The 144,179-nt window shown below is 34.5% G+C and overlaps 10 protein-coding genes and 1 long non-coding RNA gene across 12 annotated transcripts in view; 7 read left to right on the top strand and 4 right to left on the bottom strand.

The window, feature by feature from the left end:
• LOC136824573 (collagen triple helix repeat-containing protein 1-like) overlaps nucleotides 1–66 on the bottom strand; it is a 3,889-nt gene extending 3,823 nt beyond the window's left edge. Inside the window, exon 1 of the mRNA XM_067080589.1 lies at nucleotides 34–66. Coding sequence (XP_066936690.1) covers nucleotides 34–66 — 33 coding nt within the window. The remainder of the gene's footprint in view (nucleotides 1–33) is intronic.
• A 2,903-nt stretch (nucleotides 67–2,969) lies between these two features.
• LOC136824783 (uncharacterized) lies at nucleotides 2,970–5,766 on the top strand. The gene is made up of 4 exons (XM_067080762.1): nucleotides 2,970–3,518; nucleotides 3,986–4,218; nucleotides 4,618–4,822; nucleotides 5,160–5,766. The coding sequence occupies exons 1-4, from the start codon at nucleotides 2,985–2,987 to the stop codon at nucleotides 5,418–5,420; spliced, it is 1,233 nt and encodes a 410-aa protein (XP_066936863.1). The 5' UTR covers nucleotides 2,970–2,984; the 3' UTR covers nucleotides 5,421–5,766.
• A 6,360-nt stretch (nucleotides 5,767–12,126) lies between these two features.
• Nucleotides 12,127–17,290, bottom strand: LOC136824421 (thrombospondin-1-like). Its single transcript, XM_067080540.1, has 6 exons — nucleotides 17,154–17,290; nucleotides 15,969–16,177; nucleotides 15,095–15,268; nucleotides 14,591–14,749; nucleotides 13,705–13,878; nucleotides 12,127–12,416 (listed from the first exon to the last, which is right to left on the bottom strand). The coding sequence occupies exons 1-6, from the start codon at nucleotides 17,288–17,290 to the stop codon at nucleotides 12,238–12,240; spliced, it is 1,032 nt and encodes a 343-aa protein (XP_066936641.1). The 3' UTR covers nucleotides 12,127–12,237.
• A 12,326-nt stretch (nucleotides 17,291–29,616) lies between these two features.
• LOC136824775 (acyl-coenzyme A thioesterase 9, mitochondrial-like) lies at nucleotides 29,617–34,320 on the top strand. The gene is made up of 3 exons (XM_067080750.1): nucleotides 29,617–30,653; nucleotides 31,155–31,293; nucleotides 31,677–34,320. Exons 1-3 carry the CDS (start codon nucleotides 30,516–30,518, stop codon nucleotides 32,693–32,695), a joined length of 1,296 nt encoding a protein of 431 aa, XP_066936851.1. The 5' UTR covers nucleotides 29,617–30,515; the 3' UTR covers nucleotides 32,696–34,320.
• Nucleotides 34,321–35,663: 1,343 nt separating this feature from the next.
• On the top strand, nucleotides 35,664–53,187 carry LOC136824763 (ectonucleotide pyrophosphatase/phosphodiesterase family member 5-like). The gene is made up of 3 exons (XM_067080739.1): nucleotides 35,664–35,774; nucleotides 44,571–45,360; nucleotides 49,398–53,187. The coding sequence occupies exons 2-3, from the start codon at nucleotides 44,647–44,649 to the stop codon at nucleotides 50,130–50,132; spliced, it is 1,449 nt and encodes a 482-aa protein (XP_066936840.1). The 5' UTR covers nucleotides 35,664–35,774; nucleotides 44,571–44,646; the 3' UTR covers nucleotides 50,133–53,187.
• Nucleotides 53,188–66,756: 13,569 nt separating this feature from the next.
• LOC136824753 (integrator complex subunit 15-like) lies at nucleotides 66,757–68,144 on the top strand. The gene has a single exon (XM_067080730.1). The coding sequence runs from the start codon at nucleotides 66,778–66,780 to the stop codon at nucleotides 68,098–68,100; it is 1,323 nt and encodes a 440-aa protein (XP_066936831.1). The 5' UTR covers nucleotides 66,757–66,777; the 3' UTR covers nucleotides 68,101–68,144.
• Nucleotides 68,145–68,351: 207 nt separating this feature from the next.
• On the top strand, nucleotides 68,352–77,206 carry LOC136824301 (WD repeat-containing protein 76-like). The gene is made up of 14 exons (XM_067080494.1): nucleotides 68,352–68,417; nucleotides 68,604–68,810; nucleotides 69,969–70,036; nucleotides 70,278–70,422; nucleotides 71,085–71,174; nucleotides 71,287–71,327; nucleotides 71,490–71,637; nucleotides 72,059–72,235; nucleotides 72,675–72,796; nucleotides 74,408–74,506; nucleotides 74,887–75,039; nucleotides 75,606–75,662; nucleotides 75,897–75,999; nucleotides 76,594–77,206. Exons 1-14 carry the CDS (start codon nucleotides 68,352–68,354, stop codon nucleotides 76,747–76,749), a joined length of 1,632 nt encoding a protein of 543 aa, XP_066936595.1. The 3' UTR covers nucleotides 76,750–77,206.
• Nucleotides 77,207–78,857: 1,651 nt separating this feature from the next.
• On the top strand, nucleotides 78,858–88,348 carry LOC136824744 (nucleolar and coiled-body phosphoprotein 1-like). The gene is made up of 13 exons (XM_067080719.1): nucleotides 78,858–79,245; nucleotides 79,696–79,858; nucleotides 80,323–80,452; nucleotides 81,036–81,111; nucleotides 81,517–81,624; nucleotides 81,920–82,003; nucleotides 82,347–82,419; nucleotides 83,229–83,327; nucleotides 83,995–84,140; nucleotides 84,811–85,145; nucleotides 85,741–86,777; nucleotides 86,969–87,064; nucleotides 87,686–88,348. The coding sequence occupies exons 1-13, from the start codon at nucleotides 78,895–78,897 to the stop codon at nucleotides 87,787–87,789; spliced, it is 2,802 nt and encodes a 933-aa protein (XP_066936820.1). The 5' UTR covers nucleotides 78,858–78,894; the 3' UTR covers nucleotides 87,790–88,348.
• Nucleotides 88,349–89,850: 1,502 nt separating this feature from the next.
• LOC136824667 (uncharacterized) lies at nucleotides 89,851–140,481 on the top strand. 2 transcript variants are annotated; one of them, XM_067080708.1, is made up of 4 exons: nucleotides 89,851–89,937; nucleotides 90,166–90,225; nucleotides 136,493–137,014; nucleotides 137,713–139,971. In XM_067080708.1, exons 2-4 carry the CDS (start codon nucleotides 90,186–90,188, stop codon nucleotides 139,842–139,844), a joined length of 2,694 nt encoding a protein of 897 aa, XP_066936809.1. In that variant the 5' UTR covers nucleotides 89,851–89,937; nucleotides 90,166–90,185; the 3' UTR covers nucleotides 139,845–139,971. The 2 variants fall into 2 exon arrangements, with proteins under 2 accessions (XP_066936809.1, XP_066936788.1); XM_067080687.1 differs by lacking the exons at nucleotides 89,851–89,937; nucleotides 90,166–90,225 and adding an exon at nucleotides 135,188–135,366 and having other exon boundaries at nucleotides 137,713–140,481.
• Nucleotides 95,770–103,892, bottom strand: LOC136824792 (uncharacterized). Its single transcript, XM_067080773.1, has 4 exons — nucleotides 102,833–103,892; nucleotides 102,020–102,244; nucleotides 98,691–98,975; nucleotides 95,770–98,417 (listed from the first exon to the last, which is right to left on the bottom strand). Exons 1-4 carry the CDS (start codon nucleotides 103,890–103,892, stop codon nucleotides 95,770–95,772), a joined length of 4,218 nt encoding a protein of 1,405 aa, XP_066936874.1.
• On the bottom strand, nucleotides 126,217–132,211 carry LOC136824229 (uncharacterized). Its single transcript, XR_010849113.1, has 3 exons — nucleotides 132,174–132,211; nucleotides 127,077–127,275; nucleotides 126,217–126,498 (listed from the first exon to the last, which is right to left on the bottom strand). It is a non-coding gene; the product is annotated as an uncharacterized lncRNA (long non-coding RNA).
• Nucleotides 140,482–144,179: the final 3,698 nt, after the last annotated feature.

Genomic DNA, 144,179 nt, shown 5'->3' with positions numbered 1-144,179 from the left:
TTATTTAAAAGATAATGAGCAATGATTTCTCACCTGATTATTAGCAGTCGATACGATGACAAACATCATCGCCAAAAGAACTGGAATACATATAAGCTTGTTCATATTGAGTGTCAATCTTGAAAAACTTTCTTGAATATGTTCGACTATGTGTTTTTATTAATTTCTTCTAGTCCGTCAGTGTTCTTGTGGTTGATCTCTTTGATTGTTGATGATTGAGCAAACAGCTAGAAGACCCCTTATTTATAAGGTTAGCTTGTCTAGAAAAAGAGCCGGCGCTAAACTCAAAAGATGTATTTGAGTAAAGGGAGTGGTATATCCAAATAAAAAGAATATGCCATAGTCATCCCAGTGACGTCTTCAACAAACGCTCTAAAATTGGCCTAAAATCCTTAATCGGTTGCTTCATTTCCTAACAATCTTATTAGTTGTTTTAAAGAGGTCTTTTAAAGAGTCATTATAAATAATCCTGTTTAGGATCACATTTTACTGCTAAATTTGCCTTGAAGAACTCTTACATCCAATTTCCTTATGAGCTTATAGGTTATTTATGAAGTGATTTAGAGTAAGCCTGCAGAATATTTCTAAACCTAATCAACATAGTCATACAACTTTGCGGAAACTTCTTTTGAAAATATTACTGGGAAGTATAAGTTAGAATTGAGAACCGTTCTGTACTAAAGAAGACTCATTCTCATATCATATATTTACTCCTGTCTTCATCTCTCTACTTAATTAGTTCCGCAGAAGAAAACAATTATTTTTCAAGTGAACGCTTACTGATAATATTTTTAGGGCGGGAAATTTGGATTGTAGAAAATAATTTCATGTATTTGATCAGAGATCGGGAAAATAGGATAAGTGACGACGCTGCCGCTTGCTGTTTTCCTAATCATCCTCGTTGGATTCGGCGCCATATGAAGAAAATAAGCTGGAGTATTTTTGAGTAAGAAGGAAGGCCGAATTTAGACTTTAGATTCATTGACCTGCATTTACTTCAAAATCTTTTTCAACAGCGATGTTATTTCAAATCTGGATGTTTATACGATTTTGCGGAAACTTTTTTGAAATATTCCTTGGAAATGTCTATTAAGTTCAAGTTAGAATTGAAAACCATAATGTACGGCTAAAGAAGACTTATATCCCTATCATGTTTACCCTGCCGTCATTTTTTAATTAATTTCCTTATTGATCCCGCAGTAAAAAACAAATATTTTTCAAGTGAAGCGCTTGAATGATATTTATTGAGGCAGAATTAGATAGTTTATAACATAATGTAAATTATTTTCTAATTCGTAAACTCAAACGAAATAATCTAACAACCTGTGGAATAGCTTCAGACAGCCGCCCTTTTTAAAGTTTAACATCACGTGACTATGAAGCGCCAAAAGAACAATAATAAATTGACAAAACTGTTTTGTACATGGTTATATGTAGTTAAACATGGTTTCTACATGATAGAAAATGAATGCACAACACGCCTGAATTGTTTTTCTGTTTTTATTAAAAGTTCCAATTGAGAAAAAAAGTTTCGATTCGTTAAAGTTTTTCATCGATATAGTATTGAATCCAATACTTCATTGTTTATTCTGTGTTATTTTGCATAAAATCCGAGCAAAACAAGTTTAAAGAGGCCCCCCCAGCGGTTTGCGTGATGGCGTGATTGGGACTTTTTTATTGCGTGATGGCGTGATTAGAGATTTTTTTTGGCGTGATGGCGTGATCAAGAATTTGACGTGATGCGTGATAGGGCAAAAATTTTTTTGCGTGATGGCATGATTAGGGGTGCCACTGGAGGGGGAGGGTTTCGGTACATAATTATATATGATACATTTTTCGATCCTTGGAGAAACCACGATTAAATTTTAAGATTTCTGAAATCGTTAGAGACATATTTTAAGGTGAAAAAACCGATCCTTATTGTCCGCACATACCCAGGTATCGTATCGGTATTTGAGCGAAAAAGTTATCGGTATATCGGTAACTGAGCGAAAAATTGATCGGTATATCGGTATTACGAAGTCCCGTACGCCCCCCCCCCCCCGTGCAACAAACACTTTGTAACAGTTTCAGACAGTTTTTGTATTTTTTAATATTTTCCAGAAAAACCTTGAGGGGAAAGATAATATCTAATCAAAAAACACAGTTCTCATTTCGTGTTAAGAGATCTATTTAAATTACCGCAAGGAATCATAGGGTCTAAAAAATTTATTTATAGTTCTTTTAACATAAGCCATTGAATTCTGTTAAATTATTTATTTTCAAATTCAAGATAGAAAAGCAAACCTCAATTAGCTCAATACAATGAAAAAGCTATCTTCTTCTGATCATCCTTGATGATAGGGATTAAACAACAGCTCGGATGATTCTCTTAAATGATAACATACTGTATTGAGTTAAAGTGGTAAAACGACAACCCTTCACAATAAATTTAGACTTACTTTTATCAAGATTTTACGAAAATCAAACCTTTTGTTGTCGTTCAGAATAAAACGAGGCCTGAGTGATAATGAATCCGAAAGTTTTGGTTTTTCAAGTAGCAACAAAATATAATGATATTTCGGAAAAAGATGTTTGCTTAAGGCTTGGGGACACGAGAAGTTTTTTTCGCGTTGGTGCAATGCAACATGATCTATCCCACCAACACAAAAAAAAGTGTGTGTCTCATGGTTTCTTGTTTTCTTTCATGGGACAAAAAGTGAGGGAAATACCCAAGAGACACGCTGATTTTGTCCCTGGGACATTTAATTCAAATTAATTTTGCTCCATTGTCCAAGGGACAAAAGTGAGAGACACACAAATATTATTAAAAGTGTTGTCGATTTTACTTTTATTGGTAGAAAGAAGAATGGGATAGGGACACGAGAGAGCGTTTAAGGTTGGTGGGATGGAGCATGTTGTATTGCACCAACGCGAAAAAAACTTCTCGTGTCCCCAAGCCTTTACAACTTGATTTATTTTTTAGTTCAAAAACGAAAGACAGAATGAGATTAGCTTTTATAATATTGATGACAGTACTGGTCATCTTGACAGCTCATATAACAAACGCTAAGGAACAAGGTAGAAAACCCCCTCCAAGAGAAGGTGGAAAACCCGGTGGACCTGGTGGAAAACCTCCTCCAAGAGAAGGTGGAAAAACTCCTACAAAAGAAGGTGGAAAACCCCTTCCAAGAGAAGGTGGAAAACCCGGTGGACCTGGTGGAAAACCTCCTCCAAGAGAAGGCGGAAAACCCCCACCAGGGAAAGGTGGAAAACCTCCTCCAAGACATGGTGAAAAACCCAGGGAAGCCGATGGAAAACTTGAGAGAACCGAAAATGAAAAGAAAAGAGACGAGGCCCGTAGCAAAATCAAAGATGAGTTCAAAACAGGAAAAAAAGAAAGTCAGCGTGACCGTGAAGTTGGCAGCTCGACTTTGAGATGTGACAAAAGAGGTGGCGCTTTGATTATTCGACGGAAAGGAACAGTTTTTGGTATGAATATCAAAGATATCATTACCCGAGATGAAAATAATGTCGAGGTAGGATTACTAATTGTTGCGCTTGGTTAAGACTAAAATCAATATTACAAATAGCTCGAAAGTCCTTGCTATATAAGATCGATAATTTATAGTGTTTACTATAGTTTCTAAATATTGAGACGTCCTCTCATCTCCGCCCTACCACCGAGATCTTCCTCCTGTGCAGTTACTCTATACTATAATTTTTTATAAGCATGACATTTATAAGCATACTGAACCCTGATGGATTTGGTGAAAATAAGAATGTCATTAACCTATCATTGAGGTTTTGTCCCTGGTCATAGGTCTGGGCTGTATTGTTGGGAGGTTTCATTTTTCTTTTTCATCTTAAATAGGCCAATTTCTTTTCCCGAAGAATAAATATATCACAAGCATAATTTGAGCTTGATTCGAAAATTTAGCTTACGCATAACCGAACCACTGCGTTCCAAATAAAAAAACATGTATAGTACTTTTTCAATTTTCAGGTCAAGAAATTCAATATTAGGGATGATGTAGATTTCAGCATTACTAAAGACAAAAACGATACATCGACTTACGGAATTGAAGCTGCTTTTGTTGAGATGGCTGGTCAACTGACAAATAATGGTGGGAATATCACTCTTCAAGTTTTCATGTTCAAAGATGCCGGTAATGTCACTGGTGAAGATGGCAATGAATATGAGCTTGTTGATGGTGGTGTTAAATTCAACCTGAAAATGTAAGATCTTTTGAAAAGTCTGTTTTTAGCTAAATATTTATCAATTAAGAACTATGTACCTAACACTTAAAGTTTTTATTTTACATAAGTGTTCCCGTTTCATATCAAACACATATCTCGTATCATGACAGTGTCTTCCTATTGTTATATTGTGCTGATATAAGCAAAAAAATAGTTATCTTTTCCTCTTTCTGACTAATCTTGCTCCACATCTGTGTCAATTCAATGTGAAAAAGCTTGTAAATTAAAATTGATGAGTAAGCAAACGATATCACTCTTATTTAAGAACAAAACCTTTAATTTCTTGTATATTTGTTAGCAAAAAAACTATGACTAGATTCTTCTTCTTCTTCTTCTTCTTCTTCTTGATTCTCTGATTCTTGATTCTTTTTTTTTTAGCGACCTCCCAGAGACAGTAAAGGCCTTGGATGTTGTGCTTTCCACAAAGTGCGGCTTCAAAGGGGAAGGCTCCAAGAAAGGAAAACCCCAAAAACAATCGAAAGAGGCAACTCGTGGTAAAAAAGGACCTGTCAAAAATTCTGGAAGACGAGATTTGGAAACTTTTGAAATGTGTAGTAATTCTCAGATGACCTTCTCAGCAGCCGTAAGTCATGTTTTCCTTTATTTATAGCTTTAAATATTGAATGAAAATATCAACTTAAAGGTTTTGTTTTTACATAAGTGTTCACGTTTCATGTCAAACACATATTTCATATTCTATTGTTATATTATGCTAATATAAGCAACAATTTTTTTATTTTTCCTTTTTGCTGACCAATCTTGCTCCACATCCGTGTCAATCGAATGTGAAAAAGCTTGTAAATTAAAATTAATGAGTAAGCAAACGATCTTATTTAAAAACATAACCTTTGAACACCTTTCTCTGTGTCTAATCTCTGAAATAAATAGTAATAAAAAATCCATTTTTTTCATCTCAAAAGTACCAGGTTGGTGGTAATGATATTGACATGCCCTCTGGATACCCTGAATCAAACGCCGTCGATGAACAGAACGAAAAGCTAGGCTCTGAAATCGTACTACGTTTCGAAAACGCCAAAAACATCTTTTACGATCCCACCGCTGAAACGGGGGACGACATTGGAGATCCGGTCGATTATGATACTGGAAGCTCCGGAACTATGATGACATCAAGTGTTTTGATTTTGTCTTGTTTGATGATGCTTGTTAAAATGTTGATGTAAATTTTCTTTGAAAATCGAATGTGGTCCAAGATAAGTTAGCAGAGTTGATAACAGCTCCCCATCGAAGACAATGGAAGACTAAACGTCAACGGGGAAAAACAAATCAATAACAATTGACCATATTGAATCATTTCTTATGTTTCTTGATTTTTCTTTATTTTCACTTTAGTAGAAGAAGGTAACGAGTTAATTGGACATGCAGTTCTTTTAGGTTTAATAACGATTATTAGTAAATTTTTTGCACTTCCGAATTTTTATTTACCGTACTTAATAATACCTTTTTTGGTAATCACTATTTTGTAAGTTATTTATCAATAAAAAACACATAACCATAAAGACTGATTAACCTCTGTTCCATTTCGTCTTTCTGTTACACGTACAATCAGGGTCTTAATAATTGAGAAAAAGGAGTGTTTTGAAACAATAATCGTAATTGTAAGTCTTGAAAAACGTTAAAATAACCGGAATTCTCAATATATTTCAACTATGATTGTAGCTCTCAAAATTGAACTTTCGAATTTGGGATCTAAGCTCAGTGTTGATGTAGAGCGGTTTCATACCCCTTGAGGGTATGATATAAAAGGAATGATGTTGGACTAAGCAATGCACTCCGTCCTGCCGTAACTAGATTATGTCCAGAGCTTTTTTTACCACGTTCATTTTTTTTTCTACAAAAAGAATAATTGGGAAAAAAGTAGGTTTCGAGGAAGTGACTAAAATTCTCCCCGAATCAACTTTTTAACATTCTTTCTTATCCCGTCCAAAAGTTTACTAGAAACATGCAAATGTGATATTTAATGGTTTTATGGTTTTATTTTCACATGAAAGCGTTTACGTTTCATATCAGACACACATTTCATATCAGGACAGTGTCTTGCTATTGTTATAATATGCTGATATAATATTTTTCTTTTCCTCTTTCTGGCTAATTTTGCTCCATATCCACATCAATCCAATTTGAAAAAGCTTGTAAAATTGATGAGTAAGCAAACGATATCAATCTTATTTAAAAACTCCTACGTGAACGTTGATTACAAACTCTGATTATCAAACCCTTTTATCAAGGTTGGTCAAAATTTTGTATCCTTTTTTATGGTGCCAACAACTTTCAATAAGGGAAAAAAAGCTTTTAGCTTTTAGCTTTTTAACCCCTTTTTTGGGTTACATGTTTTTTTATAAGCAAGTGTCCGTCCCTATATCAGGCTCGCATTACTTTAGGCGTACAAAATTTAGCGAGCAGAAACTTTCGCGAGGACGAAAAATTTCGAAATTCACTACATTTACTTTCGCGAATTTGATGGAAAAATATTTTTTGTGAGCACAAACTTTCGCAAATCAAGACATAAAATTGAGAATTTTCACATAAAAAGATGGCTTAAAGGGACAAACACTTCTTGGAGTAATGATTTTTTTGACATGGAAAAAAGTCAGTTTTTTGGAAATAACTTTCGAACTACTTTTTCAAATTTAATGTATGATAGCTCAAAATTCAAGTTAGAGCATCCTCTATACAATAAAAAAAGAATGAACAAAAAATTTAAATCCTGAAGCTCATAATATCTCGACAAAGTTGTGTACTTTTTTTGGTGCACCCGGTGTATAGTTGCGTTAATCCTACTTATGGTAAGTAGAATACCTACGTACGGCCCTTAAGGTTCTAAAGTGCACTGTAAAGGTTGTAATGACCAAAGATGAGAAAAAGTGCACTCTAAGGGTGTAAAATTTGGAAAATCTGATCATATTTGCCTTACCCACAGGAAAAAATTTTCGATTTCCAAGGTTGGAAATTCAATATGTTTGGGTTGGAAATTTTGGTTTTATAATTGAAGGTTGGAAACTTGAGCGATTACTTTAAGCTGATTTGGAAAACGTAAATTACCCATAGGTTTTGTAGAATAAACCAATGCCCTTGAAAAATCAAGTGAAAAAAACCCATGTAGAAATGACAATTTTCCAAGGCTGGTTGGAAAACATGACTTTTTGGGTGGGAAATTTTTATTTTCCAAACAGTTTGGGAATTGAAAAAAAAGGTCAAAAATCGATCTGAAAATACATATTTTTGTAAATTTGATACCTCAGGTTGAAAAACTAAGACTTTTTGGGTCTGAAATTTGTGTTTCTCCCAAACAGTTTGGAAAACGTTAAAAATCCATGTGGAAATTACATTTTTCTAAGATCGAGACCCTTTCTTGGAAAATTAGACTTTTTGGGTTGGAAATTTGTATTTCTCGAAACAGTTTGGAAAACGTTAAAAATCCATGTGGAAATTACATTTTTCTAAGATTGAGACCCTTTCTTGGAAAATTAGACTTTTTGGGTTGGAAATTTGTGTTTCTCGAAACAGTTTGGAAAACGTTAAAAATCCATGTGGAAAATACATTTTTGTGAAATTAAAACTCTTTCGATTGGAAAACTAGACTTTTTGGGTTGGAAATTTGTGTTTCTCCAAACAGTTTGGAAAACGTTAAAAATCCATGTGGAAATTACGTTTTTCTAACCATTTTCTGCGCATGTCCTTGGGAAAACCACAAGCGATTTTTCGCTCAAAACTGTTTTGATGTATAGCTAACCTAGATACTAGGCTATAATGTGAGCAGTCAAGCTGTAAGTTTCCGTCAGGTGAGGCGTCTCTCCGGAGCAGCCTCGGTCAATCGCAGTGAGTTCGCACAGTGATGCACATAGGGTACTTGTGTCATAATTTCAAATAGCGCCCTGCTGAGCTGTGTGAGTGATCTAAGATCAACCACGTATCTGTGCGAACAATAACGAGAGATTGACCGGGAGCCATCGAGCCAAGGCTAGCGAGTGACTGTTCACAAAAACAAAACCTTGTTTAAGATCTGTTTTCCACATCTCTGCCATCACTTTTTGGATTTTGGCTTTTTCAACCTGAATTTTCGAAGTTTCCAACCTTGTTTAGCTTGGATTTTGGCTTTTTTCAAACTGAATTTTAAAAAATTCCAACCTTGTTAAAGTTGGATTTTGGCTTTTTTCAACCTCGATTTATTTGGAAAGTTCCAACCTACTTTAAGCTTGGATTTTGGCTTTTTTCCAACTGAATTTTCGAAAATTCCAACCTTGTTCAAGCTTGGATTTTGGCTTTTTTCCAGCTGAATTTTAAAAAATTCCAACCTTGTTTAAGCTTGGATTTTGGCTTTTTTCCAACTGAATTTTAAAAAATTCCAACCTTGTTAAATTTGGATTTTGGCTTTTTTCCAACTGAATTTTCGAAAATTCCAACCTTGTTAAAGTTGGATTTTGGCTTTTTTCAACCGCGATTTTCGAAAATTCCAAGCCATGGAAAATGCAACATTTCCAACCTTGGGCAATGTCCCACATTTTCAGGGTGGATTTTCCATTGGATTTTATCTTTTTTCCAACTAAGAAAACTTGAAATTTCCAACCTTGGAAATCGAAAAATTTTTCCTGTGACCAGTGGATACCCCTTAAAACCTACAACATAAAAAGGTACCCCCTATATCCTGATAGAGAAAACAGTAAGGGCTGCAACTCTTTCTGGCGAGTAGGCTACCTATGAATTTATGTCCTGGGTATGGTATTTTGTAAAAATTGCTAAGAAAATTTTTATTGCTTGGTGAAAAAATGCAATTTTAGCGATTTACCCCTTAAAACCTACAAAATTGTTTTCTTGATTAACTTTTTATATAATAGTCCTTTTGGTCACAAATTTTGAACAGTGATTCACTGCAAAACATTGACCCCTTCCTCACAACTTACTGAAACTGTGAAATTGCAATTCAAATGCTGAACCGTGATTCAATTGATCAAATAGTTGCTAGAAATCCATTCCCCAAAACAATATTTGTATTTTTCAGGATTTCATGCCCATGATGCAATTGCACCTGTTCTTTTGTCAGAAATCGGCTTTGAAGGGTCAAAACTTTTATTCGCTTCATTTTTGATATATATTAATGTTTTTCTGAATCTCCATCAAATTTGTGAAATTTTGGTATGCATTATGACCATGTTTTGAGAAAGTCTATTTTCAGACTTAATTGGCCAGTACCATAAATGAGCTTTAAAATAGAACTTTGACGGCATCACGATTTCTTTGGGGTGTAATCATGGAGAAGAGAATGATTTCTTCGTACCTACCATAAGTATAGGTACTTAAAAAGTATAAGTTTTACGACCTTAAATTCATTTGCGTAATCTCTAGGTCCGAAAAACATGATTTTTTGAAGGGATTTTTGATAAAATTTTCAATAACTTCGAATTTTACGACACTTTACGATAGTTAAAATTCTTGAAATTAGGTATTTTATAAAAATTTTATAATAGAGATTGTAAAAAAAGTGAATTATAAAATATTAAATTAAGTTTGGTGGTTAAAAGAGCCCAAAACCCAAGTTCGTAGGTTTTAAGGGGTATGTGGTTTTAAGAGGTATCCACTGGTAAATGAATTTACTAAAATTTGGCTAAATTTTATCTGCAATGTAAGGTTTCGATTTCAAAGGCCGTTTCAATTCGAATACCTCCCCGAATCATCCGGCTCAATCAGATTTGTTTATCAATATTTGAGAAATTTTATAATAAGCCATTCTTTGAACGCCACGATAGTGTAATAGAAAGTTTAAGAAAAACTTCCCCCTCTTTTAACATTATCCAATTTTTAATTGACTTTCCACATGTTAATTAGAGTGAAATGTTTCATAATTAGCTTCCTTTCAACTTTATATCAGAAGTAACGAAATTTGTGAAGAAAATTTGATGCACACTTTTAAAGTATGTGGTTGGTTGCATAGTCATCAGACATTACAGAAACAAGATCGAGGTGCTTCGTAGTACGGTGTTTTCTAATCTCATTCGGAGAAAGATTTATCCTGCTAGTTTGAAAATATCATTCTTACGTTGTCGTTTTGGATTTAATTATGACAAACATTGCTACATATCTTTTTGAATCACTTGGTATAAAAAATATAGTCTTGAATTTTTTGACTAAAGTGGAAACATTGGATGTTTTGCAGGATAAGGATTTAACATCTATCAAAGAATTTGTAGAAAACAAATATTGTATTCCAATACATTTGCAGATTTATATGCTGTACAGAGTGAAAATCGACAACAAAACTTTATCGGAAACATTTTTAAAACGCTCAAGTACTAAAGACAAGGCAAAAGAGACAATAACTCTTAATTTGATTGTTAAACCTCCAAACGCTATACAAATTTCTTTGAGTTACCCATGTTTCAATTTTAAAATCTCAAGAATCGGTTTACCAAAGAAAATTGAAATAGTTGAAACTTCAATACTTGCAGACGTTAAATGAAAACTAGCACTTTACGATGTCGATGTTTTTTTGCCATTGGCGCACCTGAGATTTCGAAGATTCTCTGATTATGATGGTCCTTTGTATCGAATTGCTACAATCAGTGACAAAATACTTGGCACAAAAGAGAAATTCACCGAGGTGTTTTGAAACCATAATCGATTTGTGAGTGCTCCAAAGTAGGTTCGAAGGGTAGAGTTTTAACTCCGAGTTTTAAAGCTAGACTTAAAACTTAGGACCTTAGGATCTGAGGATCCAAAAGTTCAAAAATGGTCCACTAGGGCTTGAAATAAAGCCTAGAAACCAATAAATCCCTCCCAGATGGAAATGATCGATGATGCTGCTTGTTAGTAGATTTACAATTCATTAATGTTCACCCTGAAGATATTACAGCGAATTCTCGATTGATCGACCTCCCTCCAAATGTAGATTTGAATTTTGAAGCTGTACACTCATGATGTAGATTCGCAAGACTTGTAAAATAACTTGAAAATGTATCGTACCATGATTGTATCCATAGTTGACTTCTCTATATTCGATATTCAAGGGACCAAGAATTTTTTTTCGAATTAGAGAATATTTGAAATGGAGAACGTATTTTATCTTAATTTTTATTTGAGGGGACAAATGATTGGAATAGAAGAGGCTCGAACTGGAGATAGAGTTGACTGTGTTTCGATTCCGCAACAGCGGTCACACAAGGTACTCGGAAAAATATTTTATGGAGAGCAATTCCTTCCATAAAAGGAATAATAACAAAAGAGCAACTCTCCGTCTCTCCGTCATTGATTTTTGAGTACTTTTTGTAGCCGACGTCGTTTGTGTGTGCCGGTATTGTAATTGTAAAAGAGAAACAAAATTATTGAAACTATGATGTAAATAGAATATTGAAACATGAACAAAATTTGAGTAAATTATACTACCTGTACTAGTACATTTTGTCATTATACCATGTCATAAAGCAAAATTCGGGAAGAAGAGAATATTTGTTAATTTTCGAGAGTTTAACGAGAGTAGGAAAATTGGCCTGATGAGGAGTGCCGCTTAGAGAGTAGGTTGCATACCCCAACTCTGAAAAGTTTTGATATAGGGGATGCTAATCGGGAATAAAATTATCGTCCAAGAGTGAACTATTTCAATTTTCTTAAAAAGGTTCCAATGATTGTTTTCTTGTTGTAATTAACCTAGAGCTTAGAGTTTTAAAAGTTTAATTCAAATTTTTAATTAAATTTAAAGTTCTCATATAAAAGATACTAAGCAAGCTAATCAAGTTTCTAAAACTCAAAAACACAGAGATGGGGGTAACTCTCGGACGGGAATTTTATACACGATACACATCCCCTATATCAAAACACGGAAGAGAAAATGCGTGCAGCTTAATGGGAGGGGACGCTCATAAAAAACACACCACAATATTTAATTGACTTGCTGTATGTTTACTATAAACGACGCTAATTCGTATATAACTATAAAACATCTAGTAATGAGATGAACATATTAGAAAAATCGTACATCGTAAATAATATTTAATTTTGTATTCCCAGAGATTTGGTAGCAACACAACAATGATAACCATGGCATGGTCCTTTACTTCGGTAACATTTGTAAGCATCCCAACTATGTCTGCAGCAAACTCCGTCTTTACCGCAAAAACCTGTGGGACATTCGCCATCTATCCTGTTGCATTTCGTGTAGCATTCTTTGCCTGTAAATACAATAAAGACCATAAGAGCGGTCGTGGCATGAAGGTAGAGCATCCAGTTACTGTGCTCAAGGATATAGGTTCGATCCCTGACCGGGTCATACCAAAGACTTCGTACAAAATGATATTTGATGCCTATCTCTGCTTGGTGCTCTGCAATTAGGGGAAGGATCAAGGGTAAGTGGAGAAATTCAGTGAGAAAGAGTGGCGCCCTCCTCTACCTTTGGGTAAACAGCTATCGAAAGAGAACCCTTTGGGTCGTCTCCGAACACGGTGGCAAATTTACTTATAAAGTTCCTGCAAAATTCTTAAACACCGCAAATGATTTTTCAACACTCTCATTTGGCTCATTTATTTCAGGTACACGTTACGTTGTGTTTTAACATGTGACCTAAGACTTAAGACAGTATCTCAGGATTCAAAAGCTCAAAATTGTTCCAATAAGGCTGGGAATATAGCCTAAAAGCTACTGAAGCCCGCCAAAATCGAAATATCTCACCCGAACTTTAAATTTTGAAAAAAAAAAAAAAAAATACCCAAGATTACCAATATACTTTTAAATTTCATTGTATTCAATATAGAGCTCTGACTTTGCTCACTTATCTTTAACTTACAGGTCATTCTTTGCAGAATGCAAAATACGCCCTTGGAAAGACCAATCTTTAGCGACACAATGACACTTAGATGATATAGTTGTAATTATAATCAGCGACACAACTTTCATCTTGTTCTAAAAACTTTCTAAAACTTTCTTTAAAATCAAGAAAATTAAAAAAAAATCGATAAGGATCACAAGAAAATTTGAGGAAATTACCTAGTCACATTACGTGAAATGGACTTTTTTTCACACAAGTAATTTACTCAAATTTTCTTGTGATCCTTAGGGATTACTTTTTTCATTTTAAACCCTTAGAAAGTTTCTTAGATGAAAGATGAAAGTTTTGCCGCTGATGTTTGAAAATAGTGATCCTTCGTGGGACCCCTCTTGATATTCAAAACTTTCTTATTATCTAAACCCCCATAGACTCACTGCGACCCCTTCCCACTGGAAAATTTGGCAAAAAAGATCTTCCCCAGTGGAAAATTATCCTCCTTTTTGAAAATAATCAAATAAACCAATCCTCACTGAAAAATATATATATATAACTTTTCCCATCCCCACTGAATTTTCTGACTTGATATGAAAACAAAAGAATTGAAATCCCCAGCCATAAAAGAAATGGGAATATCAATCCATATTGAGTTTCAGTCAGGGGCAGGGAGGTCATCAATGTAATGTAATTAAACTAACCGTAATTTTGGACATCTTGTCTACGAGTTGTACAACAATGATGCCCATTGCACGGCTTGGCCATTCCTGCGCAGCCAGCATCATTCCATCCTTTTCGACAACAACGCCCGTTCACACCACAAAATCCAGAGCAGTAACCGCCCTTTCCGCCACACTGACTCCAACAGTCAGTACCTTTTGAATAAAAGAAATAGAGTTAGAACAAGTTTGGATTGATTGGCAAGAATTAGCTCAACAAAATTATAGCACTGGAAAGAAGTACTACGTGATTGAAGTCTGATACAGAGGGTTTTTATATCCTCTAAAACTAACAAAAAACCTAATTTTTAAAGAATAGAAAAAAGCAGTGAACATTTGATCATTTTAAAAATGGCAATCATTAGGATCAAAACCTCATTTTAATAAAAATCAAGTGCATATCTTTTTCACTAAAACAGCGTGTTTTGTTGTGACATAAAAATTCAGTTACTTTAAAGATAGAATGTTCTTTGAGACAACATACGAACTTGCCAAAATGGAAACACCATTTTTGAATACAGTTTTCAAAACGTACATAATTGGCTGATAAATTATAATTATAATAATTGAATTATAAAAATTTTTATACGAGGGAAACATAAAATTATCAGACTGTCTTTGTGCAAAATAAAAAAATGATATTTCAAGTGAGGGGATGTAGTGTTCATTAGAAGAAGTTTCTGAAATAGGAAGGGATTTTTTAAGATTTTAATTGAGGTATGGCATTAGAAATACTTTCATATCTCATGCATCACATTGAAATACAACTTGAAATCCTTCGATTTTTATCTTTATATTTTTGTCAAAATGAATGATCAGAAGACCCAATAGTTGGATTGGAAACACTATGGGAGGTTTGGCTACCTACCTATATTTTTAACAAGAGCTGGTTCAGTGCAACAGTGTTTGTACCAGCAAGGGAAGGCAGCATCTTGACTTCCAGTCCATTTAGCTCGACTACAAACTCCTTTTTTACCACAGAAATAAGCCGGTTTATTCCAGCAGTCTTTTCCTTTGTTTCTGAAATCTTAAAATGAACAAAGTAAAATAAATTGGTATTACTTTTAGAAACGATGAATAATTACAATCACCTCCGAGGAGAAAAGATTGACAATCTTACTCAAAACGCGCGACCAGTATTAGGAATACTTTAATCAAAGAAAGAAATTGTCGGATGAATTATTCGCAAAACTGAAATAGGCACAAAATAAAAGAAATTTTGCTAAGTGAACTCAAATTGGTGATCCTGACCCTTTCACCAAAATGTCTTTCCACCGAGATTTCTGAGGATACCTCAAATTTTTCCCTAGCCTTTTGAAATCTTTATCTATCACCATTTACTACATATTTTAAAGAATTTTTGAAAGAATACCTGGAATGCAAGCTCCGTTATTGCAATGGCTATATCTGACACTTGATCCTACACATTGCTTTCCGCCGTATTTAGGTTCTGGATTAAGGCATTTTCTTGTGGACCTTCGGCGCCCTGGACCACAGGGGCGGCTACAAGGTCCAGATGTTGACCAAGAGCTCCAGCCTCCATCAACTAAAAGCAACGCGAATGTATATTTTAAAGAACTTTTAGGTTGTTCTATGTTCTAAGAAAACCCTCAAAATGGTTTCAGTAGGACTATAAGCCCAGCTGACACACAACGTTGTCTCAACATTTATCTAACGTTAAATAGACGTTGTGAACATTAAATTAACGTTGAAAAAACGTTGTGTGCCAGCTGGGAGGGGGCGCATTAAATAGTTGAGCGTCGTTTATAAAAATTTCTTGTTAACGGTGATTTTCAATATCAAATAATGGAGCGTATAGCAAATAGAAAAACGTCGAATTAGAGAGGCCAATTGTAAAGTTGAAGAAAAAAACTCGGTTGTTTTACTCTTGACCACAACAGACCCACTGGGACCCCAGCCCCACTGGGAAATTAAAATTTTGCCCCCGGTGGGAAAATACCCTGAAATTTCCACCCCATTGGAATATTAATTTTGACTTCATCCCCATTAGAAATTCAAAGTTTAATTGCACTCCAAAACCATCACCATTGGATTTTTTAACCTTGGAACAATAGACTTTCTATCCCCATTGGGATTTCGGTAGTAGTTTTTATTCCCACTGAGGAAAGAAGTTCCACCGGGGTTGTGAGACAGGGGTGTACTACAGAAGCTTTCTGCAGTACGCCATCCGATTATCCCTTTAACGTTTCTGTGGATTGTGGATAATGGTGTTACTGGACACCTACCAGGAACTTTGTAAGCGAACACATAACCCGCAACACCGATACAGTCTTGTCCGTTTTGACAGCTTGTATAGTAGGAGTTGATACATTTGTCGTCAGTTGCCTGGCCACCTTGCACTGCACTGCTTCCAATTTTTGTTTCATAACATTCCTCGTAGTTGGTTAAAAAAATTGCTTTTCCTTTAGCTTTTGCTGCACAGTCACAAACCAATCTAAAAATGAAAAACCAAACAAAATGACCACCAACTACCCGATTATCGACCACCGGAGGTGGTCTCTTTCATAGTGGTACGCTAATCTCGTTTTGCCTTGGCTCATTACTTCGTCTACCATTTACTTTCGTTTTTTTTTTGACTAGATTACCCAGGTGTTTCTCTTTTTTTTCGCTGAATGTCTTTTATTCGGAATTGAATAATCGAGACATGAAAAATGACTATATTGTAATCTGTTTTCAATGAATAATCTAAAATGTACTGGAAATGACATGTAGGCGTTAATAATGTGCGCGCTCTTTCGGAGCGTGATGCGTGATGGAAGGCGGTCGTTTCAGTGTGGTTTAGATCCACACTGTGACCTAGTTCCTTTAACGATCTGTAAATGGATATGCTGTGACTGGATACCTACCTGGAGTTGCTTAAACAAAAATGAAACATTAAAAAATCTAATAAAGAAATCACTTTGGAGAACCAAAAGTGAACTTTTATTGCCTTATTGCCTTGACTACTAAAGCAATTAGTTTATACTTGGCGCTTAACCTTTTGTTAAAGCTCATTTAGGCCCAATGAGCAGCAAATTTCACCCTTCCAAGGTACGAGATAAAATGCAATTCGCCAGCCAAGAATCTAGAATTCGCCAGAGTTAATTTTTCATTCGCCAGTCTATCAAAAACAAAGTAAAACTACTGATAATATTCGATAAACGTTGCTGTGATATTTAAGGTAAGCTTGGAAATTTGAACTATAGCCTGGTGAATAAATTCGCACCTTCGAAATATGATGAATTTACGTTTGGACACATGATATATTCATCTGTATATAACCGTCTATAGCCGTCAAAAACTAAGATTTATTATATGGGGATACTAATTTCTTTAGGATTATCTTTAGGATAGCCTGATTTTGAGTAGTTTGAAAATTGTGAACCATTTAAAGCATGTCGGACGAAATTCAAAGAAACAAAAGAATTTACTTCGTGACTGATCCAACTTGATAGATTGGACTTCTCATAACAAACTGTTTCTTTGCATTGCCATTCACGGTGAAACATCCTTCACGATATAGTTTGGAGCCATTACCACAGTCTAAAGAACATTGGAAATACCGCATTACATTAAAGAAAGGAAATTTTGGCGGCAAGAAAATTTAAAATCCGCCAAATTATGTTACCATCCAAATTAAAGTTTTTCGGCCATCCACCAAATTGAATTCCCTCCAAAGTTATTTTATTTCTTTTAATGTCCGAGTTTTCACAATTTACCCCCGATATCAATGTTTTTACCCTGATTTCAGATTTAAAAATCCGTCATCTGCCAAATTAAATTCTCGCCAGATTAGCATTTTCCCTGATCAGCCAAATTAAATTTCCTATGAAAAAAACTTTTTCAGCCATCCACCAAATAAAATTCCCACCAAAATTTCTTCCTTTAATGTACTTCGAAAAGTCAAGATTTTCAGTACATTGGAAATACCAAAAACGAACTGGAAAAAAATAGAAATATCACCATATCATATCACCAAATCTTGAAACGCCACTATGTGACATTCTCTAAATTCCCAGAATTTTGAAATATTAAATTTCCTGGTATTCCTCTCCCTCCTCAAACTAACGCTGCCTGCCCTCCTTCATAAAAACTATAAGGACCAATAAATGCCATAGGAGTTTATTCAAAGTAATAACCGTAACGCGATCTAAAAATTATGGTAATTTTCAGTTTTTGAGACATGCCATAACAATTTAAAAATTTTTAAACATTTTAGGAAATTTTGTTTAGAAAGTTCACTTTTCTTGCAGGCCATCTTATTATTTATCCAGACCCTGATATTTCTATGTCTCCTTGGAAATTAACTTTAAAAACAAAATATTTCTTATATTCTAAAACTTAACAAAAGTTATATAAAATTTGCCACTATTGGCAAAAACTGGGGTCTTTCCGTAGATAACATTACGTCATGAATATCATGAAATATGTACCACACTTTAGACTCCTGAAAATAAAAACAAGTTCTTCTCATTCTAAGACACCGTAAATCAAGTTTCTTGAACTAAATTGGCAAAATGTATCAAATTCATAAAACTCATTGTATTAGGTACGCCTGGGTACGCTTAGAGTTTTTGAAATTTTATCACAACTAAAAAAATTTCAGTTTGTTCAACTCTAGTTTTGAATGAATTTTGGTTGATTGAAAGGATTGAGAGCAGCAAAAGTTAAATAAAAATTTAATTTCAATTATAGAATGATGAATGCTTTTATATAGCATCAGGGTATAGTGTAAATGATTGAAATAAATTTTTATACTTACACTATACAACATTTTAAGTCAGATACCAATTTTAAATTCAGCAAAAATTAAAAAAAGGGGGGACCAACCCCCTCATTTTGGTATCGATACCAACTTAAGATTCCCTAATTTTCAAAAAAAAGGGGGACCCACCCCCTAATTTTGGTATCGATACCAACTTGACTTTTTTAAATTTGAAAAAAAAAAATTGACACCACCCCCCCAGCCCTGGGTTTGGTATCTGGATCCTGACCCCCCCCTGACCTCATCAAAATTTTTTCATTTTCACAGGAGCCATTCCCAACCTCGCAAAACATCTTTTTGTCGCTGGGTTTTTTTTGGCTAATTCTTCCTTCAAAGAATATCGATCACTTTTGGTTTCCTCTCAAGTTCGCGAGATAAAAATATTAGGGTTTGCGCTCTCTAGACGGGCGGCCTAAACTCGCTTTAGTTTTTTATAGTTTCTATAAGGTAGCATAATTTATGCAAATAATGATGATAATCTTTTTGTTTTTTTACTTTCAGGTATGCTGCCAAACATTGACATCATTGTGTATGGATTTAGCATACCAACAATAGGACGACCCGAGAATCTTATGATGAGGGCGCTGAGTCTCCACCTGATTTCACGCCCACAGAAGACGCAATCTAAAAGCAGGGGGGTAAAAATGGTAAGTCATAGCTTTTTGTAATTGTTTGTTTTGCAAAATAAAAATCTTCTAATATAATCTACAAAATATAGTATACATTTCAACATTTATACGATAACGACAACTTAAATATATACTTTGAAAAAAAACAAATTGTTTCTGTTTCTTTATTATATGTTGAACCCCGGGAGGAAAAGAATTTTCAATTATGTAACTTTAAATTTCCCGGCTCGCTAACAGGCTAACAAAACCCCAGAGGAATTCCGATTGTAAACCCGATTGGTTAGGTTTGGAACATCTTCATAATGGCAGATAATTTAGAAGTGTTCACTGAGGAAAGTTTGTATGAATTTTTTTGATGTCAGTGTTATTTTGTTGGTTGATGGCTTGTTGAAACTGACAAGAAAAAAGTAAACAGGTATAGCTTTTTCTAACCAAGGATCTGAAGGATTCCAGCCACACAGCCTTCTCAGTCTATGCTTAAACTATATCAAGATTAATGAGATTTGGAGTGCGGGCTGATTTTAATTTCATTTTCAGTGGTTTCACTTTCAATTTCAAGCCAACATCTTAGCAACGGGGTGCTCGCCCATAGTTACAGGGGTTTGTACAAAAAACTAAACATAGAAAGTTTTCCAAATCCTCTATAACCAATTAAAAATGAAACTTTTCCATGTTTCATTTTTTGCACCATTCTTCAAAATAAAAATATTTGAGTTCTTCTTTTATCTAATGATTTTTTACGGCATTTTGTTGACAATCTAACTCTTGCATCAAATTCTCACTTTCTTCATGCAAGGCACTGAGAGGCCATGGGTGCCAAAAAGAAAGGTCGTGTGAAATGTGGCAATCTCAGTGGTTGAAATTTGATAAACAGCTGCGAATGAGCACCCATTCTTATTCCAACCCCCCCCCCTGCTTATTGACTTTTGGGATTTTTTTTTCAAGTTTGCTCATTTGCCCTAATTCTGCTGTATTAGCCTCCTTTTCGAAAATTTTCCACCCAGGACATTTTTATTCCAACCCCCTGCTTATTCCAAAACCCCTGGCTATTACCGTGAGTGGTTCTAAATCCGACAGCCTTGCCTAAATCTGACCCCCCAAATAGCTGCTATGAAAAAAAATTCTACGTTTACAAACATTCCCTCTCCAAGTTGAACAATAAACTATATTGAAGAACTCTCGAAACAAAACATCTAACATGACTATAATGTCTTAAGATGTCAATTAATGTGATAAAAAAGTGTGAGTTGTAAAAATAATTACCTCTATTATTCTGAATCCGTTGCTCGTGTTTAAAACGTTGACAATTTAGTAATAAATGTTTTGTATAAGAAGCAATTAGTGCTTTGGTTCACTTGGTTCAGTGTATCAAATCTCTCAGTTTAGTTCAGGGGGGGTCAGTACTAAAATGTAAGACATACATGAGTACTAAAAGGATTTTCGCTAATTTTTGACATACCCCCACCTATTTTTTCGAAAATGTTATTTTAGAACACATGTACTAAAATTATTTTGAGCAATTTAACATAGATACCACCAATTTTTTGCCCTTTTACGGGCTTTAAATTTACCAAAATGGGGTCAAACCTAGTCGAATTTAGTGCATCAATCTGCAAAATAATATAATTTTATTACTAAACTGTGCTGAACTGTACATTAAAATATTTAAAAAAAAAACTTAAAAATTTGGGAAAATTTTGAAAGATTTCTGAAGATTATTTTGAAAATTCCTGAAAAAAAATCAAATTTTTCCAAAATTGTTAAAAAAATGCTCCATTTTGGTTGATTTTTAGAACAAAATACTAAGATTTCTTCAAAAATCTCTTTAAGGGACCACCCTTTTTGGTATTTTAGTACACATGGTACTAAAATGATTTTTGAGCTTTTTCGCAGTACACCACGTCACTAAATGTCATGTTGTCTGAGATTTTAGTACCGACCCCCCCCTGTTTAGTTGACACTTTCATATCTTCATTGCGTCACAGTAGTGAAAGGTTTGTTTTTATTTTAGTTTGTATCTTTGAAAGACCCCATTGGATTAAGGCAGGGCTATCGGATCTAGGACCACTCACAGTAGGCACCAGAGAGTGCTTGTGAATCAATGTGTTGTGTCAACTTCGCCAGTATTGTATTGTTGTAAAAAAGGGAAAGATAAAAGAGGTATGTATATAAGACTAGCCTAGTTTCTAATCCTGATATACCGTCAACTGCTCTAACTTGGGACTATCTGACAAAACATGGGACGGCAATTTGGCCACCATTTCACCGAACCGAACGAACTTCTCTTTCGATTTTACAGTCTAGTAGTAAGTGAAAATACAGACCAGATGTGCGATAGTCCCATGTTTTGACCAATCGTCCCAAGTTAGACAGTCGGGTGTTTAAGATAAAAACTGCAATTATTGCTCTTTTCGGAAATTATTGCCGAAAACGGCAATTTTTTTAACGATGAAATGCTGAATCAGCAGAAAAATAAAAAAGTAAATAAATGAAAATTGCCGTTTTCGGCAATTATTGCCGTTTTGGAAATAAAAGTTGATTTTATTATTGAACACGTGGTATTTGACATCCTCGCGATAAGTAGGCCCACTGTGCCTCGCTTAGTTTTGTTTTCAACTGGTTTTTGTTGGAAATGCAGATAGCAAAATCGAGTCATATGTAAACAAATTTACAACGGGGGTTTTGTTATCTCTTTCTGGCTGTGTTTCGGCATCGATGCAGGATCTTTTAACTTATTATTTTAGAACTTTTCATGTTATTGAGCAACGAAAAATTGAAAAAATCACTTTTAAAAATCCGAAAAACCTTTTTCTCGATGCAATTTTACTATTTTCAAACACCTCTGACATCTTTGCCCTTAAAAGGACAACACATTTTGCTGATTCAGCATTTCATCGTTAAAAAAATTGCCGTTTTCGGCAATAATTTCCGAAAAGAGCAATAATTGCAGTTTTTATCTTAAACACCCGACTGTTAGAGCAGTTGACGGTATTTCTTACAAACAGCCCTTAAACATCACGCCTAGCCCAGTATGGAAAGGAGGGAAATGTTATGCCGGAGCTGCGCCAACCTAAATGGAAAAAGTTGATGGTAGCAGATCTCATCAAACCTCAAATCTACGCGCGCCAGAGTTATCCGGCGCATATGTCGCAATTTCCAGACTGGCGGCTAGCAAAAGGTCTTGTGGAAATGCGTGACTTTCAAGGTCAATGCGAAAGAGTTGCCACCATCTCTCTCTGTTCTGAAATTCATTCAAAAAAAAAATTTTAAACAAGAAAAATCTTAACTCTAACTGTAAATATAACGCCTAGCTATTTGAAATTTACCTGCTGGGGCATGTCCTGCCAAAGTTGGTTCACTCTTTGGGCTGGACATGTTTGTTTAGATGATATGGTCTTGCTGAATTCTTCGATTTTGCACTCTCTAGTTCTTCACTTTTCCCTTGATTTTGCTAGCGTTGGGATTTTCCACACGTTGCCTTTCCTCCTCGCTTACCTATCAAATAGCTAATTCGTCTAGAGTTCTCCGACGGCTGTATCAAAGATAGTTACTCCCAGTATTTCGGCTGAGTAAGCATTTCGAGCGGTAAGACGTTAAGGATCAGGTTCTATGAAAAAAGTAAACAAAGCCTGTGCTGAGTGAATGATTCAGTCGGCCCTACCCTGAACATGGCATTCTTCGATAGTAAACATGTATGAATCGTATGAATCTCACATTTACTTAAGTTGAATCCGAATGGATGAAAAAAATTACAGAAAATGTCAGATTCAAAATTTTTTTTATTCAGATTCATGATTGCATACCGCCGCTTCATTCTTCAAAAAGAAATATCCAATGTATACTTTTTCCAATTTTTGTTTTGTTTTAATTATAAATTGTTGTTTCATATTTTTATCCTTCCTCCCTCTGTCTGTCTGTCTCTTTGCAGTTTGATTTGAAAATTTTCTGAGCTGCTCTCAGGCTGCTGAGAGGATGTTTTTTACATTGATTTCGTTATCTTGCTGTTGTAGGTATTTTATTTGCAGTTTTTTATGTTTGATTAATGTGTGTGCATGGGCTTTATAGCCCTGACTCTTCATATAAAATTTATGGAAAACACATTTGGCAGCAATTGTGAAAATATGTTGCGTTCGGGGTCGTCCGACCGACTGTTTATTTACAAGAAAACCCGATTCAGAAAGTCGGTAAAATCGTCGGGTTTTTTGGGCGCTGTTCCCAGGTTCAGATCTTTCCCATAATGGCGGGCACGGGCGAACGGAGTATGTCTTTGAATCATTATTCTTTGTCAGTCAGGTGTTTAAGATAAAAACTGCAATTATTGCTCTTTTCGGAAATTATTGCCGAAAACAGCAATTTTTCTAACGATGAAATGTTGAATATTACCCAGGAATCAGCCATTCGATTGAGATTTGATTACGTTCGACAATCGAATCGCAATTATTCGATTGCGTTCGATTACGTTTGATTGGTTCGATTGCGATTTTTTTCAAAGTTGTTCGATTGACACCGTCTGGACACTCAAAAGCAAAAAGGGTATATACCCTTCCTTGCCGACCGACGGGGGTGCTCCGCTGAGGTTGAAAAATGGACCCTACATGGGACTTGTATGGAACGCCATAGCTGCCATAAGTGCTCTTTTTATGTGCTCTTTTTTCATTGAGATGCGCTCTTTTCATTCGCTCTTTTCTTTCGGTTCGCTCTTTTATTCGCTCTTTTGGTTCGCTCATAGTCATACGCTCTTTTCGTTTGCTCATTTGCTCTTTTCGTTTGCTCATGTGCTCTTTTTGTTCGCTTATATGTGCTCTTTTATTCACTCGTTTGGTGCGCTCTTTTAATTCGCTTTTTTATTCGCTCTTTACGTTCGCTAAACGCGCATTCCGTTTGCTCTTTTATTCGCTCTTTTAATTCATTGATGCGCTCTTTTATTATCATTATCCTAAAGGAAATTCTGTATCCTGTAAATAGCTATTATGTTTTTGTTTTGCTCATCACGTGCTTTTTTAATGTTTAGACAAAGCTCGAGAAATATTAGTAATATTAATAGTTTCATTGCCCCAAGGCAAGAAGAATTTTTGGGCAACAATTTTTTCGAACATGTAAGATTATGCAATTCAAAAACAAAATGTCAGATTTCATTTGTTCTTGGATTTGAAAGCATTGCATTGCAGTGTAACTTGACGTCAGATTTTTTATGACGTACATATAGTTTTGAGAAGTTTCTCCTCTTGCATCAGCTAACACCAGGGTATTCTCTGGCGTCAATCAGTAACGTAAACAAAGCCTGGAATACACAAGGACGAGGTTGTTGATCTCCTCTTGGTAGGATTTGAATCAAACAACTCACACCAAAGCTGTGCGACCTCTAGCGCAACGCACCTGGTTTTTACACATATGACGCATTGAAACTGTAACGTGCTAAAGCACACTGGGCTCAACTCTAGTGTACGTGCAAATAAAAGAGCGAATGAAAAGAGTGAATGAAAGGAGCAAATAAAGGAGCGCACCAACAAATGAAAAGAGCGAATAAAAGAGTGCATCAATGAATTAAAAGAGCAAAGAAAGAGCAAACTGAATGATTTAGCGAACATAAAGAGCAAATAAAAGAGCGAATTAAAAGAGTGCACCAAAAGAGCGAATAAAAGAGCACATGAGCGAACGAAAAGAGCGAATGAGCGAACAAAAAGAGCGTATTAGCGAACCAAAAGAGCGAATAAAAGAGCGAATCAAAAGAAAAGAGCAAATGAAAAGAGTGCATCATAATGAAATAAGAGCGCATAAAAAGAGCACTTATGGCAGCTATGGCGTTCCATAGACTTGTTTTTTACCCTGAATGGGACTGAAATTCCAAAATTTTCTCAAATTTTCTACTTTTCTCCAAATTTTTCCAAAAAAGGCACCCTATGAGGGACTGATTTCCTATTTTGGTGTTTTTATAACCCTACCTGGGACTTGTGGAGGGTTAAAAAGGTACCCTGGACCAGCGGCGCATCCCTGTAACCCATTTTGCCCTAGTATCCCCCCCCCTGGCTTAATATTAAAGTCTGCACTAACTTTTGCTTTGCTTTTTTAACCAATGCTTCAATCTTAAAAAGTTTGACTATCGTTGGGAAGGTAGGAAGGAGCTTATTAATTTGCTGTTAGTTTTTTCCATGAAATCTGTATTGAAAAGAACATGAAGAAAAATTAGGAAGAAAAAATTCGACTTTTTATAGATAGGTCGTATAAACGTTGTTTTTACATCTTTTTGGAAAGCTTAAAGCTTGGCGATTTCAAAAATATATAGTTTTACTAGGAAAAGAAAATTTGCAATATTGAACAGAATAGACTTAAAGTTAAATTCCTGTGATAGCGGGACAAAAATCAGTTTTTTGGACCTACCCCGGTGGAGGTCCTATAAATTAACCTCTGTTCGTCTGTTCGTTCGTCTGTTAGTTCGTTACCAACTTTTCTCGAGATTGGCTCATTATTTTTTTCTGATTTTTGCACAATGATGCATAATGGAAATGCCTAAAATGTGACAGAGTCGATTTTCAAAAAAAAAAATATTTGGGCAAATTTGGGCCAAAAACTGCCTAAAAATAGGGTTTTTTGGACTTTGTGCAAAATCCTGTCATTACTTTTTTCTGATTTTTTGCACAATGATGCAAAATGATAATACCTAAAATGTGGCGAAGCCCGATTTTCAAAAAACATTTTTTTCTGGCCGAAAATGCCGGAAATATGCCGGAAAAACTTTTTTTAGCATTTTCTCAAGATTTTATCATTCGTTTTTTCTGATTTTTTGCTCGAAGATGCGTATTAACAATGCCCAAAACATGGCCGAGTTCGATTTTTGAGAAAAATATTTTTCCGTTTGAAAATGCCGGCAATTGCTGTGTTTGCAGATTTTCATTGGATTTTTTCCTTATATTCATTTCTATTTTTTTTACACAAAAACATTATTGATAACAATGCTCACCATCAAGCATGATTCAATTGTCAATAAAACTGATTTTTGCAACCAGAACTTTCTATTTATTTTTTTCCCTACAACCCTTCCCTGTCCTCCCATCAACAATCAATGATGAATTTATTGCGTTATGCATTTACACCAAACGCTATATTTTGTGACTGATTTTTTTCATTTTTCTCCTCGCATTGCTATCTAACTTTCATCATGAGGTAGGTCCATTCAGCATCTAGCTTGTTTTAGTTAAAAAGCGCCATATACTGTAGAAGATCTTTCAAATTTAGTATATTTCCTTTTTTAATGCAAAAGTTCCATAAATGAAAATAAAGGGATATATAATGATTATCGAATACTAATCACTGGTGATCCCCGCGGCACTGAAGTTAGAACCGCTTTGCGTATATACTCTTAGTTTGGGAAAATGATCTACAGATTACAAGTTTTTCCACCTGTAAGAGAGTGCGTGGACGTTCATTGTGGAGTGGCTTTTTCAACTTGAGATGAGCAGCTCAATCCTCAAATTGCGCAAAATGGTTGAAGTTAGCTGCGGCAGATCATTTCGATGGAAGTTGTTGGAATGTTTACAAGGTTCTTGACAGAAAATCCTTTCTAAAATTAAAAGTCTAAATTTGGCGTTAAAAGCTACCAGTCTACAATTTAATCAATTGATCTTTCATCCTCTTATATCTTTTCGATCTTTTAATCTATTATGTACACAATAACATAATGACAAACTTCAATAGGCTGAGTAATGTTATATATTATTTTTGAAGCTGCTACCCATATTATGTATGTTATGGTCTATGGATATGGCATGGCTATGGCTATGTCTAAATAACAGATATATCTTGTAGGTTATTATTGAAGTTATTTGTCTACTCAGGTAAATTAATGCTTGTCCAAATTTTCGGAAATTTTTCCTGTTTTTTATGCCATTTGTAGATGACGTCATAAAACAAAAAAATGATCTCAAGAACTAGCTAACTAAACTTTGTGAAACTTTCAGCAATGATATACATTTGTGAGTCATTTTGTGATCTTCTTTCTCCTTTCTATCAATTTTGGACTTTTTCTTTGTATCCTTGGTTGTTCTCGCTGGAATTTGGCTTTCACATTTTGTTCAAGAAGATTTTGTTACTCATTTCTAGGATTTCTTGTGATCATCATGCTTAGTTTGTCATTTCAGTTAATTGGATTCAGATCATTTTTCAGTTCCTTCCTTTCAAAAAAAAAAATGCATTGAATTCTGAAAGAGGTTCAGGACCCTCCCGGCGCTCCGGAAATCTCCGGTGTTTTCCGGTGCAGCTAAAAAAACGCCATTTTTCACACCGGAAAATTCCGGTGCTCTTCCGGTGTTTCCGGTGCAAGGGATTTTCGCACGCTCTAAAAAGCCGTTTAGACAGGGTCACGAAAAAAATGTGATTAGCCAGTACCAACCGAACTTTTTATTTGATCACTGCGCAATAAAAGGTATGATCGCCAGATACAGGGCTATCCAGCGATAGAGTTAGTCGGGAATAATACGATATGGCGGACATTGCTCAATTATAAAAAAATTATCACGTGCATCACACATGGGAACATCGTCGATAAATAAAGAACAAAGAAGTACGCATCTGATCTTTATATGATCTTATATTTAAATTAGTATACCTTTAAAGTAAATAATGAGTTCAATTTAAAAATTTAGTTTTTGCTTTCTTTTTATTCAGGAAAAATGGATCAACCGAAGCAGAGACGATTCGTCAATATCACAATCATTACGGTGCTTTCACTAAACTCAAGAAGTGCCTGAGAGCCTTAGACAGCGTAAGTTACATTGTTGTATGTATGAAACAATTATCTCATCTAGATCTATGTTGAAATCTAGATCAATTTTTGTGCTTCCCATCAATTAGTGTGTGTTACTTGTTACCGTAACTTCGGCAGTTTATCCACAGACTTGAATGACGGTCACTTTGTCTAGTTTCAAGCTTAAAAAAATCTACCGTACCACGGATCACAGTCATAACTTTAATTTTCATTCTTTATTTAGAGTGCCGCCACCAATGTTACCGATTGTTACCATTATGAGCTGTTCAGGGAGAGCATGTTGCTCGAGAAGAAAATAAGAACGCACCTTTTTTATTTTAAAATTAACAATTTATAAAATAAAATACGTTACGAAATACATACAACATTAAAAAAAGTGGCCAAAAATAAAAATGATGCCATTGATCATTACAATCAAATTAATAGAATATAGACTGTAACTTCGTTGGTCTTTATTTTCTTTATGGGCGTTGTTTTCATTCTCTCACGCACATACACCACTGTCTCAGTGCCGCCCTGGTGGAGCTTTTTCCTTCAGTGTGGATGAAAATTTTTATCTAATCGTATAGTGTTCCGATTGGGATAGAAAATATATATTCCAGCTCTAAGAATGGTTGCAGTGCAATCTTTCCACTTTTGGGTAAAGTCATTCGGTTCTTTTAAAGTGTGGTTTAAAATTTCAGGTTATTTTTTCCACCGGACAGACGATTTTTGGCTAAGTTTTCCAGTGGGGCGAGGGGCTCCACCGGATCTCTGACACGAGGTATTCTCCAGAGGGTTTCCAGCATATTCTCGCCCTCGCCAATGGATGTGTGTCATTATGATATTACAACGTTGGAAAATGTGGAAAATACACGTCTCACCTGGATATGATGATCGCAATTGTGTTCCCATAAAAATGAAAACTGAAATGAAAAAGAAAAAGAAGAAACAGCAAGAGAGGAAGTAATTCATCCAATCTTGACCGCTGGAGAATTAAAAATAAGTATGGAGTGGCAGGATCGGGATTATTAAAGTTAAACACCGTTATCTCACAATGCCCGTATTCTAAGTTTCGTATGTTCCGTATTAGAAAATCGAAAGTATGACCGTGCGGTTAAACTCTTTCGCCACAGCCTTACGCCAGCATAAAGGAACAATTCTTACTTTCCAAATCAAAATATAAAGACAATAAAGAAGGATTACCTGGTATATCTTATTGAATTTGATTCATCTCCTTAATATTGATTCTAAACAAAAAGAATGATGTTAATTGATTGTAAAACCATTGCAAAATCTTAAATTTTCTAATTTTCCACCCCGTGCAAATGCACAGAGCTCCAAAAACCCAGTGTATTTGCACCGGGTTTTTGCGCTACTTTCGATTTCGACCCGTTGCAAATGCAACGTAGCGGACCCCGTGCAAATGCAAGGATTTCCGTGACTGTCATTTAATTTATCCAATTTATCACATTTATCACCAAGAATCTGATTTCTCTTCTAAAAAAATCTGCTAAAACATGTTCATTTTGGTTTTAGAATTTGGATAATTCGCGCGTGCCGTAGTTACTTTTTACATGATTAGCGCAGCGAACGCTATCGCATTTATATCGCGGAAATCATGCACCGGAAGCACCGGAACGTTCCGGTGCAGCTCGATTCGGAAAAATCTTGCACCGGAAGCACCGGAAGTTCCGGTGCACGAAAAAAACGGCACTTTTTGCACCGGAGGTTTCCGGAGCGCCGGGAGGGTCCTAGAGGTTCTGGTTTGCCATCATCATTTTGAAATCCCCACTAAAATTTATGTTTGTGACAGGATCCAGGGCTAAAAGGGCAAGTTTTACACCTTTCAGTGGTGTTTGAAAATCTTTTGCTATTGAGGAATTTCCCATCATTGCTCTTGTCCTTTGGTTATCTTTACACTACTACTGTAGGATTGCTAAAGTTTTTAGTGCTTGAGTATAACACGAAGAAGTTCTCTTTCAAACTGGCTTTTTAAAGCTTTAGAGCTTTGACCTTTCTCTTTACAAAGAAAATATATTATTTTGAAATTAACCAGCCCTTTTTCTTTAAAAGCCTATTTTTTCAAACTTTTTACCTTTTGGCCTATTAGTTCATTGTAACCAAAACTCATCTGGGCACAGACCAATGTCTTTTGTCCTTTTAGGTGTCATCTAATAAACAGGGATTGTGAAAAATATTCAAATTTTTAGTCAAATAATAACTTACATACTTTTAATAACTTAAATGAACATCTAAAGACAGCCAAATATATTTTGAAAAATTAACAAATAAAAGACAATCATTTTAATCATCCAAGACTCTTGGACAGCTTGGGGATCGAGAATAGACTTACAGTATTAATGCAATTTCTATATTTTGTAATATTCTACTGACATTCAACGTTTGAGTTTAGGTTGGCCTCATTGGTATGATTTTGAAAGGTACAATAGCACTTAATTGTCACTTGATGCTTGATGCTTGAATAAAAAAAGAGAGTTGTTTTTGGTATTTAATCCCGTTAATCTGGGTTAATCTGTTTCTTACCTTAAAACATGGCATATAAGTATACTATCTTGATAAATAAATAGTTTTATACATTATATATAATTATTTTATAAAACATTCTTTAACAAATAATTTTTGTCTCCTTAAAAAGATGTTTCAGCCATATAGAAATTTGAACCTGCTAGTAAAGCGTTGTTTTACATCATCTGTCACTCGGCTAGCATATAGAGATGTTACCAAAGATCACCCGGTTATTGTTGGATCAAAACAACTCAGAAAACTGTTACAGGTGAAGAGCTTTTTTAAAACATATGCTATTAAATATGAAAAGTCAAGCAAATGGTTTTGAGAATGTATTTTCAAAGACAAATTATAGACGAGTTGTTTTTTTTATTTACTGTTGCTCTGCTTGGAAATGGTGTTGTTGGAAATAATTGTTAGAGTTGATAAATATTTGGCTATTGACAGCTAGACATATTTTAAAGCTTGGTGCTCACTGAAAAATAATACCTTAAGGGAAGAAATTTTTGCGGAAAGAAATTTTTTGTGGAACTTCATTTCGCTGTTCACAGCTCGAAATTCTTCAGATATTCTTAACCTTTGAGTTTTTAAAGCCTAAAGTGTCCTATTTTTTTATTTTCGCCATTATGAAAGTATTTTTGTCCGTTTTCCTATGAAACTGGGTCTTTTATGGTCAGCAAAACCTTAAAAGGTTCTTAACTAGTTCTTAATATTTTAGCCATCAATTTTATATAGTTTGTTCTTAAAGAACGTGTATTTAATGTTATAGGAACATGTTGGTGCAAAGAAGTTTTGGCTTGAAAATATAGCAGAACTGTCAAACATAGATGCAGAGAGGGCTAAAAAACAAGAAGATCTTGTACCACGCTCAAGCAAAGATAGTGTACAAGAGGTTATTATTCCATTAGGTATGTGAGATCCTTTCCATCAAGGGACGCATCTTGGTCTCTGATATTAAGACAAAACAAAGCAAAGGGGGTAGCTCAAAAATGTGCTTAAAATCCAGATTGATCTGTGAAAAAAAAATTAAAAAATCCAAAATAACCTCCTTAACATTGGGGTGAATTTTTCATATAATAAGCTTTTAATTTCATAACACTACTATTTTAGTGCAAGTTTTGTTTTGTTTTATATTATTTTTGTTATTAATAGAGTAAATTTAGTCATCCAATTTATTAAAGTTTTTAACTAGATGATGATTCAATCATATATTGATGATTTAGTATAATAATTTATAATTAATAAATTATGTATAATAATTTCACATAAAATCTTCACCTTGTTTTTTTAGGTTCAGACTTGGTTCAGCGTGAAAAATACTTAACATTTTACAATACAGTGCGTTTTGGAAAACTCCTTGAAGATTTGGATACATTAGCTGGGTGGGTTGGCTTCAAATATTTTAAAGGACCTACTGAAAGAGCTCCCTTCTCTTTGGTCACAGCATGCGTTGACAAAATTAACCTTCAAGAGAATACCATTTCTTCGACTGAGGATATTAAGTTAACAGGCTTTATATCATGGGCTGGAAGAACATCACTTGAGATTACAAGTTATGTTGATCAGTTTGACCCAGAAACAGGCACATGGAAACGATTATCAGATGCAGTGTTTGTGATGGTTGCTAGAAGCTTGAAAGATGGTAGCGCTACTTTTGTAAACAAGTTTGTCCCAACGAATGATGAAGAGAAGAAATTTTTTGAACAAGGAGAACTGAATGTCATTGAGCGTAAACGAAAATCCGCTGAATCTTTATTCAAACAGGCACCTACTGCTGAGGAACGAAATCTAATTCATCAAATGTTTTTAGGATCTCTTGATCCAAGCAAATCAACTTTTTCTAGACGTGTCAAACCTGATAATACAGTTTGGATGGAGTACACTAGACTAAAAAATCTACTCATCTGTCATCCACAGGCTCGAAATCTCTACAATAAAATCTTTGGTGGTTTTCTCATGCGGGAGGCTTTTGAATTAGCCTGGGCAAACACTTGCACACACATCAAGTCAAGACCCACAGTCATTGCAATGGATGATGTAATGTTTCGAAAACCAGTAGAAGTTGGTTCTTTACTTTATCTATCCAGTGAAATTGTATATTCAAAGGATACATATTTATTGACACGTGTTCATGCTGAAGTAGTTGACCCTAAAACTGGAGATATAGACACCACAAATGTGTTTTACTTTCATTTCACAAGTAAGAAAGAATTTCCACAAGTAGCACCTATGTCTTATGGAGAGTATATGTTATACTTAGATGGTTTGAGGCATGCTAATGCGCTTCGTATTCCAGAAGTTACAAACTAGCTTTCATTATTTTATCGTAGTTGTGTTGCTTCTGTTTGATTATTGGATATAGAAAATCATGTTCGAATTAGAAATTTACAGAAATATTCATAATTTTAATAGTTAAAAGATTTAAATTAAACATACACAAGATTCTTAGAATGTTATGGAATTCAAAATACTAATAAAACATAGTTGTAATTGTAGGTAAAATGGGTTTAAATAGTTGTTTAATAAATGATGAATTATTTCTCATTTTCAACCTCTAGGACCATGACCTCCTTTCACTTAATTTCATTTAGATATTTGGGGCAACACCCCACTCGTTTTAGGTTGATTGCGCTATATATCTGATAATAATATGTTACAAAGTCTTTAAAATATTGGAAAATGCTTTCTTGGAAAATCTGATACCCGTTTTTTTATAAGGAGAAACTGCACGCTTTTTTATAAGGATGGTGTTTTTTTCATTTCATGATGGATATTCTTCACTTTTTAGGAAAAATCATCCTAAAATATTCTTACAGCATTCTTAATTTAGGAACCTAATTCAGACTAGATTAAACATTTGATACATTTGCCTAAAGCATAAAATGGTATTTTTGTGAAAGTACTGAGCGTTACTTGGAGGTAATTGGCAATTTATAATTGAAAATGCTCTAAAAATGGCATTTTTAAGTAGCTAAATTCCATGATGGTGATATTCTTAGCATATTCTTAATAATTTGGCCAATTTCATCATGGATATTCTTATAAAGTATATTCTTATTATTTAAGAACATTTAAAGGCTTTGATGGCAAAATATTAAGAACAAGTTAAGAACAATTTCTTAAGAAATTACATTTTACGTACATTTTTAGACTTAAAACTAAAAACGCTTAGAACATCCGAATTTTTGGTTGTTTGGTTGGTATTTAGTACACTAATGGTGTCGTTACAAACCGGATTATATGACACCAATTTTTATTAAAACTCGTCAAGTAGAGCTCAAGTGCTATGGGTGTTGTATGAACTACTCGACCCTCTTTTAGTAGTAGTCTATGAAATCGTAATATTTTGATTACGAATTTTTTTAATTTTGATTTGGTTTAAATTACATATAAATCATAACTTGTATGATAGATTTATTTTTTTGCATTCAAGTGTAAATCAATACTTTAAAGTACACGTTTTTTTATAAGAACAAACTCGCGACCTTATGACAACAGAGGGTTCTATCTCGATTTTTTTTAAAATCGATTTTTTTGTGGGAAAGGATAGAAAATGATAACAAGGTTCATTTTTTTAACGCTGGCAATGGTATCGTTTTTTATAAGAACAAACTATATAAGAACATAAGGCTTTTTTGACTCTAAAACACCAGATTTCTTGAGAAAATGGACAAAAACACTCAAAAACTGGTGAAAATAAGAACATGTTAAGAACATTTTTAGGCTTAAAACTCAAAAAAGTTAAGAACATCCCAAGGTTTCAAAAATTTTGGATGTTATAAAAGAATGTGTATTTTTATGTTCAGGTTATTTTTTTCATTAATTTTTCAGTTTCGTTTTCTACACTACTGTATGTATTTATATTTTAAGTTTTTAAGTTATACCTAGATTGTGACTATATTATAAAGTTTATTACGATTACAAATTACAGATTTACATTATTTTTGCCAACATCGATGTTATTTTAATTAATCATGCCAAGATCTTTTTAATGTGAGTGAAGTTATATTTAAATTCCTCTGAGAACTTTTGTTTTGGCTAATTGCAGAGTAAATGCATTCTTTTTTGCTCTTTATAGATTTTGCCGTTTTAATTTTATTCAAAACGAAACTGCGAAGTTAAGTCCCAATGAAAGTGGAAAGGCCTTATCCACGAAGTATTTTTAAACAAAACTCAAAAAATGCTAAACAAATTACTTTTTAAATGTTTACTGGCATCAAAGAAAGTGATTTGGCAGTAAAAAGCACAAAATTCTAAAAATTTTGTCTCTAAATAGTGCCTACCGCGAAATTTAATACCTGCAAAAATTTATCCCATAAAAGTACCGGGTGTGCCACAAATAAGTTACCCTCTTATTTGAATTGATATTGTAGGCAGTAGAAAAGAGATTTTTCAAAGATTGTTTCGGAATCATTCAGAGGAAAGTTAACTTAATATTTGGTGTATTACTTTTTAATTTTACTTCATTGGTTCAAAAGTTATGTTCAAAAAACTAAAATGTCAATTTTAAAAAATGTCAAAAAAAAAGCTAAAAACAAGGGTATCGTTTTATGAGAGAAAGGACTTCTTTTACCAAAGCGTTAAAATACAACGTCTTGCTCCTTGTAACACTCTTTATGTTTTCTTTATCTCTATTGTTTTTTTTTTTTACTTCTGTTTTCCCCTTGGGCATTAACAAGATGCCGGATGCTTCAAACCCCACAAAATTTTCAACATCTTTCCAAGAGTTTCCGATAGTTTTCTGTGTGTACATCATCGTTGAGAAAGGTGGAGAAGGTGAAAGTTTTCAGAAAAATGCCTTGTTTGAACTGTTGCAGCTCATCTTGATTCACCCTGTATTTATTTACAGGGATGCTTAACTTTGTAAATAAGTGCTTTTTACATAATGGAAATACATTTCCTGATGCATAAAATCGTTTTGTGTCTATTCATTACAATCAATTTAATACTCTCGTTTTTCGCCTTTTTTGACATTTTTTAAAATTGACATTTTAGGTTTTTGAACATAACTTTTGAACCAATGAAGTAAAATTAAAAAGTAATACACCAAATTTAAGTTAAGCTTTCCTCTGAATGATTCCGAAACAATCTTTGAAAAATCTCTTTTCTACTGCCTACAATATCAATTCAAATAAGATGGTAACTTATTTGTGGCACACCCGGTAGATTTTGTTTGACAGAATGAACAGTGAGGCTGGAAAGCTGAAAAATCATTGCTTTCTCTTCAAAAAGCTTGTACTTTCTGTGAACATAACAAATTTACTTTCATCATAGAGAATAAATGAATGAAAAAGAAAATTAAAAAGAAAATTAGAAAATTCAGTTGGGAGATTTTGATGACATTCCAAGCAAATAATGGAGAAATGTTTTTATGATTAAAGTTAAATGGGTAAGTCATTTATATCCACTGATATCTTGTATACAAAGTATTTGCTGCAGAGCTTTTTTGACAACCAAGGTTTCTACTTTGGTTACTTTTAGCAAAGATGGTGCATTATTTTGCTTCGGCTGCCGTGGCTTTGGAAAAAAGATACAGTAGTAGCTATCTAATGTTTTTTTTTTAAATACTAGCCAATGTATATCTGATTATATCTCGTTTTATATTTATTGGAAAAAATTTAGATTTTTCAAGTATTCAAGTTAACCTATAAAGATTACAAAGCATAGGTGGATTTAGACCATTTCAAACTTATCAGAAGAAGTGATTTGTAATTGTAATTTCATTGTCTTTTTAACGAGCGTTGCACTCCTTCGCATGTTTCCGAAGTACTTACTCTATTGTGTAGCCTAGAAATCTAAGCTAGTTTGATTCAGTCATTAGGATAAATCTGATGGTAAGTTGTGACTGAATAACTCCAAGGCAAACTTAAAATGCGTAAATATAAAAAATCTTTAAAGCGCCGAAAATGCTTTATTGCCATTAGCCGTGTGTCCTAGCCTTGTGAATATGGGCTTAATTAACTAGGCTATCTATTGTGTTAAAACACCAGTGCAAAATACTTGGCATTTCTGGAAAAAAGACATTAAATCTTACATAGTTCTCTTCCAGAAGGAATGATTATAGGATGTTTGGTCAAACGATAAGACATTTTTTGGGGAAATGAACTCCGCACATATAAATTCTAGCCCTGATACAGGTTTTTTTATAAGAACATCCAAAATTTTCGAAGCCTTAGGATGTTCTTAATTGAGTTTTTAGCCTAAAAATGTTCTTAACATGTTCTTATTTTCACCATTCTCTGAGTATTATAAAAAAACGTGTATCCCTCTTCGGGTGGGTGAGTGTTTGAGAAAGGTTTACTGGCGACATGATGCTGGGAAGCCAAGGCCTTCTAGTAAAATGCGTTGAGATTTGGGTTGACTTTATAATTAGTTTTGTAGGAGTGTGGTACCCCTTAGAAAAAATATTGGGCGATGCATAAAATTGTTTTGTGATCATTGTTGCATTCTAAAAATTTGTAAATATACTCTCATACTATCTCCCAGCTGGCACACAACGTTGTTTCAACGTTCATTTAACGTTATATGGACGTTATGAACGTTAAATAAACGTTGAAACAACGTTGTGTGCCAGCTGGGCTAGAATTCAAATCTCTATGTTATTCGATCTTTTTTTTTGCAGTTTGATTACAAATTAATTAACATGAAGAAAAATTAGAGAAGACTTCCGTCAAGAAATGATTCTTCAACCTTTCTTTTTCAATCAATTAATGAATGAAACGTCTTTCTAATTACTACTAATAATGATGGTGATGTTGATAACGGATTGAACTGTGAGGTTTTTTTTTGTTTTGTCTGATATTATGTTGCTTGCATTTGTAAACTTATAATGGCTGGGTATTTGGTAAAACTTGAAAATGAATTATCTGATTATGAATTTGGAAAGATTTTGAGTCTGTTTCATTGAAGATAGTGATTTCTACCCCCCCTCGAAGATATTAAGAAAATATTAATTAGTTTTATAACTAATGTTCAGTCTCAGCACAGTTTTCATTTATCACCCCCTCCCTCTCCCATAATTGTAAAAAAGGGGAAAAGGAAAAATCTTGTGATGTATAATATTTATAATTCTTTTTGTCGATTAAAGATCTTAACAAGGAATAATCTGATCCATATTTTTGAGAGATTTTTACCCACTAAATCTAAAACCATCTGTCTTTACTCGTCTCGCTATACATTTCTCTATAAGAATATATGCGATTGTGGAAATTTTGGACTGTTGCTCCCGGACACTGTCCGGATATATACTTCATATAGAACAGGATAATGAATAGGAGAATGAGATGTGATATTAGACACAGTTATTTTCGTGACGCTAAATAACCCGCTGATATCAACTCGTATCTCGTTTTTATAACTGCTTAAGAGTACTAAATATGGTGGTACAATTTCTTAATTTTGTGGATCAGAAAATCATGACGTTTTTGGAACTAAAAAAAAAAGTTTCGTTTTCAGCATTCCACTAGACTGTCTCCTTTACTCATATTTCTAAGGGTTGATTCTAGGCTGTATGCCTAGAGGGATGCCTATCGTGTATAAAATTCCTGTCCGAGAGTTATACAAAATTTGGGATAACCTGTTTCCGTTTTCTTTAAAAAGCTTTAGAAATCCAATAATTATATTAACCTCTAGACATTCAGTTTCAAATTCAGATTTAATGAAACTTGAAGATCTCTCATATAGGACTTACTAATCAAGCTAATCAAGTTTTTGAAACTCAAAAACACAAAGACGGGGGTAACTCTCGTACAGGAATTTTATACACAATACGAATCCTCTATATCAAAACATATAAAAGGGATGCGTACAGCCTAGGTTGATTCTGGATAACTGGTCCATAGATTTATAAGCCCAAAGGACTAGATGTCAAGCCTCTGCTGAAAAGTGTGCCGTAGTTAGGTAGGAAATCCTACCTAAGTTAGACCTCCTACCTAAGTCACGTGACATTACAATAGAATTTCAGTGCTTGACCAATCAGAAGCTTCGCGGATTTTCGAAACATTTTTTCCGATATTCATTTTTTTTTGCCTGCGATGGCTTAAAGCCCGACATCTAGCCCTTCGGCTTTAAAAATCTATGAACTGGCCTCGCAAGTACACAGGCTCGATGTGCTTTTAAAGAACACACATGGCCCCCGTCACCGGGGGGGCCAGGGGGGCCATGGCCCCCCAATATTTTGCAAAGTATTTTTTTTTTAGTTTGAAAAATCTTATATATACCGTTTAGAGGGGTGAAATAAGGGCAAAAAGTCGAAAATTTTCTTCGTCGCCCAACCATGGTGGGCGACATATTTTTTTGGCCCCCTCAATTCGATGCGCACGCCGGGGGCCATGACACATCCGTCTGTTACTATAGTCTCTCAGTTGTGCTAAACTTAATAAAAATTTTATATCTATTCTTTTTTTACTTTTCCCCTTTAATTCGTAAAGCTACGCCATCTTTTTCTTCGGGTAGAGCTTTTTGATGAATTTTTTTGGGGAATATGTTTACATTTTGTCCCTGTCGTTGTTTAGAGATTTTTTTCTCTAAATCTTTTTTATTTTGATTTGATGATGAATTTGTTTATTAGCACTGAGAATTTCTTCAAAATCAGTTGGAAAAAGAACCTTGAATGTGAAGAGATGATGATTGAATACTGATATGGTTTTAAGTATGGTCGCAAATGCGGCGATAGTAGGCCTAATGACCTTTATGTACCCTGGACCAAGCCTTATCTATCATCTTTGATTTGTACTATTCGATGTAGTAATTTTTACTTCGATGAAATTTTCCATTTCAAAAATTCTTTTCACACACATAGTGAGTAATGGTAGATTTTTCTTTGTATAATGGTCATTGAGTATGAAACATTTCGTTACAAAATATTTGAATGTTAGGGAGTAATGGCACCTAGTAGATTATTCATCAACATTTATTATCTGTGATTTGTAAAATAAAATCGAACGTAAAATCCACTACCCTCCGCTAAGTTAATTTATCAACAAGTGTCGGTCTTTTCACCTTCAAAAGTCTTTCTCACGCTGAAAAAATCAGAAAATTTTAAATTAGTCTCTCCAAAAGTCAGAAAACTTTTATAATTTTCAAGAAATTGTTTTTTGGAAGTATGAAGAAAATTTTCTAAAGGTCACTTGTTCACTAAAATTTGGTCTCTCTAAGGGTCGGCTTTTGGGGGCCCGTTCCGCACAGACCCGGTTTTCTCCGATCTTAGTACCCCCTCCCCCAGGAAAGATTCAATGTGTAAATCCCAACACCTTGCCCTGAGGGGATATTAAAACTTAAGTATTTTTTTCTTTTCATTGTTTTCTTCTTTTTCATAAAACTTGAAAATAATTGGTCAGCCTAAGCTGAGCATTCAAATAGGTAAAATTTTCCACCATCATCAGCATCATCATAAGACGGCAAAAAAAAATCCGATTTTCCGATCTCACTTTGATTTCTTAACTTTCTTCCGATCGGGTTAACTTTTTGGGTACTTTTAGCGTGCGTTGTTTTTACAGATCATAATGTATCAAGATGGCGGCTCCAGCGATAAGTCAGATGTGATAAGTCAGTGTTGTACCAAAGTATTTCCAGTGTAAATCTGTCGCAAGCTTTAATTTCTGTCATTTATTTTTTTAACTCGGCAAATCAAACACATGATTTTCATCAAGGGGATTCTTTTTCTACATCTTTTGAAGGTTTAAAGCCGTTTGCTCAAGTTTTTGATACCTTTTATTGCTGCTTTTTACGTTTTTAATAGTTTTTGCAATAAAAACATATTTTTCTTGTTTGCCTCTAGGGGATTGATGGTGTTATAATGTTATTGGAATTTGATAAAGCTTACAAAAGTACAGCTACTGTATAAATTTGATATACACTGGATGCAATCGTGCTTTTTTGGACTTGGATGTGTTTGATAAGGCGAATCGCAAAAAATTGTTTGGTTCTCGTCATTTCTACTTTAAAAAATGGGAGTCGTTCGGTCGGTCGGTCGAAAATATTTTTCTGTTAAGAAGCAGCTACATCTTGTTGAAAGGGAATCCGTGTGGACTGATCCGAATTTTAAAATTGAGAAACCGTGGATAAACTGGTTTTCGGTTTACTCTCCATTAGCATGTGGCTCGCTACTTCGATTTGAAAACTTGTAAACACAGAGCGTGCAGAGGTCGACAGTGGAAATCCAGCAAAGCAGCGGAAAAACTTTCCGACTCTCCAACTCTACCTGCTGATCGTAAATCAGGGTCCGTCAGATGACGGGAACCAAATGATGACATCACATCTCCTATTATTGGACTTGCAAAATTATGACAAATTGTCTTTGGAATTTGATCATTTATATTAATATTAAGTGAACAAAAAAGTAAAATCAACACAGTTTGTTTTTTACGATATTTCGTTCTATTTTCAGAACTTCATCAGGTATAATACTGCACAAGCGTTAACACATTTTTAAATGCTACAAAAATCAGTGATGCGTAAAAAAAGGCGAGAAATAAAAAATTATATATTAATATTAATATATACAGTTCTTGTTGAAATTGATCAAACTATTTTTCACGCAGTTCCGGACGCAGATTGTGTTTTTCTAACCTTTTCTAACCTTGACGCACATTTTGACTGAATGATAATGGAATGGAATGAATGGCGATAACAGTTTATGCATATCTCTTATCAGACTTGCAAAAAGCGGGCTGCCGTCAAGTTACACAACATGCACACTCTCCTCACAACTTGCACAGCCATAACAAACAGATCAATCATTTAACATTGTTTTAAAGTTTAAAAAACACTGCCAGTGCTTGGCACAGAAGAGAGGACACCCAGTTGAAATTAATTGCTACACTGTTGCCCTGTTGAATTTATTTATTATCGTCGTGTGTTTATTCCGCCAAGGCGGTAAATCAATCGCCCAAATTCATAGACCAATCAAAAGCGAGTTTAAAGCAAAAAGGGGGAAAATGAGCTTCCCGCATAGTTATGAATTTTAAGTTTTGCTTTCGATTATCATTTGCGACCAGCAAAGTCTTCAAGATGGTTGTGTGCATGTTGTGTAACTTGACGGTACTAAACTACAAAATTTATTTACGCAGACTGGATGCAACATTGTGTTTTTCAAGATTTTGTGATTTTGCTTCAAGTGCAAAGTAGGACAATGATCAGTCACATTTTTGGACCTACCTGGAGGTCCTATAAATTAACCTGTGTTTGTTCGTCTGTTACAACTGACAAATGGTTTCTGTAATTTGACCAAGTCTACCAAAATACAGTTCTTGTTGAAATGTTATAAATATGAACTACGTTTTGCAAAGTTTTTGATGCAAATTGTGTTTTTCTGGAGTTTGCGCTTTGTGACTTAAAGTTTGTAGCTTGTTAGTTGAAAGTGTTATTGGAGTTTTATCAAGTAAAACAAAAAGTACAGTTTCTATGTATATTTGATGGATATCTTTATTTTGGTTCTGACGTTTTGGCAATTCTTATTTATTTCTAGTTATAACACTTTGGTCAGATATGGATATTGTCTACATCCAACAGAAAAAATGTAAATAACTGACTGGAATGAAATTAACAAAAAGTTTAATTACACTATGTTTCTCTTTTATTATGTAGTAATGAACTATAGCTTAATTGCTTGATGTCATAGAAACAGTGCTACAATGCTAAAGAGAAGTATACTTTGAGCTTCTCGTGTGGGGGGGGGTTGGAGAGCTCTCAGGCTTGTTTTAAATAATTTTAAATCAAGCCGTTATCAAATGTTTCACATATTGTACATTACAGTATTCAACATTTTTAGTCTACTCTCTGTTTCAGTACATCTCTTACTTCTGTTAACCCACTTATTAAAGCTATCTAGCTAAGCTCTATTGGCTGACCTTCCAGCCTCGGCTGGTTTATTTCTTTTAGGATGTGTTTGTATTTTGGCCCTGTCCTGTCCTTCCGCCGTCAGCAGTTTTTCATCAGAATTCGTTTTATGAATATTATATCGGAAATGTGTCGAGAATATTTTTTTTCTCGCTGCTCTTTTTTTCACAGTATATTTTCACATTTATTTTCTCACGTTAATTCGTTCATATGAAAAAACTTCAGGGAGGTTTATATATCTCTATTCATTTTCTTCTTTTTTTTGCTCGTTTTGTTCTTATTTCTTTCATTTCTTTACCATTGAAATTTAGTAAAAACATACGCGTCGATTTCTTGAAAAAAAAAAAATTTATGAACGTGAAAAACAACCACTGTGATTTATGTATTTTGATCAGTTTGATTTATTACTAAAATTTTAGATTTTTACTTTTTCATTCACAGTATAAAAAGATTTTTTTATGTTAGGGGGGGAGCTGGTTTTCCCGTTTTTTTCTTTGTCGAGGTTAAATTCGACCAATGTCTTAACTCGACTCTATCTCTACTAAAGTGTGTTCTTTCTTGGCTTTCATGTACAAACCAAGTTGGTGTAAACTAAGCTAATCTTTTTTCTATGTTGTTTTTTATTGATGGCCCATAAGATAATCCACGTAATCTGATTATTCAACTAGCTAAGTTTATAGATTTGACTCTTGTCCATTCGCTTTATAATCATTTATTTACATGGAATTGTTGCGTCATAAGTTACAACCTTTAGACGATGGTTGGAGTAAAAACAGCAATGAGAAAAATGATTATCTAGCTGACATTAAGAGGTTTTAAAGTAGAGTTTGAGAAAAATCAAAATTTATTTCACTTATTCACTAATTTTTAGAGGAGTGAATTTTTTTATCTGTGAGTAGAGTTTCTAGCGTCAAAGGATAAAAAAGATAATTAATTCTTCATGTTTTCAAAATGTCAGATCTATTAGTTTCTTTTTCTTTGGCGTTTTGAAGGCTTCGCTGGTGTTCATACAACAAATCTAATTTTGGCCTGTGGCTAGGGGGGGGGGGCTAACCATGTTAGGGGTCACCTAAATTTTTTCAGATGGATCTGCCTGGGGGCTAGATTCTATGTTATTGTTTGGTGATTTTTTTCTGAACATGCTTTTCATCATAAGCAGCCTACCAGACCATAGGTTGGCACTTTCTCATCTTATATTTTGTTGGGCAGTTCTAGAAAAAAACCATTACCACAGCTGTGGACGACAGGGTTTTTGGGATTTTTTTTTCACTTGGAAATCCTGAGAAATTTGAAAAAGGTTTCGGAAAATCCAGGATTTTTCCTCATTATTTAGTCATTTGTATTGGAAAGTCCATAAAATTTGCTCTATTTTCTTGCCAAGTTTCGCATAAAAAATCTTGAATGTTACGGAAATCCTAAAGTTTTTCAAAAGTAAATTGTTACGAAAAATCCATGTCGTTCACATGGGGTTAACGGACTATAACTTGAACCGCCCAATCTAAGCAATGCTCAAAAACTGAAAATTTGGTATCTAATATATTATCTGTAAAAAATTTTTAATTCTGTTGCATTACTTAGATAAAAAATCTGTCTGGCAAGGGATTTGCCCCTTGACTTGCAAAACCTTGATAATCTGGCATGAACCTTCAGTACTTAGCTTATTTCCTATTTCTTAATAGGGCATTTATTCTATTTAGCAATAAGCTAAACTAACTATTGTATTTGTTTGATTGTCTGAATGAAAAGGATTTTCGAAAAAATTTGACGTGTCATTGGCTTAGGGGTCACCTAAAATATTTGGCAACCAGGGGTTACCTAAATCTTAGGGGTCACCTGAATTCTTAGGGCGCACCTAAAACCTGCTGCCAAGCCATGGTCAATCTCAGCTCTTCTCGGAGAAATATTAGAAAGATATTCCCAATTCAAAATTTCGTGTCATTATTAGCATTTTGTTTGAATTTACTCGTCTGATGATGTTTTTCTCACACCAGATTTCATAAATGTATTCGCTTGGTAATCTAGCATTTATTTTCAAACTTTTGGCCAACAAAAGTACGATCAGAAAAAGTAAGAGAACTTTTTAGAAATAAGAGTATTAATCATTTTTCAAAATCAGAGTCCTTCGAGCCGCCATGACAGTTGTCCTTTGTGGACAAAGCCTGTACATCGATCGTTTTCTAAAACAATAGAAAGACAATACTTCGCTCTCCACTGTTTCATTCGATGTTTACTCTCTATAATAATTCCATGGCCTGACCAAAACCTGCAATTTCTGGCAAAAAAGTCTGGTACCATCTGTTTAAATCTCCCTCAGACCTTAAATATTATACTTTCTTTCACTCCTTAGTTGACACATACGTCAAAAAAAGACAATGAAATGATGCAAAATTGAAGCTAATTGAAAAAAAAAGAACAGCACAGAAATGAAATTCTATGAGCTATGTATGATCATTCTTATCGTTACAACGCCTCTACTGATCAACACAAAAACAACACAGAAACGAACTTACTCAAAACAAAGAGTTGTGGTAATATCATTTGATGGATTCAGGTATGATTATATCAAAAGAGACAACTTAGAAGCGTTCAAGAAGTTTGCTCATTACGGAGCATCAGCATCTTCTTTAAAGCCTGTATTCACCACTAAGACATTCCCAAATCACTTTACAATAGCAACTGGGCTTTACGAGGAAACGCATGGGATTGTGGGTAACCAGTTCTACGATCCAGTCTTTAAAGATACTTTTCATAAATCGAACGGTGCAAAATGGTGGACTGGCGCCAAACCAATATGGATGCTGAACGAAGAACGCATCATTGAGGGAACCAATAAAACAGGCAAGAGCGCTACCATCTTTTGGCCTGGGTCAGAATCAAGTTATGACGGGAAATATCCTTCGTACACGTATAAGGAATATAATGCATCGTACTCAACTAAGAACCGTTTTGATGCGATTGTTAAACTGATGTTGGATGACGATGATCTGAACTTGGTGATGTGTTACATAGAGGAGCCAGATAATACGGCCCATAATCATGGTCCTGATAATGACGTAACGAAAGCCATATTGAAAAAACTGAATAAAGAATTTGATTATTTCATACGGAAGATGGATAGAGCGAATCTGTTAGATACCGTAAGTTCAAGTAATTTATCGTCTATTTTTTTACGAATGAAATTTTTTCTACCTTTGATTTTCTCTACTTATTGATTGAAAAGTGCTCCAAACTGTAGTTAACTCTCTAGCTACGGTTATTATTTATTCTAACGCATCCTGTCATGTTTTTGCGAATGAAAATACTAGAATTCAATCAGGGATTTTTCTATCTTTGATTTTCTCTACTTATCGAAAAGTGTGAAACTCGTACAGAATGCAGAATTTCCAGAGGGTCTAAAAGAGTGTTTTTTCATTATTCCAGGGGGTATAAAATTATTTTAAAATTTCCAAGGGGTAAAAGACTGACTTTAGTTCGTCCACCGTCACTTTAAGGTACGAAAAGCGATTTTCCAAGGGATTTTTAGCAAGTTTTTCCCTTTTCCAGGGGGTATCAACCAGTGCCGTAGCAACTGGGGGGGCAAGGGGGGGGCCAAGGGGGGGCTATGCCCCCCCAATAATTATTTCAAAAATGGTTATTTTGCAAAATGCAAAGTTTTCTTTTTTAATTTGTCATAATTGTCTTTATGTGCATGTTTTGAGTGTATTTTTAGGCAATCTAGAGCTCAAATTTTCAAAATTTCCCCCCTCGGGCCAAACCATGGTTGCCCTCGCGGTGTCACTAAACTTCAGCCCCCCCCCCCAATATGAAAATGCTTCCTACGGCACTGGTATCAACACATTTCTAAGAAATCTTTTTTTACTTGAAAAGGTTCGTCCACCCCCTGTATGGAAATTTAATGGAATGGCCCAATACATCCTGTCGTCCCAATTCTATTATATATAACTTGTAACGGGTGGCCCACGAAAGTGTGTTTTTTTATACTTTTGGAAAAGTGAATTTTTACATAAGTTTAGAACTAGTGGCTCAAATTAAAAAAAACTCAAGTTTTAAGTAAGGGTATATTCTTTCTAAATATAAAAATCCAAGCACTTTGGAACATTTGTTCGGCCTCAAGATGGCGAGAAACGTCCGAAATTTTTCGTTGGTCACCCGGTGTAACCGTAAATCTTTACTCCCCGGAAAAAATCACTCCCTCAGTTATAATTTCCCGGGAAAAAATGACCCCCGGAGTAATAATTACCTGAGAAATTATTACTCCCCCGTGGAAAAAGTTACTCCCCTTCAAATTGCAAATTTATTTGCTCTAATTAGGGGGGAGTGTTATTTTCCCAGTAAATTATGACTCCCTGGTGAATTCCGGCTATTGCATATTCGAATTAAACATTCGATTTGGACATTCCAATCAATGAAGTCACTTGCTAAGTAGAGACGTTTTAAAAATGTATGCATAATGTAATCCATAAACCTTATTGTTTTGGTTGCTGTAAGAGAAAACCTAGCCATAAAATCATCTACAAGTTAAAGTGACCCGTTGTTACCCCCACCCATCCCGTTGAACTGTACCCCTGGTGACGCCAAGAATATTTTCATCCGTTCGGGGAAAAATCAAAGAATGCTATCCCCACTGTAGCGATTTTTTATGTTCATTTTCCTTTTGAAATATTCGACTCTAAGGACCCGAATAATAGAGGGGTCCAAATATAAAAGGGGGAGGAGGTCCGAAATTTCTGTAAAATATAATAGACGGGGGGGGTTGAATAAACGGGGGGGGGATCAGTATACTCCTTTTTATTAGAATTTTTATTGGGCCAAGAAAAAGCTCTACGAACAAGAATTTTTTGAATTAAATTTCAAGAATTATTTCAAAATAAAGAAAACAGTGTTGCAGTGTCAAGATGTACCAGGTTTTTAAAATATCTCTCAATTTTCTAACCCAAGCAAATCGCACTCAAGAAAAAAGTTTAAATTCAACTTAAATGTCAAACAAGAAGCCGAAGCGGCGTGAAGGCCCAGCTGACGTGGCAATAACCAAATGTCGTTTGTATCGGGTACCTTAAGAGAATCAATGTTTGCGGAATCACCTATTTTTGCAATTTTAGGGTTTAAAGGAAACATCAAGTCTTAGAAACCTAATGCACAATTTCGGCAGAGATTGAAATACGGAACATTGAACATTCAAAAAGTTAAAAAAGTGAAAAATGAAAAGAAAGAAACCAGCTGCGCTGGAAGGTCAGGGGAAGGTCAGCAATAGACCTTTTTTCAAAGAGGCCACCCTGTTGAATAATTATGTAGTCCAGCAGGAAAACAATGATAAAACCATACATAATTATTACAATATGCATGATACAGTAATTATGCATGGCTCTATCATTGTTTTTATGGCTGGACTACATAATTATTCAACAGGACGTCCTCTTTGAAAAAAGGTCTATGATAAATGATACGCAATATATGTATATAATAGATTTGCTTTATGTTTTTGTTACTAGTATGAAAGAAAAAATCAGTTTAAATAAATTCACAAACTTCAAATGTCAAATGTTGACCGTCAAAGTTCAGAAATATCGATTTAACCACCCGTAGCATCATGAAAGCCATTCCAAACTTATTCAAATTCACACATGAGCTGTATTTTAGTACCCTTTAATGAATTACAACATAAGTTTACTTGAAAAATTTCTCTGTCAGGTTTGAAAAATCCAGCCACCGACCGTTTAGAGCGATAGATCCAAAATTGTCCATTTCCACGGGTTGCACCATGAAAAACATTCCAAACTTATTCAAATTTACACATGAGCTGTATTTTAGTATCCTTTAATGAGTTACAGCATAAGAATACTTGAAAAAATTCTCTGTCAGGTTTGAAAAATCCAACCACCGACCGTTGTTTAGAGCGATAGATCCAAAATTTCCGTTTTCACGGGTTGCATCATGAAAAACATTCCAAACTTATTCAAATTTACACATGAGCTGCATTTTATTATCATTTAATGAATTACAACATAAGTTTACTTGAAAAAATTCTCTTTCAGGTTTGAAAAATCCAGCCACCGACCGTTTAGTTTAGAGCGATGATCCAAAATTGTCCATTTTCACGGGTTGCACCATGAAAAACATTCCAAACTTATTCAAATTTACACATGAGCTGTATTTTAGTATCCTTTAATGAGTTACTGCATAAGTTTACTTGAAAAAATTCTCTGTCAGGTTTGAAAAATCCAGCCACCGACCGTTTATAAAGCGATATAAAATCCAAACTGACCATCTTCACGGGTAGCATCATGAAAAACATTCCAAACTTATTCAAATTTACACATGAGCTGCATTTTATTATCATTTAATGAATTACAACATAAGTTTACTTGAAAAAAGTCTCTGTCAAGCTTGAAATATAAAACTCCAACATCCAAATGCTCCCACTTGCTCCCTGACCTAAAAAATACTTTGCTATAAAGAGAATGAAATTTGACTTTACTACCAATTCAATCCAATATAAGAGTAGGTCAAACATCGTGCGGGTAGGCGAGGCAAAAATTCTAAATCGGCCGCTGGTTTAGCCTGGACTACTGGACTTGTTAATCTATTGCGCGCACAGGCTCCGACAAAGCCAAAATCTTTTCGTTCAGTTGCTTTTTAAAGGCCCATTTGCGCTGCGCGGCTGGGCCAAATAGCAGTAAAAGTTTCCATATTGTTTTTGTTATTTATTCATGATAAACAGGAAAAAAAAGATTAGGAAACCGAATAATGATCGTGATCTATGCTAGTTTTTTGGTATACTATCAGGGGAGTAAAATTTTCTGAAGGGAGTCATTATTTTTGCGTAAATTTATACTCCCGGAAGTAATAATTTCCTGGGAAAAGATTACTGGGGAGTAATTATTTCCCAGTAAATAATGACTGGAGAGTATAAATTTTGGGGAGTAATATTTTACTGTGACACCGGTTTGTATTCCTGAACGATTACCGTTAATTCCGCCAGAGCGCATTATCGGAAGTGCCCCTACATCGATATAGAGATTTCTCATATAAGCTACGGGTATTATGTTATGGAAGTAGACGTTCTATTTGTGTAAGGGATCTTTTCTTTAGATTCGAATGTTTGCATTTCCATAATAGCGGAAACTACGTAACAAACCTTTATCATTTCATAACAATTTAATGCTTTTTATTTCAGGTCAACATTATAGTTGTCAGTGATCATGGATTTCTACCGATCCCTCGCCAAAACGTCAAATACCTTTCAGATTACCTAAACAACACATCCGATTTTCATCTTGATAGTCACGGTGTGCTACTTCATGTTCGACCGCTTGAAGGTAAAAAAGAAGAAGTATATAAAGCACTGAAGAAAATTGAACATTTAAATGTATATTATAAAAAAGACATCCCCGAACGATGGCATTACAAAAATAATAGACGTATACCTGAAATTATCGCTCTTTCTGATCCAACTTATTATTTTGCGCTTAACAACGGGACCTGGATCCCACATGGGGACCATGGTTACGATAACGACATGAAGGAAATGCATGGGATCTTTATAGCACGTGGTCCGGCTTTCAAGAAAAATTTAAAAATTGGTGAAGTTCAAAATATCGATATCTGTGCTCTATTATGTCACGTACTAGACATTGAGCCACACCTTAATAATGGGTCCTTAGCTCGCATTGAGCATATTGTACAAGAGAAAAATCTATTTTCTGTGATCATGAAGAACCCTGCACTTATCATTGCGTTATTATCTATATGTGGTATCTTTGTATTAATTGTTATACTGGGTTGCACTATCTCGTGTTACCGTAATTTTGTGGAATCGTCTAAGTACAGGAGACTACACGAGGATAATGTACCATTAGCTCAATGGACTGATGATCCAGATGAGATCACTGAATTTCAGCTTAGACGTTAAATCACAAATCCTCCACGTGTATAACAGACTTTATTTATGCTACTGATAGGCGCCAGAGAATATTATCTGTCCGTCGCTATCAATAAGCATAAAAAGGTGATAATACGCAGGAAACGAGGACGTTAAAGCATTTTTTTATTGAGAGGGTATACTTTTAGTTAGATTATTTCCCAGCTTGCACTAAACGTCTACAGTAATCGGATTAATTTTCACGAGATGTAATTTCGCGTTTTTCACGAATTACCTTATCACATTTTATAACTAGTCAAGTATTTAACGCAGGGAAAAATAGTTCGACAATTAATTAAGGCAGGGTTTTCGAAAATTACCTCGACCCAAATTTGTTAATAAACGATTGTATTTATGAGATAACAAATTCATGTTAATAAAGTCAGTCCAGATATAATTGGCAGTGGAAACAAGAATGCCTGTAACTTTTGACAGTCAAATATAATTATGGAAATTTTTTTGCTTGTTTTAGAGAATCTAGAGCGCTATATTTCAATGTAATTTTGGTTGAAAAATTCGCGATTTTTAGCGGTTAAATTTGCGATTGCAAAAATTGAGTTTTTTTTCTACTTATGCTATAACGTTCATTTTTACACCAGTAGTAGTTCATCCTTAGGTTAAAAAGTTTGTTAAATTTCAAGGCAAACAGAAAAGTCCTTCGGAAGATATGGGACCCGAAATACCCCTTGGTAGCACTTTTCTGTGAAATATCAAATCTCCAACTTATTACTAAAAACGGGGGTAGTGATATGATTGATAAAACAGTTTTTTGATCATAAAACATTTTACGATCTCTTTAATGACCTCATAGCCAAACAGTGTTTAGTGTTTTGGGAATTAGCAAAGTTCTTTAATGACTTAAAAATAACAAAGGCAATATAAGTTCATGCTTATCTTTTCAATAAAAACAATTATACTGTGACTTCGTTGCGAAATAATCAATGATACCAATAATACCAATGCACCAACACTTAACATTTTCCAACTTTTGATTGCACTGTTAAAAAAAGATAACACAATCCCCGTTTTTAGTAATAAGTTGGAGATTTGATATTTCACAGAAAAGTGCTACCAAGGAGGATTTCGGGTCCCATATCTTCCGAAGGACTTTTCTGTTTGCCTTGAAATTTTACAAACTTCTTAACCTAAAGTTGAACTACCACTGGTGTAAAAATGAAGGTTATAGCATAAGTAGAAAAAATGCTCAATTTTTGCAATCGCAAATTTAACCGTTAAGAATCGCGAATTTTTCAACAAAAAATACATTGAAATATAGCGCTCTTGATTTTCTAAAACAAGCAAAAAAAAATTCCATAATTATATTTGGCTATTAAAAGTTACAGGCATTCTTGTTTCCACTGCCAATTATATCTGGACAGACTTTAGTTTGATTAGGTATATAAGTGTAATGAGGTATTGCTTTTTTGCGATAATAAATCTCGCGAAATCACGTTTAATAACTGACTCGCAGAGATTTTGAATTTGTTTTTTTTTAACCAGTGAATTTGCTATTTTTGAAAAGAAATAGGGTTTTCAGGCAATTTTCAAGAATTCTTAGCAGATTCGTGAAATTAAATGTACGCGAAATTTTCAAAACGTTCCCCTAGCCTATACCAGATGCCACGGCTTTTTTTCTACGCTCTAACGTCTATCCCACTTTGCGACTTTTTGAGCCCAGGTTTTCGGGCTGAAACATTCGATTATTTTGATATCACTTTAAACTTTCCAAGCTTTTGCAGTAGCGAAAAAATCGAATTTGCGTCAAAACACTTAAAAGGCTTCTATTTTCTAAAAATCATGAGGAGCGCACTAAATTTCCCGCTTTTTTTTCTATTCTCCCGAAAATTAATCCGATTAAATGTTGTTGCCTTTTGCAAGCTTTTTGCAGCGTTGCTTAATAAGCATTTCCAGTGCATTGTCCTAGATAGAATAATCAATTTACAATTCATCACTAAATCACCGACTCCTGCACGTTGAAACGCTTTGTAAATCCAGTTAACTTGAAGAGAATCCCACTCACTGCAGACTATCCTTTTCCTTCTTTATTACATAACTTTTTGGTGGGAAGGGACCTCAGATGGGCTTGTGGTAATTTTCAAAAAGGATATTTAGATTTCACTATGGGCAATGATATGAAATTTAAAGGTTTTTTTTTAATAAGAGTGATATCGTTTGCTTACTCATCAACTTGCTCATCCACAAGCTTTTTCAGTTGGATTGACACGAATGTGGAGCAAGATTGGTCAGAAAGAGGAAAAGAAAAACATCTTTTTGTTTATATCAGCACAATATAACAATAGACAGACACTGTCCTGATATGAAATATGTGTCTGATATGAAACGGGAACACTTATGTAAAAATAAAACCTTTAAGCAATGATATTCATCGGTCGCACGAGGTAAAGGGGTCAGTCATATTTTCATTCAACATTTTTTAAAATTATTTATTCATGTTTATTTTAGTATATGCATAAAGTTTATTTTTCATATATATTTTTTTCAATTGCGCGCACAGTCAATGGTATGTGCGCCTCGTCAAAAACTGCATGAATTTGAAAAGAGATTGGATTCTAGTGTATCCAGTGTTTTAATGATGTCGCAAATATCAGAAGTCGCTGTATTTGCGCGCTCGAATAAAGAGGTTTTCATGTTTTATTAAGTTTACGTAATTTCCGCCATTATGGAAGCAAACGTTCCATTTTACAGATTCGAATGTTAATGACGGAAGTTACGTAACTTAACAAAGCATGAAAAACCATGATATGCACCATTACAATGTCTTCTGAGATTACATCACGGACCCAACAACTGATTGGTTGTAAATGACGTAAAATCAGTCAATACGTCACTTGCAACCAATCAGCTGTAGGGTACCTTTCAGGCATTGCAATGGTACATATCATGAATTCGGACATTTGATATTTGTTGAACATGTCCAGATCTTAGAGAGTTAGTACTATATTTAAGCTTATTATAATGTAATACCTTTCATCAATAAGATATAATCAAGTTAGGTAAATGTATTTCATCAAATGCAATGGCTAAACTATTCTAGAATCATAATTTAATTCCCAATTTTGTTACCATTAGCACCCTTTTCTTACTGCTCGATATATATAGATCTTCTTCTGTCAGCTTTGGGGATGAATAAACTGCCAAGGAAATGAATTTTTTTGCATTTTTTTGGGATATGTTCTCTCCATCTTCGATTCTTTGAATGTTAATATGATTGAGACATTGCGCAATAAAATTCTTGTAGTTTGTCTCCGCAGCTTATTAATTTTCTAAGTTTTTATTAGCTAAGCTGTGGTGCTGACATAGGCGAAGCGAGATACCCTGCAAAATTTATGGATGAGAGCGGTTTTTACGACACTGTGATTATTGTCTTTGTTTTATCAAAAGATATAATGAATATGTCATAAACGTCTGCACTCCCTCATAAATTTTGCAGGGTATCTCGCTTCGCCAATGGGTGCTCATTGTACAAGATAACTCGAAATAAAAATAACCCGATCTATCATTTGGTGATAGCGTCATAATATGAGAAAAGAATGACGTCGATTAGGCATGACATCACACACCAAATAACTCCGAAAAAATAAACTCCAGAATTTTATTTCAGGGTCCGAATAGGCTACCCATATCCCCTCTGATATGTTTTGATGATATACATACACGCTTTTTTTATAAGAATGGTGTACTTTGGCTGAGGGAAAGCATTATTCTTATTTCTATTGTTCTAATAAACAATAGGCACTCAAGGTTAATAACCTACCGTACGTGCGACCTTAAAAATACTTTTTCTAAGCTTCCAAAAAGAAAAACCCTGACTGACAAAACTATTCAAAAAGTGCTTAGTATGATAAATAACTCGAAAAGACTCGAGTAATCGCACTACAAAACTGATACAGTGCCGTAGCAACTGGGGACAAGGGGGGTGCCCCCCCAATAATTTTTCAAAAATGGTTATTTTGCAAAATGCAAAGTTTTTCTTGTTTTTTCTTGAAAGCATTTTGTTTTGAGTGCTTCAAGCAATCTAGAGGGGGCTTTAGTTTAGTGACACTGTGAGGGCCAACCATGGTTTGGCCTGAGGGGTGAAATTTTGAAAATTTAAGCTCTAGATTGCTCTAGATTGCTTGAAAAAATAAGAAAATGCTTCCTCTACGGCACTGTGATACGATAGCTGATAGCTCAAAAAATAACTCGGTATAGTGTAGTTACAGGGAGTTAAACTCGGGATTTCTAAACCTTGATGCTGCATGTAAAAATTGGGGCATACTTTAAAAGTCGGACCCTGACCCCGGACCCTATTTCGGACCCAAGATCGGACCTCAAATCGGACCCTAAATCGGACCCCTATCTACAAAAGTCGGACCCCTATCTACAAAAGTCGGACCCTTATCTACAAAAGTCGGACCCCCGATCTACAAAAGTCGGACCCCGATCTACAAAATTTGGACCCCGATCTACAAAAGTCAGACCCCGATCTACAAAAGTCGGACCCCAACCTCGTCCCCGTGTATCCCAGGCTTTATTTACGTTACTGATTGACGCCAGAGAATACCCTGGTGTTGGCTGATGCGAGTTCCCCCTCTCAGAGGGGGAACTTCTCAAAACAATACGTCATAAAAAAATCTGACGTTACAAAGTTAAACTGCAATGCAATGGTTTCAAACCCAGGAACGAATGAAATCTGACGTTTTGTTTTTGAATTACGTAATCTTACGCGTTCGAAAACCAGCCAATGCCGCCAGGGTATTATCTAGCGCCATCAGTAAGCATCAAAAAGCTGATAATGCGCAGGGGAACGAGGTTGGTCGGACCCCTCTTCTGGAAAGTGAAAATTAAAAAAAGGGGCTGGAAAATAACTGTTGATGTCAGTTCAGTTTATGAATAATAGAGAACCCCATGGCACCCCCTTGGAAAATCTGAAAATGGAATAAAAACCCCTTGGAAAATCAAGGCTCAAACCCCCTGGAAAAGTTCGTCGATACCCTGTGTATGATTCAAATGGAATATAGCCCATTTGCCCATTTTGGGTTCAAACAAATCAAAAGGTAGACTAAATAATGTCATCAGAAATCCAACTATTCAAGAGGGAAAGACTTACAAAATGTTCCCTGCACAGTATGATGTATGATTGTGTTATTCATTGTGTAAAGAAAAGGGTAAAAACCAAGAAACTTTTGACTGGTGTTGTGCCCGTTTTAGTTTTTCCAAACAAAAAGCAGCAAGCAAAGCGTCCAACAAGGTCCGATGGTCTTTTGTAGATCGGGGTCCGACTTTTGTAGATCGGGGTCCGACTTTTGTAGATAGGGGTCCGATTTGGGGTCCGAATTAATTAGGGTCCGATCTTGGGTCTCTGAAATAGGGTCTTGGGTCAGGGTCCAAGGTCCGGGTCTGACTTTTAAAGTATGCCAAAAATAGGCGCGAAAGTTATGTAATTTTTTTAGCTATACGTCGAAACTTTCTGAACATGGCCGCTCCATCCAGCTCTAACCAGTATATACAGCCATGTCCAGCCAGAGAAATGCAAGAAAAACAAATCAGTATCAGACATCAGACTATTCAGATGTAGTAAAGACCGTACAAAATGCAGACAAGAGGTTGTATTTTATCTATTTCGGTTAAGATTCAGCTTTCTAGACTTAGAAAAGCGCTACTTTGTTTAAGAAAGCAAGTTTTTGCCTGATTTTGCATTTGTTTAGTTTAGAGGAAAATTGGTAGGCGCTCATAATTTTTAAAATCACAAGCTTCAATTTGAAGAGTTGCGTAAAATAGCAGCGCAACCCTAGGGAAACGCTGCGAAAAACCGCAACGTTGCGGAATATTGCAACGTTGTAGATCTCTATGCAATTTGTCGAACTGATGTTTGCCCGCCTCCAATGATGCAAGTTGAGAACACAAGTGTAATACAAGTGTTTCAACCGGTATTCCAACAAAGCCATATTTTGGTTTGTACAGAAATTTCGTCCGCTCAAATCTAAACAACAAAATGGTCAATCTCACTAAAGCAAAACATTGCGACCACGGCATTTCCCTGGATAAAAATTCTGGTCACATGACCATCCGTGATTTTAGACCAATGAAAACGCTTTATTTCCCCGGATTAAAGTTGTGTCTAACGCGCGAAAATTAGCTAGAAAAAGAGAGAAAAAACCGGGGGTCAAATTAAATGTTTCTAGAGCCCTTCTTGCGGCAAACATAAAAGACTTTAAGAGGCCATTTATTTGAGAAAAGAGTGTTATATCATAAATAAATTATGTAAGTAAGTGATATTTTAAGTAAGAAGTTCATTAACAATGTTATTTTGAAGTTTGTTTCTAAAAACAAAACCCCCGTGCTATATGATAATCTCATTTTCTTAACTTATGGACCCATTTGGAAGTCTTTGTAATACAGATCATCTGGCAGTGTACAGTGTAGCTCTAAAGCTCTAAAACAGCATCAAATAACATGAAAACCAGAATATGATTCTTCATTGGGAATCAAAACTATAAAGTGCACTTACATACATTTACAAACATCAATTTGTCAGATCTAACAAAATTTATAACGGCACTGTCATCATTGACAATAAAACAAACAATATTCTGTCCAGAGCCTTGTAAACATTCCAACAACTTCCATCGAAATGATCTATCACAGCTCAGTCTACCATTTTTAGCGCGGTCCGAGGATTGAGCTGAGAACTCTCGCAGAGCGCCCGAGCTCCCGCGCAGCGCGCACCGCGGGGATGAAAAACTTCAATCTGTCAATCATTTTCTCAAGCGAAGAGTACGCGAAGCGATTCTAGCTTTACGATAGTGCCGCGGATCATCAATGGATAGTATTCAATAGACCTTTTTTTAATGAGGCCACCCTGTTGAATAATTATGTAGTCCAGCAAAAAAACAATGATATAGCCAAGCATAATTATTATAATATGCATGAAACAGTAATTATGCATGGCTGTATCATTGTTTTTATGCTGGACTACATAATTATTCAACAGGATTGCCTCTTTAAAAAAAGGTCTATTATCATTATCCCTTTATTTTCATTCCTAGAACTTTTGCAAAAAAAAGGAAAAATAAAAAAGTTGTATTTTTTAATGCTCTATTCACATACTGAATTTGAAAGATCTTCTATGTGGCGTTTTTTTGCAAACTTCAAAAAACTGATTTTTGTCCCGCCTTTGCGGGATTTTGGCTCAAGTGCTTGAGTGCAGCATAGGGTACAAAGTCCAAATATGCGTTTCCCGTAATTTTTGTATGAAGAGTTAGGTCTACACTGGTGTAGTTGCAGCCTATACAAGAATTGGAATCTAAAGTCTGAAGTCGTAACTCCTTGCCAGTGACCCCGCAGAGAAATTTTTAGTTGGCAGACACTGACTTTAGGTTGGTTTGGAAATCGTTTTATTTTGAAATGTAATCTTCACTTTAGATGAATACCTTTATTTATTTGGATTCATGAAAGGTTCAAGGTTTGTTTACTTTATATTTCAAATTATTTCATTGATTTTGAGCTGCAATAGCTGATTGAAAAACGAAGATTTTTGATAGTTATCAGCGTGGGCTTGGCCGCCATTTTGAATTTCGATTTTTTTTCTCTTGTACTCGGCAATTTAGAGGTTGTTCGTAATACGCGATTTGGCTTACACGTAACACCTGTGAGAAGTGGACCCTGTCAGATAATAGAAGCAGCCAACGAGCCTGTTTCTCCAAAATATAATATGTTTCCACTTTCCATGAGATAGATTTTACCTGAAAATTGGGAAACAGATCAGAGTTTCTCTAGGAAGGACGATTTTCTTACAATCACCGCTCCAGCTGATGAGGTGTGATGATGTCATCATTGGGAAACAGATATCTGTTTCCAAAAAGATGACATTGGGCAAAAATAAAAAAGTGCTTCCGGAATGCGGGTGAAGGAAAAAAAGACTTGCTCTAATGCGGCCAGCCGGAAAATTTTTTTTTTTGCTATTTTTGATAACTTTCACGTAGAACCATCTCCAATTAGGCTCAAATCAGTTAAAATATCTTTTTTTCTATGGTTTTTACAGCAAATTTTAAATTTTGGTTATGATCCACAGATATCAATTAAGAAATCTATGTAAATTATTTGTCATAATGGTTTCACAAAATATTATACCAGTTCATTCAACCAAACTGTTACGTACGGGACATAAAAGCTCAACCGTGAAGTAAAATCTCTGCCCATTTCTCCCACTAGCACTTATAAATAAAAACAAGGCAAAAAATTTTACTTCAACCTATCCTTCATTGGATGATCCAACAAAAGATGCCACACAACACAAGGATTATGTTACAATTAAAGCTTTAAAATTAGAATTTTCTCAAAACCGTCCTGTACGTACCGCAAAATGTCCCGTACGTAACGCGATATTTCCAGATTGGAAAGAATTCTGGTGAAAAAATTTTACAGTGAGATTTTTTATATTAACAGCAACATATAAAAACAAAAAACCAACAAATTGAAGCACTCTTATAATCCCTGTGGGTCAAACCTTCTCCATTTCCACTTTTACGCAAACCGACCCCCGTACGTAACACCTATAAAATTGGCATATCTCGCTGAAAGTTTGGTTTAAAATTTGTTTTTTTTCAGTTTTTTGTAAGTTTTCCAGATCCCTCTCTAAAAATGATTGCTAAATTCTCTGAGTCTACATCGTTTTTCCAAAAAACTGCTTAGAAATAAAATTTGTCCCGTACGTAACTTTGTCCTGTACGTAACAACAAATTTCTATTAAATACACAGCTATTTCTTAAACTATATTTTAGTGTTTACTTCCAATTTTATTAAATATATGATGGCTGTTATCAATCACCTACCTTCAAGACAACTTTTTTCAGTCAGTTGAGTGATTGAGAGGGTCATTGATAGCTGTGAGGGAGTAATACAATCCAAAAAATTGCAATACAGAGTCCAATCTATATCTATAGTGTGACCCACTAAACATAACCTGAGATTTCACTGAAACCCTTTTAGTTTTTTCTCTAGCTATTTCTCTGACTTTATAAGTTATTGGTTTGAAATTTTAGCTGACCCTTTTTCATGATATATAGAGCCTAGAGATGTGAGGGAGTGTATGTAGTATTTTGAAAGTTTGTCCCGTACGTAACAACAAAGAACTTATGATTATCAGCAATAGTAACATATTCATTTGAGGCTAGGTTGCTAACATAAACAAATTATAATAAATCTTATGTTTGTTTTTTAAAGTAGAATAAAACAAGATAATAATGAAACCAGTCAATCAACGAGTAAGAGAGCATCGACAGCGTATGAAAGATTCATTGGGAGGTAAAGTATTTAAAGAGATGAAAAGAGGAAGGATAGAGAAGATCAGGGAAAAGCAGAAAAAACAACGACTTAAAAATGATGAGGCAAAAGAGGAGTATTGCAAGAAAGGAAGAGCGAGTAAGAGATCCAGAAAAAGGCCAGAAAAAGATAAAGTGAGGGACAAGCATCTGAGTTATCAATTTTACAAAGAAATAAACTAATTGGCAAGAAAAAAGGCGAAATTCTGAAAACATGAGAAAAGTACAGGACACTTTAAAAATTAAAGTTAAGCTTACGTTACATACAACAAGAACAGAAGGCTTAAAAGACAGTAGGCAAGCAATGAGAATGAAACCAGTCAGTCTGCAACCCCAGAATCTGTAAACCTTGATACATTAGTCATAAGCAGTGTATCACCTCATGGAAAAAGACGCGCCCTACAAAGATTAGCCTTGAGCAATCCTCCATTAGAAGTCAGTCCGCCTTTACGTCTCGATAAGGTGGAAAGTAGGCTCAAAGCCAAAGAAGACACCCGATCTTTTCTTCACGAGAAGGTCATAAATTTCATGAATCAGGACATTAATTCTTTTGTTGTTCCCGATGCGATGAAAAGAAAAGTCATAAAAATCTGTGATACAGATTGTCATCAATAAAAACTCTATGGCATAAGTTTGAAGTGGAAAATTATGCTCAATTCTGGCGCTATGTTTCAGAAAATATTATTAAGCCGAAGCCAGAGGACTGGGGTGCATGCTTATGCATGACCTGCATGAACCCTGAGTTTAAACTATCATGTATAAAAAGAACTTTACCCAATATTAATTTAACAATCAAAGATCTTTCAGAGGTGACAGTCCAGATAGTCAAAACAAATTGGAAGAATTGCACGCCAAAATTAAAGCATGTAAAAAAGAGTTTAAGTACTTGGAGTGGGCAAAAGAAAAAACATCTGGGACAAAGCTTACACTTTACCACACTAACAAAAATTCTTGTTCGGTGAAACTGCTTGTTTTCTTGGAAAAGTTTCAGACTTCCAAGCAATTTTTAAAAATTTTGTTACGTACGGGACATTTTTTGTCACCCCCAGTGGCTTTAAAGATGCTATTTTATACTGAGGATTACTTGACCTTACTGTGTTTTATTGTTTTTTTTCTCCTCATATATAGCTGTAACTTTAATTTAATCAGTTTAGGTGTTTCATGTACTTCTATTTTAGAGTTTATCACAGTTAATATGGGGTAGAATAGGATTTTCTGTTAAAAAATTCATAAATATGTTGAAATTTTTTTGCTTATGATTCTTTCTATGTGTAACATTTTATTGAAAATTGATGGCAACCATGTAGTAGGAGTGGGAAATATCAATAAAGGACATTCCAGGCTTTTTAGAAAAAAATTATAGTAAATTTTAATGATTGTTACGTATGGGACAATTTTTTGGGTGCCTTCAACATTGAAGTAGCCATCATTTTCTTTCAGATCAGAATCACGTAGGACTGCTTCGGAATATGAAACTTGAATCCATAAGGTAAAGAAAAAACGTCATTACAATAAAAAATTCAAGCAACAGAAAAAAAATTTTTTGACCCTTTTTCATGTCCACTTTTACGCAAACCGACCTTAAGATCATTGAAATAGAACTTTTAAAGTAACTTTTACGTACAAACAGTATGAAGTAAGCCCTGAATACTAATGTATCAAGTCTGCAATTTATTTTTCATTCGGCCGGTTTCCCGAAACACTACATTTTTTATTTTCGCCTTGCATTGGAAACAAAGTGAATTTTCTAAGAGAAAACAGAATGATATCAATCACAAACAAGTGCAGGAAAACAGATAAAGATTTCTAGGATTCTAAGGGAGGGAAACAGATCCAAAACCTTGGAAAACAGATCAAAATTCTAATTCAGGAAATTGTAGAAACATACTGTCAACTGCTCCAACTTGGGACGAGTGTACGCAACATGGGACTTGTTGATATCTGGCCTGTATTTTCACTTACTGTTAAATCTCTTTGACAACAAAATTTGTTTTGATAACTCCACCAAGTTTATCAATCATACTTTCTGTCATAACATGTCACAATAACTTTCACTGATAGCGCGCCCTTTTTAACTTTTGTTTTCATTTAAAATGACTGGACGCCGAATGGAGAATAAGAGAACGCCTGCCGCCTAACCCCCTACCGCCCACCGCCCGATGAGATTAACAAATAGCGAGTGTGTAACTTGCCGCGTGAGTGACCTCACACGCTCACATTTGCGGGTGTTCCACTACGGTTTTTTTCATTTTTCGATTCAAAAGCCTACTTGGTGCGAAAGAGAAATCGTGTATTTTTTAATTCGCAGTTCATTAAACTCAAATCAAATGACTTTAGAGGTTCGGTGAAATGGTGGTGGAATGGCCGTCCCATGTTGCGTAAGATAGTCCCAAGTTGGAGCAGTTGACGGCATCAGATTTTCTAGGAAGGTGACAGTTTAAAGGTTTTCTACAGGAATAAAAGGAGCTTATTTTAGGCAGTGTCTTCATGCTGAGTCAGATAAATTAAAACTACTTTTTTACGCAACGATATCCTGCAAGTGAAAGATCGAAAGTTGTTTCGAGATGTGACCTCACATTCTATTACTTTTGTAAACAAAAAAATAGCAAAGTTGATTTCGAGCAAATTTACAATCAAATGTTTTATGATTATAAGGATAGAAGACTTTCTATTTATTATAAACATAAAGACATTCGAAAGAGTACCAGTAAAAGTCCCTTTGTCTGAGAAATGTTTTTTTATTCAATGTACAGTATTTTCATTTTTTCAAAACCTTAATCTTGTCGCACTTGTTTTTTACTACATCAGCATCATCAGACCTTTCAATCAAAACAAAACCTTTAAGATTAAAACTTTGGTTTTTGAGGAGTAACAGATCTTAATTTAGAGAAATAAAATTTTTGAAACTTCAAACAGATCAAATTTTCCAGTATGCCCATGCCTGGAAAACAGATGTTTGAAAAAAGGTCCAGGCTGGATGCTTTCGAGATATGAATGTTTTGTAAATTTAAAAAAATCTAAAAAAAATAATCTAATTTTCACCCTGAAAATGACAAAATGTAGACAAAAGATTGAAAAATTGTCTAAAATAAAATGATGACCCTGTCAGGTACAAATGTTGAAAATTGGTAAACTTGGGACCTGTCAGATATCTTTAGAGACTATGTGAAAGTAAATGTTTCATTTATGTCTATAGTGAGTAGAGTATGGTTGTCTAAATGGTTGATATGATGGTTAGGTTTCTGTAGAAAGATATTACTTGTGTCTTGTTCCCAAATAGATTTTTCTTACTTTATTTAGATATAAAAGGGACCCTGACCAGCGGCACGTCCCCATTCCCAATTCACCTGAGTGCCTCCCCTGGGAGATCAACCTACTAAGAAATTTGAACAGCTTTTTTTGGGAAACTTTTCAGGACACCCCCAGACAGCCTGTGCAGAATTTTCTAGCATAGTCAGGCCAGTACAGTGTGCTGTGAGTTTGAGCTCAATGTTTGTAAAAAAATTGTTTATGGAGCAAAAGAAAACAGTCAACACATGTGTTCCAAAAGGCACCAAAAATGACAAAATGACTTGTCAAGATTTTTTAATACCTTTGATTCCACTAATTTTTGCGTGTCTTATTTTTGCGCCTTTAATTTTCACACTTTATATTTTTTGCCCACATATTTTTAATTAATGGAATTAAGGACATGTTTTTTAATTCTTACCAAAATGGACATTTTGGGAAAAACCTTATTATGGCTTTTGTATCCAGTTGTATTTTACAATCTTATGTAAGTGGTTATCTTAAATAGTCAAAAGAACAGCATACTGAAAAATCTATTTCCAATTATAATTCTACTTAAAGTTATCCTATTTCAAAGTGCGGCCCAAAAATGAGCTAAAACTTACCATTTTAGCATGAGCAAAAAATTAGCATTGAACTTCAACTCTACATAACTCTATCAGTTTTAATTCTAGGCAGCTGAAATTTTGCAGAGACTTCCATACACCTTTTATAAATAATTTCCCGCATGAATTAGCATCTAAAATGGTTGTAGGGCCTAATTGTGAGCAGATAATTAGCACTGGTTGTTGCTTTTTGAAAACCTCTCACTGTGCTAAAAATAACTGCAGTATGGCTTTAATTTTGATCAATTAATTATGTTTATTAAGTCCTCAATTATTGATAAAAAGCTAAATTTATGATTTTAGAGTCATTACAAGGCCTAATTATTTCGAGCAAGAATTTAGCTTTAGTCTATTTTCGAATTCTGGAAACTATGATATCTTATTTTAGTCATTATTTGGAAACATTTATAATTTCTTTTAAGTGAAATTCTATTCTATAATGTTTACAGGAAGGAACTAACTTCTAATAAATTTAGAATAAAACTACTGTATTATGGACCCAAAATGAGCAATTATTTAGCATTTCTTCCATAAAGCTAATTTTTGTAAAAATGCTAAATTTTAGCCCAATATGCGGCCAAAATAACAAGTTTTTTGAAAAAAGAAAGTTACTGGACCATTATATAAACTAAGTGAATTCAAAATTTCAAGGTTTTGATCCTATAAAACGATTTATGATTCAATAGTAACACTTTTAATCCGGTCTGAAATCGTTGCTAATTACTAAATCAAAACAGGGCCATAGAACAGGAAAATCTGGGCCCTTTTAACAATTTGCATTCAAAAGAACTATCCAATTAAACATTATCTTATAGAGAAATAGCTACTTTTTTTCAAATATAGCTATCTATTCTAGAATTGATAGTTTCAACTTCTCAACATATCGCACTCTTTGATTTATTGTTTTTACCAATTTATTCAGTCAGATTAAGAAAATTCATGCTCATATGCACAAAATTAGCAATTTAGAACATAGTGTCAAGCAAATGCTAAAAAATAGCTCATATCTGGTCACTACAAGAGCGGTTTGCGTGATGGCGTGATTGGGACTTTTTTCTTGCGTGATGGCGTGATTAGAGATTTTTTTTGGCGTGATGGCGTGATCAAGATTTTGGCGTGATGCGTGATAGGGCAAAAATTTGAGGCGTGATGCGTGATTTGGGCTATTTTTCGCTATTTTTTGCGTGATGACAAATTTTCGTGATTTTCGTGATGCGTGATGGAGAAAATTTTTTTGCGTGATGGCGTGATTAGGGGTGCCGCTGGGGGGGCCTCCTACAAGGGTTTATAATTTCGAAAAAAGTATTTTTGAGGTTCTGTGATCATAACAAATCACTTTTTTAATAAAAAACCCCTAAATTGCTTTTTTCAAAATTTTGAATTTTTTATAAAATGTCATTTTGGTAAGAATTAAAAAATATGTCCTTAAGGTATGTTTTTATTTGGTAAAGCAATCAATCTCAAATAAAAATCTTGACAAGGAATAGATAACATTTGATATAGCCAAACAGAATTATCATAGCTTTTACCAAAAGAATTATATACCAATAAAAAATTATGCAAGAAAAACCACCATCTCCACCTAAAAAGGTGACTGTCTTTGCCAATAACTTTTGATAAAATTTTTCCCCTAATTTCCCCCTTTCCAGTATGTCTTCCTCTATCTTATTTGCTTCAGAAAAACCAAAAACATTGCCCTAAAAGCTTAGCCTAACGAAGCACCAACTTATAATCCTTCAGTAGAATCTTTGTATTCTTATCCTAAATATAACACACTCTTAATTTGTTCATTATATTGGCAGTCTAGACTTGAACTCCTATTTCAGGATTAGAAACTAGGCTAGTCTTACCTCCTACCTCTTTGACAAGAAATTCCTGTGAAAAATTTATATCGAAACGCCTCTTTTATGTGTTTCAATCTGTGATCCTAAGGTGCATCTTTAATTTTCTGAAGAAAGCAGGAATTAGATGCAAGAGTTAGATTGTCAACAAAGTGCCGTAAAAATCATTGAATAAAAGAAGAACTTAAAATGTTAAATACTTTCATTTTAAAGAATTGATGTGGAAAAGTGAAAAATGGAAAAGTTTCATTTTTTATTGGTTTAATCAAAATGGAGGATATGGAAAAATTTCTATGTTTGCGCCATTTGAATTGTCATATGGTACATCCTGATTAGCAAAAGGTCTATACAGGGTCAAGATATGAACTTGAATATAATGTCATAAGAAAGAGGAAGGTCTGACTTAAATTTTGAGCTGTTACTTTTTAAATTTGTTTCAGTTGTTTTTGAGTAATCTGTTTTCAAAATAAAATTTCACTTTTCAAAATAAGTGAAAGTTGTCAAAAAATGGGTGATTAAATTAACAATAAGAAAGAGAAGGAACTGAAATAGACATTTCTTAAAAAATAATGGTTATACTTGCGCATTTTTTTCTTTTTTGAAGAAAATATTCAAAAGGCTATAAACAAAACTTATTTGTCAGGAAAAGCATTATTAACTTTGGCATACTCAAAACAAACCCACACTCTCTGGTGCTATTCGTAACACTAGGTATTTGATCAAGAGATGGAGATTTTTACACACATGCCTATTTCCAATAACATTTCTTTTCATAAAGTTTTACTAGATAACAATTTTAACTGTTAATTTTACATTCAAATACCTTCTGGTATCTTTTAAAACTCAATGGTAAAAATGTGTATATTTGATTGAAACAATAGAAAGAAAGAAAGCAGATTGAACAAATTTTAAGTACCCTTTTTTACGAATTTTTGCACTTTTTGAAGAGCGATTTTTGACTTTAAGTGATCATAACTTTTGAACTGATCGAAATAATGAATATTACATAGGACACAAAATCCCCTGCCTTATACTAGTCTCACTTAATTTCTGATATCAAAACATGCAAAGCGCCCGTCTGCCCTATATATAACTTTAATGATTCTTTGACTTTCAAAGTATATAGTATTTAAAAAATCTAAAATTCATAATATTTACAAAAAACAAAAAGTTAATTAATGAAATATTTCAATAAATTCCTAGTTTCAATTTTCAGCGGGCATTTTTCTAAGCACTAACACAAAATTTCTTTGCTGTTCGCAATAATTATGCACTGTCATATCTTGTTTTCCATTGTCTTACTGTCAAGTCAGGATCAACAGTGACATCATCTCTACTACTAGAAAATTAAATTAATATTTTATCAGTTTTATGCATATATTAATTTGCAAGATATTCTATTTTCTGCACAAGCATACTTTTTGTATACTAGTCATAATAGCACTTTTTGCTTTGAACCAGTTTGAACATTAAGACTTGTTAAATGTTTGTCATACTCTTAGCACTAAGATTTCCTGAGATTCCACTTTTCATGGTTAATTATTCTATCTAATTTCAGATACAAAAAATAGATTAAACCATGGAAGTATATAAGGGATTTGGTTCAAGAAGATATGGGGAAAACATTTGGGACATCAGTAGTTGGACAACTGATATTCATTGGAAGGAAGCATATTTACGAAGACATTTTGAGAATTTATCATTTTTGGACTGTATCAAGGACATAATAGATCTTGCTGAAACATATTTTACTTCTGTTTATGAGGCTTTTACAGAAGAAGATGAAGAAGGAGTGGAATATGATTTTCCCTATCTTGATATCATAATTCTCCTCACAGAGGAATATTTGTATGGCCATTTCTTTCAAAGTATTTCACCGTTGCAAGAGTTGAGCATGCTTGAAATCATGTGCTCCTATTTTCAAAATAAACCCCTCGATCCTATCCGATATTTTGTTTTTGATTGTTTATTTGGGTTCCCGAATGAGATAACAGAGCTCCAGAAAAATCTGTTAGATCATAAAACAAATCTTATGAGCAAGCTCACATCAATGGCTGTTGGCACTCGTTGTGGAAATCTGTTGAATTGTATTGCTGTTTGGTTCTACACATATGGCTCCGAAAACAGTAGGGCTGCCAAAGTTGCGTTTTCTATTGTAAATGATTATTTTCTTGTTTGTCCTGAGTCATCAAAAGCAGTTGCTGATCTGATCAATGTAGCACCAGTCTTTGCTTATCAGTTAGTAGTTGCGTTAGCCAACTACTATAAGTCAGAAGGACAAGATGGAAAAGAAAGAAAGCACAAGCTTCCACCAACACACTTTGTAGAGATTGTTGCTGATTGGATAGTTGAAAAACCTCGATTTTGTATTGTCAAAATCCCTCCACTATTCTTGAGATTACCTTCTTCTCATAATTTCATTTTCACTAAAGAGAAGTTGTTTCGTCTTTGTCCTATATTGTCTCTTTTACAGTGGTGTCTGTTAGAACCCCTCATTTCAAAGATTAAGAAAGAGGAAAGTAAACAAATATCTCTGGCATATTCTAAATTGGTTTATGGTTTTGTCAGTTATTTCTCAATGCAACGTAAAATAGAAGTTGATAAAATTGAAAATCCAGATGACTTAGAACCTGGTGAATTATCAGATGAAGAATTTGGTGAAATTGAGTTAATGACTAAAGAAGATGTTGCATTTCTAACCCATTCTTTACGACTTTTACTTGAAAAGTATGCAAATATTGACGATGGATCAAAACATGTCAGTGTTGATAGACTTGTTCAAGTGATTCAAATATCAAGATGGGCAGGCTGCGTGCCTGTGACAGTTAAAGACTTAAAAGGACTTCTCATTGATATTCCAAAGACAGTTTTGTTAAAATCTATTTTGAAACCACAGAAATAATTTAATTCTTTTATATTATAGCTAAAATACATCCATTCGACATTGTATTGTTTATTTCTTACAATTTTACACAAATTTAAATGTTTTTTATTTGAAACTTTTTTTTTTTAATTTTGAATTTCAAAGTCTTTTACTTTTAATAGAAGATCTACTATTGAGATTGACAAATTGTTTACACAAAATGTAAAGTTTGCTTACATAGTATTAACTTGGAAAAATTATGTTTACTGAAACTAGGGGAAAAAATAGATATGGCTGGTACACGTAGAAAGCGAAAGAAGATAACCCCTACTAGAAGAAAAGCCACTAATAAAAAGGTAACCGTTTATTGGAATTATTAAAAGTTACAAACTATCACAAATTGATCCTATAAAATTGGCTTATTTCTAAATTCTTTCATTTCAAAAATAAAAAGCCTTCAGGTCGTTAATGAAGTTATTTGTTACTACTGTATGATGAATTCTTTCATTTTATTCTCTTCTTTTGTTCTTTTTTTCTTCAAGATAAAGACTGATAAAGATGAACAAGTTCAAAGTGAAGATGAGACACCGATTCAAGAAGTAGAAGAAAAAACCAACAATAATGAGGATGAAGAGGAAGATTTTGAAGAATTCTCCACAAACGATTATCAACTATCAGAATTGGAATTACTCAGAAAAGAAAACATGAAAAAGAATTTTCAGCTGTTTGAAGAATTCCAAATAAACAAGGTAATAAAGTAAGACGATCTTGGAGAATGGTCTGATTGTATGGCTTTATTCATTTTAAGATTGTGAAGGGGGGGGGGGGTCAACATATAATACCAACCCATAGCCCAAAAACCTGACTTTTGACCTTTTGAGCTAAGTTAACACCACCACCCCAAAATTGGTATCGATACCAACTTGAAAATCATAATTTTCAGAAAAAGGGGGGACCCACCCCCTTAATTTGGTATCGATACCAACATGACTTTTTGAATTTGACAAAATATCATGGGACCCACCCACCCCCTAATTTAGTACCAATACCAATCTGACAAATTTGAGTTTAAAGCTGTTTAAAGGGGACCCACCCCCTCCCACACAAACAGGGTACTAAGAGAAACTTTAAAAAACTCATTTTTGAAATACTCTTTCTTCAACACAACACAACAAATGTCATATGCTAAAATAGAAAATGACTGAAAACTGACAATATAATAAAAACAAACCCAATGAAGCTAGAAAAATCTGAATCAATATTATCTGAATATAATTGATGTGCAAAAACTAGGAGAGCTATTATTAGTACATAATTTTAGAACAGAATAGATTCACTCATTACCAAATGCTATCACAGAAAAAATGTTTTTGCTTCAGGCTTGATCAAAAAATAAAACTTGAAAATGTGAAAATAGCGAAAAAGTCCAAAATAAACAAACTTCAAAGTCATTTATACTTATTACTCATTTAGAGTCATTATACTCAAAAGCTAAAACAAATCCAATTGAAACCTGTTTAGACTGATATGTACCCCGGGGTATTTTCTAGCTATAAGGGCAAAAATTAGGAAAGTTTTGCTGTCATTTTGATATGGATACCAACTTTCTGAATCATATTATTTAAAAAAGGGGTACCCACCCCCTATTTTGGTATCAATACCAACTGAGGATAACTCTTTTTTTCTAAAAAAGGGGGACCCACCCCCATCAATACCAACTTGACTTTTCAGACTTTTAAAGGAAAAAAAGACACCACCACCCGGCTATGGGTCTGGTATCTGGATGTTGACCCCCCCCCCTGTTGTGAAAGGTGAGTATTAACAAACTGACTTCGTTCAAAACTGGCATTATTTACTATGCCAGGGTGCAAAATCTTGTTCAAAGTTGACATTATTTACTTTGCTAGGTAAAGGATGAAGTAAAAGAACTGGCAAGACCTAAGTTAAATGTTGTCGGTATCAAGAGAGAAAAGAGGTATTTATTGACTTTTTACATGGACAGAATTCCAACTACTTGTGAATATCCATTCTCTAACATATAAAAGGGATGCCATTTGTAAAACAAGAAAAATTAAAAATTCACTAAATTACAAATCATAAGACTGATAGACCCTTAAGAATCATATTACTTTTTTGTGAGTAAACGATCTACAAATTAAGGTCAATTATTTTTATTTTTCTATTCTTTTGAAACAATTTATATTTTTAACGCCTAGAGAAAAGCCACCCAAAGAAATTTTACCAAGAAGAGTATCATTAAGAATTCGAAAGCTTGAAGCACATGATTCCATAAACATTGAAGATTACGTTCCCTTATCTACATTTCAAAATTACCAAAAACAACAGCAACATAATTATCATGTAAGTACAATACTGAATAAAAGTTAAAATTCTCAAATTTAATAAAGTATTTCTAAAGGGTTCTCCTTGACAGTAACCTGAAATCAGATTGTAATTATGTTTTCTGCCTGCACTACATTAAAGCTCTAAAGGGATGGGTGTTATACAAACAATCTGATAAAATATGCTATCTCAAATTTGAAAGGACTGCACTCGTCTAATTAGGACTGGGAATGACAACAAAGTTGAGTGATTGTGTTTAAAAATAGGGCGCTGTATCAGGAAAATTTGGTGTTTGACTTTCCGGCGCACAACAAGATTCTTGTTGTAGAATTTTCCGCGGGAGGACTATTTTCCTCAGATGGTTAATTTTCAAGGGCCTTCAGAGGTTTACCATGCCCTTAAGAAAATTATGACCAGCGGTTATCAGGTTACTTGACAGGGACTGAGAATTATTTAAAATTTTGGAACTTTACCCTTCAGTTTTTTATCTAATAAGTCACTGTCAATCCTTGCTGCATGGTATAAGTAATTCTTTTGAGATTGTCTAGACGATACAATTTTGTATCTCTTTTGTTTGGATTGAATAGGAAGTTTGTTTCTTTCAGAACGTTCTGGGGCAATGACCAGAGTATTTTCCTTAACTACAATTGATAGTGTATTTTATTATTTTTCTTTTACAGGAACGAAAAGAAGAAACTGTCAAGATGACAAAAGAGGATGACGAATCGAATTATTCAGAAATCATACAAACTTGGCTTGAAGAGAAACCAGTAGCTTACTTTTTGCATTTTATTTTATGATTTTCATTACAAGTATATTTTTTCAAGGAGATATTTGTAACTCTTTAGCTAATATTTACTTTTCTCCTTTTGTTTTGATCAGGGTACTGTGAAGCAAGAAGCATCAGAGGTTGAATTTTCAAAGTAAGTTGAATATGTCATTAAACTTGATCATTATATTTTTAAACCATTATTGACCTATCTTTTGTAAACACTTTTCTGTCATGTACTGGATAGTACAGATTTGTTAAGGTAATTTTGGCTATTATCAGCTACAAAATTGATCTTAATTATGTTACATTTCAGTTATAGTAAGGAAATCAACAGCCTATTCGTCAGCAACTGTGGGAAAGTGACCAAGTCCAGAATCTGCTCTATTGCAATTCATCCTTCAGAATCTAAAACGATAGCTGCTTTTGGGGACAAGCAGGGTGCAGTTGGTATTTGGGATGTGGTAATTCTATGATTTGGATTGTGTCTGAAATTTCTTTATCATAATTTTATCTTTCATCATTTTCTTTTGTTGGACAAATCGACAGAGGTAGATTTCAAGCAACAACAATAGAACATCACATCCCCATTGCCTCTCTTCTCTTTAATTCTTTTCCTTTGTATTGTTTTGCTCGGATAACAGAAAAGAAAGATGTGAAATATCTTTAATCAAAGCTCCTTCTCTACTATCTGAAATGAAGAATTTTGATAACTTGTCAATAGAGTGCTCAATACAAACAAATAAGCAATTTAAAATACCTTCATCTCAAAAATGAGGGTTTTAGATGTTTTTCTTTTAGATGAAGATATTTTAAATCTATTATCTATTGTCTACTATCTGAGGTACTCAAAGAACTTATTACACCATCAATTTTTTCCTCCAGGGTTCTAATGCGCAATGTAAAGGCTATCCCGCATCGGAAGAAGTATTGGTTTTTGAGCCACACTCAAGTCCAATCAATTGTTTGAAATTCCGCACAGATGATTGCACTAAATTGATGTCTTGCAGCTACGATGGTACATTGAGGCAGGGAGATTTTGCAAAACAAAAGTTTACACAGGTTTTCAGTTTGTTTATTTTTCTTAAATTTAATGAATGCTCTTAACAATTTTTTACTCACATGGAAATAGAATAGTAATAGTTGTCGCCCAGTACCGAATACAATATGGTTTTAGTATAAGTGCAAACTGGTTTATTGTCAACTTGAAAAATATCAAAAATTTTCTCTATTTGTGTCATTTTCTTTGTTTTTTTTTACAAGCTGTTTTTCAATTCCTGCATTTTGGTAAAATCAACATTATTCGAAAATGATGCGAATGGCGTTTTTAGTCAATCAGATTGCTTATTTTCTTCATGCTGACGTTAATAAATACACTGTTACTGTTTTATTAATGTTTATAATTTCATAGTAAGTATATCAGGATCAACACCTTACATTTATATTTATGAAATATTAAAGCTTAGCCAATTATTATACAAATTTCCTTAATCGTTTTCAGGTGTTTGCCTTTGATGATAGTGATAACAGATGTTATTCGTTTTCAAACCCTTTGAACAAACCAAACATCTTTCTTCTGTCCACGTCTGAAGGTAGTGTGGCATTGATCGATTCAGTCAGTGGGTATGTTCAAGTTTTATCTTATGTTTATGTTATCGGCATACAATCATACAATATCATACAATTTAATCTTTTTATCAAAATTGGCATAAAATAGCATAAAATATAAGTTCTTGGCATACTGAGCATAAAATTTGACCAAAAAGCCAGAAATTTTTCCTAAGGCAAGAAACTTTGTAGATCGACATAAAACCAATTCACTGAACTTAGTTCTAGGTCCAATCTTTTATCTAGGAATAGATTTTTATTGTAAAATTTATTTATATATATACAGATATATATGGTGATGAGCTTTATTTTTGCTCAAAATATTTATTAGTTTTTCTATATGGGTTTTTGCAAAAGGTTTTAAGAATTTTGTCAGCAAAAAGGTTCCAGACTGATTATTTCATAGTCATAGAATTTCAGAAAGGTTTCTTCCTGCAAAGTACATTTCGTTTCTGTGACGCAAAAAGAAGATTTTTAAGGTTAATTTAGACTAACAAGTAGCCTAGAGGCTTGAAGGCCCAGCATAAAGTGTAATGAGAATTTGTGCATTTATTATCAATAATCGAAAGTAGCCAGTGAGGCGATCCTTTTTAAGGGCTCTGACCATAGTGAAAAATCAATTTCAGAATTTGAAGATAAAACCTTATAGTGGATGGCCCCTAGAACGGAGGTCAAAAATGAAATCGCTCTGGTGACTTCAAAAATAGATGAATCTAAAATGGTTTTCCTCCAAAACAAACTTCAGCCTCTCTATTTTCCTTCCCAAGAGAGTTTTTTCAAACATTTTTAAGTCAGACACATTTTTTGTTGACTCAAAGTTTAGTCACTTTTTCTCAATGGCCCCTAGAACGGAAGTTTAGAATTTTAGCAATTTCTCATGATCTACGGTAGATATCAAAATGAAATTTTTACCGTAGTTTTGAATTGTGATTTCGAATATGATGAGGGTAAATTAATTCGGTAAAATTTTTACTATCATACTAATGGTCGTTAGAATGGAGGTTTGTGGCCCCTAGAATGGAGGTTTTGTTGAAAGGAACCAAACATTTAAAATTGGAAATTCCAAAATTTTATAAAACCGATTTTTTACATAATGACGTCAATATCTATTTTTAAAGAATTTTTTTCCAAATAAAATATGAAATTCAGCTATGGAGTATAATGTCAAAACTTTATGACGAAAGCTCAAGTCAATCATCATTTTAGTCTGCTACAACAACCTTTAGACCTTTTGAAAAAACGTTTTTCTTTTTGTTATTGTCTTTATCATTTTTGTATTATTTTTATATATTCTTTCGTTTTATGGGTTGAGACCTAATCCATGATATTAGGATTGTTGAAGTTTTTGAGGAAAGATTTTTAGCATAAAATAATCAAAATTTGAAGAAAGAGCATACAATTTGGCATAAAATCTGACTAATTTTGGCATAAAAAATCATACAATTTGGTCATTTTTTGGCATAAAATCATACTATAATAGGGATTTTTAGAGTGTGACCCCTGTGTTATGTTATCTCATCTCATTTGTGGCAATTCTAAGACATTCTTAGCATTGAATTAAAACAGATTTGCTGGAATTCACTTATCTCAGTGATATAAAAAACAAATTTCTATTCTTTTTTTTAGGAAAGCAGAAATGGAATCGTTCATTTTGCAGAAAAATGTCAAGTGTATAGACTGCCATCCTTCAAATGAATACATATTCGCAGCTGTTGGCCATGATGGGTGAGAATCATAGTCATCATTTCACAGTCGAAATGAATCATGGGTAATCAGGACTGATTGTGCTCTATTAACAACTTCCGGTTGGCTAGACAAAAAAGTCTTCAAAAAGTTTCAAAACTTTTGACCAATAGTAAGTCTTCTTTAGCGCGCAGTGGTCCTGATTATCCATTACGCTTTGCGACTGTCAAATGGCCTATTGGTGTGATTGTCTAATTAGGGGTAGAAATTAAAAAGTTTTTTGTTTTAGAGTGAGAAAACCTCAACAAGGGGAGATAAGACAGGCGGGCTGGATATTTAGATGAAAATTACCTTGCTTGAAAAGTGTAAAACAGCAAAATAAAAGCTCTAATTTAAATAAAATATATTTTGTTTTTTTTCAGCACAATGGGCACTTGGGATATTAGAAATTTGAAAACCAAAGGCACAAGTAATCCAATTTTTGTTGTAAAGTCTTTCAAGACTGGAAGTGGTTTATATTTTTCGCCTGGAACAGGGAACAAGCTTGCATACACATCAAATGATGACACAGTCAGGTACTGTTTTGATCATAACACTTTAAAAACGTGTTAAAATCTGCAAAATCTCATAGAATGCACCCCCTGAGCTTAGGGGGGGGGCTAAGCCAATTTTGCTTGATTGGGGGCTGTATTTTTCAAAAAATACTGGGGGCTAGGTTGCTAGGGGGGCTGAGTGTTGTGTAATAAAACTGGGGGCAGAGCTGATAGTTTGAAGATATTTTAAATTATGTTAAAAATCTATGCTGTGGGGAAGGTTTTATTTGTCTGCGACGCAATAAATTTATCGAGAATTTGCATGCAAAATTCCTTCGATATTTTGCTTTGTGAAGTTGGTTTTTAGCCGCCCCCCCCCCCGAAAAATGCTGAGGGCTGGACCCCTCTATGAATCTCTTATTCAATAGTTACCCCAGGGTCCACTAAGGGCTTTATAATTTGGTTGGCGCAATTAAGTGGACTCGGCGTCGTCAAAAAAAGATTAAGGTCAGATTTGTATCAGCTTTGTTCAAATTTTGGAATCAAAGAATATCATTTTTTGAAATTTCTGTTTACTTTAAGACTGTTCATCTCAATTTTGATTTCAGGATTTTCGATGTGAAGAAAAGTGGTGAATTTTCAAAATCAGCTTCGTGGACTTTGAAGTAAGAGTTGTATTTGAGTTTGATAATTTTGAAACGTCGCTATCTCCTGACTCATTCCCTTGAGAATGATTTTCACTTATGATAGCAAAACGAAAATGCTTTCTTCTCACTGTCAGACTGAAGTACTTTTGAATGATTTATTTTACAAGCCCGTTTCATTATTTTTTGATAGTGAACCGACTTTAATATGTTCACTCGTGTTTACCACTATTGGGTACCTTGTTTAATTTGTAGGCATGACAACCATACAGGAAGGTGGTTGACACCATTCCGTGCAACGTGGGATCCCAAGACTGAGAACTGTTTCGTTATCGGTAGTATGGGTCATCCGAGAAAGGTTTGAATTCTTATTATTCTGTTGAAACATTTTGTTTTATAAATTCTCTCTCTGGCAAATATTAATTGCTACCTTAAAGACACTCCAAATATTTTATTTTTCTTTAAAAAGTTTGAGTTTGTAAGAGATTACATCTTGTAGAGTATTCAATGAAAGTTACTTGCATAACAATTAACTGTGATAGGACTTTAGGGTCTATCATAGGCTGCACGCCTCATATAGGGGATGCATAAAATTCTCGTTTGAGTCTTCGTGTTTTTGAGTTTTAGAAACTTGATTACCTTGATTAGTAAGTCCTATATGAGAATTCTTTAAATTTCATTAAATTTCAATTAAAACTTTGAATGACTTGAGGTTAAAAATACAATCATTGGATTTCTGAACCTTTTAAGAAAATTGAAACAGGTTACCCCAATATTGCGGTAACTCTCGGGCAGGGATTTTGTACATCCCCAGAATTGATTTTTATATAGGGGATGCGCGCAGCCTATGCCTATCAATAAGAAGGAAATCCAAAATATTGATAGACTTAAAAGGTAAACTACTTATTCCAGTCTTCTTTTTTATCTTCATTCTTATTTGTCTTTGTTCTAGTTGGACGTGTACAGTTGTGTAGGACCCGGGCGTTTAGAATGGATCCCTTTACGTGATGACAATTTTGGAACAGTTGGTTCAGTTAATGCTTTTCATCCAACTAAAAACATTCTTATCTCTGGAAATTCAAGTGGCAAAGCTCATGTTTGGTCATGATGATTTATTTTGATCATTTGAAATTCTACTTTCAATAACAGAAGAAATAGTCTTCGGGTCTTTCTTCTCTGATTATACAAACACAGTCTTGAACGTTGTATAGTGAACTGTTTGACCTTCAATCGTTGTGACTGTATGATATTCCCCTACACTTTACCTATTGTCCTCACGAGATATCCTGTTTTTCGAAATATATTTCTCCCTCGTTTTTTTTTTGCATGGAAATAACCTTGATTTTGTCTCATTTTCTCAATAAGATATTCTTAATTCTGTGGAGTGATATATATATTATTGGTTTCGCTCTGCTCTGCTCTCTCTCCCTCGATTTCCCCTATCATTCACCCTTCTGTCCAACCTTTTTACACTATCTTTTTCTTTGAGTAAATCCTTGTACTAACATTGAACCAAGGTTTTTGTTTTTAATTTTGTTTTGTAGCGCATATTTATTTTTTAGCAGAAAAAAAGTTGAACGCTCGTCTCAACTTTCCGTGCATAGTGGTTGCATAACGTTCAGTTTAAATTTATTTGGTTTTCCCTCATATTCATAATGGAAAAAACGTCCATTTTAAAAAGAGACGAACCAATTCAATTGCTGTGCTCGTGGAGTTGTGACTGGCCTCAAATGTAAATATTTTTATCTTCTTTTAACATCAAATGTTATATACATACCTAATGAAAAGTTTATATTTTGTGTATTATACAATCGACGTGAGTTTATACCCTTAACCTTAATATTTGATCACTTATAGAAACTATATGTATTTTACCTATTTTTTTGTTTTATCATTTTATTTGGTTATTCAAGAAAAAAGACGGTCAGACTTGTTTTACTACTTCGAGAGCTTCTCCTTGGACTCTCAGAATACTAAATTGTTACCCTTTGAATATCTTGCAAAGTTGTCTTGCAAAGAACTTTAAAGGCGACTATTATTCTCTAATCGTTATATTTGTTTTTCTATTTAGATTAAATAAAAAAACAATCATATTAAAAACTTTTCAAACTAAAAAAAGATTGACAAAAGCTGACATATCACTTATACACAAGTTGCAAATTATTTGGTGGTTTATGATATTCTCTCAAACAGCTTAAATGGAAACTGAAAATTTGGAAGAGTTCGTTGATCTTGAATTTTGCAGTGCATTGAGTGATAAGGTACAATAATCTCGTATTATTCATTATGCTCCAAGTTCAAGTCATGTAGAGTTTACCCAGACTTTCCAAAAGTCCAGTAACTATTACGTATAGAAGGGTCGATTCTTTAGGGGTAGCTTTGAAAATAGTAACTAAAGTATTCAATTCCTCCTTTTGAAGTCCTTTTCTTTTGAAGCTGTTTGAAGGCCTTTTCATAAAATGAGTTATTTTTAGTGGAACGACTGCCTCTTTTTAAAACCATTACCATGGTGATTTTTTAAATAGAGTGAACTCCTTATGAAATATATTTTGAAAATTAGGTAAGCGTTGCTGATGACGTAATTTATAAAAAGGTGTATTGCCTGAGATATATTCCACGTTGTTCGATTTTATACCCCTAATCATTTTCCTACTTCTTTTCTAGCTTGAAAAACTTAGTGATAGTTTAGTCGAAGGAGAAACACTCGAGAAAGATTTTAAGAAAGGTATGAAGCTTATTGAATCAACTGAAGTTCTTACTAGCTTTTAATATGTTCATATTATTATATGTTTAGCTAGTCCTTCTATGTCTACAGTTTCTCTAAGTCAGAATCAGGTTTTTTAAGAAATTTAGGAAATTTGTGATAATTTTGATGATCGCTCATTTTTTATATAATGATCCAAAATTTACTAACTTCATCCCTGTCCTCAACAATCCGTCCGTTTCTACTTAATAACAATATGTTATTAAATTTAGGCCCGCCATGTTATCGGTGTTTAACTTATAGGAATCTTGCTTTTGTACACTGGATATCCCTTTCCTCCTACTATGAATGTAAAGGTTTTTCATGTTTTATTAAGTTACGTCATTATGGAAGCAAACTTCGAATCTGTAGGGGCGGTCCTTTACGTTAATCGAACGTTCGCTTCCAAAATGGCGGAAATGACTTAACAAAACGTGAAAAACTTCTACAGTGTGGTCTTTTTAACCAATCATGAACTTGTATTGTTAAGGGTTAACAGAGGACGATCACATGACTTCAACACATGCAATAAACAGTTGTCCAATAGAACCAGAAAATGACGATGACACAGTCGAGACTCCATTAAAGCAGAAAATCATTAAAAATCGGATTTTATCGGATTCAGAAAGCGACGAAAATGAATCTGATCGGGAAAATGCTGATGACATCAAAGATTCATCTAACCAGAATCTAAACAAAAATAAAAACCGGATTTTGTCGGATTCAGAAAACGGGGAAAATGAATCCGATCGGGATGAACAAGAAGTTCCAGCGATGTCCGATAAAAAATCATCAGATGATAAGATTGAAGAATTCGGATCACAAAAAGAATTGGAGAAGTCATTGGCTGAATGTTCACAAGTGAGAGACGTTCTTAAAACTACTGAAAGTTTAAAGCCTGCCCAAAATATTCTGATTAGTGGTTGGTTATACTTATATAAATTACTCAAAGCTTATTATTTTAGAAGGAGAAAAATCAATAATTTCACTCCAATATGACGTCTCTTGAGAACGGACCGAGTTCAAAACATGTCGAGAAAAATCAAAATATAATAGCTGCATTCTTTTTCACTGTTCAACACACTCCAATATGATATAACGAATGGTACTTTTATCGACTTTTTGGGAAACGACTTTTATAAATTTAGAGGGGTCAGTGAATTAAAACACTTGAAAAAAATTTTCATTATTTAAAAGCGATGGAAACTTAGTGGGAATTTGTAATTAGTTTTTAAAAGTCTGTAAAAAGTCTTAAGCTTCAGAGGTTCTTACTTCTTCAGATGTAAAATTATACTAAAACTTATCTCGTAGTCTGATGAATCGAAGAAAGAAAAATCATCTTCCAAAAAGTCAGGAAAGCGCTCCTCCAGCTCTTGGGTTCAATGTGATACTTGTGAAAAATGGCGATGTGTGGATACAGTTGATGACATTCATTCGTTGGCTAACGGCAAATGGGTTTGTGCTATGAATGATGGTGAGAATTGTTCTTCGAATATTTGACGAATTCTCGCCATTTCGTAGTTTTTGGTTTTAGAAAACTAGATCTTTTTGCCCAACTTTTCTACTTTATTTTAACCAGTTTCGATTAAAGTATATTTGCTTTAAGTTTGAACTCTTTTTTTGCTATCATATGGAAAACACTTTCTAGGGAATTCTTTCAACCACGCTGAGATGGTTGTAGCAAGAGATTGCAGCAAAAGAGAGTGGACACTGAAAGTGAATTGACTTTAATTTCTAAGTCTTTAAGTAAGTAAGAAAGCTCATTTTTTGGCTTTCTATAGAGCCGGGAGTAAGGTAGGCTACGTCATATCTTCCTTCGTTTCAAGCGTAAAACGCCTACTCTGCGTAAGACCTAAAAGCCTGGAGCTGTCTATTGTGTAGACTAGGGGTAAGGGAGCCCTTCCCCATATTTTGATAACCCATCTTTGCCTTTTATAGACGATAGACGTAACAAGTGCGAGCTGTCACAAGAAAGCATCCCGGAAAGTGACGAAGAAGTTGATGAATCCTCATACGTCACTTATAAACCGGGAAATCTCGTCCTCGGAAAAATGGCCGGATACCCATGGTGAGTTTTAAAAAACATTATAGAATATCGATCATCGAGATTTTCCCTTAAAAATCTCGATGATATACATTGCAGTGACTATTACTCAAAAATGACTATGTTTATTTCCTGTAGAATTTCCGTTAGTAGAATTTTTATAAAAAAAGTTCAAGTCGTGTCCATGGTCAAAAACGTCAACAGTCTCGATAAAACGTCTTTTTTTATTTCTGATATTTTTTACCCTTAACAAGACTTGGACAACTTTTAATTAACTAATTCTACTTTAATCGGATTAAATTTCGCGTGATTAAATTTCGCGAGCGAAAAAAATCGCGAAATTTTCGCGAGTCAGAGCTTTGAAAAATTTCGCATGGATTTAGTTTCGCGAATATGCCTGAAAACAGCTGAAAATAGCCATTTTTTTGCCACAAATGGAGACTTTGGACTGCTTTCTCCTCCAAAATTTTGTGGTGGATTTAATTTAATTTCGCGAGTCAGGAATCTCACGCGTTTTCGCGAGTTTTAATGGCAAAAATTCGCGAAATCGCGAAATTCAATCTCGCGAAAGTTAACCCGATTAAAGTATTCGTTCTTTTTTTTTCAGGTGGCCAGGGATTATCGAAGACGATCCAGACTTTGAAAGTTTCTTTTACTTGGAGAACAAAAATGATAAAATTGCTGTAAGAATGTCTTGAACAAATTAGGGTGCTGGTATTCCACTAATGTGTTGGTTTTTAATACTACCTGGAGTTTTGGAGAGCCCTAAGAGACTATGACCAAATAATTTTGGTCAAAAAATTGATCAGGTCTTAATTGAATAACACAATATATCCAACAACGCGTTTCAATCAATTTCTTTGGTCTTGAAAAAAGCTCTTTTATACTTTCGCACATTACTTTTCCTAACCGTAATAAATTAAACTTCTTGTTATAGAATTTGGTATTACCTTATCAGTCCTCATTTAGTGCGGGCCTCTCTTACCCCGGCTCTAACCACGCTAGCGACGTAAAACTATCACCAATAAGGACTTAAGAACCGATGTGTTATAGAATTCGGTACTATATGTATTATTCACGATTTCCAGGCTAGTTATCACGTGACATTTTTCGACAAAGATGTTTCACGAGCTTGGTTAACTGATTATTGCGTCCGACCTTTCACTGGGAAAGAGGATCTCAAAGATCTCGGCACCGTAAGTATAGTATTTTTATTTTTTAATACTTGATAATAGGAAAACATAAGCATGAGTCAATAACTTTTGCAACGATGTACGTGGAAAAGGTTTGGAAGCAAACAAACAATTCGTAGTACTTTTTTACTTATTGATTTTTTGTTTACTATACATAGATGTCGTCTTCCGGGGAAAAAAATATGAACGAAAACAAGCAAGATACAAAAATAAATTTGGAACGCACACCATTTTACAGAGCAGACAGCACCAAGGCCCTGTTTTAGTAATCAATTGTTTCTCTTTTTTTGATACATAGATGTCGTTTTCCGGAAAGAATTATGCCCGTGGTGTTTCAAAGGCTATTGAAGATGCTAAGAAAGCGCTTGGATATTCACCAGAGGTTTGTGTACATTTTAAAGATTTCTTTTGTAGTGTGATAGAACCAAGTTACGTTTTAAGTGAAGCTGAAAATTTGGCTGAATCTTTTTGCATCTTGTTGTGGAACCTCCAGAAATATTCTACACCAATCAACTACTTTGATGATGTTTTTTTTTTCAGTAGAATCTCTTATAAAGTATGGTTGATTGAAACAGGAATTTAGATTCGATATAAGCTTTTTCTTTAAAGTTAAGTTAAAGCTTTGTTTTGCTATAAGCATAGACTTTTTTGGGTTGTTGGTTTGGGCATCATTGAAAGATTATCTTCAAGATCTCTTGATTTTAAATTTCAATTTCACATTTTAGAAGCGAGTTGACAAATATGGCTTTTTGAAGAGGTTCAAGAACAAAAGAGGTTCTAAGAAAGACAGTGACAAAGGTTTGGAGGAAGATTGGACTTCTATTTTATGATTTTAGGAGAACTTTTAGTTCTTCTTGATTTACTAGTTTGGAAGCTAGTTAGATATGCAGTATTAGCTTTTAATCTATGTCTTGAGATTAGAAGTTTTCAGATTTTTAATTCATTAGATCATGGTCTTATCTTCATTTTTTGGGTTTTCGTTGCAAACTTGAAAGTTTTCCCTTATTTAAGTCCGCCCCCCCCCCTTACAGGAAAATAATTTGTCAGTAAACTTTGACAGGGGCAATTATGGTCGGTAAACAGTGTTTTATAGTCACAAATCGAGATATTCTTTTAAGAAACAACTTCTTGTTCATTTTCCTATACTTAATAAAAATAAAGGTGAAATTTATGAGCGCGTCGAGAGGAAAATTTCAATCACTTAATGGTGATCACTTACGTTGAGTACATAATAGCGAGGTTTGTTTTGACCGTAAAGTGCGATACCGTAGGCCTGTACATAACTTGCCAAAGCAAACCATGCAAGTGAAATCTTATGTACAGGCCTACGGTATCGCATTGAACGTTCTAAATAAATACTTGCTTAACCTATTTCTTTTTTGTGACTGTTCACTACTAATTCATTATATGCACCATTACTTCTGACATTACATCACGGACCCAACAGCTGATTGGTTGTAAAGTGACGTAAAATTAGTCAATACGTCACTTTCAACCGATTGGCTGTTGGGTTCGTCGAAGGCGTTGCAATGGTGCATATCATGAATTCATACCCTTTCCACCGTCTGAATGTGACACGCTTATGTTATGGTATAATACTTACTTAGAAATCAAGAAAGACGAAATGTCAGCGGAAAAGAATTCGAAGACTGTTAAAGAAAAACTCTCAAAATCAGAGAAAGCATCAAAATGTAATGAAAAGAAAGGTGAGGTTTTATAGCCAATGAAATGGCTCTGTATATTGAAGTTATGATGCAGGATCAATGTGGTATCAGGGAAATAATGCATTATAAGCTACATATATTGGAGATGCCTTGGAGTTTTTACAAGATACTTCACTAATTGGTCATTTAAAGTGATAGAGATGACGCGTTCTTTAGAAAAAGTAATAAGATTCTTTTATTACATCTTAACGACCAACCAAATCAAATAAGAGCTTGTAAAAACTCCAGCTTGTCCCATATATTGCATTGAAACGATTTTTATATGAAGATTTGTGAAGATTTCGCCCGTTATTTCTTTCGATTACAAACTGTCTTGAGAAAGTATATTTGCGCTATTTTATTTTCACTAATTTTCGCGTCCCGTTTATGGTACGATAAAAAGTTCGTTTTTAACTTTAACTTAATTACTCTCATGTGGCGTATGATCGGTTGGTGTCGAATAAACCAGGGGTGGAAAAAAAACTCTTCAATTTTTAATGAAAAGCTGAAACTTGATTGATTTCATGTATTTAGTTCTTTCATTTCCATCTTGTATAAAACACTAAAGCCTGTCGAGGACGGGTCGTTTCATCTTTATTGGAGTGTTTCCAATCGTTTCGAGCCAATTTTTACGTGTTGAAACTTTTGATAGAATTATTTTATTTTATAGCTACATCATCAACAAACAAAGCACTGGCAAAACCTTCCAAACCAACGGCCCGTAAAATACGAGACGAAAAGGAGGAAAACAAGAAACAAAAAGAGGAAAATAATGTGTTGAAGAAACAAGTAGCTGTGCTTCGAGAAGAATTAAAGGTTTCCTAATTTATCACGCTATACACCTATCGACCCCAGTAGTGCAAGGAGACAAAACTTGAGCTTTATTTTTATCTAATTTCAATTGTTTCATTGAAGTGATTTGATTGAGGCGTCAATAGTATTGACGTCATTATCCTCCCACTGATTATTACCTCAGGGCAAAGTAGACCCAGTCATAAGCCAATTCAAGGAATGAAATGTATTATTTACATGTTAATTATCCCGTTGTTCACGTATTAAATTCAACATAAAAAGGGTTGCGGAACGACCGTTCCGGTTGGTTTTTGGTGATTTTTATTCCCAGTGGGGGTATTTAAACAAGTGAAGGTACGGGTATTCTTTTCTGGAACCTGACAGTCCCTGTAACGGTTAGAAAAATCAGAAAAATTAAATCTTAGTCCCATTAAGGTTCGGAAAAGTGGGAGAGTTTCGATGTTTTGCCCCTAAAGACATCGAAACTTGGATAAATTATTTCCAATCAGGGTCGTAAAATTCACAAAATTTACCAATTTTCCTCCTTTATAGTCCCGCTAAGGGTCCGTCGGTTGAAAGCCGGGCTACACCCCCGGTCATCCTGTAAACCTAGTACCCAGGCTTTTGTTTAGCAAAAACCAGGAATATTATCCGGTGCCAGGCTTACTAAATCGAATACCAAATCTCTCTTTAGAAAGTAAAATCTGAAGAAACGGATGAAGATCGCAGTCAGAATTCGAGCCAAGGAGAAAATGAAGATTCGAGCGAAAAGAGGCTAACTGTGAAGAGTGAATCCAAGAAATCAAAGAGGCCAAAATTTGCAGAATCAAGTAGAGCTGATGATAAAACAGACACCAAATCTACCACTTCAATGAAAGTCACCTTGGAAGAACCTGAACAAATGAAAACAAGTTCTCAGAACGAACAAACTGATTCTGACACTTTGAAGAAACAAGCTCCCGTTGCAAATGCATTAGAATCAAAAGTATTGACTGAATCGGAACTTCATGCTGATCAAATGATTAAAAAGTGAGTATCATTATTATTCTGTGAAGGTATATACATTTCGGCGCATCTCTAATTCGACGTTCTACTATTTGATACACTCCGATATTCGATAATATTGAAAGTCATCATTAACAAGAAACTCTCATAAACGACGCTCTGCTATTCGATGAAAATCCAAATCCCCTTGAAAATCGAATTAGAGAGGGTCAATTGTATATTATTATTTGATTGTTTTTGTTCTTTTTATTTCACTTACGCTTGATAAGTATTATAATACATAATCTAAGATTTGACTTTATTTACCTAAAATTTGAAAAAATATGGAAACTTTTTTGTTAAAACAAACATTTTATCGGCTTAAATCATAAACTTTCTGTAGACCTTTTGATAAGACAGTAACTTAAAAAATAACGATGAAAGATTTTGATGAAACCCAGACAAGGGGGAGGGTGTTGAAAGGTTGAATTCCCTACCTAAGGGGGTCTGAATTTTCAAATGTATTTCCTAATGGGGTTACCACTAAGGGGTGTACTCTCTACCCAAAAGGGGAGTCTCTAGAAATTATGCTCATCTCAGTTCTGACAAAGGCTGCTTAAACTTGTCTTTCTTCTCTTAGATATATCGGTCAAGACAGAGTCGTTGCCTTACTGGACACTCCAGAGGAAGCTGAGAAGAAAAGATTAAAAGCTGAGATGACCGAGAAACTAAAGAAAGGAAAAGCTGCGGAGAGAACGAAAAAGAAGGAGCAGAAAGGTTTGGAACGTCAGAAAGTAAAGGATCAAAAAGCTGAAAAGAAACGACTGTCTCTGGAGAAAAAAAAAGAGAAAGTAAAAGCAAAGAAATTTGTGAGCGCTCAGAACGATGGATCGAACAAGGAGGTAGTTCAAGTGAAAACTAAAGAAACTAAGCCGAAGAATGTTGCGGAAAAGACTGAGACAGAATCTAAAGCGGAGTTGGACGACTTTGAAGATGCAGTTAAGAATAAGTTGGCAGCTAAGAAGGTACCAGCCAATGAGAATATTGCTGGTGGCGAAGTAGTATCTGAGAAGCAGGAAACGACCGATGTTGACATGGTGTCTGACAATCCTACGGAGGATGAAACAACGGGAGATAAAGTAAAAGATGAGCAACAAGCAATAACAACTGATCAGAAGGCTTCTGAAGTTCCGGAGAATGAAAAGATTCCAAAAGTCATTTCAGAAGACCAAAAGGGCAGCAAGAGTGACACTGAAGCTGTAGAAAAGACTGCCAAAGTACCAAAAGTTAAAGCAGACACTAAGACATCTGACGGTAAGAAAAATAAGAAATCCACTGACAAACCTTCAAAAAAACAAAAAGCTGAAAAGAAAACTCCAAAGCCGAGCGAGAAAGCGATATCCGAAGAAAAACCTAAGAAAAAGAAGGTCCCAAAACTGACCAAACCTACGCTTCCTGCTATTGGTGGCGACGTCAAAAAGCCAGCGACAGGGGATCTGACTTCTTCCGCAGGTGTCATCAAGCCGAAATTTAAAGCACCTAAAAAGAAATCCTCAGGTTTCCAAGCACCAACGAAAGCTACAAAACAATCATCAGGCGAGAAAAGGCCACTTAGCGAGGACAATAAAGAAGAAGTGCTGGAACCAGCTCTAAAGAAGAAGTGTCTTGAATCTGAAGGTATTTGGTATTTTATATTTATACTTTTTCTTTATTTTAGTAAAAACCAATTTTGTCAGGGCGAAAAGTGTTTTCTAAATTCTACAAGGTAAAAAAGGGACTCGTGCCGAGATTTAATGTTTTAAACTGTTTTTTTTAAGCGCCATTTTTTTAGCACGCTGCCTAAAATTTACTTTTGTTTCTGTTACTAGACAACAAAACCATGGAGGTCGAGGAGGAACCTATTAAGAAGCTAATCATCCAAGAATTAGAATCTAACAAAGAAAATGTTGCGAAAGAAAACGAAGGTTTGTACCTACATGTTTTTTATAAGCATACAAAAATTCAAAAATAGGCTCGGAGATGGCTGAAAAATGCTTACAAGAGTGCACATATCCCAAGCAAAACTTGAGCCAAAAACAACCGAAATCAAGAAAATGTATTTTTCGTAGGCTCAAGGTATTGCTTACCATATGCTTACATCTTTGTTATATCTGAACCTAGATATGCTTATAAGTGCAATGTATTTCAATCTTAATTCATGTAAAACAAACCATCGTATAAACAGCATATTATGGTTTGAGTGCTAAAATATCAACATTATAGAACATTTTAAGGCTTTGTGAACTCTTTTTTTTAAACACTCGATTTCTTTGGAAAATGGACAAAAACACTCAAAAAACTGGTGAAAATAAAAACATTTTAAGAACAGTTTTAAGCTTAAAACTCAAAAGGTTAAGAACATCCAAAGGCTTAAAAAAATTGTATTTTCTTATTAAAAACGTGTATTTGAAGAAATATTTCATTCCAACTTGTTTTCTTGAAATAGTTGCCCTATCCAAACATTTAGGTGCAGTAAAATGTAAAAATTATTTACTTGTTTTTATATAGACTTGTGCTTTAAGTTGTGACTTTATCTTCATTTTCAGTTATGGAAACAGACGAAATCAATATAGACTCACTACTTACAAAAGATGTTGAAAAAGAAACTTCAAAAGATAATGAAGTGCTTCAAGATTCTCCAGAATTCTAATCATTCATCTGTGAAGCTAGTTTTAGCAATGGGTTGATACCTGGTAAATAAGTTCAACTATTACTAAGTCTTTACGAATAAAGAGGCTGTCATCGTTTCGTTACAATTGATTTTGAAAGTCAAAAAGAAGAAGTGACACTTGCGCATAAAGTTGCCAGTGGAATTCCACCAAGCATGCCATGTGGAATTTCCACTCACTTGCTGCATTAATTGGTTCCCTATTCTGGACATTGCAAATTGTTAATTAACGTTTCAATTTTCTCCATTTCTTAAAAGTGGTTATTCTTATAAACAAAACTCTCGATCAGTGTTTAAATAGGTGATGCAGGGTTTATAAAATTTGAGTTTATATCAGTGTTGGTTTAGCTGTGTTTTTTAAATTTATTGTCAATTTTAAATTTTAATGTTATTTCCAAAAAATATTTATTTATGACTATAATTTAATGAAATTGTGTACATAGTTTTATTGAATTTATTTATATTATTTTTATTGTTAATATGATTATTACAGTTCGCGAAAATTTAAGTTTAGAGATGGCATAGAGTGCTACACTGGAAATCCTTTTTCTACATTTGTTGTTCTTTGAAGGTAAAAAATACTGTTGTTCGAACCTGTCTTATCCAAACCTTTTACTCAAGGCTTAAAAAATTTAAGGCAAGAAAGTCTAACATTCTTTTCCTTTCTTGTCCCCAGTAGCGCGGTGATCAATCAAAATTAGGCCAAACTGGGGAGGCAATTTTCAAAAATTGTGATTTTGACGCCCCCCTATTAAAAGTAAAAAGCGAAGCGAGCATGAAAATTTTCGGATATTTTTCTCTTTTTTCTCTTTTCTCTTAATAACTGCTAATAGCGCTCCGCAACGCATAGGTCATAAATATTACTTTTCACTTTTTTGACATTTGTACGAGTTGCAATCCCACAAGCCAATGCGGCTCAATTAAAGATACGTGCAAGTTCTTATATATCTTTTGTCAAATGATGGAATTAACGTGCAAAGAGATTAACGCAAAGGTTGATGGGATTGGAACTCGTTCAAACACGTCGAGAGTAATGATTATGTCAAAAATGAAATCTATTTTTAGATTCAGCGCGGTGTGCTATTCTAAGGTGTTAAAACAACAAAGGGGCGCCGAAATTAGTAATCAGAGGCACCCGCTGTCTTTCCGCGCCCGTTGTCTTTCCGCGCCCCAAGAAAATCGCCCCCCCCCCCTGCCACTATATGTACTGTCCCAATCTCAGAGAGCGTTTCCTTTTTGAAAAAGTTCTTTGGCTCTTTTCAGTATTCATTCTGTTCCTTTCCTTCCCGTGGGTACCTTGGCAAGTGATGGGTACAGGTATGTAAATTATTTCAGCCCCACTAAGGGTCGAAAAAAATTTTGACTCCTGAAAGATCGGGATTTGGTCAAATTTGTCCAAATAAGGGTCGTAGAATCCACAAAGTTCTCTCTTTACCTCCTTTTCACGCTTAGGATCTGAAGTTCAAAAGTCGGGCTGCGCATACCCGTCAGCTTGCCACCCTTGTACCTTGTACTTGCTTGTACCCCTGGGCATTTCACCTTTCCAACTATTATATTATCAAGATTTCAGGGTTAAATGTTTCTAAGACCTCCCCGGACCCTTACCCTTAGAAAGATTGCATTTCGGTAAATAGGTACCCTTAGAGACTTTCATACAATTTCTTACCCTCGAAGCTAAATTTCTTTCCTAAAAAAAAGTTTCCCGACCCTTAGAAAGTTAGAAAGACTAACTTAAATTTCTCTGATTTTTAGAATTTGGAAAGGTGAAAAACCTGATCCTTAAGGCATGCACATACCCAGTGTCCATTTTTAGCTAAGTGCACCCCCGGGTATTGGAATTGAAAAGTCCAGACTGGAATTACTTTTGCCTGGACCAGTACAATTTATCAAGTTTGAGGAAGCGTTTCTGCAAGATGACATATCAGGTTGGATCTCAACATTTTGCTTTTTTCTTTCTTTAGCAAATAAGAATTCCGAAAAAAAGAAATTTATTGGAATTGCTAAAATTGAATGATGTCCAACCACTACCTTGACGAACTGGCGTTTATCTTTGGGTGGCAATTTCAAGCTTGGCGCTTCACAGTGCATGAATTTTTGGCTACTCCAGGCTACTCCTTCAGATATAAGAAAGTAAGCATTTTTTGATGAATCTGGCTAAAATAAACCTCCGCTCCGCTTTTCTGCAGCACTTTGGCTTCAAATTGACGGCATCAAATTTATGGTGCATAGGCATAGTCATGGCTCTTCCAGATCAAAAATACCTTAAGGGAACTTATTTTGGCGAGAACTAATTTTGGCGAGTGAACGAAATATTACCGTCTGAAATTTTAAGTCAACTTTATTATCCTTCCCTCGTAGATGTATTGTTCATGTGAAGAATGACCGTACCTCTATACAGCTCTCATTGCATGACTCAACGTAAGTTTGTTATTATTATTATTATTATGATAAAGAAAGGAGGTGCTCTATGCTGACAAAGCAAAATATATACAAAAAAAAGTGTACCATAACTGTACAGTGCCTGTACATAACTTGCCAAAGCAAATCATGCAAGTGAAATCTTATGTACAGGCCTACGGTATCGCACTTTACGGTCAAAATAAACCCGTGCTTAACCTCGCTATTTGGGCTAATGCGACGCCCAAAGGGGGGAAGTCGTCGTTTCTTTTGTTTAAAAATGCTGTGTAAGCATATTATAGAAGGAGATACATTAAATGATTGTAACTTAAAATGCTATATAATAGCAATCGTGTGACCAAAAGAGTTCATTTAGAAATCAGAAATGGAGCAATTTTTATCATGCAGTAACCAACCAGATTTACGATCCCTTATCTTCAAATAAAATATCGCTTCAAAAAATACGTTCAAAAAACGACTAGAACTATATTACAGTCCACCTAAAGCAAAAGCTCATAATCGAGATCTACCATGTACTATCGGGCCACTTAATCGCGCTATCCAGCCTATCAAAAAGCTTTTAGTGGAACCTGGGCTATATAAAATCTGGTTTTTGGACCTACCCCGGTGGAGGTCCTATAAATTAACCGTTGTATGTTCGTCCGTTCGATCGTTCGTTAGTTACTAGCTTTTCTCTCAATTGGCTCATAAGATTTTTCAGATTTTTTGCACAAAGATGTGTTACTATAAACCCTCGAATGTAAACGGAGCCCGATTTTCGAAAAAAAAAAATTTTGCCCAAAATTTGGGCCAAAAACGGCTAAAAAACGGGTTTTATGGACTTTGTGAAAAATTGGATCATTAATTTTTTCTGATTTTTTGCATGAAAGTAGGGTACCATCGTAGGTAAAAGATGGCTCAAACAGATTTTTGTTGGCTCAAAAAACGCATGTTTATCTATAAGAATACATCAATGTTCTTAGTCAAATTACTCAATTTTTTTATGAGATAGATGTTTTTTTTGCTTATGAGGGCTTAGTTTTGAAGAATATGTGTGTTTAGACATGAAATTTTGGTTGCTTGGCGTGTTTTTACAGAAAAGCTGGCCAAATTCGATATTTTTTTATAAGCACATTATCAATTACTTGGGTATTAGCTTTTCTCGAGATTGGCTCTTTCATTCTTTATGATTTTTTGCACAAAGATGCATAACTATAAACCCTCGAATGTGACGGAGCTCGATTTAAAAAAAAAATTTTTGGGGGGTAAATTTCAGCTGAAAAACGGCTAAAAATAGGGTTTTTAGGACTTTGTGAAATATTGGATCATTGTTTTTTTCTGATTTTTTTTGCATGAAAATAGGCAAAAGATGGCTCAAGCAGATCTTTCTAAAAAAATAATTTTGCAGCTCAAAAAACGCATCTTTATCTATAAGAATCACTATTAATAAGCATACATCAATGTTCTTAGCCAAATTACTCAATTTTTTGATGAGATAGATGTTTTTTTGCTCACGAAGTCTTGAATATGAAAGAATATTTCAAGAGCATGAAATTTTGTTTTTTAACGTTTTTTTGTAAGAAGCAAACGACTAATTTTAATAGATCGTCACTATTTGTGTTCTGAATGATTGTTTAATGGTCGCGTCACGTAGATATCAATTATAAATGTGTTAAATGCATAACTAGTATCACTTGTTAAGCTTTTTTCAGTCATACCTAGCCTAGGTTTTTTTGAGCTACACAGAGCATTTTTATCATGGGTTGTCCTTCCACCACTAACAGCCCCTTTCTTGAATTGGTACCCTTAAAAGAAGCCATTGCAGTGTTAAAAATTAGTATCTAACGGCACTACATCATCAAAAGTTTAAGAGAAAAAGTAGATCTATCGCTTTCGATGCATTTACACCGCTATTGAGTAGTACCTCCATTAGAGTACCACTTTTCAAAAAACTTCGATCAAAGATTTTGCACTGCCAGGATTGAGAAATTTGGTCCAGGGTATATAAAGGTCAGTGGCTGCAATGCCAAATGGTTTCAAATCCAGGAACAAATAAAATCTGACGTTTTGTTTCTAAATTATGTAATCTTCATATCAAACAGCGGACATCGCTAGGGTATTATCTGGCGCTATCAATAGGCATCAAAAAGCTGATAATACGCAGGGAAGGAGGTTGAAAGTACCTTAGCGGGAATTTAATTTGGTGGATGGTCGAAAAAGTTTTTTCATAGGGAATTTAATTTCATGGATGGCTTAAAAATAGATTTCGTGGGAACTTGATTTGGTGGATGAAGGATATTTTTGGCCAAAAAACGCTATTAAAAAAGGAAAAACCTGTTTTAAGGCCTGATATAGCACACATTTGGGGGATTAAATAGGGCAATTTAAATTTGGCGGAATTAAATTTGGCGGATGGCGGAAAAAATTAAATTTGGCGGGAACTTAATTTGGTGGATTTTGACCAAATCCGCCAAATTAAGTTCCCGCCAAAATTTCTCCCCTTAAGGTATACATATTCACAATAATCTAATAGAATCTATTATAGTAAAATTATAGTATCCATTCGAGTAATCTATTTTACAGTTAAAATACAAAAAATAAGAAATAAGGTAAATTTATTGATTAAATTTTATTCTAAAAATTGCCAATATCAGAATAATACATCTTATCTAGAGATAAAATGTTTCGTTATTTTGTTCAAAGAGAATCTTAATTTAAAGAGTGAAACTAGAAATTCATTAACAAAGGTTTTTCTACTTGTAGCTGTGGTCTACTGCAGGACTTTTTTTGGCACTCGCTGTCTTAGTATATCCTTACTTTTTGGCTAATTTCATCATAAATATTCTTATAGAGTAAATTAGGCGAGGCCAATTTAATTTGTTGATTTACGGGCCAAGCTACCCAAAAAAGAGGGTCGGTCGGTCGGCGAAAAAATAAAAATAAAATTATAATTTCACCTATAAAATCTCCTAAAAAGGCAAAAACTACTAAATTCTTACAAAAATGCGAAATAGAAAATTATAGAAAGACACAAAAAGGTCGAATTATGGATAAAATGAAGAATTGAACATAAAATTCTCAGTACCTTGGAAAAATTTGATAGTTTTTGAGAACTTGACAGTTTGTAAAGCAATGAAAATAAAAATGCACTACCAGATTCAATTTTATTTTTATTTCGATTTTTTGGGATTTAAGGGTCGGTTGGGTCCGTAAAACAACTAATCAAGTTGGTCTCGCCTTATTATAGAAAAAAACGTGTAATCAAACTATCATACATTGGGAGATGGCAACCTCAAAAACGCTGTATAAAACATGTGTATTATAAGAATGGGCTTAAATTTTGGACAATTTAAAGCCTAAAATATTCTAATTGGCTTTCTTGAAATTAATTCATTTAAATAGATATATAAATTCAACTTGGGTTTATAAAAACTCACCCTCAATCTGCTCTAATTTAAAGTTGGGAACGAAAACGAATTACTGCAGTTGCGAAAGCTTCAACCTAAATATTCTTATAAAAAAGTGTGTAAATACTTGAGTAAGAAAAATATTTTAAGATAAATCTATTGAAAGTCAAGAAAAGTAACTACCCCGGGGGGGAGGGTGTGCTTGGTGAAAATGGGTGTCGGGTGTGTGCGAGCCATAAGGTTTCCTTTTTTAAACCCACGAAAGTCTCTCAAACGGGTACATAAACGATAAATTAACAATTGCCCCTTTGAAAGGGTCCAAAATTACGAAATATCAGAAATTGTCTCCCTCAAAAGGTTATAAAATCTAGTTATTTTGAGCTAAAAATTGGTAAAATAAATTCAGTCTCATTAAGGATCAAGCTTCGAACTTTGGCTTAGACACTCCCGTCACCTCACAAACACCCTCACCCCTCCCCCCTCCTCCGGGGTAACTGCACTACACGTTTTTTTATAAGAACATCCAAATTTTTTGAAGCCTTAGGATGTTCTTAACTTTTTGAGCTTTAAGCCTAATAATGTTCTTTAACATGTTCTTATTTTCACCATTTTGTGAGCATTTTTGTCGATTTTCATAAGAAATTGGCCATTTTAGAGTCTGTAAAGCCTTAAAATGTTCTTAACTTGTTCTTAACATTTTTAGCCATCGAAGCCTTATGTTCTTATATAGTTTGTTCTTATAAAAAAACGTGTATTCGCTGGAAACCTATTTTGGTAAAACTTCGAAAACATTACAATCTATTTATAAGAATATAGGTTCGGCGGAGGTATGGTAGGTACACGCTTTTTTTTTTAAAAGAATGGTGTTTTTTCGTTTCATCATGGATATTCTTAACTTTTTGCGAAAATCATCCAAAAATATTCTTACGGTATTCTTAGGTTAAGATCGAAATTGGCAATCTACAGGTTAAAATGCATTAAAAATGGCATTCTTAGTTTCAGCTGCTAAATTCTATGATGGTGATATTCTTACCATATTCTTAATTTTTTGGCCATTTACATCATGGACATTCTTATTAAGTGTATTCTTATAAAAAAAAAGCATGTATGATAGCTTATTTCCGACTTTTACTAATTTACTTGCTATTGCTAAATTGCTTAAAATTTATTTATTTCATGCTTGGCTTCAGTCGACGTTTTTTTAGCCTTATTACTCTTATAATGAAATTGTTCATACCGGGTGCGCCACAAAAAAGTTTCTCTCTTTAAAACTAATTTTCTTGAAATCTAAAAACTTTAAAAGAACCATTCCTATTTCATTGGAATGAAGAAAGATAAACTTAAAATTCGATGGGTTATTTATTAAATTCGATTCATTAAATCAAAAGTTATGCTCAATTGAAGAAAAAAGTTACTTTCAGAAAGTGCTCGAAAACGTTTAAAATTAACCTATCAAATTGTTACTTTAAATTGGCAATCGCAATAGCCTTTACATGATTAAGAGCATTTTTCAGTAACTAAACACATAAATTTTGAAACTGAAAGGTCAAAAGGGTTTAAAATCTTCATCAAAATCAATTTAATTTAAATTTACCGAAATTTTCCTCAGATTTTTGGTTTTAGACTGGATAAAATCTATGTAAGGCTGGATCTACCTCGAAACCCATACAGTATTTGATGTATTTTTATGAATTTTACCAGATTTTTTGGCCTTTTTCGACGAATTTTCTTCCTTTCATTGAAATTCAACCTTCCTTTAAATAAGAAGAAGTCATTTAGACAGCTAATTCTCATTTTTAATGACTGAAACGAAAATACTGATGTATCATGTAATTATGCTTCTGTTTAATTTGATAGGTCGATTTTTAACGTTTTTGAGCACTTTCCGAAAGTAATTTTTTTATTCAATTGAGCATAACTTTTGATCTAATGAATCGAATAAATGACCCATCAAATTTTAAGTTTATCTTTCTTCTTTCCAATGAAATAGGAATGGTTCTTTTAAAATTTTTAGATTTCAAGAAAGTAAGTTTTAAAGAGAGAAACTTTTTTGTGGCGCACCCGGTATAAAAAACAGTGCACACAGCGCAATATATTAAATCCGGTTTCCTCCTTTCGTTATACCCAGAGCATTATATATGAAAACCCAGTATATTTTTCAAAACATTTTTAGGTTCTCGTAAGTATCGAATTTGTTTTCTTTCTTAAAATTTTCAACGATATTGTTTTCTTTCGTTTTCCACACCGTTACCCACATCTTCTTCTCGATAACATAAGTAAGCATCGATCGAATCATTTCTCTTCCGTTCTCCGTTTTGACTCCATCACCTATCGTCGATGAAAACACGACGCGCTCTGGTAGAAACTCTTCACAAAATGTTTCCAAATACAATAAATATTGCATGGATGGATGATTAAAACGTAGAGTTATTTCATCCTCTTCACACAAACCGTACCCAGCAACATATTCTGTGAATCGGACATGAATTATTTTTAGATTTGTTTTGACGCATTTTCTCACCAGTTTCACGAATTCTTTGTTAACGACTGATTCTTCAAGATCGAAGTCAAATTCCTTAATAATTGGATTGTTCATTTCTGTCATCCAATCATTGAATTGTACGTAATATTTTTCGGGTACCCCTCGAAGGGAAAGTTCTGATACGTTGTTATAATTAATGTCATAACTTTCTGGATAAGCTAATTTTAGCTGCCATTGTGGGTGATTACAATTTATTTCAAACATACCAAAGGGACCATAGGGACATATATCATGATTTATTTTGGATTGTAAAAGTTTTATATTTGCATTTTGTAAAAGAGAATGAATGTGTTCAATTTCATCATCTGAAAGCGATTCCTTTAATTGACAAAGACTCAATCCTTTTTTCATAACATCAATTTTTTCTGTTTCTAGTCGTTTAGTGAATGGAGAACAAAGTGTCTGTTTCAATTCAATTGTTTCCTTATCTGATAACACAAGGTAATATTCAGGTATCTCAATTGTCCTGATATTTGCGGCTTTTAAGATAAAGATAATTTTCTCAATGTCAATATCGAATATTAAGGTTTCGTCAGCTAAGCAATGACTCATTTGCGGTAGTTTCAGTTTTTCTTTAAACACAATACCAATGAAAGTCTGGAGATCTTCAAGAAGGTTACTTATCATTAGCGTATTGTTTAAAATGAAACCTTTTGGAAAATCTGTTGATTCAAGCTTCCTTATTTGTGTCATAAAGTAGAGTGACTGAACAAAGTATGGACTTTTTATAGAATATGATTCGTCAATTATAATGTCACCATCTGGAAACGTAGATCTATCAATACGATGTTTATCTTCTGCAACAAAGCGCATCCATTCTCCGAAACTATATTCATTTTCGACTTTTAAGCAGTTTGACTGGATTTTACAATATGATGGTAACTTCGCCGGTAGATTATGCTGAGTAATGAAGAAATGGACATTCCTATTGCCGAAGCGTCTAACATTTTCAACTTGAAAATTACTTAAGCTACGAATGTTGTCAATTTCAAATCGGGCTTCAAAATATGTAGCCAAAAAATCAGTACATTTCGGTTCTTCAAAATCAATGAATACTGTTTTATTTCGAATCATACAATTTGGTAGTTTTTTCTGGTCCGATATGTATTTATTGAATTTGATACGATTTTTCAGACTAAGTGCTTTTTCTATTAAAGTCTTTGGTGTGCTCTGGTAAATTTGCTCAAGGTTATTAAAAAAAGCGACGAAAAGTTTGTTTTCTATGTTACTTAACATTCTTTGAACTCCCAAGATTGTTGGTAGACAACTGGTTAATTCTCGATTCGATTTGTACAATGCCACAGACTTTGTGATTGCCAGATACATCCCACTAAAGAATTCTTGGAAAACGAGGTGAGTAAATTGAAAAGTTGGCTCCTTCATCGTACTTCCTTCAAACTTTGTAAAAAAGCCTGTTTTCTCGAGGTCACATTCAAATTGAATTTCTCCCATTTCTTTTGATGTGAATATCACTTGATTGTTCATGTATAACTTGGTAGATAATTTCATCAAGGAGTATATAATATTCAAAATTTTTCGGTCATTCACAATGGTATGAAAGTCCATTGTTGCTGAAGAATTATTGATACGCAGATGGTTTCTCAGGAATACAAGGCAACTGTAAAAATAAATCTCAGTTATTGTTTCTAAATTGGTCGGTATGAGCTGTTCATTGAATATATGGCACACTATCCACAAGAATATTGGAATTGTGCACATTTGTCTCAAGTTGTCAGATTGCCGAAGTTTTTTTATTAATCTTGTGGATTTCTCCTTGTTGTTGAAGAACTTACGAATGTACTCTATGGTATTTTTATATGTGAAACCACATATTTCCACCGTCTTAGTGGTTCTTGTATTCAAGACAGAATTTTGTAAGAATTGACACGCTTTAGGTCTACCACAAACGATTGTTTTATGTCCGGGAATAAATTTCTGATCGATTAACTTTTGGGCAGTTTTCACGTGATGAATGTCGGACACTGACTTGTTTTCAAGTTCGTATATATTGTGAAGTTCGTCCAATCCATCGATCACAATCATAACTTTACTTCCTAAACTTTTTAAATCGTCCAAAGTGATTAATTCAAATACATCTGGATAACACGTCTTGAAAAGCTCCTCTAATGTCGTTTTTTCGTTTACAAGATTGTTTAGTTCTCGACATGCGAAAGTGAACATAAATTCTATTTTGAAGTCGGTGTCGAGTTCACCTTTGGCCCACTTCAGATTGTACATCTCAACTAGACTTGTCTTCCCACAACCTTAAATAGTCAAAAAAATTATTTAAATTAAGTAATTTTCTTTAGCAGAAATACGTTCAAAGCCCATTGATATTCTGAACTTTTAGAAAAAAAGTTTAGAAAACATTCTTAAAATATCTTATTTTTCAACATTTTGTAAGTCGCATAATCTACAATTTGCAAAGCATCGAAATGTTCTTAAAATTTAGGCCTCGGAGCCTTTTGTTTTTGTAAAATTTGTTCCGTAAAAATATACTTTCTTAACTTGAAAATTATATCTTCTTCACTACATACCTGCAACTCCCCTTGCAACCACAATGTCATCGTCTTTCTGGAATAAGTCAACCATTTTCATGCCGTCTTTTGTCTTCAATCTTTGATTCATCAGAATTTCACGATCAGAATTGCTGAATTTCTTCTCGTATTCCGTGCTATTAAGGATGGTTAAGTTGACAAATTTCTCTTCTCTAGGCACATAACATGTATTTGAACTTGAAAGCGAGAATGGCTCTTTTACTAGCCAATCAATCAACTTTTTGATGGTTTTTTGCTTCAACAATCTTGACGCTTCATATAGCCCTGGAAATGAGATAAAAGGGGAAGATTTTAAAAGCTTCCAGTAAAAAGAACGTACTCTGTTCTATTGCTGTCGGGTATTTCCTTCATATTAAGAAATATATTTTTCTCATAGGTTTTAGCTAAACTAGCCTCTCTCTATCGGGTCTCTATTCCAACACGCGCGATCTTTGATCACTCTGTTTCGGTGTCGAGATTAAAAATTTTAAAGTTTTCTCCCAAGGCGGCACAAAAATCATAGAATACAAATAAAATTGTGAAGCTCCAGGGAAGTAAGGAAGCATTGTTTGAAATCCAATCGCCCATTTCAGCAACTTTCATCCAACTTATGGATACTTTCTATTATTCCGGACGCCTGAAGAACCTCGAATAAGAGGACGTCACTGGAACTCAACCCAAACGAAATAAAAACCGTTATGGCAGACAGACAGAGGGACCGACAGACAGACCTGCAAGACAAACTTCACCATGTCTGTCTGTCTGTCTGTGGGTACGTACGAACAAGAGGGATGCACAAAATTTTGGCTTGGTTAGGGGATTCCCTTAACAAACTAATCATTGAAAAAATTTAGACTCTTCATTAAAAGATTTTGACCTTCCATTAACAAACCTATTGTTAATACCCTTTAATCTATAATTGGCAAAATTTAATAAGCTTTCCCTCAAAATACAAAGTTCTAAAATTATTTAGCTTGGTCTCCCTAAAGAATGAAAATGCAAACCCATGTTTCCAAAACTTTCCTAGCCAACCCAGGGCAGCAAACAAAAACAAAACAAAACATTCTTACAAGATCTAAAACCATTTAAAACATCCAAAGATTACACCAAAGTCCATAAACAAGTTTGCATGTACTTTAATGGGATAAACTTTCGCGGAGATTAAATTTCGCGGTTGGGACTATCCGCGAAATTCAAAATTTTCACGGGGACTTAATTTCGCGGGTGGCAATATTTTCACGATTGTGTGGATTTTACTGCTAAATCATGCATGTTGGTTGTTGAAATGCACATTATTAGCGCTTCTTTGAATCAAGTAACCATTCAAATAGTATTTATCTGACATATTTTGAGTTTTGTTTAGAAATTTTTCGCGGAAGAGGCCCTTCCAAATTTCCATTGGGACTTAATTTCGCGGATTTTCGCGGATGACACCCAAATCCGCGAAATTTAATCCCCGCGAAAGTTTATCCCATTAAATTATCACCATGACCAATCATGTTTTCTTAGAAAATAAACTCGCATCTGTTTCTTCTTTTTCATGTTTTTATGTATCAAGAAGTTATATCCACACTAACAAGGGGGAATAGTCTTATTTTTGTTACAGAATTTACCCGTGTCATGTAGATCGGGCCTTACGGCTTTAGCGAAGTGAGTGCAAGCAAGCGGACTGCACTCTCATCTGAGAATGCAAATCGCTTTAAGGAGACCAGGCTATAAACCAGGACATAAAATATCAAAAACTAGACTGTGAAATAGTTTACCGCCTGGATTTCCAGGCTACCTTACAGTAAGAGAGAAACATTTTTCTGAAAAGTTATCACAATTGTCATCAGTTCAGTATCGAGATTCAAAATGTAACGAATTCTTAAAATTAAAAAAGATAACAGAAAACAAGACACTTTTCCGCTGCTCATGATAGAATCGAAGTTGAACACACGCAGACGAAAACAAAAGAATTCTTGAGTTATTTTACGAATTACCAATAATTTTTTGAGTTTCTAAGTCATTCTATGTTTGATGTTTCTAAAATATATACAGTATATGGCCCCCAAAACGGAGGCGGCCCCAAAACGGAGGTCGTCATTAAAATGAGAATTCTGACTTGTAGATTTATCAGAATTAAACGATTTTTATTTATTCTGAGATAATGATGGTTAAACTTACACATGAGCATGTTTTTTATGGTTTGAGACAGCTTCAAAATAACATATTTGCGTCTGAAGGAAATATTTTAACACCAAAATTAGATAAAAATTGCATATAACTCACTCTAGCTCCTTGGATATTGAAAATAAGTTATGAAAATCGGGTATAGGAAACTTTCTACACCTAATGCCGTTCAGAAAATCCAGATACATCTGTAACTTTAGAGGATGGGTAAAAGATATAGCATCTTAAAGGTCAACCAGTATTTTGGGACCCTAGAATCAGCATTGATAAAGCTGAAAAATCTAAATATGAGACACAGCAAAAAATCTTGGAATTCCATTCCTATCAGCTTGAGTAAATAGTTTATAACAAAAAATTAACATTATATATAAAATTTTTCGCTGAATCAGCAAAAACGGCAAATTCTGTCATTTTTTTGCAAAATATAGGAGAAAAATACCTTTAAAGCTTAATATTTTCAGTTTCAGTTAAGCTTTTTTTCTAAAATTTTCACAACCCATTCCATACATAAATGGGACTATTTTTTGATTTTAACTACACCTACGTTTTGGGGGCCCCAAACCTCCGTTTTGACAACCAGGGGTATACTGTAAAAATTTTATCAAACAAATTTATGCCCAAAACCCTCTAAATCACATTTCCAACATATGGACAAAATTTTGTATTCATATCTTAAAGACATTTCGAGAAATCGCTAAAATCGCAAACCTTCGTTTTGGGGGCCATCAGAAAAAAGCTACCTATCTTAGGCGATTGAAAAATATTGTTGAAATTGAAAATTTTGAAAAAGAACTTTCGGGAAATAAAGCAGAGATGTTAAAGTTTTTCATGCAGCAAAAGTTTTTGTAAAACCTCTTTTCCTCTAGATTTGAGAGAAATTTTAAATTTGATCGACGTTTTGACGACCCACATACTGTAGGCACTTTTAAGAGGTTCTTCTCAAACGGTGTTGCCATTTTTCATGTTTAATGTAAAAATATTAGTTTTCAGCGATCTTCTTTCAAAGTTACTGAAATATAACTATATAAAACTAGTAATTTTTCGTTTCTAGGGGGGGGGGCAACCAGCATTTTAGGGGCAATACACTGTGCCAATGTACCAATCAATCTAGACTATTGATAAAAAGTTTCATTTGAATTCGAATCAAAGTTACTAACCTTCAGTAATCAGAGTATTCTTCTCTATATACTCGACCATGTCACACCGCCCAAGTTTCATTAAATTCTTCCTTAATTCAAACCAGGGAACATTCTCAATAGCTTCCTCGACGTTGGTTTCATCATTTTTATCTTTTCCTAATCTTTGGAGAAGCTTAGCATTTTGGTCACCAATTTTATATGATACGTATTGTCGAACCTCCAGGAGACAAAAATCGTCACAGCCTATGGAACAAGATAGAATCACATTTAATACATTTGAATTAGCCTCAGCTTAAAATCCTGTTGTTTGCTATCTCTCACCTAGTGAATGGGCCATTCCTTTAAATTTCCATACAAGAGGGTGGGCGAACCTTTTCAAGTCAAAAAAGCACTCTTTTAAGGCCGGTCCCCACTTGCGCGCGCTTTGCTCGCACTTTTTCGAGCAAAGCTTTCACGCTGTTGGTCAAAAGTAAAATGAAGCAACTCCATTGGCGCGATCTGACGTAACAGGTGAAAAAAGTTGAAATGTGTTCAACTTTTTTTTCAGGCGCGCGCTTCATTTTTATGACGTAATCTTTTTTCCAAGCAAAAAGGATTGAAGCCAAAAAGTGCGATCGCAGCGCGCGCAAGTGGAGACCGGCCTTTAGACCCCGGGAAATTCTGCTCGAATTACCCCCTGGAGATGTTCGTCCAACCCCTTGTATGGATATAAATGGAATAGCCCAATAATCAAAGGAAAATCGTATTTTTAAAGAAATGGAAAAAGGAAAAATCTTATCCCTAGGTCTACTTAATGACAATATATTGTGTAATACTCCTTTGGTGATTTACCTGATTTCGTTTCTTTTGGACTCAAATTGTTAAGGAGTTCAACGGCTTGAGAAATATTATCAATTTGCTTGGCCATTTCATAGACATTTTCTTTCAAATCTGCGAATTTGCTATCTCTGTCAATGTTCTCAGTGTTTACATTTTTAATGTCGCTTTTAATGACAGCAATGCTTTCGTCTTTGTCTTGAATCTCATTTTTCATTTCTGTAACTTCCTTTTGGACATTTCCTAGGTCCTTGTCCATTTCTGAAATGTTTGTGTTAATGTCAGCAACGTTTCTCCGAATATCAGCAGCGTCTCTCCGAATATCTGTAACGTTGTCCTGAATGTCAGCAACATCTCTCCGAATATCTGCAACATCTTTCTTGATAGTAGTAGCATCAATTTGGATGTCAAAAACATCACACTGTATGTCTTGAACTTGATCTGAGATTGTTTTCTGATTCGATTTCAATTTAGCAAAACATTTTTTCAAAGATTTAAGAACAAGATTGTGTTTTGGGTCCAAAGGCATAGTTTCCAAAAATGTTGTATTGTATGTATACTTCAGACCTTTGATAATATCGCAACCTTCCTGCCATTTTTGCTGAAATAGTATAAGATCAATGGTTTTCGCTGCTATATGGTTGATAAAATTTCTCCATTCACGAGCTCTTATAACAAAAGCAGCTATGGAGGTGTCTGTCGATGGTGGATTTTTGTTTTTCCAGCCTTTCTTCGGTGGTGGTAGGTTAGTAAAGTTTTGAATGAGTAACGCGATTAAAGTTACATCAAACTCTGAAGAAAAAGTCTGATTTCCACCAGTAGGTAAAAGCAATTCTAACTGATCTTTTTTAAGTATTTTATTCTGAACCAGTTGATTCAAAGTGTTTTTGTTGTTCGAAAAGAATTGATACAATGCAACAGGGTTGTCAGGGATTCCTTGGTAAGATGAATCCTTTAACTTATTGTGAAGCACTTGGAGTAGAGAATTCTTTATAGGATCGTGTAGGAAGCATGTCAACCGAAGCCAATGTTCAATTTCTTTGATAGCATTGGCCACAGAAACATACGAAGACATTTTTCATCTAACCCATGTCCTAAAATATAAAGATAATATAAATTAGGTAGATGTAACGTGCTGTGCTGCTAGGATAACATACTCTTCTTGATTACACGCCTTTTTATAAGAACAGTGTTTCATCTGGGTCGACCCCACAGATACCTGTAAAGCCCGAAGGGCTAGATAAGCAACTTTAAGCTTTCTTCGGCAAAAAAAAAGTGAATATCGGAAAAAATATTGTTGCTATTGTTTTCCAAAACCTGAGAAGCTTCTGATTGGTCAATCGCTGAAATTCTATTGTAATGTCACGTGACTTTGGTAGGAAATCCTTCCAAAGATGAGCTTCACTTTTTGACCAAGGCCGCTTATCTAGCCCTTCGGGCTTTACTATATCATTGGTCGACCCATGCCTTGTAAGGAGAACTGGGTACCATCACTCTGATAAAAGAGTATGGGGAGTATATCAGGGATTGCAATAGATGTGATGACAATATACTCATAGGTCCAACACCTGCAAATGTATGTTCTCCCGCACTCTTTTACAAAAAGCAAGGATATACACGTTTTTGTTTTTTTTAAGAAACACACTTTCAAGAAACACGAGGCTCAGAATGCCTAAAAACTAAGAAACACCTAAGAAACATGCTGAGGCTGAGAATGAGAAAATAACATTTTTTAATTCGGTTTTTTTAAGAACTTTCCAATCCAGCCTTCCATGAGGCTGATTATGTCAAAAAGTTTAGAAACATGTAAGAAACATTTAAGGCTCCAAAGGCCGATTTCTTAAGAAACATTGAGGCTGCTTGGTAAAACTAGTTTCTTAAAAAAAAAACGTGTATGCGCACAAAGCAAGGCTATATTGTACACCCCCTTCTAACGACCCGGTGGAATTTTATCAGCCATTGGGGGTAAAAGTAACGGACCAAAACTTGATGGGGATTAATATTCCCATGTTTTTGATGACTGGGGATTTGAATTCTTTTGTTTTCTTGCCAGAAAATTCAGTGAGGATGGAAAAAATAACACAATATTTTGCAGTGGGGATTAGCTTATCTGATTATTTTCAATGTAAACAAAAACGAGAGTATAATTTTCGACTGGGGACGATATTTTGGCCGATTTTTCCAGTGGAAAGGGTTCCCAGTGGGTCTGTGAGAAGGGGTGTCTTTGTGAAGGATTCAAGTCAGGTGCCCAAACAATTAGTATTTTGGTAAATAAATTGATATTGTGTTATTATAAATAAGGACTTTTACTGCCGAAGAAAAAGAATTGCAATTTGGGCAACAACATTTATATTTGGGGATGAGATTTGGATCTAGAAAATTGGCTTTCAAGGAGGAATGAGCTTAAATCTGTCTTTATTTGTAAGCATAAAATTGGGCACAGAGACGTGCGGCTGGTCAGGGTCACTCTTTTAGGCTCTGAATATATCTGACAGGGTCCTAAATTTACTAATTTTCAACATTCGTACTTGACAGGGTCGACTTATGCTTATTTCAGACAATTTTCAGGGTGGAATTTAGAATTTTTTTTAATTTTTCGTCTACTTTCAGTCATTTTTCAGTGATTTTTGCGTTTCAATTTTTACGTTCTGACAGGTCCCAATTTCCGAAAATTTAATTCGAAAATTCACTTAAGGGTTTTCTACTTTGATCATTACAACTTTATATTCTGTAAATTAACCAGGAACAGGTGCAATCTCGGATAAAAGGTCTGTAGACCTTGTAAATTGCTCAATAGTGCCAACAAAAGCCTTTTTGACACCTGGGAAATTCCCCAAATGAACCACAAGTGATTATTTGGCAGAAGACACCTTGCTTGCTAGCAGTTCTTGCAAGTTTTAGAATTCCAATGACTTCCAATGAATGAAAATGACTCAAAATGACTCAAAATGGGTGAACTTCAGCACCAGAGAGCTCTAAAAAGTTGTTTATAATTGATTAAACCATCTCAAATATGTTCTAATAGATGTCTTCTCGAAAAAGTTGAAGAGCAAAACTCATTGAACCTTCAAGAAGAGCAAAACTCATTGAACCTTCAACCTTCAATCTCAGACGAAAAAATAGCCTGAAGACTTTGCAAAAATTCATTTTCTTTAATGTCGAGTGGATTTGGCATCTGGAATTGTCACCCAAACTCTCCAAATCCAATAAAAACAACATTGGCCCTGGTAAAAATGGGTTTTCAGAGCTTATTTTGAAAAGTCTACAATCGGTATTGGAATTGCAAGTATTTTTTCGGAAAATTAAAGCAAAATTGTTCGGTATTTCGGTAATTACAAACCCCGTACGCCCCCCCCCTAAAACAGTTAAGAACATAGTCTGTAAAATACCAACCAGATAGGTAGCCAAACCAAAATTTTCGACCGCCGGAGGCGGTTTCTTTCATAGTGGTACGCTAATCTCGTTTTGCCTTGGCTCATTACTTTGTCTGCCATTTACTTTCGGTTTTTTTAACTAGATTACCCAGGTGTTTCTCTTTTTTTCCGCTAAATGTCTTTTATTCGGAATTGAATAATCGAGACATGAAAAATTACTATATTGTAATCTGTTTTCAATGAATAATCTAAAATGTACTGGAGATGACATGTAGGCGTCAATAATGTGCGCGCACTCTTTTACGAGCGTGATGCGTGATGGAAGGCGGTCGTTTCAGTGTGGTTTAGATCCACACTGTGACCTAGTTTAAATTATCTTCGATTATCCATATCTACCACTGGTCAAAATTTCAAGGTCATAGCACTTGCCAATTTACTCAACGGTCGTAAGGGGCTCATTTTCGGTTTTTTCAAAACTGCATGTACTTCCACCTCATAAACATACCTATTTTTTGGCTCTTTTGGAGAAGCTTAATTTAGCCCATAATACACCAAACTCGAAAAAACTGGAAAATCCCTGAAAAATCCGCCATTTTGATGACGTCATTGACAGAAAAACTTGAATAAGTTCAGGTAGAAAAAAGATTTCGAGCTCAAATTTCGACCAGAGACGTATATAAATATAAACAAGACGACTTAAAGTCGAAAATTTCGCATAATACTTCACATCAACGACGAAGACGCATGAAACGTGACTCCTGCAGCATTATGCATTTTGAATGAAGCGCTACACAAAATATAGAGAATGTATTGTACACACTGGTCATAGATACCCTGTTTTTTTTATGAAAAATATTAATCCATTAAAAAAAAGATTCCTTAAGGGGGTAGTCATATGAGATTTTGAAAATTGGTGAAAAATTTATCAATTTCGGGATTTAGGGCTTTTTAGGATCCTTTATCCTTCCTGAACATACCCTGAAAATTTCAAGGCCGTAGCATAAATATCTGCCGATATATTGGGTTTCTTATGAGCCCTGATATACAATTTTCTCCTTAGCAACGGGAAATCCCATCCGTTGCTAGGGCCTCATTTCCGTATGGCTGCTCTAAACATAGCATCATGACATACCAAATGAAAGCTCTTTTTACGCCCTTTTTGGGCGTCTGAGTCAATACCGCCTTTTTTCCCCGGGATTTCTTAATATAACGTAATTAAAGATGGTAACCGAAGAAGTGGTATTTTCAAAAACATTCACATTTTGGAGGCAGTCAGCTGTGTTTTTGACATGGAAACTGAGCTTATGTATTGTTTTGGATTGAATTATGATATTATTGAATGTTTCCTTTCATTTCTCACATCTGGGGAAGCTTTGGAAGCCTATATTTTGAGTGAAAGCAACAATTTGATTCTGCGAAACTGATGTTTTCAAACAGTAAAACTTGTACATCGAAAAAAACTTTTCAAAGTGATGGACTATAGACTTTGAATAAGGTTCGAAGCAAGGAACCAAACACATTCAATGATGTATCCATTATGATTCTTAAATCCAGTGGAAATCTAGTCTTTGATGAATCATGGCACTCATGGTGCCAGAGGCGATCCTGGAAAATTGAGTAAAACTATGCATGATTGACGTTCAACCTGAAGACACGTTTCCCTAAGATCAACACTGAAATTCAACTGTAAATGATATAAACAGATTTGAGAGAGCACAAGGATGATATATTTTGTTGGCAATATGTTTTTTGATGAGAAAATGCACTTTAATTGACTTAAAGCCATGTTTACGCGTTGTACGCAGAGTTGACGCAAAATACTTGGAGATTCCCGGAGCACGTGAAAGGCCATTTTTTTCAAAAAACTTGGACTATTTTAGTATTTCCAGTACCTTTTCAACATTAAAAGTTATGTATCAATCCATTTTGGTCAACCACAGTAAAAATTTTGTAAAACGGTCTATGTATCGCAGAAAAATTGAGAAAAACCTCTATTTTCAACTTTCTGCGCCGTTTTCTCAAAACACGTTTTAGGGGGTTTTCGCGCACCTTGTCAGCCTTTTCTCAGGATTGAGAAAAGCTATTGACTTGAAATTTTCAGGGTAGTTTTCCATTATGGTAAGCCTCAGGATGAATGAAGCAGTTTTTCAAAATAATCATTTTTTGACTTTTAAACTGAAAAAGTACAAATTTTAGGTTCCAGACCCCCTGGCTTGAAATTTTGAAAAATTTTTCCACTCATTCTGGAGACTTTCATAATATTAACCTTCACCAGAAAAAATTTTTTGAATAGCTTTCTTAGCTTTTCCTAAAAAGGTGACACAATATTTTTATAGCTTTTACCCCCTGGACGATATTACCCCCGTCTTTGCTATTTTTAGAATTTTTTTTTAATTTTTCATATCCTTTATAGTTGTGCTACAGTTGTGGAAAGTTTCATTGAAAAATATTTACTACTTCACAAGATATAACAAAAAGTTTAAAAAATGACATTTCAAATTTCTCATATGACTACCCCCTTAAAAAATGCGACTAAAGAATTCCATTCTATAAAGCGTAAACAAAATCTTTCAATTCAGAGAACTACCAATATACACTTGAGAAAAATAATTTTAAATTTTTTTGAAAATGAAGAAGAAAAAATTAACTTTTCATTCTTTGATGCCAGAAAACTCATTTTGTGCTTTGATGGAACTTGTGATAAAAACTTTCATTCAACTTCTTTCTATAAACAGTAGAATTTATCTAAAACTGAGAAAAATGGCTAGTCAGAAAAATCTGTTGTATACTACTTTCTGATATGAATGATGGCCCACCACCATCAAAATCATTTGACTTTTCCAGAAAAAAATTGAATATGGGGGGGTGAAGGATATAACATTTTTTGGAAATTCCCCCCCCCCCCTGGACATTGTGACTTTTGATCCCCCGGACAGCAGGTCTAACCCCCCCCCGCCCCGGACAAGCATCAGTTGACCCTATCAAGAGCAAGTTTACCCCCCCCCCAGAACAAGGCAAATCTTGTAGATTTTTCACTACCCCCCCCCCCCTCCGGGCACTATATCCTCCACCCCCATGTACAGACATTTTCTGGAAGAGCCCATTAAAGGCAAAAGGCACGCAGTTGAGTAGTTGAGCTCCAGCTTCTGGACTAAAAAATGGCAAGGTAAAAACTAGCCAACTTTAATCTTAAGAAATAATACTCCTTGAGATTAAACTTTGACTCCATTATAACTGCTTTAAACGGCATCCCATTAAATAAACACTCCATTGGGTTTTGCCGTTTATCCCGTGAAAAAAATATAGGGGCAAGATTTCAGAAAAGTAACAAGATTCTTAGTGCAGAAATGGGAACCTTATACAAACAACGGTACCATGATTCAAAATGAAAATCCTGATTAGCAAAAGGTGTATCAAGATCGGTGAAGTTTGATTGAAGCTTGATTAGTTTGATTTATTACCTTGTTTCCATTCTTTTTACATTCCGACGGCTTATTTAGCAGACGCCCACGTTAAAGCTTAAAGAGCGAGCCAATATCTATTATCCCATCAGGGAGAAAAAGCTGAAACTTTTACTAACCTAACTCATCGAACACCAATCAAACTTCATCGGATAAAAAACTGTCATCATTAACGAGGGACCGCTGTACATTTTGCAGTGGTGTACGGTGGGGCTGAATCTAAAATGTACTTTGTACGGTGGTGAAAATAGGTTAATTTGAAATCTGCTATACACCCCACCGTACCCACCGTACATCACAGTACTACAATGACAATGTAATTTCGATAATACAAAAATGATTGCTGGGGGCGGACGACACAGGATTTCAGAGGGCAAAAGTTTTCACCAAAATTCGAGATTTCCAAGGTGAGAGAAGAAAATGTATGAATTTCCAAGGCAATTGAATTAAAAAAGGCAAAAAAGAGTGGAAGTTCCAATGGATTTTGCTAAAGTACATAGATTTTTATCGGAATTTCCGACCACCACTGGAAAAGAAAAATTATTTCCAAGGCTAGAAAAAATTTAAAAATGCACGTCGTCTGACGGGGGGTAACAAAACGTAACAAAAATTTTCTGGAATGGCCCATTTCTAAGAAATACTTGCTAAACTGACTGTTTGTCACAACTGGTTTCACTGTTAACATATAACTATCTGGTGAAAAAGGAAAAAAAAGATCATACCTGTGCTGTTTGTAGTTTTGGTGAAGAAGAGAAGAGAGTGTATAATAATGTTGTTGTTGTGGAAAATTAACTCTTTTTGTACTACTTACCGAGCATGATCAATTGATTTTTATTGGTGCATTCACTAACTACACAAACATACACGAACATACTGTGAATATTAAACCTCTTTAAACACTCTACAAAAGACCAGAAAACATGATTACAGCAGCAGCAAGTTTCAAAAACATGTGCAATCAAGCAGCCATTAAAAAGTTCTCACGATAAATGTTTACAAAGGCTTGGTTACACTTCTTGCACTAGCATATTTTATTTATTAAGAAAAGCCCTGTTTTTTATCACTTTTTATCTTTGTGAGTGAGTCCACTTTTAGAATATTGGCCGTAGTACGCCCGCAGTCAAATGCCCACGCCAGAATTTGCGCCCCAAAAATTTTCTCGATACATACATACATAGAAAGACTATCGTAATACTTTCGCTATGCGAAATTAAAGATAAAAACCCCGGAATTTTACATTGTGTAAGAAATTTCTTTTTAGAAAAATCAGTCAATTCTGTTGAATATTGCAAATTTTTAGTTATATTTCCTAGTCAAAGTATATATTTTTGAAATCGCCAAGCTTTAAGCTTTCCAAAGATGTAAAAATAATGTTTATACGACCTATCTATAAAAAGTTGAATTTTTTTAGTATATGTAATCACATGATAACGAGCCAACGAGTGTAATTCGAGAATAATAGCACGATTTCGTGAAATTTGAGACAAAAAAATTCTTGAGTGCAATTTTCGAATTGCAAGAGTTATCATGTGATTACGAGCTAATCGCACAATGTGGTTCGCTGCTTTTTCGCCTTTGTGAAAGAGAATTACACTAAAGTATTATTTTTCTCTTCTCTTTATGTTTTTCTTTTATTGTTGTTCATAGTTTTTCTTTCTCACAAAATGAATTTCGAATGAAATTAAAACGTTCGATAAAAAAAAAAGAAAAAACATTAAACTCTATTTTGTAAACATTGGCGCGTCATTGAAGAGTGTGATTAATTGCTTTCTACATAGACTAGAGTCTACTTCTGGCTGAACTTTGCTTTTTGATAATTTTTGATAACGCTGAGTCCAGTGAAGTAGACTAGGAGCGTTTGGCGAGGTCGCCATTTTGAAAAAGCATGTCTAAAATCCAAATAACAAAAAAACTACTTGGAGTTGAAAGATATAATCAAAAATGAGAAACAAACATCAATAACAGATTTGCAATCCCTTATTCTCAAATAAAAACATTGCTTCATACTGTTTTTACCTTCCAAAATCAAGTAAAATCTGGCCTAAGCAAAAACATATTACCATATACTACCGGGTCACTTAATCGCGCCATCCAGTCTATCAAAAAGCTTTAAGTGGACCCCGGGCTACTTTCTACATAATGCAATTATGCTCTCTTTGAAGGCGCGCTAAATGGAAAAAATCATAGACTAAAACCTGGCTATTTAGAGAAAATAAGAACTCTTCTTTTGAGGACTGAAAATATTTTCAAATATTAATAAACAGGTGTCCTAATAAGGTCCTGAGGGGATTGGAAAAAGTCGAAAAATTAGCAAAAGGGGGAGGGGCGTTAATAAAGGCATCTGAGAGTAAAATGGTGAAGATAAGAACATTTTGAGAACGTTCTGAACATCCACAGGCTTCAAAATTGTTGGATGTTCTCATAAAAAATAACGTGTAACCGGGATATCAAAGCTGTAAATTAATTTCTTATTTACAGCCCCTTCTCACAGACCCAGTAGGATTTTTTTCAGCCAATGGGGGTAAAAATAACGGACTGAAACTCGATGGGGATTGGTATTCCCATATATCTTTTATGACTGGGGATAAAAATTCCATTGTTCCATAAAGCATATTATTTTACAGTGAGGATTGGTTTATTTGATAATTATAAGTGGGGACAAAAATTGGATTACAATTCTCCACTAGGGACGATATTTTCGCCAATTTTTCCAATGGGAAGGGGGCCCAGTGGGTCGGTGAGAATAAGGGGTGTTTATTTTTTATGTTTCTACTATTTACAGCTCGGTCTACCTAAAAGGTTGTAAACCCAGGGTCGGTAAATTTTTAGCTTCGAGCAATGGAGATTAATTCGACAAAGTTCATATGCACTATCGTTTTAGGAAGGCTAGACAGTATACCAGATACATCAAATAAAAAAAAGGTTTACAGCCTTGATATCCAGTTTATACCGTATCAAGGCTTAAAAGACAGCTATATTTTAAATGGAAATTAAAAAGTTCATGAAAATCTTACCTTTTCGGTGTTGTGAACATCTAGAAAAATCGAAAGTATTCAATAAATTAGCATTTTCAAAAACTACACAAAAAACCACTCCTTATACTGTATTGATAACATACGCTTTGATAAAATAACATCACATGATACGTGTTTGAACGTGTTTTTGTTGACATTGGCATGTATATGTTTTTATTTATACAAGATCGACGGTAGAGGGAAAAATAACACGAACAATGCCTCTCTTCAAAGAATTTGTCATACGGTATCAAATAACACATTTTTTTTATTAGAACGTTTTGGTTTTGTCTGAGTCCTAGATGTGCTTATTTCTTTTGAGTCTAATACACGTTTTTTTATTAGAACATCTAAAATTTTTTGAAGCTTTCGGATGTTCTTAACTTTTTGAGTTTTAAGCCTAAAAATGAAACATGTTCTTATTTTCCCCATTTTTATGTTTTTTTAAATGTATTTTTGTAAGAAATTAGGTGTTTTAGAGTACGCAAAGCCTTAAAATGTTATTAACTTGTTCTTAACATTTTTGCCATCGAAGCCTTATGTTCTTATATTGTTTGTTCTTATAAAAAAATGTGTATGTTCTTCTCTTGGAATGAATTCACTTAATGTATACAAAATCATCTTGGGTCATGAAAGTTGCCTCTAAGTTGAACAGTTCTGCTCTAAATTAAAGCTGGGAAGAAAAAGAACAGAAAGAATTACTGTCATTGTGAGACTTTCAGATAATTATGAGCAAAAATAGTTGATCTTTACAATTACAATTCCAAGACTGGTTTTACAATCTTCCTTTATTGCCGACCCAAAAAAATATCAGCGTTTTGATTGGTCGAGAGCATCGAGATATTTGCGATATTTCATATTTCTTTAGTCTGGAAATATGACCGCGTTGACTTTTGGGTAGCCAGTACCTTCCCACAAACCAAATTTTTTCTTTGTTTTATGGTCAGTTACACTTTGAAGCGTTTGTCGAAAGTTATCGCACTGTGGTGGAGGGTGACGTCGATTCCGTGTGGAGTGCATAAAGGCGGGAAAAACACAGAACTCGAAAGCAAAGACTGGAATGGACGACCGAATAGAATTTCTTGGTGGAGAGGTTGCGCGTCGATGTCAAATCTAGTCTTAATTTTAGAGTTCCGTGCATAAAATCAAAACAAAAGAATCCTCGGGATCGGGGTAAAGTTTTGGTGAGCTAAAAGTGCTTGTTTTTCAAAACGAGAGTATTTTGATACACCCCTTTATAACGAAAGAACTATAGAAGCAAAAAAGTCTCCAAGCAGCTCCAATTAATGGTATTGTCAACAGGCTAATTTAATAAAAAAGGAAACCCCCCTTCTTCAAAAGGTTTTCTTAGTTGCAGAGAAACAACCAAAATCAAAAAACTCTCAGCACTAGCCATAGCCAGTCTTTGAAACAGGGATGTTAAATAATGAGGATTCCAAGACTAGTATTTGATGGAATAAGTCGATCTCGTACAATTCCAAGATACAGAGGTACAAAATAAAAATAAATATTTGTTACATCATTATTTACTTGAAAAATTATCAAAGTTTTTATAAAAGTTGTAATAAAATTATCACCATGACTGTAAAATCTTAAAAGAAAAGGAAAGTCAGAGAAAAATAACAAAATTTAGGTAGATTCCTCCCACAGTTCGAAGCAAAACCTCCAAATTTTACTGGCTATCTAGTTTCCAAAAGTTGAGGAATTTGAAAGCTTTTAATCTTCACTCAAAATTAATTGGTAGTAAACCTTTAAACTCTAATTATTCAGAACAAAACTTTTCACATAAAAATATAAAAAATCTGTCATTGTATCAACTTCAGCGCATAAGTTTTAAATCAAAATCAAAAAAATAGTGTCAAGTTTTGATATGTCAAGATTTGCCAATGACAATACAATGGTCACTGGTGCTGAGAGTTGAAGAAAATCATTTCCACACCCAGCAACATTCATTATAAATTCTTTCGAATCGAATACAATCAAATTTCAGTTTACTTTCAATCGTATTTTATGTCAATTTACATTCTACAATTCAATTTATGTCACATTTTCAAACAAGCGATCACAAACCACGTCGAACCGCCAATAAAAACAATAACAAACAAACAGTTCTTCTTTCCACTGGAATAAGCGAGGGATAAATTCTTCTAGGTTTCAGGTCATATCCAAAAGATATTCGTTGCCATCCCAAAACATACAAAAAGTCCATACCAAGTTCGTATATCATCAGCACTATTATGGCTAGGATCCAAACCAAAGCAAAGAAATGGTTTGATAATTTTCATTCACCATAACAGGATTGTAGAAGCCGAGAGATTAAACTTTTATGGGAATAACCCGACCCAACGACTCTGCTGCTGTTGATGCAATGATAAAATTTCCATCTTCTTTCTCATCCTTCCGCAGATTTTTGTTTCTTTTCAAGAAAGAGCCATTCACTTTTCAAAACAAAAAAAAATCACTCAAACAATTTTCAACATTCGAATCACAAAATTCGAAAGTTCGAAAATCTATTTGAACTTTACCGCTCGAAGCAATGCAATGACTTCTTGAAAATCAGAAAAAGGCACATGCAATGGAGTGCAACTTGTCCAAAGTCACGGCAAAATGCGCCGCGCCGAAGAGAAAATCTTGGACGGACTTTCCCGTCCAAGAACATTCGATTCCACGGCAAAAAGTAACAGACGTTAAATCGCGATAAAAAAGCGGTTTTCGTCTGACAGGCTAACTTTTGGGGGACTGGGTAAGCGGCGGGAGAAAAATCAAAACAAAACAGCCGAAAAGAACAGAAGAACTGACTTTCGGAGAAACTGGCTTGGGAATCAAAGGGAAAAACGCAACAAAAATATGTTCAGATTAACTTTTACTTTGGAGTTCTTCCATAAAAGACACTAAAATCAAATCTGATAAACTAAGAAATTGTAAAACTACTTGACATGACCCAAATATTTTCAGCTTTTGGTATAAAATTCGTCCGTATGTAACCAAACAGTTTTTTATCAATGCATACAAAAAACTTGAGATTCTTGAATGTTTGCCAGTAAGATTTCTCATAACATAGCAAGGGAAGTGGTGATTTTTGAAAAAGTTCTCTCCTAATTCTCCTTCTTGACGAGGTACGTCCTTGAATTGTAAACTCAACAATCATTTATACATCTTCCTTCTAAAATTCGAAACAATTAAAGCTGGACGATAATCAAGAAAGTATCCAAATCGTTTTGCTCTTGAAAAAAATGTTGTTCTTTAACCATATTACAAGCATACATTTCCATCATGGAACTCCTTTCCTCTGCTATTCTTTTCCATGCATCGAAACAAAAACATAGAAAAAGACTGAATGTTATCAATCTGATTAATCCAACGATGAAAGGTTCCTTCTCTATCGAAACAATACTGTACACCATCTGCATTTTGAGTTATCAATCTAGAAACTTTCAAATACGTCTCTGCAACTCTTCAAAACAAAACTTCTCGATCGTAAAATGATCGAAAATACTCCTCTGTTTTGTTTTTGTGTGAATATTGTCGGCGGGAACATATCGAATGTTTTATTGTTCGAATCTAACGTTCGAATTAGATTTTCGAATAAAAACATTCGAAACTACACAGAAGAAAGAATCAAGGCGGAAGTAAGTTTTAAAACAAAAACAAAAAGAAATTTATATCAGGACAATTTTTTTGAGTCGACAATAAATTAGTTATCACATGACTTCTCGTGCAATACTCGATATTTTACTCGTTCCGAGATTTTACCGAGATTTTTCCTCGCCTAAAGGCTCGGAAAAATATTACGGAAAAATCTCCGAACTCGTAAAATATTTCTCGTATTGCACTCGAAGTCATGCGATAACTAGTACATATTCCGGTCTTCTTATATTCAGTCTAACCAGTCTAATTGTTATGCAAAGCAATTAGTATACATAATCACATGATAACGAGTGCGATTCGAGAATAATTGCACGAGTGATTATTTTCTTTGTATACCGAGTTTATTCGTTCTACATCTGCAATTTGAGCTTTACTTTAAGCTCATTTGACGTCAATCGATACTTCGATTGTCAGCCAGATTGAGAGAGAATGATATATCAGTGAAGGTCATATTTCCCTAACACCCTGCCTGGTAGTGCTTGGGAATCGAACACAGTCCATTGCGGTGCAATTCTGTGATCAAAACCTTCACACAATTTTGTGAGAAAGAAAAGTTATTGCCCCCGCAGGAGCGTAGCGACGAGGAGGCACTCATAGTTTCACGCATAGATATTGGACTGGAATCTCAAAATTTTGTTGCGTTTGTTTTGTCGCCCAAGCATCCCCGTAGTTAGTCTCTTCCGTAAATGTTCGGTTTTTTTCTGGGACGGTAGTATACATATTTTCATATTACGTTATATGCTATTACCATTATTACATATTACAATTACAGTTTTGATTTAGCTTTGAAAAGCTGAAGCGATATGTAAATCATAACAGTGTATGATATAACACGAATTACAATATTACTTGTGCAAATCAAAACAAACAAAATGGCAGACTGGTTATGATGATGATGAGCTGATTCATTGACTGGAAAAAGTGTTTTGTATGTCAAATTTTGTTTCTTGTCTTTGAAACTGAATACTAACTACTGTAATTTAGTCAGAAGTTCACTTCAACAATGATTTCAATTCTTTTTCCGGAATCTTTAAAGAAATTTGCTCAAGTTTTCAAATGTACATTTGATATTTTTGCTCAAACTCTAATTTATCTTTGTCTTTTATTTTATTAATAACTACCTTTATTGTTTATAGAGTTTCTCGAGCTTTAAATACCATCATATGGTTGTAACTCGAGAAAGTCCTTCTTAACTTAGTAAAACAAGATACCGGCAAAGTACAAAAAAGTTGCAATTGTATTGAAGTTTTTACAAGATGCTCACATAATTGGTTATTCAAAACAATAGAGATGACGCGTTCTTTAGAAAAATATAATAAAAGTTTTTGTTTGAATAGTTAACGACCAATTCAATGACAAAAATTCTTGTAAATGTTCAACTTGACCCAAAAGTTGAATCCAAAAGTGGTTGAATGAATGTTGAATGTCAATCAATGTAAACAAACTTTTTCTTTTGGTCTTCAAAATAGATTTACCTCACTTAGAGCTTTTTCACTGTTTTTTCAGTGTGGTAAATCTATTTCAAAAACCTGCAAAAAGTTTGTTTACATTCGTTTAACTTTACATTCGCACATTCAACTTTTTCATGCAGTTGTGATAGCCTAAATAACTTACGCTCCAATTCTGGCTTTCCAAGTTAGGATGGACCTTCCCGAAGGCATTTAACGCTGGTTAGACTAGGTACACAGACAGTCATACAGAAACACCATAAAGCGAAAGTACATATAGCTATAAACTCAAAAAGTCTAGCTTCCTGAAGGCACGTCTCTTCATTGTCTGCACTGCTTGGAGAAAAGATTGCATCATGAAAAAGTACTATGCACTTGAAAAAAAATTTAGGCGCATTTCAACTTTTCTCGACTGTACGTCTGAATGGACCACAATGGCATTCCTTTATTTTTCTTTTGACCAATAAAATAGAAGATTTTGTTTGAGAAGTGCAAACACAGCATACGCAAGTGGAGGCCGGGCCTTAATTAGGATTGGTTTCTATTTCACCCTATTTAAGATGGCGCAGAACTTTTTGATAAATTTCATACGCAGTATCCTCTTGACTTTTATTAGACAAAGTTGCAATAGAGAATTGTTGAAATATACAGCCAATGAAAAAAACAAGCTATTTCTGATTGGTTACCTTGTTGATTTATTCACCACTATATATTTTGCCTACAATCTAAGATGTCTGCGGTATAATAAGAAAAGGTCTATTTAGTGAATAATAATCACGATATATATTGTTGTAAGAAAGAAACTAAGGAGAAAAAAACAAACAGGAGATGTGAAAACCTGTAAGCTAATGATACCATAACTTTTGAAATATATTTTTGAGAAGTTTTTCCAGCAATTAAATCAATCAATTATTCCTGATTATTTTTTAATGTTTTAATCTTTAAAGCATTAAAGCTTTATAAGTGCATGACATGATCTTTATGTGGGGGCATTTAGTGAAAGCTATTCTCAACTTCAGTTGAGCTACAATCTGACAATGTCTATCTGTCTGTCTGTCTGTGTGTGTGTGTCTGTCTGTCTGTCACAAAAACTTTAGGGCAGCCTGGAGACTTCAAAAATGCTTGGATTTGGCTGAGATTTGGCACACTTGTTCCTTGGGTGAATATCTGGGGGTGTTTTTTTCATTTTTTGAAAATTTTGATTTTTGAGGCCTGGGGACGAGTTTTTCGCCAAAACGAGGCTAAAACTTTGGGGCAGCCTGGAGACTTCAAAAATGGTCATATTTAGCTGAAATTTGGCACACTTGTTCCTTGGGTAAATATCTGGGGGTGTTTTTTTCATTTTTTGAAAATTTTGATTTTTGGGGCCTGGGGACGAGTTTTTCGCCAAAACGAGGCTAAAACTTTGGGGCAGCCTGGAGACTTCAAAAATAGTCATATTTAGCTGAAATTTGGCACACTTGTTCCTTGGGTGAATATCTGGGGGTCTTTTTTTCATTTTTCAAAAATCTTGATTTTTGGGGCCTGGGGACAAGTTTTTCATCAAAACGAGGCTAAAACTTTGGGGCAGCCTGGAAACTTCAAAAATTGTCGTATTTAGCTGAAATTTGGCACACTTCCTCCTTGGGTAAATATCTGGAAGTGTTTTTTTTTCATTTTTCAAAAATCTTGATTTTTGGGGCCTGGGGACGAGTTTTCCGCCAAAACGAGGCTAAAACTTTAGAGCAGAGCCTACAGGCCTCAAAAATGGTTGGATTTGGCTGAAATTTGGCACACTTGTTCCTTGGGTGAATATCTGGGGGTCTACAATTTGAAGCCACTGAAATTGAGCCCAGTGCGTTGCGCACGTTCGACTATGACTAGTAAATAACAATAAAAAAAACATAGAGAGAAGAGAAAAATATGACTTTCAGTGGAATTTACTTTCCTAACGGGGAAAAAGTGGTGTGATTAGCTCGTAAATCACATAATAATTCGTACAATTCGAAAATTGCACTCGTAATTTTCTTGTTTCGAATTGCACTCGTTATCATGTGATTACATATACTAATTAGAATAATAACAAAAGAAAAGACACTCCGTCATTAATATCGTGTACCTTTTGTAACCGCTGTTTTGTAGCCCCCAAAAATAAAGCCTGTCCCAAAAGTATGGGGATGTGTATGTTACTTCTTTAGCAATTTCTTAGCACTCATTCATGCTATGTTAAAAAGTTAAAATATTCTCGAGGAGAATTATCTAATATGAAGGTGGAAAAAAGGTTTGAAAATTGGAATAACAAACAAGTTGAGGGGGGACTTGAAAAAAATTTATTTCCGGAGGAATTGCAGGGATAGAATAAGAATGTCCTGAGTGGAAAATTATCATAACATTAATTGACGAGAGGGGCGTCTATTAGAGACGAAAATTTTTAAGCCCTCCTCTACTAAAATGTTCTTAGTTTTCTCATTTTCATTATTTTGTGAGTAATTTGGTTAAAAATCCTAAAAAACTGCATGTTATAGAGCTAGCAGAACGTTTTAATGTTTTTGAAATATTCTCAAGTTTTTAACGAGGGCTTTTATGTTCTTATATAAAAAATATCTCAATGGTACTTAAAGAGCTAACTACAGTCGTTAAAGGACCGAATTAAATCATGTCTCTTCTTGAAACCACATCATGTCGATTGTAAATAATAGCTTTCGTTGAAACAACATTCCTCGTGATAGTTTTTCAAATGCTCTATTTTGGAATGATGAATACTGCAAGCAAATTAAAGTCTATCGAGATATAATTGGCAGTGGAAACAAGAATGTCTGTATCTTTTGATAGTCAAATATAATTTCGAAATTTTTTTTGCTTGTTTTAGAGAATCAAATGCGCTATATTTGAATGTATTTTTGGTTGAAAAATTCGCAATTTTTAGCGGTTAAATTTGCGATTGCAAAAATTGAGCTTTTTTTCTACTTATGCTACAATGTTCATTTTTACACTAGTGGTAGTTCAACCTTAGGTTAAGAAGGTTGTCAAATTTAATTTCAAGGTAAACGGAAAAGTCCTTTGGAAGATATGGGACCCGAAATACCCCTTGCTAGCACTTTTCTGTGAAACATCAAACTCCAAATTTTTAATAAAAAGGGGGGTCGAAACGGTTCAAGTCATCAAAAAAGATAACATAACCCCTGTTTTTAGTTTTTTTGCAATCGCAAATTTAACCGCTAAAAATTGCGAATTTTTCAACCAAAAATACATTCAAATATAGCGCTTTTGATTCTCTAAAACAAGCAAAAAGAATTTTCGAAATTATATCGGACTATCAAAAGTTACAGACATTCTTGTCTCCACTGCCAATAATATCTGGATAGACTTTAGATGTATTCTTTGCATTAACAAGACTCTTAACAGCTTTTGGATAAGTCGGAAATTACATCATAACAACGACTCTTTCTGCTGAATATGCTAAAGTGAAATATATCAAATCTCTATATAGATCTATAAAAATACCTTGTGTTGATAATGTATGCTTACCTGTATGCTTATCGTATCTTGTTTTGAACCAGAAAGGCTAGCACGCTCTTACACTTCTGTGTATGTTTATTTTTCTTATAAGCATATACTTTATAAGAATCAAATCAATAACTCTTGATAAACGGTGATATACCCTTCGGTTATTAGTTTTTACAAAGTAAACAAGGGGTGGCGCGCAATATGAGCATATTTATTTTTCTTATAAGCATATACTTTATGAGAATCAAATCAATGACTCTTGATAGACGGTGATATACCTTTCGGTAATTAGTTCTTACAAAGAAAACAAGGGGTGGGGCACAATATGAGCATATTTATTTTTCTTATAAGCATCTAATTCATAAGAATCAAATCAATAATTTTGATTGACAGCCATATACCTTTCGGTAATTAGTTCCTACAAAGTAAACAAGGGATATCCAACCTCGTCCCCGTGTATCCAAGTCCTTATTTACGTTACTGCACTGATAGACGTCAGAGAATATCTAGCGCTCTATCAGTAAGCAATAATAAAGCTGATAATGCACAGGGAACGAGGCTTAGGGATATCAAGATATTTTACTATATGTTCCGCCAAGCTGTACACCTCGTTTCTTTTTTTATCAGCGAAAAGAGAGAAGAAAAATAATTGATTCTGTGTTCGTTCTTTCTTGTGCAAAAACATTTTCGATATTGTGCTGTGTATAATGGTTTCAAAGGAACGAGACAAGCGCTCAACGTTAGAAATCTCTAACTGTGCACTTTTTGGATGGCGTTCCAATAAAACGATCTGGTGAAATGCGGCCTTCAAACGTTCACTTTCGATTATTAATGCGTTGGCGGGGGATTCATAGCGACAGGTACTTGCTAGTTGTAAAATTTATTCATAAAACATGTCTCAAGACAATTAGTATGACACACAGAGAAACTTTGATAAACATTGCAAATTTAGTGAAACACACACAAGAAACTTCTTTCTATAGAAGTGGTACGACTCGATACTTTTTTTTCCGGACACCCTTTATAGCCATAGAAATTACTTACCATAGTCTCGTTAAAGATTAAAGCGACAGGATATTTTAACCCTATTGGCCCCAAGCTTTTTTGACTTTGGTATCCCCAGGGGGGGGGGGGGTAGAATCTACCACCCTCGATTATTTTTGATCTAGAAGAGCTATGGTCATGAAATTTGGTACAGATGTTCTCCATCATTAAACAAATTTCCAGGTAGAAAAAAAAAATTGATTACGTCATTCAAAAACCGATGACGTCATCACAAAATTTCCACCTGTCGGAAAAAAGCCCAAATATATGGTTTACAAAAATGGCTATTACAATCGAACCAAAAAAGATAATTAGATTCTGTTTAAAGATTCAGAAAGATAAGAGGTTGTTCTTTAACATAATTGCCGGTTTTGAGATTTCAATAAAGACTTTCTCTTAAAATCTATGCTGAAGATGAGTAAAATTTTCAAAATTTGATGACGTCATAAATGATGACGTCATCATTTTCAAATTTTTTTTTCAATTTTTCAAATTTATATTGTCAATGCCTATCACGTGTGAAAATTTGAAAATGATTGAATAAATAGTTCAGAAGTTATCAGAACTTTTAAATTTTGAGTTTTAAGCGATTTTAGCTGGGTTTTATGTCATGTTTCACAATAAAGTCATAAAACCTGATCTGAACAACCTATGACCCTAAAATTTTGCACAAGTACTCTTAATTAGATTTTGTCAAAAGTCAGAAAGTTTCAGGTCGTTTGAAAAATTTTTCTCAGAGATATTCACAAAAGAACTCCAGCGTGGTAGATTCTACCCCCCCCCTGGGGCATGAAAAAGCGAAGACTTTTTTCTTTTCAGATCTAGTGCCATATTTGAAACAAAGAAATTATCATCTATTATAAGAAAAAGAACTAGGCTAGCGAAAAAAAGTCAACTCTCTCTTACCTGAACCCGGAAGATCGGGCACGCGGCACCCATACGCCATTCGGTAAACCTATAACCCCCCCCCCCTTTCCCTGGAGCTCGAATTAAAGAAATATTCGAAAAATAGAGGTACACGAAAAAAGTAAGTAGAGTGTACACTTTCTGTCGTTTTTACAAACATTTAAATATCTCAAAAAATCTCAAAAATGGTTAAAAAATTTATTATTTACAATTTGTATTTAATTATACGTGCAAGTAGATTTGTGTTTTGCTTCATTTTTTGATTGGACGAAAGACATAAAGAATTCTTGATCGCTACAAAAAATTTCTTAAAAATTTACCATTTCAGAAATTTTGTCCGATTATTTGCTAGATTCTTATTTCCGGATGGGAACAGCCAAGATATTCGTCTCTGATAGTATGACTACAATCATGGTCAGAAAATGATGACATTTCTGGGTATTTTAACGGTTTTCAAAAATTTTCAAAGTTCGGGCGAGAATGACATTTTCAGGCTTTTGATTCCGCTATCCGTGAAAACCCTCACTTCAAGGTACTTTAAAAATAATTATTTTCTCAAAGAGTTAATAAGATTTAAGATAAGCTTTAAAGACTTTTGGATCCTCCTTTTCTTCTATGCCAATACCAAATTAACCATATCATATCATTTTGAGCCAAGGAAAAAATCCACATTTTTTTCAAAATACATACTTTGTTGTAACGTCCAAATCTCAAGAACCATTTCCCATCGAATTCAGTTGTTTTTCTTACGGTTTATTCTTGATAAATACATTCTTTGAACTTCATTTTGTTCAATAAAGCGTTCCCATAATGCAAAGTCATCCAATTGAATCGCGAATTTTTGGTGGCTGGTGTATTGCCACCCAATAAACATTTGCACGTTCTTTTCTGAAAAATTTTAAAGTAAAGTCTGTCTCAATATAATTTGCAGTGGAGACAAAAATGGCTGTAGCTTTTGATAGAATTCGAATTAGATAGCGGTTTTGTGCTTGTTAAAAAATAATCTGAAGTAGAATATTATCAGAAAAGAAAAAAAATTGAAAAATATTTCAATTTTCATTTTCCGATCTTTGAGTTTTTTTTTATGACAATATCCCACTCCCATTCTCTCAAAAGTTACAGCCTTTTTGTCTTCGCTGCAAATTATATTGAGACAGGCTTAAAAATATCTCACCTACCTTGAGTGGATTAATTTTTGCGTGAAATTTTTTTTCACGTTCATTTTCCTAAGGTTTTTGTCGGAATTCGGATTTTGAAAATCTTGCAAAAAAGAAAATTCGCGAAAATCGCGAAAACTAATCCACACCAAATTTAATCATAGTATGATTTAATCCACGCCAAAGCTCAATTCTTTCCATTTTTAGCCCGGCCGTAATTTAGTTCCGATCCTTTACGCCGGCCCTTATTACGCCAGCGACGAAAAAATTACCGCCGACAATGAAAAACCAATGACAGATTAAGGGCTCTGACCATAGTGAATTTTTCATAATTGCCGTGTTTAAAATGTGTTTTCTGACTGATGTAACCAACAAAACTATGGCATGTTATACATTTTCTGTTAGACAAACTATTCTTGAATCTGAAAATTCAAAAATTGCATTGAAAAAATTTGATAAAAAAGAAAATGAAGACTTTTGCGAGGAAGAGTATTTCAACTTTGAAGAGCTTAGTTTCGGCGAAGAAAAAACATTTTGAAAAATTTTTCGCAGTAGATGATGTATCTTTTACCGAACAATAAAAATCTATGCGGAAAATTTTTGTAAATGCTTCTTTTTCTCGAAATCTTCAAAATAGTGGTTTTTCATCAATTTTTCATCTGGATTTTGCTTAAAAAAACAGTCATAACTTTTGACACATCTTTTTAGAAAAATTTTCCGCAAAATTTGAAATAGTTAAATTCTTTGCGGACAGTGTAAAGAAATTTTGAAACAAAAAAGTTAATTACCCATTAAAAATAAGCACTTTTTGTAAAAGAGGGTGATGCAACATATTATTAACATCTTTCTAAAATTCATAACGTCATTTTTGCAATTAAATTCTTAATTGCTCTTAAGGGATTCGATTAAAAAGCAATTTATAAAGGCAATTTTTTGTTAAAAGTGTTAAGGAACCTGAAATATAACTTTTATGTTCAAATACCAAAATCAATTTTTGGACTATGGTCAGAGCCCTTAATTTTTGTGAAATGCATTACACGTTTTTTTTTAAGAAACACTTTTAAGAGACACGAGGCTCTGAATGCCTAAAAACTAAGAAACATCTAAGAAACATGCTGAGGCTGAGAATGAGAAAATAACATTTTTAATTCGGTTTTTTAAGAACCTTCCAATCAAAACAAATGTTTTTTTTTCTTTGTATAAAAAATAGGCTGATTATGTAAAAAAGTTTAGAAACATGTGAGAAACATTTAAGGCTCAAAAGGCCGATTTCTTAAGAAACATTTAGGCTGCTTGTTAAAACTAGTTTCTTAAAAAAAAACGTGTATCTGACACGAGAAAACTGTCTAGTGGGGAGCACTTATAATGAATTTTCCAGCGCAACTACCAAAAGAGAAATGTGATTTCTATTGGACAAATTGCTCTGCAAGTAGCACATATTTTTTTGCCCACCCTGTATAGCCTGTTATCAAACTATTAATAAACGTTAATATTAAAGGGAGGGGTTTGTACCTTTACGGTGTGACGGGATTGGCCCTTTTTTAGTACGGTATTACGGGAATTGACGATAAAAAAGACGGGGAAAACAGTGACGGTATTTGGCCTTATTTTTTGTCATTATGCCGGTATTTGAACCTGTACAAACCGGTGTGACGATGTTATTATTTTTTTCAATTTTCGGGATTCCGGTATTCAGCAAAATTTTGACGGGAAAAGCGTTTTTCGAAGCCCTACAAACCCCCTCCCCCCATCAAAATTAACTTATTAACTGTTAATTACAAAGTATTAACCTTGTGAGTCCCTTTGTATCATTTGCTGTAAATTGGTACCCACTAAAATACCATTATGGTAACAAAACAATTTTGGTGTTGGATGTAATCGAAATGATATTGTAATATGGTGCCATATAGCCAAATCACCAATATCAAAAGGTGAGCACGAAATCTTGAAACTGAGTGTCCAGAGCTGGAGGTTCATGCGAGAATGTCGGAGAAATATTCTGTATCCATTAACAGGACTGTACATATGAATTTCAATGAGATTGATAAAGGTTAAATTCACTGTTGCAGTTGGAACACGTACCCAAGTACTAAATGTTATACCACTTATTTCTGATGTACAGTGATTGCTCAATGGATCAATCCTAGATGAGATAAAAGAATTCAAAGTTGGGTGAAAAATTGTCACGTCAACGGTGGAATCTCCTCCACTAAAAATTTGAAGCAGCAATAAATAGATTTTGAAAACCTCTTTCGGTCCTCAATTTATTTCCACTTGCTCGTCAAAAATGTTTCAACTTCAATGTGTCTTTCATAAGAAAGATGAGAAATATGATAAGGATCCGTTTAACAAATCCAGAGCCCTTTCGTCACGCATTCGAAACTCAGACATTTATTGTATTTATACAAACTGACATTATCACGTAACAATGATATAACGGGGATATAACACCCATATTATTGTATAACACAGATAATATAAGGACTCCAGTCTATGCGTATTCACACTTATACGAGAGAGGGAGGGGGTAATTCGGTGAATGGAGGGTAGAGGTATGTGCCGCCCTTAAGGGTACCTTGTTTGGACTTCCAAAGTCCTACTAATGGTTGGAAAATCAAAAAATCAAAGTTCAGTCCGAGAGTCGAGAGTTGGGCGGTACATGCCCGTCTCAGCTGGCAGCCCCCCCCCCCTGGACTTGCGCCTATTTGGTATTTTACATACTTTAAGCACTTGATATTGTTCAATCCTTTGACTATAGGACCATTAGCAGGTTTTGAGTAGGCTTGTGTTGTCATGACCCCTTCTTCGAATATCGGTATAGCTGGATTATTCGGTTGGAGATAGATGCTCAGTTTGTTCCCCTTTCTTCCTTTATTTGATTGTTCTCCATTTTCGAAGTCAAAAATCATCGCTGCATTATCTAAATAAATAAAAAAAAGTTTTTTCCTGATTTTCTAAGTTGGTGGAAAGTGTATGAACAAACGTTTGTTTAACACTAAAGCTGGGAGCAAACCGTCAAACATTGTTCTTCAAACATCGTGACGTTTCATGTTTGAAATCGATGTTGGACGGTTTGCGGGGTCAAAATTCGTATCATTTCAACAAAAAAATCTCCAAAAATGTTTGAAACAATCAGCCAATTCGATTGACTTCCAAATTTGCCATACTCACCAACTCTGCCAAATCTACAATTTCAATGTCAAAAGATCACAGCTTCATGGCAAATTTGTACATCGCTAGGCCGCCATTATGATTTCCGTTTTGTGATGCTTAGTCAGCAGTTTTCTGTTCTGGCGTTTGTAGAGCGAACGATTTTTTAACCAATCAAATTGCCGATCGGCATTGTTTTGCTTTAGCATTGGAAGGTCTTCTATTTTTAAAAATCTTTGGCAAAAGTGGCAAAATTGGAGCGAATAGAACACAGGTCTCGTGGGAACAGTGTTTTGTATGGCAGTAAGGAGACGTACGGAGGTAAGTTCCAAAAATGCCAAGTATACCAGATTCACCACATCTTTTTTATTTGGCATTTATTTATGGCACTCAAATTTTGCCACATTTGCCAAATTTTTGTCAATCGAATGCAATTTAATTGGCAATCAGGGCAAAAATGGCATATTTTGAAGTCAATCGAATCGGCTGAATGTTTGAGCAAGTTCATAATTTCTTCAAACAAATGAAGTCGTTCTATTGAAGTTTTCCATTCCCAACCAAAACTGACGTTATAAAAGAAGACGTCACATTGCTAAAAAAATGTTTGAAGAGTCCGCGCAAACTATCAAACATAAAAACCTCAAATGTTTGAAGAGCCATGTTTGACGGTTTGCTCCCAGCTTAAGAAGAAGGTTGAAATAGCATTTTGACCCAGATGGGTTTGATTTAGTCTACCATTTTAGACTATAGCGTTCAAAGTGGTAGACTAAATGTGAGAGTAGATATTATTTTATTAAGTTACTAGTACACAAAATCCGCCATTATAGGGATGTATAAACGTTCCATTTGCAAAAATGATCGCCTCTACAGATTCAATTATTAAAAATTTCCTGCTCAAGGGAAATTTTTCTTAAAACGGTGCGCTTTCTCCTCCTTTTCCAGTGCGCGGTTTTTTACCGCCATTCTACGCCCATGTACAGTATTACGCCACCGCCCTTCTGTCTGTCCGTTTTGGTAGAAACGGCGCTTGATATCAGCAACACACTTTCTGCCGTTTGGACAGGGAAAAGCTTGCTAAAGTCGGATACTGGCTATAAAAGATATATTTTCTGATTCACCGCTCCTTAAACAACAAACGTTTTCAAAACAAAACAAGATGGCGGTCGAAGCGAGGAGATTGATTTCAGTTGATTCATACTTTCTTGAACATTTTCTTTGCTTTAGTGGTCAAGAGACTTTCAAACCAAAGAAACTTTGTATTGATTTTTCTTTGAAAACTTTTTCAACATTCTGTCATATCCTATAGTTTTTGCTCAAGTTTTCATAAAGCTTTCTGAGTGAAAATTCTACCTTAAATCAGTTTCATTTTTAGTTTCTTGTTTTCAAAAAGATTTTATTTTTAGGAAATAATGGCTTCTAATATAGAAATAAATAAACAGAAATGCAGCTCATGTGTAAATTTGAATAAGTTGGAACATATTTCTTGATGCTACACAAGGTTACTTCTGGATCTGTCGCTGTTTGTTAACAACCGTCAGGCGTGGCATGATTTTCAAACTCGACACAGAATCATTTCAAGTAAACTGATTCTGGAATTTGATGGACACTAAAATGGAGTTCATGTGTAAATTAGAACAGGATTGGAACTTTCTCCATGATGCTACGTGTGAAAATGGTTATTTCTAGATCTGTCCTCGTTTAACAGTTGGTGGCTTTGATTTTTCAAACTTGACACAGAATTATTTCAATACCAATTAAATGGAATATGGCAATGGAGACTAAAATGCAGCTCATGTGTAAATTTGAACAAGATTGAAACTTTTTCCATGATGCTACGTGTGAAAATGGTTATTTCTAGTTCTGTCTCGTTTAACGAATTATTGGTGGCTTGATTTTTCAAACTCGACACAGAATTATTTCAAATACCGATTAAATGGAATATGACAATGGAGACTAAAATGCAGCTCATGTGTAAATTTGAACAAGATTGGAACTTTTTTCATGATGCTACACATTAAATGAAATGGTCATTTCTGGAGCTGTCGCATTTAACGGTCAATGGCTTGGATTATTCAAACTCGACTCACATAATTGTTTATAAGTCGAATTGACCTTGATGGAGGAAAGAGGGAGAAGATGAACAAAGACAATACAACGAAGAAGCTCAATAAATCGATGTGGCACCATTTTTACATTTTTTGTTGTTTCTTATGGAAGTTGAATTTAATGATATTTTGAATTTGACCTTTGGGTAGAAAGTTTCGAGCTTTCAACATTCAATTCATTTTTGATTGACTACATTACATTGCAAAAAGTCTAATTTTTACATTTTTTTTATTGACACTGTCGTTATGTATATTATATAGATGTTATGGAGGAAATTTTTAACCGCATCTTTTGCGGCTCTTGTTGAGAAGAAATATACCGTTTTTTAATCTTTATGTAGCTCTACTCAAGTATTGAGGACTCTTAATTAATTGATGTGCAGAGGAATTTTCGCGTTCGATTTGCGAAAGGGATCACCTCGACAGATTCGAACATTTGATTCCATAATGGCGGAAATTACGCAACTTAACAAAAACAAGATAAACCTTTTCAAGGTGCCACGTGCAAGACCTAGTTCCCCCCTTAACTAACGTAACTGTTGCGCAGCTTCGTTTTTCTCCCTCCTCTAAACTAAACATAAGAAAAACAATTAAAGAAGAGAAGGCTGGTTGGATCATGGATTGGGTCAAACATATTGGTCGTGTTCAGACCAAGGTTTATAGTAATTAAGTCTACATGTTTCTTTTATATTCCTTTTGTATTTAGCTGCAGACTCCTCATAAGTTAAACCAAAGTTTAAAAAGGAATCACCCTCTGGTTTAAAAAAAAAGTTTTTACGATATTATCACAGTTTTCTGAATAGACGAAATCAGAGTTCGCAAGTGAAAAGCATGCTCCTTTTGTGAATTATGAAAGGAGAACGTGAAATTTATGACTTAGAGATGCTCGGAGCGTCTCTAGCAATTTAGGCAGTTAATGGGCTTTTAATGAGAATATCATGGATTGAAGTATGGAGATTCCCATACTCCGCAACAAAACTGTTTGCGATCTCCTTTATCAAAAACGAAGCCTCACTCAAACATTCAAAAGGGGATTCCTTTTTCCTCTCTTATGTAATCCATCTAAAAGATGAAATAGCAATTAAGTCGTTGCATTTCTTAATTGGGGGGGGCGTACGGGGTTTCTGATTTCCGAAATTCCGAACATTTTTGACCTGATTTCCGATATTCCGCAAAAATATTTCACTAATTCCGATACCGAATTTTTTCAGTAGATAATTTTCACTTAAAGAAAAACTTGAATAAAAAAAGGAAGAAACTGTGGGAAAAGAATATTTTTGCCACATACAGTACAACTATTACACCCCGCGGACACCGCACGCTGCAAAGAGGTGGTACGACACAGAGACCAGAGGACACAAATTTCAGTTTAACCCCCTACCTCAAAAAAGGAAGTTTGTAAAAGATAATGCGAACGAAGCGAGCGCGAAAAATTTTCCTTGACTTTTGCTTTAAAATCCACCCTTTTTCCCTAAAAAAAGAAGAATGGAAAGAGAATATTCTTTCCTGACCAAAAACGTCAAATTTTTCGTGTTGTAGTAAAATAATTATTTCAAAAATAACCCGGCCAGCTTTACAATAGTCAAAGTGTGTTGACTTTAAAAAAAATAAGAAATAGAGACTGCTGGGAACCCTGTTATAGAACTGGATTTTCATCGTTCCGAATGATAGGTGATGATTTGACTCTCAGTAAAATATTAACGCCTTATTATAAAAATGTTGACCTTCTCACAAAAGCCCTCGAGGCATCGTGCCATTCATCGTACCAGCTTTGGTCCGTTTTGAAAAATCTTCAATTTTTCACTGCTTACAAAAGGTCCGCGAATGAAATAAGATTGTGTTGTGGAGCAATCTAAACCTATACCCATCATATGTGCACGCAAACGCCGCTAGGATCTAGCGCGCGCTTGTTTGACGTCATTGATTCAGAAAGCGTCTTTTGTGGATAGAAATTAGTGAGGTTAAGTCCCAAATTGGTAAAATCACGACCATGAAAATTAAACAGGCTAGTGAGTTTCAGCCAATCAAATTTCGTGTTTTTTCGTCCGTCATCGTGATTATCCTGGTATGCTTAACCTCAGTATCATTTCCGAAGCACACAATCGGATACCGAAAAACCGAAACTAAAGCTCTTCAAACCGAATTTCCGCAGTAAAAAAAGTCATTTTTCCGAAACCGAAGTCTTTTTGGATTCCGAAATACCGAAGTGTTTTGACGTGATTACCGAAATTCCGCACAAAAACAAGCCCATTTCCGCAATACCGAAATCTCGTACGCCCCCCACTTAATTCCCATATCAACTTAGTACTACTTACGCCTTAAACTTAAACTTTCATGTCTGAACACGACCATTATGAGCTAAAAACATTAAAATTCAGAATACATAAAAAGTCATAAAAAGTTTTGAATATGTTCGATTCGCATCGACTACCTTAATACCATTAACTTTTGCGCGGAAATTAAAGGGTGTGTGGATATCCTATTTTATGAGGCACCCGAAAATAAAAGGCACGCAAAAATTAACGGGATTAAGATATTATGTCATTTTAAATTAAATTATTACCATACGATGAAGAATACCCAAGATCATCACCCTAAAAAATAAAAAATTGTATTTTACTGGATTTGTGTTACAACAAACAAAACTGGTCCAAACTAAATGAACTACTCTCGGGTACCTAATAGCCGGGGGGGGGGGTAGGAAAAATTCTCAAAACTTGATTAGCAGTTGGAATAAAAATGTCCTAGGTGGAAAATTTTTGAAAAGGAGGCTAATACAGCAGAATTAGGACAAAAGAGGGAACTTTCAAAAACATTTTCCCAAAAATTAATAAAGGGGGGATAAGAATGTCCTGGGTGGGAAATTTTTGAAAAATTAATCAGCGAGGGGAACGGCTATCAGGTACCCCAGAGTACTGTGGAGTCTTTTTAACTCGAACAAGTTTCATGATGATGCCTTCAATTTTTCGTGATCGAGTTATGGAGACTCCACTACACATGTCAGTAAGACCTGGCGGTTAGGATTGTTACACCATTAAAAGCCATTCGGGTGAACCTGAAACAAGGACTTGTTGACTAGGTGAGCGAAATGTGGTGAATTCACAGTAGGAACAGATCCGGGGGGGGGCACTCGATTTTGAAACGACGGTATATGTGCCGCGCAAAATCTGCTTTTCAAAATCGTACCCTTGCAGTGCAGTTCAATATGGCTGAAAAGTTACCCTTTCAGTGCATTTTCTCTTGATTTACCCAACCCTTATAGTGCACTATATTTCTCAGCTATAAATCTGCGTGAAGAGAAGGAGCTTGGGAAATGTTCTGTTTCAAAGAAAAACTGAGAAAATTATTCTTGTCAGCTGTAATCATCAGACAATAGAAACTTTTTCAAACAAACGAGAAGTAAAAACCTTTCTTTTTAACAATTTTAATTTTATTTTGAATTTGTTTTAAAATTCGACCCTTGCAGTGTAATCTCACAAAAACACACTCTTACAATACATTTTGGGATGCAGAAAAAACCCACCCTTAAGCGCGGCACATGACGTAGGCCAGATCATATGAGTGACCCCCCGGGCAACAGATCATTCTCTCTGGTTGATCTGCCAGCACATTGGGAGCTAGCTTAATTGTTAAGGTACTTGCTGATGTTTTATTACGTGGACCAGATGAGCATATTTATTTTGTATAAAACTCTGTGAGAATTTTAAGAAATACCTTATCGGGGAGTTTTATTCGGAGTTTTATTTAGTCGGGGTTTTTTTTCGTCGGGGAAAAATTTTGTCACCTAGAAGCATTTTCCTCACTTTCCCCCGACATTTTTTTCCCCGATAAGGTATCTTCTCTTTACCGCCATTTAAAAGCTGTTCAGATGCGCTTACCTCATAGTTGAAAATGTCGGTTGAATTTTTGTCTTCGTTCTTTGAAAATGCTTCTTCTTTGTGCTGGCCTTCTTCTTCGACAGATAAACAACATTTACACTTCTTAGTCATCTTATTGTAAACCGCCTTTGAATAATCAATTGCTCGACATTCAATTATACACTCTGTCACCAGCCCTGTCTCAAATTCCAAGACACTTATTAAGATTCCGTTTTCGTCTGTTTCGATATTACTTGTGGTGTAGAATCGCGCATGCGTAAATATGGCCAGCATTACAAGAATTAAAACACTTGTTTCATGCATGTTGCAGAATTGTTTTCAGACTGTTGTTGTTCTTTCCTAGCAATTTTGTTGACTTGATTATGAGTGTGTGGGTGCAGACCCTTATTATTTTAGCCTAAATTGCATTTTTGAAACTAGGGAATGTGTTTTGTGTAAATTTTCTTTTTCTGAATATGACTATCAATTTTCAATACTTTTGATTGATGCTTTCTTCGACCCTAAGTCAATACTTTGATTTACTCTTTAGTTTTTATCTCTTATCGCACTTTATCGTTGGAATTACCCACACTATTGTTGTTGTTATGAAAACTGATGAATGATGATTGAATTTTCCAATAAATCTTGATAAATTTTGATTTAGAAAACTTTCCGAATCTTATCAACTATGAAGGGACCTGAACGCTATAAATATTAATGATTTTAGAAGGTGTTAACTATATGGTTAATAAAAAAATTTGAATAAATTAGATTACATAACCTGGCTATCTAGACTCAAAAAATTTTTAGAAAATATAAAAATTACTTCAGTTCTAAGATTTCAGGGTTTGTTATATCTAGAATCCTGATACCATAATATGTGGCACAATTTAGGGACTTGCGTTTGGAGAGTAGAATTTTAACATTAAACCTTAGGATCTCAGGACCTAAAAATGTTCAAATAAGGCTTAAAAGATAACCTGAAAAGAATTGCTATTCGCCGTCACAGGTCGGAATATGATTTTAGCATGTGATTTTCACGGTAGAATATTAGGTGTAGGCAATTTAATAGCAGACCGTAAATCCAGAAACATTATAAATAAAAAAATGTCTAGGCTAACCTCTAGAAGCAACCTTTATTTCTAAAGAAAGGTGAAAGGGTACTAACTAAGGGTACCACTTTTTTCAAAAATCGAAGAAAATCTTTCAAAAAAGTCTTTCTATAAAGGGTCATCTTTTCAGCAAAAATCAGTCTTTCCCTCATCCGCCAACCCTAGTACACCCCCGGGTAAAGGGATAATCAAAGTCTGCTTGAATTTTGGCATACGTACGTCTTTTTTTGTGAATAAAACCTCCACGTTTTTTTTTAAATGAGAACATTCAAAATTTTTGAAGCCTTCGCGGGATGTTCTTAACTATTAGATTTTTAAGTCTCAAAATGTTCTTATTTTCACAGCATTTTGAAAAAATCTTAAAGAATCTACAATCAGCATCGAAATATATTGGCAATTTTGGGTATTTTAATAGGGCAAATATGGTATTTTTTTCAATACAGAAACAGCCATATGAATGTTATTGTTTGTATCAAAAAGTTTATTTTGATTTCTATTTTCTACCATTTTTGAAACAAAAAAAAATGTTTCAATGCAGAAGATGAGTTGTATGTTTACATTAAAACAATTTGTTCTTCTGGTTATTCAATTCTTTACGCTTCACCGAAAATCTTTGTATTTTGCACAAAAAATTTATCGGATTCTAAATATTAAAATCAAAATTTATGATAAAAAATCAATCAAATGATGACGTAACACTATGGAAATAGCTGAGTCAGTATGGCTTTTTGGAAATATTTTTGCTTGTTCCTTTATGTATTTGCATTGGCCTATTGCGCTGATATAAGTGAGTGTTTTGCAGAATTTTTATTTTGGTACACATTTTTCGAAGCCCTAGGATGTTTAAAACTTTTTTGAATTCCAAGCCTATAAATGTTCTTAAAATGTCCTTAATTTCACCATTTTATTTGTATTTTGTGCTGTATTTCCTAAGAAATTGGGTGCTTTAGGGTCCGTAAAGTCTTAAAATGTCCGTAACTTGTTCTTTTGATCATCGAAGCCTTATATTTTTATATATTTTTATCTCATAAAAATACGTGTATTCTGGACCGGGAGCTAAAAACCTGAGGTAAAAAGTCTGTTTTTGTGGTTTTGAATCATACTACGAATCAAGATCGTTTCTTTCTTATAACTGGATTGTGGTTCGGGGTCAAATTGGATTTCTTTTCCAATTTTTCGAATACACGTTTTTTTTATAAGGAACCTTAACTTGGCTCCGAGCCTGGAGTTCCTTATTTTTCGAGAGAATTTCAGCCTCAAAGTTTCTTATCCAGTTTCCTTATTTACTAAGCTGCTAAGATTGGATTTGCTAAGTATGTGACTTATGTATAAGTATAACAATGGACTAAAATGCAAAAAGAGACGTTTATTGAACGTTGTTTCGTCAACATTGTGTTATCTTTGTAAATGTGTGCAAATTCAAGTTTAACTCTCTGTGACTTGACTTGTTTTGTTATTCTCAGTCTGAGCAGCTCCTTAACAATTCCTAGTTTTTCGGACCATTTTGAGCCTCAAATTCCTTATAAACGTGTTCCTTATAAAAAAACGTGTACCGAAAAACACCTAAAGTAAACTTTTTAATTAAATAAAGTCAGCAATTTATTATTTGCTGTGTAAACCAATTTTTCACACATTTTGGTCGAGTTAAGGAAGTTTCGAGTCAGGGAGTGGTCAGAAAGTATCTACTAGGGGGTGGAGGATTCTAGGCGGGTTTATTTACTTGAATACATTTAAAATATCCACACCCTTTATAGAGTAAGGTTGATAAGGCATTGTTAACTGAAGGGACAAGAAAACTTGTTCGAGTTCAGATATGAGACATTCCAGTTATAAGGGTTCGAGTTAAAGTCTCCACTGTATCTATAATATATTTACACCTGTGACCGAACGAGAATTCTCTTCATATTCTTCAGAGAAACATCATAATGTTCATCACGAAGACTACACACACCGACAAAAAGTACGCCGACAACAAGTTATACACCCGATAAACGAAAACGAATCATCATCGGTTAAAAATGACAACGACAATGATGAAGATATCGAATCTCTTGGAAAACGAATTGATGCAACCGGCGCCGAAATCTCAAAACCGAAACACGAGAATTCGAAAGAAACAGTAGTGGCTACAAAAGCAATTATAGCTAAAATTAAAGAAATACAGGATAAGATTTTTAAGCGTACCAATGGTAATAAGAACTTAGAAGCTGAGCTACAACTCATGTCGCCCATCCCGGCGCAGAAAAATGTTGAGTCATCACCTCTCGTTAAAAAGAAGCCCGTGGACGTAAGCGGAGACCGGCGTAAGATTATCCCCGAAGACGTAGTCGATAAAATCTTGGAGAAATTTCAACAGTTAAGAACGGAGGCGAAACATATTGCGATCGCATCTGCTGATGATCCGAACAAAAAACATGAAGGCGCTGCACCGTCGCGTAAGTTACCTCATTTTATAGTTTGATCAGTCATTCTAATTCGGCCATGCTATTTTATATCCATACAGGGGGTGGACGAACATTTCCAGGTGATAATCTGAGAATAACTACTACGGCGTCTAAGGAAGGTTTCCATGGTTTAAAGGCCTTTTATTTGAATAGTTATTCTAAAACTTTCAATGGGTAAAAGACTGCAGTCAGTCTTGGAGTCAGTCCTTCAGGTTTTAGTTCGTTCACTCTCACTATAAGAAATGAAAAAGCTTGTTTTTAAATGTAGCCAATTTCCAGGGAGCAATCACATATTTTCAACATTATTTTTTCCTTGAAAAGGTCTGTCCAATCCCACCCCCTGTATGGATACTAAATTGAATAACCCATTATATATTTACAACACAGTAATTTTTGGTCTCGTTTACAAATTTTGATTTGTGAGAGATGCTAAATCCATTTTCAAATTGGAAATCAGTCGTTAAGTGAAGTAAAAATCGCCGCATTGTATCCAGGAAAAAGTGAAGGGGATTTATATTTAAAAATACTGGATGTCCGATATATTGTTAACTTCGATCGAACAAAAAAAATCCTCTGCTCTGTTGAGATAAGGAGTGTCGAAGACCCCACTTTAGATAAAATATGTTCAGCCTTTTTCCGAGCACACTATATATTTTTATTACATTTACCTTTTTTATTTTATTCTATAGCCAATGTGATACCAGCTGAGCTCACAGAAAATAACTCCCCTGGAAATCCATATGCCAGTATCGGCCCTCCAAAAGAGAGTGAAGAAATAGCTAACCGAACTAGTAATGCTGATGTCAAAAGTGTAGGTCTCGAACCTCAAAGTCCAAGCACCAGTCTCCATGATGCTGTCTCCAACACTGCTGGTCAAATACAAATACCTATTGGAAATACAGCCTCTGCCGGCAACTCTCCTTCAATTCCAAACGTCGATGGAAAATCACCTAAAGGCATTCCAATAATGTTTATTAAAAATGGACCAAATTTAATCCCGGTATATAATAATGGAGAAAATGGTGGAACTTTGAATTCACCTATTTCGGCAAGTGGTCAAGGAGCTGTTCAATTTAATAATAATCCTTTACCAGAGCCAAATTTGCCAACGAATGTAGTTCCAATGATGAATGAGTTCAATGGTGGAGAGCGAGGTGAGAATCCAGAATCAAGATGCGATATCCCTGGGTCCTGCCCAAACCCTGGCGAAGGAGGTTCAAATGATTTGGAACAACATATATCACCAGAACGTGTTTCAGACACGCAAATGACTGGCGATTTAATTGATAAATTGATTCATTCACCAGGCTTCCCACAACTGGCATCAAAATTAATTTCAGAAGGTAAAATCAATTATCCTGAACAAGAAGGTGGTGAACGAATGATGGATGGGATGGGAGATTCAAGAAATGTTGTCCCTATGACGGATTCGAATGTAGAAGGTATGGATCATTCTAAAGTTAACTTTGATATGAAAGGTAGTTATGCATCAGCAAATCTACCAGAGCCATCAATGGCCCGTGAGGAACAACAAAGACGTGAAGAAGAGGAACGACATCACCAGGATGTCGAAAATTTCTTTGAACATCAACCTGCATCGAAATCTGATGTTTCTACTAACATGTTAAATAACCGTGCTGAGGGGCGATCAACTCATGGTTTAGATGGTCGATACGTGAATGATATTTCAGATCCAATGGAGGACGTTGAATCGAAATTCGGTTCAAAATCAGCTGATGAATTGTTAGATTTCGCTAAATACAGGAGTATGAGCGCTCCTGATCTACACTCATCTCCAAACAGTCAGGTAGGAATGCAACCTGATGAAAATGCTATGGTTGCCGCCCACTCACCTCAGCAACGAGTGATGAATCCGTTCCCACAAGAAGGAGCCTCTCAAACCGAGGATGCTGGGCAAACAATCGCGAGCCGGTTTATGAATGAAGATCCATCAGCTTTACTTGATGATCTCCATAAAACGCAAATGCAGCAGGGACTGACTGGACCAGGTGATTCAGCCGTCAGTATAGGAGCAAGAGGTAGTTTCGGTCTAGCTCCTGACCAGCAGCAGCAGGCTGAAGGTGAGGGTCGGCATCGGATTCCAGAGCCAGCACCTGATGACCTCTTACAACAAGTCCGTAATTTCAACCATCGAATGGATGTAGAGCAAATACAACATCGTCAACGAATCGAGGCAGAAAAGAAAAATCTGAATCGTGATTTCGGCTATATGGATCCAAGTGTGGCAGATGAGATACGTGGCAACAACGGACTATCACAAAAATTTGACGTAGAACGTAAAGATCTAGCTACGGAAAACGACATGCAGCTACTACGAAGTCGTTCCCCGTCTGAACCGCGCCGTCACGGTCAAATTTCGGTCATGTCGGGAGATACGGTGCAGTTTAATAGTGGACGTTTATCAATGGATACTAATGATGTTTTATCATCATACAGAGAGGGCGCTTTTTCGAGGAATAAAATAGGCCGCCCTCGTAGACGCCACAAGCGTCATCATAAAAGACGTTTTTTACACCCGTTCACACGTGGAATCATTGAACACCCCATGTCATTAAATGATAATGATGTTGAACTTAGAGTGAATGGTCAAACACTGAAAGACAATACACAATTGCGTAGCACCATTGTTGATGGGAAAGTGAGGCCAGGGAAAGGTAAAACTTTCACTTCGAAAGATCCAATACAAATCGAACTTTCACACGATGATCAAAAACGAAAGATCGTTAATATCGTTACTAAAGGGAAATATCGAGTAATGAACGATAAAAAACGATTTCAAATACCCCATAAATCAAATTAATTATGATCCTAGATTTTAAATTTAGCTTTTTTGTAGCATTAGTTGTTGCATTTGACTTCTCTCTAAAATAGCGTCTTTAGCAGGAGGAAATTGGTTCCTTTTTTCCAACCTTTGGGAACTTCCTTTCATCTTTCAAGTTGGCTGCAAAATGACGCGACGCAAGCTTGTCACTTTTTCTGTTTTCGTGAAACAAAGGTTATGGGCTAAAGAGGAATATCCAAAATAAAACAAAATGGGAACAAAATTTTTAGATTTCAACTCAAAATGTCGATGATTAAAATTAAAAATTATACCTTGCAGTATTGTAAATAGATTATATACTATATTTTGATAGTTAATTGCGCAAAATTATAATAACCCTTTATCATTCAAATTAAATTAAACAATGCAATTTTAAAGCGATTCGTGATATGGGAATTTAATTGGAACTTACTTCATTGCTTTTTTTAGAAGAATGGTGTTTTTTTAACACGAATATTTTTACTCGCGTAACTTTTATGGCATGTCCAAAAAGGACATAAGTTTGGTGCAGAAAATTGGGGGCCTTAGGTATGGTCATTTATACATCAAAATAAGCGTTTTAAGATGACTGTTAATAGATTTAATTGTTTGGCTTTTTTAAGAAATTGGGGGAAAATAAAACTTAAAATTCGAATATCTCAAAAAGTACTAATCAAAAGTTGTGAAATTTTGCCCAATGACAGGTATTATTAATTTTTCTGTTGACGTCAGCAGAGATCAGCAAAAATCTGATTTTGCTGAAAAAAATGACGTCATCATTTTTCAAAAAAGAATTTACGGGAATTGCTTCCTCTCGATAATATACATTTAAGGGCTCTGACCATAGTCGGAAAATTCATTTTAGTATTTGAACATAAAAGTTATGTTTTAGGTTCTTTAACACATTCAACAAAGAATTACCTTTATAAATAGCTTTTTAATCAAATCCCTTAAGAGTAATTAAGAATTTAATAGCAGAAATGACGTTATGAACTTTAAAAAGAGGTTAATAATATGTTGCATCACCTTCTTTTATAAAAAGTGCTTAGTTTTAATGGGTAATTAACTTTTTTTTTCAAAATTTCTTTACACTGTCCGCAAAGAATTGAACTATTTTAAATTTTGCGGAAAATTTTTCTAAAAAGATTTTGCCTTTCCAGGCAAAACTTAAAAACCTCGTAATATTGGAACAAATTGACCAAATTTGATGTTTTATTCATGAATTAATATCAAAATTTAATGTTTTTTCTAATTCTGATGTTCAAATTCAAATAAAAGCTTTGAATCCTACAGAAAACCAAAACTTATATTTTGAGATTTACAAGGCAAATCAAACGCAGCGTTCCTCCTTCAGGAACACAGTGTACAACCGACTATTTTTTTTGGATGTTTTAAGGTGGTAGTTAACTGAGAAATGGAAAAAGTCATTTTTTTACTTTTTTTGTAATAACTTTTGAAATATCTAAGATATGTCAATGAAACTTTCCACAATGGTAGTAAAACTATTAACAATGAAAAATATGAAAAAATAATTACAAAAATAGCACAGACGGGGGTGATACTGACTAGGGGGTTACGTACTATAATTTTCTCCATACAGGTTTTTAAAGACTTCTAAAACGTTTTAGCAAAAGATTTTTGGTATGGTGGTTAGTATTCATCAAAAGCAGAGGATAAGTGAAAAAAAAAATTTAAATTCTTTTCCAGGGGGTCTGGAACCTAAAAAACGTAATTTTTGAGATTTAGAACCAATGACAGATTTTTTTGAATTTTTTCTTCACTTATCCTCTGCCAAATGGTACAAGAAACAACCCCTGAAAATTTCATGGAGCTAGCACTTGTCAATCCCGAGAAAAACCTGCATAGGCGTTAGCAAACCCCCGGAAACGCCGGCTAGTTCGAAACACGGGTCACGGGTCACGGGTTACGGGGCACGGGGCACGGGGTACGGGGCATACAATTTACAGACCGGAAAAAATATAACGATATCATGACGTATAACTCATAACACGTACTACATAACACATATAATAGTACTAATACTACTAGTATAGAATGTCTGAAACAATTATATACTAATAGTATTATCATGAAAATTTCTAAATAATATGTCACCCACAAATTTTGACAAAGTGATATTGAATGACAAAAATATTGTCAAAATCATGAAATATAAGGCCTCTGAACCAATTTACAGCAAAATGTTTTTTCATACTCAATAGGATGCTAATCATGTGACTGGATATAGATTGACATGTTTTAAAACGATTAAATGCTGCAAGATAGTGGTTTTAGAGATATGAGTATAATTACGTCATTTTTATTAAAAGTTCATAATGGTAGGTGGAAAATATTGACACATTTATAAAATACCATCATTTCTACGTTATTATCCATTAAAATTATATTCATACTCAAGGTGATGGAGGGGATATAATGAGATATGATTTAACAATAGCCGTTCTATCATTTTCTTGAGAAAGCTCGCTTTTCAGGCAATGGGAATTGTAATATGTATATTACTTACGTATAACATATAACATGCATATAACACTAAAAGTGTATTATTGATAATATAAGCTTATTATATGTATGTAATATGTTGCGGTGTTTTCTGGTCTGCATTATACACGACGCAAACTTCGAAAGCACGTGGAAAGCACGTGGTTAGGTTTTAGCGTTTTACGTGGATAAAATACCTTAAAATTGATATTATTGATAATTTTTAGTGTTTTTAAAACATTTTCTGTTTGAATTACTTTGATCTGAGCTGCCCCGTCACCCCGTGCCCCGTAACCCGTGCCCCGTGACCCGTGTTTCGAACTAGCTGCGGAAACGCATTTTGAGAAAATCAAGGAAAAAGACAAAAATGCGTATTATTTTAAGCTTGAAAGCTCTTTTTAAAAAATTTCTTCACTGAATAGTCATCAAACCATACAGGTTTCATAAATCAAAGATAAGAATTTCAAAAAAATTGATAAATTATCCAAAAATCAACAAAAACATGTTGCGCTTAAGTCACGTAAACATAATAATTAATAGCAAAGTTTGCGGTGATCTTGCGAAAACATCAAATTTGGGTGGAAACTGCCAGAAAAATGTGACCAAATGTTCATTAATAGTCCAGGGTGACTCTCTGTAGGTATAAAACTTTTCTGATGCGTATTTTTATCCATATAGACTTGAATTGACAATGAGCGGACTTGACCGAAAGCGGTTTGAGTGGTCAAGTAAGTGTCAGATGACAATGCGTGTCTCGAGAAGTTACTTCCAGTTCATTAAAAAGCACATTTCCATCTTTGTTACATCATGTTTTGCTTGGAAATATCTCATTTACATTTAACTTCACTACAAAACATAATGTCAGTCACTAAAAGCGCGATGTTGATGCCCAAAACAAAATGGCGACAAATTGAAAGTTTTTCGCAGAAATCCTACAACATAACCAATGTACAGCAACTTTCTAGCTTCCTTAGAGTCTATTCTTCATTTAAATGAAACATTTCCATCAAAGAGATTAAGTTTCGATCTAAAACTTGCAGAAACTTGCCAAATATTCTGTAGAATCATGCTTACAGCTCTAGTTTTTCAGTTTGTTTTGATATATTGCACTACTGAGGCTACCATCTTTAATTTTAAGGATGACGTAATGCCACGGGAAAAAACATTTTGACGCTCGAAAAGGGCGTAAAAAGAGCTTTCTTTTGGCGTATCACATTGCTATGTTCCGGCCAAGATTGAAGAAATAAGTCCTTAGCAACGGGATTTTTTCTGTTGCTAGGGCGATTTTTCAAGCACCCAGCAGGATAAAAATGCTCACTGCGGCCTGAATGATAAAGATATCGCTCTGAAATTTTCAGGAGATGTTCAGAAAGGCCTAAGGATCTCGAAACTTCCAAAAACCAAAATTCGACAATTTTTTCGATGATTTTCCATTTCTCAGTTAACTACCACCTTCTTAAGCCTTTCTATGTCGTTTAGACCCAAGTATCAGAAGGAACTTTGAATTTTGACATGGATTCATGTATAAAACACTAAATTTGGTCAACTAGTTCCGTTATTACGGGATTTTTAGGTTTTGCTTATTATGATGATGTCGTCACAAAACTTTCAACCTTCATAACTTTTGATAGGAAGATTTTCAAGGCATCCTTTATACCTCAATTTTCATCAGTATTTCATACTAATTCCGCCTGGAACTACTTTGAATATTTTCAAAAAAATAATTTATTGCCCAGCCACCTGATGACGTCATCTGGCAGGTGGCCAGGTGGTAAAATTTGGTGTTACTGTTTAAAATTAAGTCTTAGACCCTCTAAGGATCATCTGTGCCAA

The sequence above is a fragment of the Clytia hemisphaerica genome, unplaced genomic scaffold (assembly GCF_902728285.1).
Source record: "Clytia hemisphaerica strain Z4C2 unplaced genomic scaffold, Clytia hemisphaerica genome assembly, whole genome shotgun sequence".
Classification (NCBI taxonomy): Eukaryota; Metazoa; Cnidaria; class Hydrozoa; order Leptothecata; family Clytiidae; genus Clytia; species Clytia hemisphaerica.
Note: the sequence above shows the minus strand (reverse complement) of the source record. Positions and strands in the feature narration are given on the sequence as shown.

Coding starts and splice junctions, on each gene's coding strand:
- LOC136824783 (XM_067080762.1), top strand. CDS start 2,985: ATGAGATTAGCTTTTATAATATTGATGACAGTACTGGTCATCTTGACA. Junction 4,219..4,617: donor GTTAAATTCAACCTGAAAAT/GTAAGATCTTTT, acceptor TTTTTTTTTTAG/CGACCTCCCAGAGACAGTAA. Junction 4,823..5,159: donor AGATGACCTTCTCAGCAGCC/GTAAGTCATGTT, acceptor TCATCTCAAAAG/TACCAGGTTGGTGGTAATGA.
- LOC136824421 (XM_067080540.1), bottom strand. CDS start 17,290: ATGCGGTATTTCCAATGTTCTTTAGACTGTGGTAATGGCTCCAAACTA. Junction 16,178..17,153: donor CAAGTTGGATCAGTCACGAA/GTAAATTCTTTT, acceptor TTTCATTTTTAG/ATTGGTTTGTGACTGTGCAG. Junction 12,417..13,704: donor ACAAGATGTCCAAAATTACG/GTTAGTTTAATT, acceptor TTGTATTTACAG/GCAAAGAATGCTACACGAAA.
- LOC136824775 (XM_067080750.1), top strand. CDS start 30,516: ATGTTTCAGCCATATAGAAATTTGAACCTGCTAGTAAAGCGTTGTTTT. Junction 30,654..31,154: donor AACTCAGAAAACTGTTACAG/GTGAAGAGCTTT, acceptor TTAATGTTATAG/GAACATGTTGGTGCAAAGAA. Junction 31,294..31,676: donor AGAGGTTATTATTCCATTAG/GTATGTGAGATC, acceptor TTGTTTTTTTAG/GTTCAGACTTGGTTCAGCGT.
- LOC136824763 (XM_067080739.1), top strand. CDS start 44,647: ATGAAATTCTATGAGCTATGTATGATCATTCTTATCGTTACAACGCCT. Junction 45,361..49,397: donor GAGCGAATCTGTTAGATACC/GTAAGTTCAAGT, acceptor TTTTTATTTCAG/GTCAACATTATAGTTGTCAG.
- LOC136824753 (XM_067080730.1), top strand. CDS start 66,778: ATGGAAGTATATAAGGGATTTGGTTCAAGAAGATATGGGGAAAACATT.
- LOC136824301 (XM_067080494.1), top strand. CDS start 68,352: ATGGCTGGTACACGTAGAAAGCGAAAGAAGATAACCCCTACTAGAAGA. Junction 70,423..71,084: donor AACAGCAACATAATTATCAT/GTAAGTACAATA, acceptor TTTCTTTTACAG/GAACGAAAAGAAGAAACTGT. Junction 72,797..74,407: donor TTGATCGATTCAGTCAGTGG/GTATGTTCAAGT, acceptor TCTTTTTTTTAG/GAAAGCAGAAATGGAATCGT.
- LOC136824744 (XM_067080719.1), top strand. CDS start 78,895: ATGACTTCAACACATGCAATAAACAGTTGTCCAATAGAACCAGAAAAT. Junction 84,141..84,810: donor TGCTTCGAGAAGAATTAAAG/GTTTCCTAATTT, acceptor ATCTCTCTTTAG/AAAGTAAAATCTGAAGAAAC. Junction 86,778..86,968: donor GAAGTGTCTTGAATCTGAAG/GTATTTGGTATT, acceptor TTCTGTTACTAG/ACAACAAAACCATGGAGGTC.
- LOC136824792 (XM_067080773.1), bottom strand. CDS start 103,892: ATGTCTTCGTATGTTTCTGTGGCCAATGCTATCAAAGAAATTGAACAT. Junction 102,245..102,832: donor TCCAAAAGAAACGAAATCAG/GTAAATCACCAA, acceptor CTTGTTCCATAG/GCTGTGACGATTTTTGTCTC. Junction 98,976..102,019: donor GAATACTCTGATTACTGAAG/GTTAGTAACTTT, acceptor TCTCATTTCCAG/GGCTATATGAAGCGTCAAGA.
- LOC136824667 (XM_067080687.1), top strand. CDS start 135,300: ATGGCTTTTTGGAAATATTTTTGCTTGTTCCTTTATGTATTTGCATTG. Junction 135,367..136,492: donor GGCCTATTGCGCTGATATAA/GTGAGTGTTTTG, acceptor CATATTCTTCAG/AGAAACATCATAATGTTCAT. Junction 137,015..137,712: donor TGAAGGCGCTGCACCGTCGC/GTAAGTTACCTC, acceptor TTTATTCTATAG/CCAATGTGATACCAGCTGAG.